Raw genomic sequence first — 144,179 nt, forward strand, 5'->3', positions numbered from 1 at the left:
ATGACACACTGTCAACTGTATGTTATCTGCTCTGTATAACATTGTCAATTGTATATTATTAACTCTGTATAACACTGTCAGCTGTATATCATCCAATCTGTACAACACTGTTAGCTGTATATCATCCACCCTGTACAACACTGTTAGTTGTATATCATCCACCCAGTAAAACACTGTTAGCTGTATATCAACCACCCTGTACACACTGTTAGTTGTATATCATCCACCCTGTAAAATACTGTTAGCTGTATATCATCCACCCTGTACAACACTGTTAGCTGTATATCATCCACCCTGTACAACACTGTTAGTTGTATATCAACCACCCTGTACAACACTGTTAGCTGTATATCAACCACCCTGTACAACACTGTTAACTGTATATTATCCACTTGATGACACACTGTCAACTGTATGTTATCTGCTCTGTATAACATTGTCAATTGTATATTATTAACTCTATATAACACTGTCAGCTGTATATCATCCACCCTGTACAACACTGTTAGCTGTATATCATCCACCCAGTAAAACACTGTTAGCTGTATATCATCCACCCTGTACACACTGTTGCCTGTGCAGTATCCACTGCGTAGCACACTGCCAGCTATTTATTATTCACTCCAATCCACTGCCAGATTTTTGTTATTCAATCTGTAGCAATCTGCTATAATTGTTTATTATTTACAGTTTTACTCACCGTTTGCTGTTTGTTATTCACTGTGCAACACAGTGTCAGCTGTTTAATATTCACTTTGTGATCCACTGCAAGTTGTGTATCATGCTTGAAAGCTTTCAGCTGTTTATTTTTCACTCTATAAGTTACTACCAGATTTTTATTTTTCACTCTGTAATTCTCCATCTGCTGAATATTCTTCACTGCTCACTGTTCATTGTTCACTCTGTAACTCATTGCCTGCTGTTCTTATTCTCTGTACCATATTACCAGTTGTTTATTATGCATTATGCACTGCTGATCACTGTCCTTCCTGTGGCACTGTTAGCTCTGTCTTATCCACCCCATGACACACTGTTTGCTATATAAAGCCCAGTTTGTTCTCTGGATAATATCCCTTCTGTGACATGCTGTCAGCTTGATACTATTGACTGTATAAAAAACTTCTGGCTGTGTAGTATTCGCTGCTTTAAAACATTGTAATCTATGTATTATCCACTCTTATAACATTGTTAACTGTGTGTTATCTGCTCTGTATAACACTGTTAACTATGGGGTATTCACTTGGGAACTCACTGTTCACTGTTTATGATGCATGCTGTAACTCAAATTCACCTTTTTGTAATTCACACTGTTATCTGTATATTATCCACTCTATACAACACTTATCTGTATATACTATCTATTCTGCATAGCCCTGTTTGCTTGCAGCATTGTCTTGGGACTCACCATCAGCTGTTTATTGTCACCCTGTAACACATTGTCTTCTGTTTATTAGTGGTCTGTAATTCACTGCCAGCCATTTAAATTTTACAATTAATCATAACATAGAAAGGAGATAGAGTATTTGGTGACATGTACAATGATACCATCCTCTCTCTCAATGTCAGCAGAACAAAAGAACCGATCATTAACCTTAGAAAGAAAGGAAGAGAATATGCCCTCATCCACATCATTGGAATTGAAGTTGAGTGGGTTGAGAGCATCAAGTTCCTAGAAGTGATGATAACTGACAGACTGTCCTGGACTGCCCACGTAGATGTAATGGTCAACAAGGCACCTCTTCGTCATCAGGCGGCTCAGGTAATTTGGCATAACCATAAGGACTCTCATTAACTTTTACTGATGCACCACAAAAGCATACTATCCAGCTGCATAGCGGCCTGGTACGGCAACTGTTGGCTCAGGACCATAGGAAACTACAGAAGGTGGTGTGCACAGCCCAGACCATGACGGAAGCCACCTTCCCATCCGTGGACTCTATTTACACTTCTCACTCCTGCAGAAAGGCTTCCAACATCATCAAAGACCCCTCCCACCCCGGTCTCCTACAACCTCTTCTGTCAGGCAGAAAATACAGAAGCTTGAACACACACACACACACGTTCAAGAACAGCTCCTTCCCGGCCGTTAGTAGACTGATGAATGGACTCTCGAACTCCATATACTATTGATCTTGTTCATGTTGTTTTTACTTTGCACACATCCTGTGCGGTGTAACCTGGGTGCCTCACTCTGTCCAAGTGTTTTCCACCCTATGATTTGTATGTCCTTGCTCACTATAATTGGCTTGTACTGCTCGCAAACAAAGCTTTTCAATGTACGTAACAATAAATCAAATTGGATATTATACAGCTAATAGTATTACACATAAATTATAATGCACAGCTAACAGTATCAAGGAATGGCAGAATGGAAAATATACAGTTAACTGTATATCAAATCAAATCAAATCATATCTACTTCATATCATCACTGTAATAAACGCTGTTATTTGTACATTATCCACTCTGCAACATGGTGTTAAATATATATTAGTAATTCTGTGCAACACTGTTAGTTGTACTTTATGCTCTCTGTCACACCTTGTTAACTGTATGCTCTCTGTCACACCTTGTTAACTGTATATTTTCCATTCTGCCATTCCTTGATACTGTTAGCTGTGTATTATAATTTATGTGTAATACTATTAGCTGTATAATATCCAATTTGTATAACCCTTAGCTGTTCATTATTTCAGTGATTCGCAGCATCACAAGTACCAGTCTTCAGCCAATTCAATTCAGTCCATATGATATTAAGAAATGGTCAGAGGCACTGGATACTGCAAAGGCTATAGCTGCTGACAATATTCTGGCAATAGTACTGAAGACTTGTACTTCAGAACTTGCCACTCCCCAAACTAATCTTTTCCAATGCAGTTACAAAACTGGCATTTGCCGACAATGTGGAAAATTGCTAAGATATGTTCAGTACAGAGAAAGCAGGTCAAAATCCAACTAAACCAAATACCGCCCATCAGTCTACTCTCAAACATCAGTAATGTGATGGAAGGTGTCATTAACAGCGCTATCAAGCAGCATCTGCTCGCAATAACCTGCTCAGTGGCGCCCAGTTTTGGTTCCCTCAGGGCCACTCAGTTCCTGACCTCATTACAGCCTTGGTTCAAACATGGACAGAAGAGCTGAATTCTAGAGGGGAGGGGAGAGGGACAGCCCTTGACATCAAGGTCGCGTTCAACTGAGTGTGGCATCAAGGAGCCCTAGCAAAACTGGAATCAACGGGAATCGGGGTTCCGTTGGTTGGAGTCATACCAGGGCCGTCATACCTCCAGGACATCTCTGCAGGGGTGCCTGAGCCGATCCAAATCTACTGTCTAAACCTCTTGCCCAATTCCTAAGCATCTGTATCCCTCTGCTCCCCACCTACTCATGCATTTGTCCAGACGCATCTTAAATGAATCTACCGTGCCTGCCTCTACCACCTCTGCTGGCAATGCGTTCCAGACGCCCACTACCCTCTGTGTGAAGTACTTGTCGCATGTATCCCCCTTAAACTTTCCATCTCTCACCTTGAAAGCGTGACCTCTCGTTATTGAATCCTTCACCCTGGGAAAAAGCTTATCTCTATCTACCTGGTCTATACCCTTCATGATTTTGTAATCCTCAATCAGGTCCCCCCTCAATCTCCTTTTTTCTAATGAAAACAAACCTAACCTACTCAACCTCTCTTCATAGCTAGTACCTTCCATACCAGGCAACATCCTCGTAAACCTTCTCTGCACCCTCTCCAAAGCGTCCACATCCTTTTGGTAATGTGGCGACCAGAACTGTACACAGTATTCTAAATGCGGCTGAACCAATGTCTTGTACAATTTTAACATGACCTGCCAGCTCTTATACTCAATACCCCATCCAATGAAGGCAAGCACAGCATATGCCATCTTGACCACACTATCCACCTATGCAGCAACCCTCAGGGTACAATGGACCTGCACTCCCAGATCTCTCTGCTCATCAACTTTTCCGAAAGCTCTTCCTTTTAAGTATAATTCGCTCTCAAATTAGTCTTGCCTAAATGCATCACCTCACATTTGTCTGGATTAAATTCCATCTTCTACTTTTCTGCCCAACTCTCCAGTCTATCTATATTCTCCTGTATTCTTTGACAGTCCCATATGCTTTCTGCTACTCCACCAATCTTTGTGTCTTCTGCAAACTTGCTGATCATACCAAAAGTGCCCTCATTCAGATCATTTATGTATATCACAAACAGCGGTGGCCCCAGCACTGACCCCTGTGGAACACCACTGGTCACCTTTCTCCCTTTCGAGAAACTCCCTTCAACTACTACTCTCTGTCTCCTGTTACTCAACCAGTTCTTTATCCACCTAGGTAGAACACCCTGCACACCATGTGACTCCACTTTCTCTATTAGTTTACTATGGCGAACCTTATAAAACGCCTTACTAAAGTCCATGGAAATGACATCAACAGCCCACCGTAAGGTCAGAAGTGGCAATTGCCGATAATTGCATAATGTTCAGCATCATTTGCAACTCCTCAGATATTGAAGCAGTCCATGTTCAAATGCAACAAGATGAGGACAATCTCTGGGTTTACACTGACAAGTAGTAAGTAACATTTGTGCCACAAAAATGCCAGGCAATGACCACCTCCGATAACAGCCAATCTAATTATCATTCCTTGACATTAAATGGTGTTACTATCACTGAATCTCCCACTATCAACATCCTGGGGGTTAGCATTAACCAGGATCCCTGCCTCTGAAGCAGAGGCTGGAATACTGCAGCGAGTCACTCACCTCCTGATTCACAAAGCCTTTCCACCTTCTATAAGGCACAAGTCAGAAGTGTGATGGAATTTGTTCACTTGCCTAGATGTATGTAGCTCCAACAACATTCAAGAAGCTTCACATCATCCAGGACAAAACAGCCTACTCAATTGGCACCACATCCACAAGCATCCACTCCCTCCACCACTGACGTTCAGTAACAGCCTACAACAGGTGGACTGCAGCAGTTCAAGAAGGCAGCTCACCACCACTTTCTTGAGGGGAACTAGGGACGGACAATAAACGTGGGCCCAGCCAATGACGCCGACTTTGCCCAAGTGAACAAAAAAATTAATTCTGTAATACTGATAGCTCTATGTAACACTGCTGCTGATGCTGGAATCCAAAGTAGACAAGCAGGAGGCTGGCAGAACACAGCAAGCATCAGGAGGTGGAGAAGTTGACGTTTTGGGGCGAACCCTTCTTCCCCGAAATGTTGACTCCTCCACTTCCTGATGCTGCCTGGCTTGCTGTGTTCTTCCAGCCTCCTGCTTGTCTACCATGTTGCACTGATGGCTGTATATTACTCACGTTGTATAACACTGTTAACTGTACATTATGCACTCTTTATAACACTGTCAGCTGCATATCATCCATTCTGCATAACACTGTTCGCTATGCAGGTTTCACTCAGGAGCTTACAGTCTGCTTGTTCATATTCACAATGGGAGTCACAGTCAGTTGTTTATTTTTCACTGTAGCTCACTGTCGGTTGGTTTTATTCTCAGTAATTCACAGCCAGCTGTTTGTTTTTCTCTCTTTCACTTGCTGTCCAATGGTTGTGATTCACATTGTGCTCATTTTTTTGCGCTGTAAACCATTGGTACTTATTCATATATCTTTGAAACTCATTGTCCGATTATAGAAACAAGGACTGCTCTCCCTAGAAGTGAGGTCCTTAAGAGAAGTTTGACTGAGCTGAAGGATTTGAATAGGATAAAATAGGCGAGTCTATTCCTCTTGGCAATAGTACTGATGACTAGAGGACATCAATTTAAGATGATTGTAAATAAGCAATGGCAGCAGGAGGGGAGGATTGTGGTTAGATCTGGAATGCATTTTTGACACAGTGTTTGAGGCAAATTCAATCCTGGTGAGAATTAGATAATTATCCGAAGAGACAAAATTGCAGGGCCATGATAAAAGTCTCGAGAGTGGGACGAGATGATTTACTCTTGCAGAAAGCCATTACAGACTCAACAGGCCAAACAGTCTCCTTCTGTGTTGTAACTCTTCTATGATTCAGCGATGATTCACCTGGTAACACACTGCGAGCTGCTTAATATTCACTGATACTCAAAGCCAACTGCTTATCATTCAGTGTAAAGCATAGTATGAGCTGATTGCTAGCCGCTCATTACCAAATGTTTAGCATTCACTGTAAACCACAATCAGTTGTTTATTATTCACCTTAACAGACTACAAGCTGCTCATTGTCAGGCTTTAAAATGCACAGTGGTAGTATCCCTCCTTCTGAGCTAAGAGGCCCTGGTTCAAGGCCTACTAAATCAACAGGTGCGTAACAGCTACTTTGATCAGGTTTATCTTTTATTATTTAATCGATTTTTCTAATCAACCTGCTCAGCGATATTATCACACACCTCTGGAGCAGGTGGGACTTGAATCTGGGTCTTTTGGACCAGGGGGTACAGACACTACCACTGCACCACAAGAGGGCCCATTATTTAGATAGTTATCTACTAGCTGTTTGTTATTCACTTCATAACTCACTGGCAGCAAGTTATTATTCACTTATTATAACTCTGTAACACTTTATAACAATGTTATGGTTGTGATAGCCAATGAGCTACCTGATTTACACCTCTCCCCATGTCTTCCCAATGAAATCAGCAAAAATTAGATGCAAAGCAAACTCCTAGGTTACAAGTGTGCAAGCATACTTTTCTCACAAAGTCACTATTAACCTTGTTGTTTTATCTTAGATCGTACAAGCAGTTCACATTTGTATTTGAATCTGTTGTGAGTAGTGTCCTTAATGATAAATAGTATATCACTGATCTTTGTTCAGAGGTTTCAGTGAAGCTTGCTGTGTACAACTTGGTTTCCATGCTTCCTACTAAAGTACAACAGTTACCACACTTCCAAAGTAATTCACTGGAGATATACTGCAGATATAAAAGGTGCTATATAAGTGTAATTATTCCTCTTTCTTTCCCACATCACCATCCATTATTTATGCATTATCACACAGTCAAAATTATGGCTTTAAAATAGAAATTGAATTCTGTCCAGACCCAGTAAACCAACCTTCCACAAACATCAGTGAAAACTACACTGGGTGTTCAGTCCTTGCGAGTAATGTCAAGGAATATTGATTAGCATTTTGTCATTTGTCATTCATTCACACCATCTCTTAGAGTGGATTTTTCTTTTATTCATTCATAGGATGTGGGCATCACTGGAAAAGCCAGCATTCATTTCCTATCCCTTATTGTGCTGGAACTGAACAGCCTGCTGGGTCATTGTCGAGGGCAGGTAAGAGTCACCTACATTGCTGCAGGTCTGGAGTCATTTAGTCTAGGGCTTGGCAGGAAGCGTAGGGCTTGTATCCTGAGTAATGACTAATAATGAACCAGATGGATTGCTATTCAAGGTCTTCATTAGTGAAATAGCTTTCTGTTCCTGATTATTAAGTAAATTTGAATTCCAATAGAACTGGAAGTACATTCTATGTGTTGCTGTAGTTTGAAGTGAACCCAGATCATAGCCTAGCCCTTTCAAGTGCTATCCCAGTGCTGATACCACTGCATCACCACTTGCTCCTAAATTCAGCAAGTGTCCTGATTGATACATTATCAGGCTGCCAAGCTGACTATGACAGTATTGGTATGCCTGCAAATAAGATTAGTTCTTCAGACCTTCCACACTACAGAATTGGAATCTGCTCCAAGCACTGTAAACTCTGAAACAAACGCAGAGAATGCTGGAGAAACTTGGCATATCTGGCAGTGTCAGTGGAGAGAGAAGCAGAGATACTGGTTCCTGTCTGGATTGGCTTCTTCAGAATCCACTTTTCTCGGCAACCAGTGATTTCAGGTTGACAATGCTCCTGCTCTGACCAGGGTGATCTTGGGGTAAGTGATGCCCATGACTCAGTTGGAAAATTGCAACACTTCAGGGAGGCTATGAGACTTTAACACACAGGCCGTTGCTAGGCCATAGAATCATCGAATCCCTACTGAGGCCCATCAAGTACACTGACGCTCCGTACAGCATCCCACCAGACCCACCACATTAGCCTATCCCTGTAACCCTGCATTTCCCATGGCTAACCCACCTAGTCTGCACATCCCTGGACACTATGGGAATTTAGTAATCCACCTAACTTACACATCAAGGCTGTAAGCTTTTGAAGTGATCCACACACATTATTTGAACATAGTGGACTCACTGGAATTGTCTATCTTTATTTATAGAATATACTAACCGGCCACAAAGCAAGGTAAAGATATGCTACAAAACAATTACATGTCAATTCGGTCATCATTTCATGATAGAGATGATTACAAAGCTTAAACTTGTCAGAAAGTTCCTCTCCAAATTGCGAGCAGTCCTTTAATTCGTGCATTCAGTGGAATTTTCCTCATTCACATTGGTGCTTGACTGGGAACTTGTTGTCAATTGATGTTGAATAATGGGTAGTTCTATGTTATGGATACAGACCTCCCTAAGCTATAGACTGTGGCTGTCTATATGGGAGGAAAGGAGCTATCCATTCTGACAGGATTGCAATATATAGCTGGCCTAGTCTTGGTCACTCAAAGGGAGGCACGGGCATCTAGGAGCTGCTTGGATTCTGTTTCCAAACCTTTTCCTTAAGGGAATACAATTGTGCAAAATCAAAAGCATAAGCTGAAGGGAGTGTAACATTGATGCCATAAACATTGCATGTCTGTCTTTGGGGATTGAGTGAGGCTACTGCAACGTGGTCAGACTTTTATCTTATATTTGGGTTGACATTCGGTATTTAAATATTTGAAATATTGAAATACCTATTTCATTCCGAAACTCGGATAGTCTTTGTATTGATCCCTGTACATGTGGTAATTTCACCCAGTGTTCAGTGGAAGATAATTGTCGTGAAACCAAGTCATCAGCTGGTCAGGCTGAACAGTTCATCAACTTCACAAGCACCTTCTACCCGACCCCCAAGTTCACCTGGACCATCTCAGACACCTCCTACCACTTCCTGGACTTCTCCATCTCCATTTCCGACCAACCCAACACGGACATCCACTACAAACCCACGGACTCCCACAGCACCTGGACTACACCTCCTCTCACTCTGCCTACTGTAAAAAAAAATCCCTATTCCCAATTCCTCCAACAATGACAGAACAGCCCCAGTCCTCACCTTCCACCTCATCAACCTCGCATCATCCTCCGCCACTTCCACCACCTAAAAACTGACCCCACTACCAGAGATATATTTCCCTCCCCACCCCTATCTGCATTTTGGAGAGATCATTCTCTCTGCAACTTCCTTGTCAGAACTACACCCCACTTCTGGCACCTTCCCCTGCCACTGCAAGAAGTGCAAAACCTGTGCCCACACTTCCCCCCTCACCTCCGTCCAAGGCCCCAAAGGACCCCTCCACATCTGACAGACACGTCATCTACTGTATTCATTGTACCCAATGTGGTCTCCCCTACACTGGGGAGACAGGACACCAACTTGCGGAACATTTCAGAAAACATCTTTGGGACACTCATACCAATCAAGCCCACCGCCCCGTGGCTGAACTCTTCAACTCCCGCTCCCATGCTGCCGAGAACATGCAGGGCCTGAGCCTCCTCCATCGCCAAACCCTAACCACCCAATGCCTGGAAGAAGAACTCTTCATCTTCCTCCATGGGATTCTCCGACCACATGGGATCAATGTGGATTTCACCAGTTTCCCCATTTCCCCTTCTTTCACATTATCCCAGTCCCAACTTTCCAACTTAGTGCCACCCTGTTGAATAGTCCTACCTGTCCTTCTGCCTTCCCACCTCTCCGCTCCACCCTCCTCTCCGACCTATCACGATTACCCCCACCTCCATCCACCTATTGCAATCTCTGCTACCTTCTCCCCAGCCCCACCCCTCTCATTTATCTCTCCACCCTCTTGGCTCACAAGCCTCCTTCCTGATGAAGGGCTCTTGCCTGAAATGTCGATTCTCCTGCTCCTCGGATTCTGCCTGACCTGCTGAGCTTTTCCAGCACCACACTCTTCAACTCTGATCTCAGCATCTGCACCTCTTCACGTTTTTCATCAGTTGGTGAAACCCAGGGAAATATGGGTCTCCATAGTTTTCAGTTAAAATAGAAGGCACTTTCTCCTAGTCCAACTGTGTGTGACTTCCAGTTCATTGGTTTTGGGATTCTTACTGCAAGTTAAACTGGGCACTGATATAATGAGAATAATTTAAACTCATGAACCCCCCATTACCTCTGGTGTATTGGTTGGAAATGACATTGGATAAAATACACAAGCTCAAATATTATAGCTATAATTAAACATATGCCAATACATGTTATTCATGCCCTTGCTGAGGGATGACCACTTATTATCAGCATCTAGTATGGTGGATGGCATGAATTTAAATAGGATCATAGAGTCAGAGAGCTGTACAGCACGGAAACAAATTGGTCCACGTTGTCCATGCCGATCAAATATCCTAAATTAATCTAGTCCCATTTGCCAGCATTTGGCCCATATCCCTCTAAACTTCAGTGGTTAGCCCTGCTGCCTCACAGTGCCAGGGTTCGATTCCAGCTCCAGGCAACGGTCTGTGGAGTTTGCGCATTCTCCTCGTCTCTGTGCAGGTTTCTTCCGGATGTTCCGGTTTCTTCCCACAATCCAATGATGTGTAGGTCAGGTGAATTGGCTGTGCTAAATTGCCCATTGTGTTCAGGAATGTGTAGGTTAGGTGCATTAGTCAGGGGTAAATGTAGAGTAATGGGGTTTGGTTTTGCGGTGGGATACTCTTTGGAGGGTCGGTGTGGACTTGTTGGGCCGAAGGGGGTGTTTACACATTGTAGGGATTCTAAGGTTATAAACCCTTCCTATTCATATACCTATCCAGATGCCTTTTAAATGTTGCAATTATACCAGCTCTGACAGCTCATTCCATACGTGCACCATCTTCTGCGTGAAAATGTTGTCCCCTCAGGTCCCTTTTATATAATTCCCTTTTCACCTTAAACCTATACCCTTTAGTTTTGGACTCCCCTACCCTGGGAAAAAGACCTTGGCTATTCACCCTATCCATGCCCCTCATGATTTTGTAAACCTCTAAAAGGGCACCCCTCAGCTTCCGATGCTCCAGGGAAAATAGCCCCAACCAATTCAATCTCTCCCTATAACTCAAACCCTTCAATCCTGGCAACATCCTTCTAAATCTTTTCTGATTCTTTCAACATCTTTTCTGCAGGGAGACCAGAATTGAATGCAGTATTCCGAAAGTGGCCTAACCGTTGTCCTGTACAGCTGCAATATGACATCCCCAACACCCATGCTCAATTCACTGACCAATAAACATACCAAAATGCCTTCATCATACCCTGTTTACTTGCGACTCCACCTTCAAGGACCTATGAACCTGCGCTCCAAGGTCTCTTTGTTCACCAGCACTCCCCAGGACCCTAGCATTAAGTGTAAAAGTGCTGTCCTGATTTGCCTTACCAAAATGCGGCACCTCACATTTAACCAAATTAAACTCCATTGGCCACTCCTGTTAGATCACTGACCATTAGAGAGCAATAGATTCTACTCTATAGCCTCATGAATTGAAATTTTAAAAAATGAAATATCATCCCTGTTATTAACACCTCCAGGGATCACTGGCTACACTACATTGCCAAGCGCTGTGGACTGACACAATCAGTGACATTTCACCCCCTACCTCCTGAAAGGCACAACCTTGAAAAAGAAGCTGACGTTAGAGTGGAGCTGAACAAGACCAGAGAATTTCAGTGGGATCATGGCACATCTGTCCTCGTGTCAGGGATCACAGATCCCAGCATTCCCTGAAAGTGGCCAACCTCAATGGGGTGCCTGGATCAAAGGCCAGTGGGCTTTTGATTGCCAACAAATAATAATACCCTGTGACCTCTCCAGTCTGGAATGTTTGGGACCAAGTCATCTTTGGATTTAGGAATTTTCTCTCTTATAAAAGGATGTTATGATGACTAACTACAAGTATGTGAGCTGGAAAACACTGGATATCAATATTTGTCTGAAGCCTAAAACAGTGATAAATCCTTATAAAGAAATCATAAAAAGAATTGTTTTTCCTATGTCCTAAAGGACTACATTAAAATTATGCTTTGGTTCTGTTTCAAAGCTTCCCAGGCAACTGGATTTCTGTGCAATCAATTTCTGGACTGGAGAGTTTATGGTGCAATTGTTTCTTTCACACATGTACACACAAAGCATAACAGTATAATAAATGCTCTAAATTTGAAAGGCAAACAGAAAATGCTGGAAATGCTCAGCAGATCTGGAAGAATCTGTAGTGATAGAAACAGTTAATGATCTTTTAATGAAACATCACAGACTTGAAATGTTAACCTTTGTAATCAAACTCCAGTGATGATATGAGTTCAATAACCATCAAATACTCAAAATAGGCAAAGTAAAGTGAAAATTATGCAGATTGACAGACCATGAAATAGGTTAATTTAATTTCTCTGATTGTTAAATTATCAGGAAGAATGTTTGGAACAAAATAGCGTTGCTAAACATGAACATCCAGCTCTCAACATCTGACAGCTGCTGCATTTCCAGTTTTGCTTCCTGACTTTCAAATAAATGGCTGTACTGTGCAAGAATTTACATTGCATTAATCACAGCTTAACTTGTTAAAGGTCTTCGGTTCTAACTGGCAATCTCTGAATTCTACATATATCAACCTTGTTCATCTTTTTATCCTTAAGGTGTCTAAAAAAGAAATTATTTCATCTACAGGTCCTTTTGCACATCAAACTGTGTAAGAAACTAAAAAGAGCACTTGAAATCCCAGGTACACGGATACATTATTCAGTCAAGAAATAAAACCATTTATTTTAGCATCTGCACATCATATAGCATTGACTACAACAGGCCATTTGGCCAGAAGATTTAATACACTGTTACTGCTCCACAGAAACATCTTCCATGTTGTGGTATATTTCACAGTTAGTATACACCTTAAAGAGATGTGCTTGTACTGTAGCTTGACATGTGACCTGAGGGTATAAAGATTATATCCTACATCTTGACTCAGATCACTTAAAACATTCTTTGCTAATATAAGTGCACTACCTTCTGTCACCCAATGACTTAATCTATAACCATACCCAGATGTGCCTGTTGAGGTAATATTTGTATATGTTATTGAGCTGTAATAAATGTCTGTTGAATTCTTCAGTAGTGTGCAAATCACACCTAATTTATTATTTCTGATGACTTTAGCCTTGGTGTATCTGGTTAAAATACCTTGCTTGAGGCAAACACACGTCTTTCCCATTTTTCTTCATCAAACCCCAATATATCCATGACTGATTTGACAATGTGCCCTTTTAATCTTTCTAAGTTAGACAAGAGACTCTGTTGAGAATTTCATTCAATTTCCAATGTCCCCTGCACTAATGCGTTAAAGAATGATCATTAACTCAGGGCAGTCTTTCCCATCCACATGGGGATGGTATCGTGATTTGATTTCATTTATTGTCATGTGTACTGAAATACAGTGAAAAGCTTTGTTTACAAGCAGTACAGACAGATCATAATAAGCAAGGATGTACAGATCAAAGAGACTTATAGGCATGCAGGTTACATTGTGCGTGGTGTGCCCTAGGTGGATCAATGTTAGCAAGATCAGCATTATTTAAGTCTAGAGAGTCCATTCATCAGTCTAACAACAGCCGGGAGGAAGCTGTTCCTGAACCTGCTGGTGTGTATGTTCAGGCTTCTGTCTCTTCTGTCTGCCAGAAGAGGTTGTAGGGGATCATTACTAGGGTGCGATGGGTCTTTGATGATGTTGACAGCCTTTCCATGGAAGCAAGCTGTGTAAATGGAGAACATGGATGGGAGGTTGGCTTCCATAATGTTCTGGGCAGTGTACACCACCTTCTGTTGTTTCTTACAGTCCTGGGCAGAGCAGTTATCATATTGGACTGTATTGCACCAAGACAGTCTGCTTTCAATGGTAGAAGTTGGTGAGGGTCCTTATGGACATGCCAATTTTCCTGCCTTGAGAACCCAGCATCATCTCTGTTCAGGAAGTCCCACTGGGCTGCAGTGGCTTTTCCTGGGATCCGGGATTAAGAATGCAAGGAGCAAATGTCCTTCCCATTGAGAGATGCTGACCAATCAAACATCTCTTAGCTGAATTGAGGTTACTTAGCTGAATTGGCTGGACAACTGGCTTTCAATTAGAGAATGAAGCTAACAATATGGGTTCAATCCTTGCACCAGCTGAGGTTACTTTGAAAACCTCTCCCCTTACCTGAGGTATGGTGACCCTCAGGTTAAATCACCACCAGTTATCTCTTTCTACTGAGAGACCTGTACGGCCATGCAACTATCCTTTAGGGCGGCACATGGCTCAGTAGTTAGAACGGCCATGCAACTATCCTTTAGGGCGGCACATGGCTCAGTAGTTAGTACGGCTGCCTCACAGCACCAAGGACCTTGGTTTGATTCCCACCTCGGCCTGAGTCTGTTTGGAGTTTGCACATTCTCCCCGTGTCTGCGTGGGTTTCCTCTGGGTGCTCCAGTTTCCTCCCACAATCCAAAGATGTGCAAGTCGGGTGAATTGGCCACGCTAAATTGCCCAGAGTGTTAGGTGCATTAGTCAGGGGTAAATATAGGGTAGGGGAAATGGGTCTGGGTGGGTTACTGTTTGGACTGTCGATGTGGACATGTTGGGCCGAAGGGCCTGTTTCCACACTATAGGGAATCTAATCGAATCTCATCCCTTCAGTACTCAATGGCACCATAGGGTGGTTAATACCAGTTATGCACACATGGTAGGCTGAGGATTACTGAGGGACCTCGGTTAGAGGTGAGCGTTGGCGAGCAGGGTGTGTGTTGCCAAAGAGGGGTGGAAGGTGTTGGTCGGCAGCAAGGGCAGATGGGTGGCTCCTAGAGGGCCTACCGTTTGCATTGCCTGGAATCTTGATCAAGCACAAGATGGCGGCATGGTGGCTCAGTGGTTAGCACTGCTGTCTCACAGCGCCAGTGGCCCAGGTTCAATTCCCGCCTATATGTGTGGAGTTTGCACATACTCCCTGTGTCTGCATAGTTTTCCTCCGGGTGGTCCAGTTTCCTCCCACAGTCCAAAGATGTGCAGACTAGGTGAATTGGCCATGCTAAATTGCCCATAGTGTTAGATGGATTAGTCAGGGGTAAATATAGGGGGAGTGTTTTTTTCTTCGGCAGGTTGGTGTGGACTTGTTGGGCCAAAGGGCCTGTTTCAACACTATAAGTAATCTAATCAAATCATACCTTTAAGCATGGAACACACATTAGATGTTCTCAAAAAACCCAAACAAGGTTTGACTCATGGGCTTCCCATATGATGAGTCCACCAACTACCACTAGATGGATGTCAGTGACAGTTGGCATCAATTGTCCACTCAAGGGCCTTGATTGGCAGCGGGGTAGGAAGTACATACTGAAGTCTTCCTCCTACAGACTGAATTGGACAGAAGTGGAAAGATAGCAATGTCACTTGCTAATTAAGTATCCAACAAAGTCGTCATGATGGAGGGCATGTTACTTTCTCCATGGGATCTACAAGATTACAGACTTTAGTTCAAAGGAGACTTGCAATAGCAAAAGTGACGCAGAAGGGCAGATTGGAAGGCAGATTTTGAAAAGGTGCAGAAGTAACAGGGTTGTTGTCATGGATTACTTTAATTTCCCTAATATTGATTGGAACCTACTTAGTTCAAATGGTTTGGATGGAGCAGTTTTTGTCAGGTGTGTCCAGGAAGGATTCCTGACACAATATGTAGATAGGCTGACTAGAGGGGAGGCCATATTGGATTTTCTGCTTGGCAATGAACCAGGCTAGGTGTCAGAACTCTCGGTGGGAGAGCATTTCAGTGAGAGTGATTACAACTCCCTGACCTTTACTATACTCATGGAGAGGGATAGGAGCAGACATTATGGGAAAGTATTTAATTGTGCGAGGGGGAATTACAATGTTATTAAGCAGGAACTGAGGTGCCTAAATTGGGAACACGTTCTCAGGGAAGTGCATGACAGAAATGTGGAGGTTGTTTAGGAAGCAATTGCTGACAGTGCTGGGCAAATTTTCCCACTGAGGCAAGGAAGGGATGGGAGGTTGAAAGAACCTTTGGTGACAAGGGATATGGAATATCTAGGCAAGAGCAAGAAGGAAGATTACTTAAGGTTGAGGAAGCAAGGATCTGACAGGGCTTTGGAGGGTTACAAGGCAGCCAGGAAGGAACTGAAGAATGGATTTAGGAGAGCTAAAAGGGGGCATGGAAAAGCTTTAGCAGATAGGATTAAGGAAAACCCTTAGGTATTCTACACTTTTGTCAGGAACAAAAGGATGGCCAGATTGAGGGTAGGGCCGATCAGGGATAGTGAAGGGAACTTGCGCTTGGAGGTGGTGGAAGTAGGGGAAGTCCTTAATGAATGCTTTGCTTCACTATTCATTACTGAGAGGGACCTTGACATTTCTGAGGACACTGTGAAACAGACTGATATGCTAGAACAGGTTGATGTTGGGAAGAATGTGCTGAACATTTTTTAAAACATAGGATAACTAAATACCCTGGGCCAGATGGGATATACAGAAAGTGAGAGAAGAGATTGCTGTGCCTTTGGTGATGATTTTTGCTTCCTCACTGTCCACTGGAGTAGTACCAGATGATTGGAGTGTGGCAAATGTTATTCCCTTGTTCAAGAAAGAGAATAGGGATAACCCTGAGAATTACAGACCAGTCAGTCTTATGTTGGTGGTCGGCAAATTATTGGAGAGGATTCCGAGAGACAGGATTTATGATTACTTGGAAAACCACAGTTTGATTTGAGATAGTCAGCATGGCTTTGTGAGGGGCAGGTCATGCCTCACAAGCCTTATTGAATTCTTTGAGGATGTGATAAAACACATTGTTGAAGGCAGAGCAGTGGATGTGGTGAACATGGATTTTAGCAAGGTGTTTGATAAGGTTCCCCATGGTAAGCTCATTCAGAAGGTGAGGTGGCATGGGATACAGGGAAATGTGGCTATCTGGATACAGAATTAGCTGTCTCATAGAAGACAGGGGGGTAGTAGTAGATGGAAAGTATTCAGCCTGGAGCTCGGTGACCAGTGGTGTTCCGCAGGGATCTATTCTGGGACCTCTGCTCATTGTGATTATTATAAATGACTTGGATGAGGAAGTGGAAAGGTGGGTTAGTAAGTTTGCCGATGACACGAAGGATGATGGAGTTGTGGATAGTTTGCAGGGCTGTTGGAGGTTGCAACGGGACATTGACAAGATGCAGAGTTGGGCTGATAAGTGACAGATGGAGTTCAACCTGGAAAAATGTGAAGTGATTCACTTTGGCAGGTCAAATTTGAATGCAAAATACAAGGTTAAAGGTAGGATTCTTGGCAGTGTAGAGGGACAGAGGGAAATTGAAGTCCATGGCCATAAATCCCTCAAAGTGCCACCCAAGTTGATAGGGTTGTTAAGAAGGTGTTGTGGTATGTTGGGTTTCATTAGCAGGAGTATTGAGTTTAAGAGCCGTGAGGTAATGCTGCAGTTCTATAGAGTCCTGGTTAGACCACACTTGGAATATTGTGTTCAGTTCTGGTTGCCTCACTATCAGAAAGATGTGGAAGCTTTAGAGGGGGTGCAGAGAAGATTTACCAGGATGCTGCCTGGACTGGAAGGCATGTCTAATGAAAAAAGATTGAGAGAGTTAGGGCTTTTCTCATTGGAGCGAAAAAAGATGAGAGGTGACTTGATAGAGGTGTACAACATGATGACAGGAATAGATAGAGTGAATAGCCAGAGACTTTTTCCCATGGTGGAAATGTCTATCACAAGGGGGCATCATTTTAAGATGATTGGAGGAATGTGTTGGGGAGATGTCAGAGGTAGATTCTTTACACAGAGAGTGGTGGGTGTGTGGAATGCACAGCTAGCGATGGTAGTAGAGTCAGATACATTAGGGATATTTAAGAGACTCTTGGACAGGCACGTGGAAGCTAGTACAATGAAGGTTATGTAAGTTAGTCTGATCTCAGAGTAGGATAAAAGGCGGCGCAACATGGAGGGCCGAAGGGCCTGTACTGTGCTGTATTGTTCTATGTTCTATGTTCGTTCCTAGTTATGTGTCTTCACAATGAACCCAAGGAGGAGTGTTGGAAGGAAACTCAAGAAGGAGACATTGAACTGGAAGTCAAAGGGTTTCTGAAAGTCCTAGAAAGCAATTAGTCAGAGAGTTATAGTCATACAGCAGAGAAGAGGCTCCTCAGCCCATCGAGTCTGTGCTGACCTGTCTACATTAATCCCACTTTCGAGCATGACATTTGAAGTGTTCATCCAGTACTTTTTAATGGTTGTGCGGTTCTGCCTCTGCCATCCTTTTAGGCAGTTCATTTCAGATTCCCTCCTGGGTGGGCTTTGCTCTCCCCAAGTCATCTCTAAATCTCCTGTCCTTCACCTGAAAAATATGTCCCTTCATTATTGACCCTCAACTAAGGGGAGCAGCTGCTTCCTATCCACCTCCCTCACAACCTTATACACCTCAATCCTCTACTTTCTCTGCGACAAAGAAAACAGCACAAGTTTATCCAGCATCTCTTCACAGCTGAACAGCTCCATCCCAGGCAACAACCTGGTGAATCTCCTTTGCACCCTCTCCAGGGCAATCACGTCCTTCTAATCGTGTGGCGACCAGCGCTAGTGAAGAACCAACGCAAGAGCTGGAGAAGCCAAAACAAAATGCTGGAGAAACTCAGCAGGTCAAGTGGACAAGAGAAACAGAGTTCTCATTTTGAGTCTGGTATGACTCTTCAGTATTCTCTGTGTTTGTTTCAGGTTTCCGTCATCCGCAAATGACATTTCCCCTTCCCCTACCTCACCCTAGTTCCAAACTTCCAGCTCAGCACTGTCCCCATGACTTGTCCGGACTTGTCCTACCTGCCTATCTCCTTTTCCACCTATCCACTCCACCCTCTCCTCCCTGACCTATCACCTTCATCCTCTCCTTCCACCTATCGCATTTCCAACGCCCCTCCTCCAAGTCCCTCCTCCCTACCTTTTATTTTAGCCTGCTGGATACACTTTCCTCATTCCTGAAGAAGGGCTCATGCCCGAAACGTCGATTATCCTGCTCCTTGGATGCTGCCTGACCTGCTGCGCTTTTCCAGCAACACATTTTCAGCTAGAAGGTAATTTTATCAAGACTGTAGACTTTTAAGGCTTGCCAGGGACTTAACCTCTTCCAAGTTTCATTACCATAATAACAGACGCACAGTACTCCAATTCAGCATGAACTGGTTTCTCATTTAGGTTTATCATAAGGAGAAAGATTTAAAAGGGACCTGAGGGGCAACGTTTTCACATGGAGGGTGATTTGTATGTGGGATAAACAGGCTGAGGAAGTGTTAGTTGCAGGTACAGTTACAACATTAAAAAGATATTTGGACAGGTACATGAATAGGAAAGGTTTAGAGGGATATGGGCCAAACACAGGCAAATGGGAATAGTTTAGTTTGGGAAATTTTGTCAATATGGACACGTTGGTCCGAAGGGTCTGTTCCTGTGCTGCATGAGTCCATGACTTGGTAAGTCCCTTGCATGGTCTTTATGTAAAATTTATTGTAAGTTCCTTCCGAACGTAAGGAAGAGAATTCTGAAGGCCTTTATGGATTGACAGCCAATTTGAGTAAACAAACATACAGACGACGGGGGAATGACTCTTTGTGTATCTTCTGAAGGAATGGTAAACCAAAATTTCCAACACCATGAGAGAATTACTGGCAGCAAAGCCTCACAATGCTGACTCCCTGTTCTTGGTCTTCTGTAAACCAATGCGTCCAAACAAATTCTGCCAACTGCAGACACTCCTGTGTTACTTGTCACTGTTATGAGACACATGACTTAAATGCCAACAAAGAGCTGAACAGCGGCTGAAGCACTTACTTCGTGCAGTGGCTTTTCACTTCAGCAGAATTGATTGTATCTCCTCGTAAAACTTTCACAACCCTTGAAAGAAATTAAAAAGCCCACCATTCCAGCAAGGGTTATTGCAACAAGCTCTCTCTGACAAACCAAACCATTATTGCCAGCAGGAAAACATTTCCATTCCAATCCCAGACACTTTATCTTGCCCATAAAAGATAAGGTTTACAATGCCACAGGGCCACCTCAGAGGTTAGGAACCATTCCCGAAGCTTTTTTTTTTATTAATTTGATAATCAGAAAATGAAACCGCTGCGTCAGCCTCCTCATTGGAAAGATGTTGGATGTGTGATTTCTGATTTCCTAAGTTTTATGATCAAAATCAACTTTTACAGCAATTTAACAGAAGAGCACCAATTTTGAACAGAGAATATTATTAAGCTATGCTCACATTAATGACTGTTGTGTAGGTCGCAATTGGCTTTTGCGTGTAGTGAGCTTTTTTTTTCTAATTCCAGTTTATCACCCCCTTCCTCACCTGAAGGAACTCTTGTTGCAGGACAGTTCATGGGTATGAACGTTCCCTTCCTTTATTGACACTGTACTCCCCCTCCATTACCACCCTGGGAGGGGAAAAGTCAAAGGAACATTCGAGAACAGATCACAAAAATGGATCTTCTAATTCTATTGAACCATTTACCTGATAAATAAGTTGAGGGCACTATTGATATTGAATACAGCGCAGATTTAGAGAAAATGGGAAAAAGCTGGAATCTATTATTAAAGAAATCTTGACAAGGGGGCTTGGAAACACATATCATGATTAGAAAAAAGTTAAAGTGGTTTTACTAAAGCAAAATCCTGTTTGACACACGTATTTAAGTTATTTGAGAATGTACCAAGTAGAATGGTGCAAAGGGAGCCAATAATTGTTGTATACCTGGGATTTCCAAAAGGCATTTGATCAGAAGCCACACAAAAGGATGAGCAGAAGATATCTCAGAGTTGTGGTTGATATATCACATTATCCACATTGTAGGAAGGATGGGATTGCACTGGAGAAGGTGCAGAGGAGATTTACTAGGATGTTGCCCTGGCTGGAGAGTTTTAGTTCTGGAGAGAGATTGACCAGAGACCCGGGTTCAATTCCCGCCTCAGGCGACTGACTGTGTGGAGTTTGCACGTTCTCCCCGTGTCTGCGTGGGTTTCCTCCGGGTGCTCCGGTTTCCTCCCACAGTCCAAAGATGTGCAGGTCAGGTGAATTGGCCATGCTAAATTGCCCGTAGTGTTTGGTAAGGGGTAAATGTAGGGGTATGGGTGGGTTGTGCTTCGGCGGGTCGGTGTGGACTTGTTGGGCTGAAGGGCCTGTTTCCACACTGTAATAATCTAATCTAAACAGTCTGGGTTGCTTCCTTGGAAAGGAAGAAATTAATGGGTGACATGCTTGAGAGGTATAAAATTATACAGGGCATAGATAGGGTAGATAGAAAGGACCTTTTCTCCATGATGAATGGACCAATTACCCAGGGGACTGTTGGAAGGAAAGAGGCTGAAATTTAGAGAGGGATGTGATGGAAAACCTTTTCACCTAAAGGGTGGTGGGGCAGAAACCCTCAAAACATTTCAGAATTATTTCTAAGAGCACTTGCAATGCTAAGGCATACAATACTATGGGCCAAGTGCTGGAAAATGGGATTAGAATCGGCAAGTGGTGGTTTTTCACTGGTTCAGACTTTTTCTGTGCTGTAGCTCTCTATTATTTTATGCTTCTATGATATATTAGCATGCATAGGGGATTAGTTGAGAGTCAAGAAACAGAGAGTGGGCATAAACAGGGAGTTTTCAACTTGGCACGCAGTGAACAATGAAGTGCCCTGAGGATCCATGATGCAGCCTAATCTATTTACATCTACATTTCTGACTTGGCTAAAATAACAAGGAGTTGTAGCTTAGTTCACTGTTGATTCAACACTAGGTGGAAAAGTAAGCTGTCAGGAGGACACAGAGAGGCTGCAAGTAGATATACATGGGTTCACTGAGTGGGCAGCAAGGTAGCAGATGAATTATAATGTGTGAGGTTATTCACTTTGGGTTGTAAGAAGAGAAAAGCAGAATGCCTTCTTTCAAGGGGTGATTCTTGTAAGTGTTGCAGTTCAAAGATGCTTGAGTGTAGTTATGCAAGGTACACAGAAAATCAACTTCAAGGTGCAGCAAGCAATTAGGAAGGCAAATGGTATGTTGGTCTTTATTACAAAATAAAAAGGTTACAATTGTACATGACGTTGATAAGACCAGGTCTGGAATACGGTGAGCTGTTCCAGTCTCCACATTTAATCAAGAATATATCTGCCTTGGAGGCAGTTCAATGAATATTCACTACATGGGTCAAAGGGATGATGGGTTTCTCCAATGACCAGGAGCTGAGTAAATTGGGCAGAAATTCTCTGCAATTTGGAAGAATGGGTGAGATCTTATAGAGCACTAGAACATTCTGAAGAACGAGATTCATTCTGCTGGTGAGCAATCTGAAAACACAAGGGTACCAAATAAGGGGCTGATGGTTTCAATCAAGAGGAATCTCCCCACTGTCAGGAGGCGGAGACAATTCTGGAGGCGGAACTGGGGAGGGGGAAAGCAATTCCTGCTCCTATCTCCTCTATCCACACTGTAGAAATTACATCACATTGCCTCACCATGTTCAAATCAAACGCTATACAGGAAGTCACAGATCAACAAGAGATGCAAGAGACACAGCCAGCAATGAGGATTTGGACTGTCACACTCTGGGACTGACTGGGAGAGTGGGTCAGACACTGTCCTTTCACACTCTGGGACTGACTGGGACACTGGGTAAGAGACTGTCCTTTCACACTCTGGACTGACTGTGAGAGTGGGTCAGAGACTGTCCTTTCACACTCTGGGACTGACTGGGACAGTGGGTCAGACACTGTCCTTTCACACTCTGTGACTGGCTGGGACAGTGGGTCAGAGACTGTCCTTTCACACTCTGGGACTGACTGGGACAGTGGGTCAGACACTGTCCTTTCACACTCTGGGACTGACCGGGACAGTGGGTCAGACACTATCCTTTCACACTCTGGGACTGGCTGGGACAGTGGGTCAGAGACTGTCCTTTCACACTCTGGGACTGAGGGTCAGAGACTGTCCTTTCACACTCTGGGACTGACTGGGACAGTGGGTCAGACACTGTCCTTTCTCACTCTGGAACTGACTGGGACAGTGGGTCAGACACTGTCCTTTCACACTCTGGGACAATGGGTCAGAGACTGTCCTTTCACACTCTGGGACTGACTGGGACAGTGGGTCAGACACTGTCCTTTCACACTCTGGGACTGGCTGGGACAGTGGGTCAGACAATGTCCTTTCACACTCTGGGACTGGCTGGGACAGTGGGTCAGATACTGTCCTTTCACACTCTGGGACTGACTGGGACAGTGGACCAGACACTGTCCTTTCACACTCTGGGACTGGCTGGGACAGTGGGTCAGACAATGTCCTTTCACATTTGGATTGAAGAAACAATACACAAGATTACCCTTTTTTCAGTAGAATGTGATATGATTCCCCACACTGAAGATTCTCTATTTTTCTTTTACCCATTAAAGCCCCCTAGCTGTAAAATTCTTCTTGATCATGCAAGTCCATTAAAGAGGCTTCCATTGATTCTCCCAAATACTAAGGATGCTAATTAAATTTCACCAGTTCTATCACTTATCTTCTTTTGGTTTTAAAGTCCGTATCAAATACTTCAGTCAATGTGTGCATGCCTCTCATACCTTGTCTTATCAGAACATTTGCTCTTGGTCCTATAACATATGAAACTGTGCTACCTGCTTCCTTGCATGTAAATCTGATGAGATTCCTTAGCACTGACATTGCCTCTTGCAGACCTCCCCTTGCTGGCCTCACTTGTAGGCCTTCCCTGATGACGATAATTGCAACGTCTCTATTGGAGCTGTGATCACTCTGGAATATATGTCTGACTGATGTGGCTGAGTGCATCGTCACTTCCTTCCTGCTGTCAATGTCTGAAGAAGTCATCAGTTTGGGGCTCAGGTGGAAATTCCTTTGAGGTTCTTTCTTACTCCCTTCAGGCACTGTTGAGGCCAAGTGGAGGAATCTCAACTCAATGTCAATCCTTTCTGCTTACAAGCTAAAATGTCTTGATGGTGACAGTGGGGTTAGAATCCTGACAGTGTGGAAGCAGGCCTCACTGATCCTCCAAAGAGCACCCCACCTCGACCCACCCTACCCCTGTAACCCTGCATTTCCCATGACTAATGCACCTAGCCTGCACATCCCTGGACAATTTAGAATGGCCAATCCACCTAACCTGTACATCTTCAGACAGTGGAAGGAAACCAGAGCATCCGGAGGAAACCCACACAGACACAGGCAGAATGTGCAAACCCCACACAGACAGTGGCCTGAGGCTGGAATTGAACCAGGTCACCAGGGACCTGGTGATGTGAGGCAGCAGTGCTAAACACTGAGCCATTGTGCTGCCCCAAGTTGGAAGTTAGAAGGTATTAACAAAGAGCTGGCCAGTTTTGTCAGTCTAAATTTATTATTGATGAAAAAAAGGTACAACCTATTGAAGCCGTATATCATGAATGGGTTTAAGGCCATCACTTTCAGTCTTGAAAGTGGCCAATCTACCTCACAGTACTCAAGAAAGCTAAGGTATCTCATAAATGTAGACAATAAGTGAGGCCTGCTGTCTTATACTGCAAGATAGTAGCAACTCTGTAGTAGCAACTCTGTCATCGTGTTCACCTCTAACAGGCTGCTGCCATCCAGCTGACATGTCATTCTAGCTATCATACCATGTGGTAATCAAATCTCAGGGCTGGTGTGACACTTAGTATGTAGGCTATACATCCCAAACACTGGTGGATTGTATCAAACAGACAGTTCCCTTGGCTGCTCACAGCAGCTAAGACACTGACTATAACCAATCAGATTATGCTTACAAAGCTCAAAGCAGTGTCCAATATTAGATGTGATTCTACTATCGGAGAACATAGGAACAGCAGTAGGCCATTCAGCCCATCAAACCTATCAGCTGATGGCTAATCATGGCTTCTTTACCTTTTACCCACACTATCCCATAATCCATTGGTAATCAAAAATCTATCAATCATTACTGTAAACATGCACAATAATAGGCTTCCACAACTCTCTGTGTGGTAGAGAATTCCAAACGTTCACAAACATCTGAGTAAAAAGATTTCTTCTAAGCTCAGTCCTTATTTGAAAATTGCCTCCCTGGTTTTAACTCCCCAACCAGACGAATCAACCTACTTGCATCTACTCTGTCTATCGCATTAAGTATTTTGTAAGTTTCAATGAGAACACCTCACAGTCTTCAAAACTCTAGAGAATATAGATTCAGCTTCCCAATCTTTCTTCAAAGAACTGTCCACCTCCCCAGGGACAAGTCTGGTTAACAGTCATTGTATTTTCTTTATGGTAATGATGTAATTCCTGAGCTAAGGAGAACAAAACTGTACCCTGTACTCTAGGTGTGGTCTAACCACACTTCAATACAATTAGAGTCATAGAGTTATACAGCATGAAGACAAACCCTTTGGTCCAACTTGTCTGCATTGTTCAGGCATCCCAATCTGACATAGTCCTATTTGTCAGCATTTGGCTCATATCCCTCTAAACCCTTCCTATTCATATACCATCCAGATACCTTTTAAATGTTGTAATTGTACCAGCCTCCATTACTTCTTCCGGCAGCTTGTTCTATAAATGCACCACCCTCTGCGTGAATAAGTTACCCCTCAGGTCCTTTTTAATCCTTTCCATTTGCACTTTTGGCCCATGCTGTTTAGTGTTGGACTCTCCTACCCAGCGAAACAGACCTTGGCTATTTATCCTATCCATGCCCCTCATGATTTTATAAACCTCTACAAGGTCACCCCTTAGCCTCTGAAGCTCCAGGGAGAAAAGTCCCAGACTTTCCCTTTAACTCAAGTCTTCCAGTCCCAGCGACATCTTTGTAAATCTTTGCTGCACTCTCTCAAGTTTACCAAAGCAAAGCAAGATTTGACTTTTCCTCTACATAAATTCTCTTGTGATAAAGGTGGACATTCCATTAGCCTTCCTTAAAGCTCGCTGCACTTGCAGTTTGGCCTTTGGTGACTTATCTCTGAGGACATTTATGTCCTTTTGTCCATCTTGACTTTCCAACTTGTCAGCATTTAAGAAACGCTCTGCACATCTGCTCCTACTATGAAACTAGATTACCTCAAACGTTTCGACCTTATGTTCCATCTGCCATGTTCTTGCCCACTGACTAAATCTGCCCAAATATTCCTGAAGGCTTTGCTAAATAATGCCAATAATTTTGATGCCAAGCAAATCAGCTTGGATTGCAGTGTCATTACTGGAATCTACCCATATTATTACCCAAAATCCTATTCTTTGCAGACAGAAAAAACATTCACAGAGATTGTACCTGCTTCACCTACCAAAATAGGTAACAGGCATCCTTTGGTTCATTTCTCTGCAACGCTTTGACCAATTAGAACCAACATGTCTTTTTAAATTGAACCAAAGCTTTGCAGTTAACTGTCAGTTATCATCTAACCTGTGCATTTTTGAGTGTCATGACTCCAGTAATCAGAATCCATTCTCATCTTGTATAGAATGCAGTGCGGTTCCCTTGTAAAAAGTTAAAAATCACCCAACAGCAGGAAGCTAGTGCTTCCAATTAAACCTGTTGGACTATAACCTGGTGTTGTGTGATTTTTAACTTTGTACACCCCAGTCCATCACTGGCATCTCCAAATCATGACTACCCTTGCAAAATGATATTCTTATGACTTGTCTGATGAAACCTGACAAAATTTATCCTTTTGCAATCATATTCCTGTTCTGTATTACCAAATGACTATTTGTAAATAAGAATTAATTTAAGTGAAAGCAATTTTGAATTCTGATTCTCAATGTTATAGAACAATAGAAATCGCCTACACTGCAGAATATACATTCACCTGCCTTGCTTTTTGAAACTGTCTGTTCTTCATTTGGGTTTCTGTATATCGTATTTATCTCAGAGGACTGCAGAGATTGCTTTAGTCCTAAATCCAAGCAGCTTGCTTATTAAACTTTAAAACATCTGGGAAGTTACAGGATTTCAACACATTAGGTTGAGTCGAAAAGTGTGGCGCTGGAAAAGCACAGCAGGTCACGCAGCATCCGAGGATCAGGAGAAGCGAAGATTCGGGCATAAGCCCTTCATCATTGGCGAGTGGATTCTGATTATTGGAATCCTGCCACTCAAAAATGCACAGATTAGATGATAACTGACAGTTAACTGCCAAGCTTTGATTACATTTAAAAAGACTAAATCTAAATGGTCAAGGCGTTGCCATAGAAATGAACCAAAGGATGGCTATTGTCTATTTTGATAAGGCGAAATAAGTACAATGTCCTCCGAGAGAACATTCCTGATAAAAGGCTTATGCGTAAAATATCAACTCTCCTGCTCCTCAGATGCTGCCTGACCTGCTGTGCTTTTCCAGCACCACACTCTCGACTCTGATCTCCAGCATCTGTAGGCCTCATTTTCCCCTACACACCATGTTGAGGTTGTGCAGCACATTGGTGAGGCCTCTACTGGAGTACTGTGTCCAGTTCTAGTCACGCTGTTATAGAATGGATGTTATTAAACTCATAGTGGTTCAGAAGAGATTAACCAAGATGTTGCTGGGAATGGAAGGCCTAAGTTATAAGTAATCAATAAGTAAGTAATCAATCTAAATAAGGAGAGGCTGGATAGGCTGAGACATTTTTCACTGAAGCGTAGGAGAGTAGGAGGTTGACGGATTACCTTATTGAGATTTATAAAATCATGAGGGGCATGGATAAGGTGAATGGCAGGAATCTTTTCCCTAAGGTGGGGAATTTCAAGGCGAGGGGGTATATTTTTAAGCTGAGATGAAAAAGATTTAAAAAAGAAATGAGGGGCAATTTTTTTACACAGAGTGGTTTGTGTGTGGAATGAATTTACAGAGGATATGGATACAATTACAACATTTTAAAGACATTTAGGTAAGTTCATGAATAAAAAATGTTTGGCGGGATATAGACCAGGCGCAGGCAGGTGGAACTAGTTTAGTTTGGGATTATGTTCGGCATGGATTGGTTGAACTGTAGGGTCTGTTCCTGTGCTATATGACTCTAAGTGATCATTGCGAGAATCCTTTCTTAAACATTCCCAGATCTTCTTAAATCTCCAGTTCCAAGCACATGAGTAAGAAATCATGCAAGCTTAGAAGGATCAGTTTCCAGACTAACTATCAAACACAGATGGAACAATCCACTGAATACTAGAGAAGGCAAAATATTGGAGTGCTTTGCTTGCTTCTTGCTTTTACTCCAATGGCTTAACTTCTTTTTTGAGAAAGTTCAAGCCTTGTTCAATTGAAAGTCTGTACCAATCGAAACTGGGACCAAATACCATTTAGGTAACCAGATACAATTGGAAGAACAGACAGAAGACATCCAGCCTGAAGAAGGTTATAATGAGTGAATACCTCCATAATTTAATGGATCTTCACTCAATTTGACAACGTGACTCAGAGATTGTTGATGCTCATGTTGTTTTGGAAATCAGACCAGATTGGAGGTTGAAAAAGTTTCCAATGGAGGCATTTCCTTAAAATTACAGGCTTTGAAGTGGGAAGAAGCCCTTTGGTGCCAATAAAATGTACATAGATTAGATTAGATTACATTACAGTGTGGAAACAGGCCCTTCGGCCCAACAAGTCCACACTGAAGCACAACCCACCCATACCCCTACATTTACCCCTTACCTAACACTATGGGCAATTTAGCGTGGCCAATTCACCTGACCTGCACATCTTTGGACTGTGGGAGGAAACCGGAGCACCCGGAGGAAACCCACACAGACACAGGGAGTACGTGCAAACTCCACACAGTCAGTCACCTGAGGCGGGAATTGAACCCGGGTCTCCGGCGCTGTGAGGCAGCAGTGCTAACCACTGTGCCACCGTGCCACCCATGTGTCAGTAACAATAAATAATTTATCTTAATAGCAACTAAGGTGTTATTAAGATCACTACCTTGAGTACCCTATGCTAAAGGATGAAAAAATGTGGCAGACCTCCTACTTCTCATTACTTTTTTTGAGAAATATGACTGTTGGGTGAGGGCAGCATGTCACATAGGCAAGATGCCTTGAACTGTTGAACAGACTACTGATACTAGATTTATGCTTAAAATGTGATTAAACACTAACAGGCCTTTCAGTCATGTGCCAGTACATGGGGGGAGGAAATGATGGGGCAAAGGGAGCACATTCTGGATTTCTGAGTGAAGATAAAAATAAATGTGTCATTTTATCTGTTTATCCACATTCCTCGTGAAAAATCAGAAACTAAAGGAACGGTGCACATTACACTGCTACATGAACGTCCGCTCTCGAGATGCTGCAGAATAGTAGAACTATTTATCTTTCCCAATCCTTTACTTAATTTTTTAGTGATTTTTCTTGGGATTGATCAAAGAAAAGGACTGCTTGAAGTATTTATCATCAGTTTAAACAGAAAGGGATTTTCTCCAGAGATGGAGATTCTATCTGATCCTGTCTTTTTCAGACAGGATCATTTCCAACATCAAAGGCCATGCATTGAGAAAACATTTGATCGAGGAGGCCATTGTGGTTGACCTTACTCATAGTTTAGACTTCGTTATAAATGATTTAACTTCTTATATACTCTGCAATACTTTTGATCCAGAAAGGACTGTCCAGGACTCCAGGCATCAAATGTTATAGCCAAATCTCCCAGCTGTACTGCCCCACCTCAGGATAAAGCAGCCCATCCGTCACTTTAAATGCCCATCTCCTTGGCCAGCACTAAACTACAATTGCCGTGTGTACCATCTGCAGGATTTACTGTAGCAATGTGTCAAGGTTTTTGTGACACGTCCTTCTAAACCTTCATTCTGGAAGGACGAAGTCAGCAAATGCATGGGAATGCCATCACCCATGAAAAGTTAAACACAATTGTTAGAAGCGAAACCTGGGTGGGTTTCCCCAAATTGTCTTGGAATTGATTCAATGCTCCAAATTGTTAAACTCCTGGGATGAGGAGCGATGACTATTCACCTGCCCCCTTTGTTAGTCGCAACACTGTTTATAAAGGGTCCAGTCCCTTCTCAATACCGTTTTCCCAGATCAAAATGAGCCTATGTTTCGAAAGGAGCTAATTTAACCAGACCTACTTGAATTAACAAAAACAATGCGATTATCAATTACTAAATGTGAGAAGAATTAGCAATGTAGCACATGTACGCAGAGATTAAAAATAAGAGGTGAGTTAAAAAAGATAAAAGGTTAAAAAAAAAGGATCAGTCGCTGAATTGTTTCTGAAATGCAGCTAAGACAATGTCGCAGCCATTACTGGATGTACCAGTAATGTTAATGTTGACAGTTGAGCAGTCAATTTTGAGAGTCTTGGTTTTGCAGGTTGGTAGAAATTCTGTTGTTCTGATTTATTTTGATTGTTATTGATACCAGCACTCCAGGTGATACAGAGAGAGAGAGAGAGAATTTCCCATTGTTTTACCTGCAGTACAGAGCTGTTTAACAACAGCTGTTCTCAAAGCTATGACCCTTACAGCAAACTAGTCTAGACAGTAGGATGCTGGCCAATAACATACATCGACTAGTGTTGAAGTCAGGAATTGAACCTTTTTTTGTATATTCTAGGAAGATAAAACAGACATTCATCCCAACTCCTTTACTCAAAGATCTGAGCAATGAAGGCTTGCATGCCAAACACATTCTCTACCACCATATCTGCCTGTGACACAACTTTCAAAGAACTATGTACCTGAACCGTTAGATCTCTCTGTTCGACAACACTCCCAGGGCCCTACCATTAACAGTGTAAGTCCTGCTCTTGGTCATCTTACCAAAATGCAACATCTAACTTTTCATTTTCTGTAGCAGTGCTCTTTTTGTTAAAAAAAAGTGAATTTTTTGGGAAATAAAAGTAAATATGTCAAAAAATACTTTGGAGTTCTGATATTTCATCATAGAACCATCTAGATTTAGATATATATCACTTTTGTATCATGATTATTGGGTCAGAATCCTAGACTCTATTACTTAACCTCTTCTGTTTTTACTGAGTAAGTTAAAATAAAATCTCCTAGAGATTCAAATAGCTACAGGGAATAAGTTGAAGGAAATTAGAGGCCAAAAATTGATAAGTTCCCAGCTTAGAAGGAGGAAAGGAGTTTCTATGACTCTATGACTCTATAAGATTTGTAGCTCAGGTTGAGGTTCTGGATGTAAGTTTGCTTGCTGAGCAGGAAGGTTCATTTTCAAATGTTTCGCCACTGTACTAGGTAACATCATCAGTGAGCCTCCAGTGAAGCACTGTTGCTATGACCCACTTTCTATTTAGAAATAGAAAATGGGTCATAACACCAGTCCTTTGCCAGAGGCTCACAGATGATGGTATCTGGTATGGTGACAAAACATCCGAAAACAAACCTTCCAGCTCAGCGAGCAAATTTACATCCAGTTGAAGGAGGTGGCTATGGGCATAATTGATGCATTAGTGATTATCTCCAAAGAATCCATAGGTTCTGGAATGATTCCTGAGGATTGGGAAGTGTATGAGATGCTGTCCTGATGACTGCTAAAGTGTGGCCACAGTATTGGGGATGCAAAGAGGAAGATGCTTTCTGGGTTTTACCTGTGCTCTTTCTGATCAGAAGGACTCAGTAATGATCCCACTCCCCCGACTAACCCCTTGCTCATTTTTGCCAGTATTAAACATTCAATCTGAAATAAGGAACTATGTTTTCAATTCCTTGTGTAGTGTTGCGTGTTTGTGCAGATCGAATTACATGTTTCATTTACTTTTGTTCTGTGAATAAAAGGTTCAGCAAATATATTTCCTTGATGTAATTAACAGCTTGGTTCTGTTGTAAAGAGAAAGTTGTTCTATTGTAATGGGTTCCTGTGTGTTGGATTTCTGCAGCCTGCTCACACCTACAAGACATTTACATTGTAATTTGGGAATGTTGGTTTCCCCATTGTCAGTTGGTACACATGTGGATGAAGTATTATGTCTACATACAAATTATGATATATGATGGACTGTGTATATGAATTATATATGTATAAATATAAATGTATGCTGGGAGGTCTTGTAATGCAGTGAATAGTGTCCCTGCCTCTGAAATAGAAGTTCCAGATTCAAGATTCATTTCAGAACTTGTTGACTTAGGAAGATGTGTTCCTAATGTGGCCAAACAGGTTGTGTATTAACTTATAAAACCTTCTAAAACATGGCAATTGCAACTGGCAAGAGTGGAAGAGATTCCTGGCTAACCATGGTTGAAGAAGAAAGTTATCTAAGGTTACATAGGGATCTTGATCAATTGGGCCAATGGGCTGAGGACAGGCAGATAGAATTTAATTTGGATAAATGCGAGGTGTTGCATTTGGTAAGACAAACCAAAGCAGGCCTTACACAGTTAATGGTAAGGCCCTGGTGAGTATTCTCAAACAGAGAGACCTAGAGTACATCGGTACATAGTTCTTTGAAGGTTGTTTCACAGGGAGATAGAGTGGTAAAGAAGACATTTGGCGCACTTGCCTTCATTCTTCAGACCCTCAATGAGTGTAGGAGTTGGGGCGTCATGTTACGGTTGTACAGGACATTAGTGAGGTCACTTTTGGAGTACTGTGTACAGTTCTACTTGCCCAGCTATAGAAAGGATACTATCAAATTGGAGAGGGTTCAGAAAAGATTAACAAGGATGCTACCAGGATTGGAGTGTTTGTGTTATATAGATAGAGTTAATGGTAGTTGTCTTTTCCCTAGGATGGGGGATTTCAAGACTAAGGGACACACTTTTAAGGTGAGATGAGGGAGATTTAAAAAAGACATGAGGGGTATATGTTTTACATAGAGGGTGGTTTGCATGTGGAATGAACTTCCTGAGGAAGTGGGTGTGGGTACAATTTAAGTGACATTTGGATAAGTCCATGAATAGGAAAGATTTGGAGGGATATGGACCAGGAGCAGACAGGTGGGACTAAGTTTAGTTTGGGATTACGATTAGCATGGACTGGTTGAACCGAAGGGTTTGTTTCCATGCTGTATGACTCTGACTCTTTAAGAACTGAATAGGCTGGGACTTTTTTTCACTAGGACGTAGGAGGGGTGACCTTATCAAGATTTATAAAATGATGAGGTGCATAAATAAGGTGAGTAGCAAAGATCTTTTCCCTAGCGTGGGTGAGTTCAAAACCAGAGGGCATGTTTTTAAGGTGAGAGGAGGAAAATTTAAAAGGGACCTGATGGTTAATTATTTTCACACAGATGGTGGTTCATTTGTGGAATGAACTGTCAGAGAAAATGATGGATGTAGGTATAGTTACAACATTTAAAAGACATTTGGACAGGTATATGAATAGGAAAGGTTTAGCTGGCTATGGACCAAACGCAGACAAATGGGACTAATTTAGTTTGGGAAACTTAGTTGGCATGGATGAGTTGGATTGAAGGGTCTGTTTCGGTGCTGTTTGACTGTAATATTGCAGCCTCTTCTCTCACTATTCATTGTTCCAGGTGACAACATGTATGTAAATCTGTATGTCACCATAGCAACTCAGACCCCTTGGGATTGTAAAATAAGTTAGTTATCATTTAATAGAAGTTGTAAATTTGCTGAGCATTTCGTTTGCCCCAGCTCACAGATTATATGCTAAACCAGAGTTTTGTTTCCCATGGCTCTTTAATGTGCTCAGAGGACACCGATATTAAGTAATTAATAGAAGGATTAAAGGGAGTTGAAACACTTTTCACCCAGAGGGTGGCTGTGTATGGAACTCATTGTCTGAAAGTGTGATACGTACAAATAGAGTTGTAGAGTCATAGAGTTGTAAAGCACGGAAACAGACCCTTTGGTCCAACTCGTCCATGCCAACCAGATGTCCTAAATTAATCTAGTCTCATATGCCAGCAGCTCTCATTGTATTAAAGAAACACTTGGATATGTGCTTGCAGTGTTGTGCCCTGAACAAAAGCTGCATAGCACATTAATTCAATACTCAGTAATGCTCTTGCTGAACAAGGCTCTACATAAATAGTGCTGTTGCATATAGTTTAGAAAGTATCCCAAAGTATTCACAGCAAAGAAATGGCCATTCAACCTTACAGTCCCTTCCCAGAGTTTATGGTATAGAAGGAGACCATTTAGTCCATCAAGTCCAAGCTAGCTTTCTGCGCAGAAATAGTCAGTCCCATTCCTTCACTTGATCCTTATAGCCCTGCAAGTATGTCCATCAAGTGGCCATCCAATTTCCTTTTAACCCATTGAGTCCAATACACGGATGTGCAGTGAATTCCAGTGTGAAGACCTCCTCCTCATATTTCCCTGCATGTCTTGTTCAACATCCTGCATCCCAATTTTAAGAAGCATGAACTATAGCTTAACATTTGTTAATTAATGAACACTGGAAGATTGTTTTAGAAATTTCCAGTGAACAAGACTGATGATTTCCTTAATGTGACAACAACAATTGTGGGATCTCAATATTTCTGTCACCTCGCAAAGAACACCAAGTGTATGAATAATTAACAAATTGTCCATTTTAACAGACAATATCAGTAAAAATTGTGTGAAAACCCTAAATTATCAATGAGCATAAATACATTTTAGATGTGAATACTTTAATGAGTATTTTGTGGCCTTCATCTATTTTCACATTCAAATCATGGCTACAATCTTCAAAAGCAAATTCCCATATCAATCTGAAAAGCCATTTGTTAAAGTCCATTCAACTATCTCAAAGAAATGCTTATTTGTGCAATGTCCACCCTTGTCACCATAATACACAGCATGGTGGCTCAGTGGTTAGCACTGCTGCCTCATAGCAGTAGGGACCCACGTTCAACCCCAGCCATGGACAACTGTCTGTACAGAGTTTGCACTTCCTCCCTATGTCTGTGTGGGCTTCCTCCCACAGTCCAAAGATGTGTGGGTTAGGAGGATTGGCCGCATTTAAATTGCTTGTAGTGTCCAGGAACATGTAGATTAGGTAGATTAGCCATGGGAAATCTAGGCTAAAAGAGATAAGGCAGGAGGGGTGAGATATTCTTCAGAGTGTTGGTGTGGATGTGTTGGGCTGAATGCCTTGTTTCCACACTTTAGTGATTCTATGATTATGGTCCATGCTGGCCTTGTCCCATTCACAGCATCAACATATCAATCTATTCCTTTCTCACTCAAATTCTAAACTCACACCTCTGAAATGTAATTGTGCTTTTACCTTACTAACCCATGGTTCCTTACTCTGGACAAAAAAAGTACGACTGAATTCCCCACAGGATTTGCCAATTGTTGCCTAAGGCCCTGAGGTATTGCTGCCACTCAAAAATAGAAACAAATACCCAAGTCCGCCCCCTACCATAATCTGGAAGACCTCAATCAGTTTCTTTCTCAATCTTCCCTTCACTGGGAAAAAGAACCTTAGCCTTTCAGAAATAAGTTTTTGCACTGTGCTGTGTTTTTGAAGGATGATTAGATGGAGGAATATAGTTAAGGGACCTTGAAGAAAGTCTGAGATCTTCCAAAAAGGGGATTGTTGGGCCTATTATCTGCATGGCAGCCAATAGTAGTGTTAAGAAATAGGTGTTCACTCGTGAAATAATGTACTTGAAAGCTGTTTGAATCTCAGTTCTCTTGTGGTTATCTGTTTTCCCATCAAAACCTCAACTAGGAGACTCTTTCAGTTTCTTCACTACCTCATTCACAGATAACAGCTGTTTAACTGCAGTATCTTTTGACAGTGGGCTGAAAATAAATGCCTGGAGGACAGGTTTAACCTACTCTGAGACTGCCAGCACTCTCGCCGCTCTCTGTGAAATCGCTCAATCTATACATCTAAGTGAACCAGAGCATGTGAAATCAGGTGCGGTTCCACACTGCCAGTCGTGGAATTAATTAGCAAACAGGTAAATGAATCTATCCTGCTTCAAACAGCACCTCAGCTTGCTCAGAAATGAATGTCACACCGGCAGCTCTCTGAGTATGGCTGGCACTGATGAAAGTTGGAGATGTCGCACACTTTTAATTCTTATCTCAACCTGATTTTTTTGGTGTGTTGCCTCACTGCAGGTGAGCAGACCCCTGCCCCTCACCTGACAAGAAACGATGGTGTGGTATTTACTCCTTGGGGTCATTATCTGCTGTACACTCAGCATGTGAGACCCCTCTTGTCTGATCTTTGGATGAGGTCCAACACAGGCAAGAAATTCTTTCCCAGAAAGTGCTGGAGAAACTCTGCAGCCCTGGCAGCATCTGTAAAGAGAGAAACACAGTTAATGTTTCAAGTCTTGTTCAGAAGAGTCAAGGAGGTGACACACACGGGCACAGAGGGAGACAATGCGTTAGGATTGCTAGGAATAGGGATTCCATAGTTCTATGTCCCTGTCAGTACTTCTGTCTGTGTGCAATGTTCTTTCCTTTAAAAGTCCTATCATCGATGGATACAGCAACACATTCCCTCAGAAGTTGACTCATTTACCTCACCTACTCCGAGTGTGGGCATGCCAATTCCTTTCCCATCATGCACTTTTGATTTCCATCACATTGAAAGGTGGCAGTGAGTTCTCCTGGGCCAAAGGTTCCAGCCTTCCATGTCAGTGAGACACCAAACATCTAGATCTCCTTCCTCCTGTGAATCCCTAGTGCCTTTGCCCATGTTCCCCACTCAACCAGTCTACATGAGACTGCTCCTGTCCACTTCCCACTTCCAACCCCTGACATGTGAGCATGCCAGTTGTGATCACACACCAACTCTGATGTTAAAGACAGGTTGCTTCTGACCATGGGCAAACCACCCAACCTCATGCCCCCTCCCCCCCCCCCCACCCCAAAACATGGTGTACTATTGGTCCCAACTCCAACCACCGAAGGTACTACTGGACCTTTACTAATTGCATTGCCCCCTTCTTCAAGCCTTCAGCCTCCAGTTCTGACAGTTCCCACAGCAACAGTGGGCGGCACGGTGGCACAGTGGTTAGCACTGCTGCTTCACAGCGCCAGAGACCCGGGTTCAATTCCCGCCTCAGGCGACTGACTGTGTGGAGTTTGCACGTTCTCCCCGTATCTGCGTGGGTTTCCTCCGGGTGCTCCGGTTTCCTCCCACAGTCCAAAGATGTGCAGGGTCAGGTGAATTGGCCATACTAAATTGCCCGTAGTGTTAGGTAAGGGGTAAATGTAGGGGTATGGGGTGGGTTTCGCTTCGGCGGGTCGGTGTGGACTTGTTGGGCTGAAGGGCCTGTTTCCACACTGTAATCTAATCTAATCTAATCTAATCTAATACCCCAAGCCCTCAACTATCAACCCCCAGTACCCTTTTAGCATAACCTCTGTAGATGGACTAACTATGGTCCACTTCCTTGAGTGACCACATTAGCCCTACTGTCCATCCAACTGGCCACTTTGGAGATACAGGACTGACCACAACTGATTCCTTGCACTACAGAAGCGGGGACCTACTGAGGACTGGGTACCTGACCTTGGCCAATCCCCAGAGTTAGTTTGGGAGGCTGCCTTGGACTCACTGAGCTGGGAGCCCATGACTGACAATGGCCTCCATAGACTTTAATGAAGACTAGTCTCATCTTGCAGCACAAAAAGTGCATTGGCCTCATAGGCTGCTGGCACATGATATAGGTGTGAGATTGACATGGCACACTGCCATACAGCGGGATGTCTCCCCTTGACTGGGGACTGCAGACCAAGCTGCCTGGTTGTGTGACAGTGCTAATAGGCAAGGCAAATCAGAGATGGTGCAAATGTGTGGGCAGGTGCTAACTGAGCAGTGTGTAAGAGAACAGTGAGCAGAGATGTAGCCTGGCCCAATCCATGATCTGATGCTTGTTCTGGTGCATAAACTGTCCCTAATGCAGCATTTCAATGTTGGCTGCCCTACTGTATTCTTGCAAGTGTATTAGAGAGACAGTGACGGTGGTTGAGCAGAGTAGGCAGATGTTGGATGCCAATGCCCATGGGCAGGAGCTCTGTGCACCTGATGCCCATGAATTAGGTCCTGAGTCCCTGTTTGATGCTGAGCATCATAGCGGTTATTCAGACTAAGTGATGAGTCATACCTGCCATGAGTACCAGTGCATTGCTGAATGAGCACACATGCGTAGCTGTCTATGTTTGTTGGTGTCAGGCAGCTCTGCATTTGTGCAATGTCTCCACAAAGTTCCCTAGCTTCACTCAATGTTCATTTTACCTGCCTTTTTATTTCATCAAACTTCTCCCATCTCTAGTCCCCATCCCCACCACCTGCTACAATATTCCAGTGAAGCTCAATGTAAGTTGGAGGAATAGCATCTCATCTCCCACTAAGGATATTTCATAGAATCATAGAATCACTTCAGTGAAAAAGCAGGGCATTCAGTCCATCAAACCCACAGCAACTCTCCAAAGAGCATCTCACTCAGACCCACCCCATCTCTGTAACCCTGCATTTCCCATGGCTAATCCTCCTAGCCTGCACACCCTCTGGATACTCTGTGCAAGTGAGTGTGGCCAGTCCTGACCTCCACATGTTTGGACTGTGGGAGAAAACTGGATCATCTGGAGGAAACTCATGCAGACACAGGGAGAATGTGCAAACTCCACACAGACAGTCTCTCAAGGGTGGGATTGAGTCTGAATCCCTGGTGCTGTGAGGCAGCAGTGCTAACCACTGAGCCATCACTCCACCTTATTTACAGCCTTCAGACTGAACATTCAGTTCAACAGCTTCAGACAATGAACTTTGTGCTCTGTTTTGACTTCATTTTGCCAGGTGCCAATTTCTTGTTTCTTGACATAAATGTTGTTTTTCCTGTTGGCTTTCAGGCAGAGTGGATTACTCTGACATTAACTCAAGAAGCTGATGTCATCCAGGACAAATCGGCTTGTTTGATTGGCGCCACATTTATAAACATTCACTCCCTCCACCACTGAAGCTCAGGAACAGCAGGATGTACCATGTACAAAGTACACTGTAGATGTTCACCAAGGCTCCTCTGAGAGCACCTTCCAAACCCATGACCACTGCCATCTAGAAGAACAAGGGTAACACCACCAGCTGGAAGATCTCCTCCAAGCCTCCCACCATCCTCACGTGGAAATATATTTCTGTTCTTTTACTGGTTCAAAATCCTGAAACTCCTTCCTTAGAGAGTCATAGAATCATAAAGTCATGCAGCATGGAAGCAGACCCTTTGGTCGAACCAGTCCACGCAGACCATGTTCCCAAACAAAACTAGTCCCACCTGCTTGCACTTGGCCCACATCACTCCAAGCTTTTCCTATTCATGAACTTATCCAAATATCTTTTAAACGCTGCGATTGTCCCCACATTCACCACTTCCTCTGGCAGTTCATTCCACAAACGAGCCATTGTCTGGGTTAAAAAGGTTGACCCTCATGTCCTTTTTAAATATTTCTCCTCTCGCCTTAAAAATATGCCCCCGGTTTAGAACGCGCCAACCCTCAGGAAAGTTATTGATGTTTATGAAAACTTCATATCACCTCAATCTCCTATGATCCAGTGAAAAAAATGTCCCAGTCTTTCCAGCTTATTTTTATATCTCAAACCCTGCATTACTGGCATTGTGGGCCTACCTACAACATGCGGACTGCAGTGGTTAAAGAAAACAGCTCACTACCATCTTCTCAGGGGCAACTGGGACAGACAATAATGCTGGGTCAATCAGTATGAATGATTAACATCCCATGAACGAATAAAATAAAACACTCACTTTTGGTCATGGCTTTGTTTTGTTACAACAACTACTACCACTCCTTTTGCTTTTTGTTCCATGTCACTTAACCTAACGTATCCCAGTCATAAACCTGTCATTTTACAACCACTTCCCAACTTTCAATGGCATAAAACCCATCACATTTCAATGTTCCTTCAATTCTGAAGAAGAGCTATATGTTAGTTCTCTTCTTGTTTCCAAAAATGCTATCAAACCTACTTAGCATTTCCAGAACTTTCTGTTTCGATCTCCAGCATGCGCAGTACTTTGACTTTTTAATAGTCAGCATAATGATTAGAAGCCTTTTACCATTCAGAAGAGAGGAGCTAGGAAATTGATAAATGAAAAATGAAATAAGCACATAAACTAGCAAGAGATAATTAGACCATAGAAGTTTCTGCAGGTATGTAAAGGAAGAGATTAGTTAAAGTGTAAAGGGGCCTATGTAATGGGTTAAGAGGACGTGGCATTGACATTAAATGAATACGTTCTGACTGTATTCCAAGCAAAGACACAAAAACAAATACTGAAAATAGTTGAAACCCAGACACCTAAGAAAATAGGAAACTCAAGAAAATTAGAATTTCTAAAGAAGCAGTAATGGAGAAATTATTAAACTAATAGTCGACAAATTCCCTGGAGCTGCCCAGGTTTTAAAGGAGATGCTACAAAGATATTATATGCTTTGTGAACTAACTCCACAAAGGCTGGTATCCTGTTATCAAGTCACCCTTTATTTACAAGTGCATAGTACATGAGACTGACCCAGCTCCCTCAGAGCTGGTTCCCAGAGTGAACAAAGCCCCTTACACTTTTGCTTATTTTTTACACCCGAGTGGCCAGTGACAAGCAGTGCCCTTCACATCAAAGGGCAATGCTGTGTGATCAAACACTTTTGCTTATGTCTGTCAGCCAGGTGTCTCTGATTAGACCAGGTTAACAGCCTAAATAAGGAACTCGTATTCTGTGAGATCCACCTGGCTGACCTCACTACAATCACTGCAGTTTGATTAGATTACTTACAGTGTGGAAACAGGCCCTTCAGCCCAACAAGTCCACACCGTCCCACCGAAGCGCAAACCACCCATACCCCTACATCTACCCCTTACATAACACTACGGGCAATTTAGCATGGCCAATTCACCTGACCTGCACATCTTTGGACTGTGGGAGGAAACCGGAGCACCCGGAGGAAACCCACGCAGACACGGGGAGAATGTGCAAACTCCACACAGTCAGTCGCCTGAGGCGGGAATTGAACCTGGATCTCTGGTGCTGTGAGTCAGCAGTGCTAACCACTGTGCCACCGTGCTGCCAAATTGGTTTCAATCTTCCAGAATTCTCCACGTTCACAAACAATTCCTGTGGTTTGGAAGGAGGAAAGAGGGAGTGAGAAAACAGGATGCTCTAGGTCAGTGACCCTAACAACTGGGAACATTAGAATTAAGTCTTGGTAGGATTTAGTATTGTTAAGATGGACTTATTAAAGGGGAGTTTTGTGTGAACTCACAGCTAATAGTGTGGATAGGGTGAAACTAGTGGAACAAACAGAACTTAGAGAGATGTCACACAAAAATTTGTTAACCAGAATTGGAGTTTATGACATTGGTTTGGTTAATGTTCAAAACCAGAACTGACATACAGTGGCTATTTTGATGTTCCCAAATTGTATCCAATACTGCGATGGTATTTGGGTCTCAGCTATTTAAAAACTATGTCAATCACTCAGATCAGGACACTGATTATAATGTATCAAAGTTGGCTGAAATACAATGGGAGGGGAACCAAGCTGTTAGGAGGATGCAGTGTTGATCCAGATTAATACAGGCTGGTTAAATGTGTGGTCAAGAACATGACAGGTGGAGCATAATGCAGAAAAATGTGAAATAAAAAAATAGAATGTATTTTAAGTGGTAGAGAGACTGGGAAATCTTAGCATGCAGAGACACCTGGACCAGCCTTCTTACTGCCTACGCCCTTCCCCTCTCCCAGCATGCAAACCCCTGCCCAACATCACTCATCTGTCCATCTGAGGGCTGGGCTTGGTGCAGTACCAGCAGGAACCTCACACTCAGTGATGGTGCGGCAGACTCCAGAATCCCACCACCGGCCTGTGCCTGAGTGTAACAGGTTGTAATGGGTTATACCCAAGATTCTTGCCAGATCTCCAGCTGAACGCCAATGCCCCTCTCCTCCCTCCCCACCATTGCTTCCAGAATATTCCACCCTACCAATGGAAATGCCCTCTTTTTCATCTGAATTGAATTGAATTTATTGTCACGTGTACTGAGGCACAATGAAAAGCATTGTTTTGTGAGTAATACAGGCAGATCACATAGTTAAGTAGCACAGATAAGTAAATAGTAGGTAAACAGCAACAAAATCAAAACACAGGTACAGACGAATGTTAAGAATTTGTGAGTCCATTCAGTATTCTAACAACAGTAAGGTAGAAACTGTTTTGAAACCGGCTGGTGCCTGTGTTCAGGCTTCTGTACCTTCTCCCCAGTGGTTGAGGTTGTAGAAAAACATTGCCAGGGTAGGATGGATCTTTGAGAATGCTGGCAGACTTTCCTTGACAGTGGGCCAGTTAGATGGGTTCTATAGATGGGAGGTTAGTCTTTGTGATTGTCTGGGCTGAATTCACCACTCTCTGTAACTGTCTCCGATCTTGAATGGTAAAGTTGCCATTGTCAGGTAGTGATACATCCAGACAGAATGCCCTCGATGATGCATCTATAAACGTTTGCAAGGGTAGTCGCCGTCATGCCAAATTTTCTCAGCTGCCTGAGGACGAAGGGACATCGTTGGGCTTTTGTAACTATTGTGTTCACATGACATCATCTATGCCTATCATCTTTTCATAAGCTTAAAGACTTGAATCAGGTTACCAGTTAATCTTTCCTTTTTCAGAGAATAGAACTGCAGTGTGTACAATATTTCTGACTGAGTCTAACCCCTCTGTTCAAGTTACAATTTAGTCACTTTTCATCACTGTTGCTATGATGTGCACAGTGGCTCAGTGGTTAGCACAGCTACCTCACAGTGCCAGGGACCCTGCTTCATGCACACTCTCAGGTGACTGCTTGTGTAGCGTATCCACATTTTTCCTACGTCGACTTGAGTTTGCTCTGGTTTGCTCCCACGGTCCAAAGATGTGCAGGTTAGGTGGATTGGCCATGCTAAATTACCCACAGGGCCCAGGGATGCCTATCCTAGTTGGATTAGCCATGGGAAATGCAGGGTTGCAGGGATACGGTGGGGTGCTCTTTAGAGGGCCGGTATGGACTTGATGGGCCAAATGGCCTGCTTCCATACTGTAGGGATTCTCTGATAACATAGGGAGCAAAATTGTTCATAGTGCTCAGAAGGTTGTGAAAATGGCTATATAAATGCAAGACTTTTCTAATTCAAGAACAACAAATATGCAATGTGTGGATAGGTTGGGGAATTAGAATCAAATTTATTGTCAAGTACAGGAGTTCAATGAAAAGTTCACAATGTCTCCACACATGGCACCGTCTTAGGATCAAAGTACCTAGGTTTGAATCTTCGATACAAAACAGAGAAATAAAAAGTCTATTTCATTACCTTACAGTGATTCATAGTATAAGTTAGAAAATAAGAAATAAAGATAGCAGCGTGGGGGTTAAAGTTAGGGCAGGTTTCCCATAGGGCCTGCCCCCACTTCTCCAGCATAAACCGATGGTTCAGTTGTGCATGACAACAGAGCCGAGCACCTCAGTTTATTATTTGTTTATCTTGACACCACTTAACCTGCAATTAGAAGGGCTTCATTAGAAACTGCATTTGCCGGTGGTTGTAATGAGCTCAGAGGGTCCTCCCATGCAAACACAGCCCCTATTGTTTGAGGCCTAGAAAGCCACAGATGTCATTCTCTGGAGAGCTTGGGCAGGTTAATGATATCACAAGCTGTTCAAATAAATAAATCATGATGAGCGCGACCCCGATATAAATCTATGCCTTAGCACTGATTTGTGTACTGCCACCACTGGTTGCAAATGACTCTCTGCTTCACTGTAGCCCCAGGGTGGAAGGTGGTGGGGGGATGCGGTTGGAACGCTGGGGTGGTCACAGATGATTTAGTTTTTGTTATTATATTTGCCAGCTATTCAGATCTACCAAGGGACATTAGCATAGCGTGTTGATGAGAGTGGGACTTCAGAGGAGAAAGATAACGTCTCAGATGATTAGACAAAGCAGCTCCAACAGAGAGGTAAAGAGAGGAGATGGGGGAGATCCTGTCAGAACTTCTCCATTTGTCACTGGTGATCAGCTAGGTTGGATAGACCGAGACCCCCTCATCTCAGTGCTTGGCGCAGTAGACGTGGTTTTCGAAATGTGCATCTTTGTGCCTTTTTAAAAGGCTCCCAGCACCAAGAGGGGATGATGCAAACACCGCTGTGCAGTGTGAGTTTTGGTGAGAGGGAAGATGAACAAAAATACTTGGAAATGAATTGGGAGAATGCAATGTCATCCAATTACAAAGTCTAAAGACAAGCCGGACCAGTCTGTCCAATTTGCAATTATTACTGTTGTTTCTCCTCCAGGGTAGGTTCAAACCTTGAATGCTGGAAGTTTCTTTCAGGAGATAATGCATAGAACTCTTCATTTTCCAGTCATTAAAACTGACTGAACACAGCGAGTCCTTCCCCAAATTTCTCATGTGCACTGTTTGAGAGAATTGACCTATTAAAGAAGAGAATACACACTGCCTTGTAAACCACTGGAGAATGACAAAACTCCTTCCCCTCCGTTCCTCCATTCCCTCCTTCATTATGGCACCAGTTCACACAAAGCGAATCTTCTGTAACTTCTTTGCTGATGATTCTGATATTTGTGCTCTCAAAGTTCACAGATTTGGTCTTAAAAGTGTAAAATGAACACAATCACTTGGATAGGTGCATCTCTGCAGCGAATGTTAAATTTCATGGGCTAAAGTGGGAGAAAGTATCATCAGATCATAACACGTAGGGATAGAGTTAGGCCATTTGGCCCATCCTTTCTGTTCCACTGTTCAATGCAAACATGGCTGATCTGATAGGGGTGGCATGGTGGCTCAGTGGTTAACACTGCAACCTCACAGTGCCAGGGACCTGGATTCGATTTCCACTTCGAGTGACTGTCTGTGTGGTGTTTGCACATTGTCCCCGTGTCAGTGTGGGTTTCCTCTCACAATCCAAAAGCTGTGCAGGTCAGGTGAATTGGCCATGCTAAATTGTCCATAGTGTTAGGTGCAGTAGTTAGGGGTAAATGTGGAGTAGAGGAATGAGTCTGGATGGGTTACTCTTTGGAGGGTCGGTGTGGACTTGTTGGGTCGAAGGGCCTGTTTCCATAACTGTAGGGAGTCTAGTCTGATAGCCTGCAACTCCACTTTCCTGTCTGTTCCCTGTCACCTCGATTCTCTTAACTATTAAAAATCTGTCCATCTCAGCCTTTGAATATACTCAGCAACCCAGCCTTGACAGCCCTCTGTGGTAAGGAATTCCATAGATTCAATCCCCTCGGATAGATGAACTTCCTCTGTCTTAAATGGGCAACCCATTATTCAGAGATGATGCCCTCTGGTCCTAGCCTGTCCAACACGGGGAAACAACCTTTCAACATTGGAGTTTAGAACAATGAGTTTAGTCTCATTATGCTAAACTCCAATGAGTACAGGTCCAGTCTACTCAAAACTCTCCTCACAAGAAAATCCCTCCATACTCAGGATCAACCTCGTGAACCATCTCTGGACTTTCTTCAAGCCTAGCACATCCGTTTTGAATATTCCTTCATGCGGGGGTTTGATTTTCAATCCTGTGCCAGAAACCTTTTTCTGGACTCTTTCTGGATGCCAAGCCCAAGCAGTATTTACACACTACTGTTTTGTGATGGAATGCTGCCAAGTGAGCCAGAGCCATGACTAGTGCCCAATTATTGGCAGCGAATGCTGTAGAGAGGAAGGAAGCAGCTCCGGATTGCAATGCGAGAAGGCCAAGATGGGGCATGGCAATGACTTGCAGATTAGAGCAGACAGGGATGAGAGATCACAAGAGTAGTCAAATAGTGAACATGTGGCCAAATGGTCAATTGAAAGGACCTGCTCTCTTTGAACCAGCTTATTTGTCCATTGCTTTCATTCATCAACCACATCACATCATGTCTCGCTGCATACACCCAACAGCAAAGCTCTGCGTCCGAGACCATTTGCATTTCTTGATCTTCAGTTGAAAAAAGCTCCTTCTGGCTCTTGCGGCCAGTTCCCCATGATCTTATAACAGGCATTTAACTGGAGGGGAGCAGGTTACCAATCCTGCCCTAAACTTCGCTTTGAAACTATCTGGAGAGTGTGCGCCAGACAGGAGCGCTATCGCCAAAGTATGCTCCATCTCACCCCCACAGGCATCAAAAATAAAGCAGCTCAGGAAGGATAGGGGGGTAGAAAAACTGAGAAGTGTCAAATTATTAAACTTGATATTCTCACCTTGGAGAGAGATGACAGTGGAGAGGAACCAAGGACAGAATCTGTTTGTTAGAGCTGAATAACAATGGAGGTATCATTATGGTATCAAAGCTGTTATTTAGCCCACCAGCTGAAGGTGAGGGAACTGTGAGGAATTGACAGAGGTGCAGAAACCACAGAGGAAAGATAACGGGGAGCTCAAATTAACATTATATAGATTGGATTTGTGTCTAAATGGCAGAGAAGGGGAGAAACTTGCAAGAAGTGGCAAGGAAGTTCTTTTATCTGTGCTTGCAGTCCAAACCAGGAATGCATACTGCTGCGCCTGGTCTTGTTGATCAAAATGGGAAAAGTCAACCTTGTCTCAATCAGAGAATCATAGAATCTCTTGAGTGTGGAAGCAGGCCATTAGGCCCATCAGGTCCACACCAACCCTCCAAAGAGCATCCCACCCAGACCCATCCGCCCCGAATCTCATGCTTTGTAATCCTGCATTTCCCATGGCTAATCCCCCTAACCTATACATCCCTGGGAATTATGGGCAATTTCCCATGGCCAATCCACCCAACCTGGACATTTTTGCCTGCGGGAAGAAAGTGAAGCACCCAGAAGAAACTCACTGAGATGTGCGGAGACTCTACACAGACAGTTGTCCGAGGCTGGTATTGAACCCAGTGTTGGGAGGCAGCAGTGCTAATCACTGAGCCACAGTGTCATGTTACAGGTTTAGGTTAACCGTGCAAAATGACAGGGAGAAATCCAGAACAAAGGGCGGCACGGCGGCACAGTGGTTAGCACTGCTGCCTCACAGCGCCAGAGAACCGGGTTCAATTCCCGCCTCAGGCGACTGTCTGTGTGGAGTTTGCACATTCTCCCCGTGTCTGTGTGGGTTTCCTCCGGGTGCTCCGGTTTCCTCCCACAGTACAAAGATGTGCAGGTCAGGTGAATTGGCCATTCTAAATTGTCCGTAGTGTTAGGTAAGGGGTAAATGTAGGGGTATGGGTGGTTTGCGCTTCGGCGGGTCAGTGTGGACTTGTTGGGCCGAAGGGCCTGTTTCCACACTGTAAAGTAATCTAAATCTAAATCTAAAGATTGGAGAAGGGCCAGTTTTAAAGGGGTGAGAATGGATCTGTCCCAGGTCAATTGGATTTTCAAGCAAACCTGGAATAAAACAATTACCTCTAATGTGATTTAGCTATGATCAATACATAGTCCTGTTGGGGGGGCGGGGTGCAAGGTGGGGGCGTGAGAGATGATAGAGTGAATAAAGCCAGAACTCCCAGTATTTTTAAAAAAGCATTCACTGGATGTCAGGTTGATAACACAAATGGGAATCATACTGAATATAGAATGCTTCCTTGTGAGTAAAAAGGGGTATAAGAAAGTGTGACGATACTATGGTTTTAAGAAGTCTTTACTGTGTGGGTTTTTTTGTCAAGAAAGGATTTAAGACAGAGGTGCTGGGATGTCTATTGAAAATTCATAAAGTGAGCAGCTTGTGAGATCATGAGTTTTTTCTAAAAAGTTGGAACTATAGAAGTAGCCTGAATGGGTGTGGTCAAGCTCCACAGAACCAGGACTTTTGTTTTGTTAGGTTTTCAGTAGCAGTTGTTGCTGGGTCTGTTGCTGCAGTACATCTCTCCCTCATACTCTCGCTGTCAGAATTCTCTTGATATTTTTCTTCCTGTGCTGTTGGAGTTGCATGTGAGACAGTCTGATTTCTGAATTTGCCTTTTGCTAAGAGTGCGTTTATGGGACACTACTATATTGGAATAGTTACTGTTTAGTAGCTAACTAAACTATTATGTTGTTTACTTTATGAGTTTTCAATCTAAAAAAAATTCTTAAAAAAAAACAAACAAAATAGACTTCTAAAAGTCAAAGTATTGTCACAATAGACATAGAAATAATATGAGGAGAGACTGGCATTTAACATCAAATTGAATCCCAAACCTGTCTGTCAGAATATGAATAATCATGGGTTGTAAAGGAAGGTGTTGGGTCAATTAAGGACTGAGAAGGGCTAATTGGCATGATCAAAGTATTAAATAAGTATCTTGTGTCTGTCTTTAGCCCAAAGAAGATGCTGTCGAAGTCATAGTGTTACAGAAGAGAATTGAGACCAGAAGGGCTAAAAAAATTGAGAATGGGGCAATTTTTGGAATAAACCACGGAAAATGTGAGAAATACCCAGGCAGCATTAGAGTTGAGAAACAAATTTAGAGTTTGGATGACAATCCTTCACCAGAACTGAGGAACTGTAGAAATATAGTATGCTTTGAGCGAATCAACAGAGTAGGGAGGAAGGAGAATGATGGCTCAGTGGTTAGCACTGTTACCTCACAACACAAGGGACTCAGGTTCGATTCCACTCTTGGGCGACTATCTGTGTGGAGTTTGTACATTCTCCCCCTGGCTGCATGGGTTTCTTCCAGGTGCTCTGGCTTTCACCTGTAGTCCAAAGATGTGTAGGCTAGGTGAATTGGTCATGCTAAAGTTGTCCATAGTGTCAAGGGATAGCCAGGCTAGTTGGATTAGCCGTGAGAAATACAGGATTACAGGGATATGGTAAGGGGTGTGGGTCTGGGTCTGGGTGGGATGGTCTTCCGAGGATCGGTATGGAATCAATGCGCCAAATGGCGTGCTTCCACACTATAGGGATTCAATGATCCTTAAAGGGAAGATCTGAGATAAGGTGGAGATCAGAATGGATTCAATGACAAAGAAAAGTCAAATTTCTGGTTGTATATAAAGCAAACGAACAAAATAAGCATCCAGGTAAGTTGTGAATAGCTGTCTGAATGCAAGGTGGATGAGCAAACAGAACCAGTGAAAAAAAACAAAATAGAGGCAGATGTTATGATCTAAAATTGTTGAACTCAATGTTTATTCTCGGAGGCTAGAGAATGCTGAGTCGAAAGCTATGGTTCCTCAAGCTTACAGTGGTCATCATCAGAATGGTGGAGCAGGCCAATGACAATAGGTCAGGGTGGACGTGAAATGAAATGAAGGAAGCTCAAATTCAGCTTTCAAACTGAATTGAAATTTCCTGCAAAGTGGACTCCACATTGTGAGGAGAACATATAGTACAGTAAATTGAAAGAAGTACAAGTAAATCAAGGCTTCATTTGGAAGGAGGGCTTGTGAACTTGGGTTGTGAAGGTCGGGGGAGGGAAGCGGAAGGGCATCTGTTGCATGAGAAGGTGCTATAGGAAGGCAGAGGGGTTTGTTCCGGAGAAGGTGGCTAAGGTTTGACCTAAGCTGTCAAGGACAGAACAGCCCTTTGGAAGGCTGGAAGAGGAGGTCAGGGACAAACATGTTTGACAGTGGTATCAAGCTGGGAGTGAGGGAGGATGAGCTGTTGAATGCAGACGCCGGTAGGAGAAAGGGGGAGGGGTACCAATCAAGATGGAAGGAGAGAGAAAAAGAGGAAGATCATGGGCTCAAACTCTACTCCATAGGCTCGAGTGCACAATACAGGCTAACATCTAATCAATCACTGAAGACTGCTCTGTGTGATGCTGAATAAGCCAAGAAGCAGAGATCTTGACCAACTTCTCGGCTGGATGATCAATATTCTATGGTAATAGTTTTAAGAAGACCTGGGGAGATTTTCCCAATATTCTGGCCAGTATTGCTCCATCGACCAATCTCAGTCAGACACATTGGTCACGTTCACATTACTGTTGGTGAGAATTTGGCTGCATTCTACAGTTGTCACATTTCTCTTGCACAACTGACTACATAACACCCTTTTAAGATGAAAGGTAAGACACAAATGCAAGTTTTTTTTCTTTCAAAGTAACAACTGCTTAGTATAAACTTTTTCCAGCTGGGCCACAGGGTTATTAACAAAATAACAAAGGCTGTCAATATTGCAAGTAACAGTGATCTCTATTGACCAACACACCTTTCCACTCTCTTCGGGTGTGGGTAATACTGGTCAAAACAACATTTCTTGTCCATCTTTAATCTGAATGGCTTGCTGGACCATTTTAGAGGACAGCTAAGAGTCAAACAGATGGTAGAAGTTAAGCCTACGTCCCTGGAGAATTAACCTTGCCCTTGGGGTTACTAATTCATTGACATTTCCCACAATGCACTATTTCACCCTCGCCACCTGATTTCTCTTCTTTTCCAGGTTCAAGGCATTGCATGTCTTTCCTGGGAAGCTTTATCTCAACTCCAAAGGCTAATCAAAAGCACCTGAAAGCGCATTTGAAGGACCTTCCCTTATAGAACCCTAATGAGAAAAACCGACACTTCCACAGGAGCCCATTTTGTCGATGATCCACATGTGGAGCTTTCATTTGAAGACAGTGAACCACATCACTGTCTTGTTCCTGGATTATGAATTGCCAGCTCCTGGACAATCATGAACACCGGCATTGACTAATTTAAAGGTCCCCACAGATGGGCGCCACCCTCTGTTTGTTATCATGTTTATTGATGAAGGAATTGTGCCCATATTCTCCAAATTTGCATGCAGTACAATCAAGGAGAAGATGCAAATCTGAATGTGAAGGTCCATGACCTCAAGGTGTTGTTAGCAAATTTGATCAGGGTGGTCTAGTGATTGGAATAAAGGCAACCAGGTGGAGCAGGAAGAAAAGGAGTTAACTGATTGGGGATGTTAATCTTGTCCAATCAGGAATTCCTGGGCTGACAGATATAAACAGGAGTATCAGAGGTTCTGTTCATTGGAGGAGCCGGCTGGGTCAATGTCATGTATAAATAAGGGAGTGACTTGGTGACAGAATACCAGTCCTTGTGTATTTATTTCAGGTGGGCAGCAATGTACCTCCCATCATCTCAACTGGGCGGCACGGTAGCTCAATGGTTAGCACTACAGCCTCACAGCGCCAGGGCCCAAGGTTCGATTCCAGCCTTGGACGACTATCTGCGTGGGTTTCCTTCGGGTGCTTTGATTTCTTCCCACAATAAAAAGACATGCAGGCTGGGTGGATTGGCAATGTTATAGTGTCCAGGGATGTGCAGGCTCGGTGGGCTAGCCATGGGGAAATGTAGGGTTACAGGGCTAGGATATGGATGAGGGTCTGGGTTGGATGCTCTTCAGAGGATGGGTGTGGACCCGATGGGCCGAATGGTCTGCTCCTGCACTCTATGATTCATTCAACTGGTTGAGTTTGCATATTGTAGGCAGAAAATGAGAATGAAGGAAATAAGATGTGGAATGTTAAATGATGGGGAGAATGATGGTGATACGATGAGAGTCAGTGATGGAGGGGGGGAGGTTAACAAACTACACAGCTTTGAAATAGAGTTGGAGATGGTGCAATCAACGATGATATCAGAGGAATGAGGACACCGAGAGAAGCTGGCTGGTAGAAATTGGATCTATTTATTCTGCATGTATGCATTGCTTTTTATTGGAGAATAATTGGTTTTGTGCCCTGCAAAGCAGCTAGAAATTGTAAAGCCCATCAGAACTCATTTTTGCCAAATCTTTCCATTGGGTATTACAAAGCTAAAATTTAACCTTCTTCATTTCCTAAATACGTGGAATTGTCGAAAAGAAAACTCACTGACAGATTAAATATTGAATTAACACGAAAAAGTAAGATTTTTTTTGCGTGGCAAAGAGAATAAAGCCTATTATGGCAGTTGAAAACTCGGGGCATCTATTTTTAGCGTTTCATCGTGCAATAGTCGAAATATAAAAGGAATTCATGGGGGCTTTCTTTATTTAAGATGCTGCATTAGTCTTTACAGCAGTTAGTTTTGATATTTCAAAGCTGCCAGCTCAATAAATGACTGGAACTGCTACATCTCTGTTCTCAGCACCAGAAATCAATGCTAATCCTATTACAAGGAGTTATCACCCAGCCCAGAAACGCTTGCTAAAAAAACTGAGATGTCAAAGTAGGAAGGGGAAAGGAGTCAGTCTTCATTCACCTTCAAACGAGCTCTGATAATTTGCTTCTTTGGTGAGGAACGGCCTGATGTATTCACATAATGCTCAGATCAGACCCTGCTGCTGTAAGCAAGATGTACTTTGTACAATCATTTCACTCACTTCTTTTTACTTCACAGAAATCCGCTGGCCCAAAATCTCCCTTCTGTTTACCTCGTAGAGCTCCCCCACAATGCCTTGCCGACTGTGGAGTGTTTTTAACGGGCATTTTTGCCGCTGGCTTCAGTGCATCAGGAGAGAGGAGGGAAGGGTGGGTTTATATGGGGAGAGGGGAGTTAAAGAAGGAACTTGCATGCCTACACTGCCCCTCGCCATCTCAAATGTTCGAAAGTGCTTTCTAGCCATCAGCAGTGGGGTGGCATGGTGGCACAATGGCTCAGTGGTTAGCACTGCTGCCTAATAGTGCCAGGGATCCAGGTTCGATTCCAGACTTGGGCAACTGTCTGTGTGGAGTTTGCACATTCTCCCCGTGTCTGTGGATGTTTCCTTCGGGTGCTCCAGTTTCCTCTCACAGCCCAAGGATGTGCAGGTTATGTGGATTGGCCATGATAAATTGTCCACAGTGTGCAGGCTAGTGAGTTAGCTATGGGAAACACAGAGTTATAAGATAGGGGGGTTGGGATGCTCTGCTGGTGGTCAATGGGCTGAATTGCTGCTTCCACACTACAGGGATTCTAAGTTTACTTATTGTTATAAAATAGGATATTTGGCAGGAAGATCCCAAAATCAGCACTATGGTAATGAACTTCCCTGATTTACTTCTATGGCATCTGTTCTGTTTAGCTGAGGGACTGAAGGGATGGATTGGATTTGGTAAGACCATGGGAGCACAATAGTTCCTCACTTAACATTCTAGAAAAGTGCCATTTACGTCAAGGAGCTTTAAGAGCATCCAATTTTCCCAAAACAACGAACGTCAGAGTTGAAGTTGGGTTATGTGACATTTTTCTTATCAGAAAAAGATGATTAAAGCATTACACCCTGTAAAGTGAACTACTGGACATACCAAGATTCCTACATTCATGAATGGAATAATTTTGAAAATGAAATATATTAATTCTTACTATTTGCCTTCTGCTCGCAGTTTCTGCTGCTCTGTCCACTCACAGGTCTCTCCCAACCTTTGACTCTCTCATGCCTGCCAACTCTCCTCCTCCCAACCTTGTTCTGCTTCTCAACTCTCTTCTGCTTTCCAACTCTCTCCTGTTACTCACACTCTCCCCACGCCAACTCTCTCTCCTCAACTCTCTCCCAACTGTTGCTTCCCTCTCGTATGCCCTCCTGTTCACTGTCTCTCCTGCTTGCTGCATCTGTCAGTGACCAAGCCTCCACAGCAAAGGTCAACCCTCCCACTCAACGCCACTCCCACTTGCACTTGCCACCCCTCCCACTGGCCGACTGTCATTTCTGCTTGACACTCTCCTGTTGGCTATCACTCCCAATTGTTGCCTCTTCCACTGATCCACTTTCTCATCACTTCTACTTGCTGCTTCCTCTCCCGAGCCTTCACTTACAGTCAGGGGATGGATGGCAATAGAGAAGTGAGCAAGAGAATAAGAGATGCTGTGCGGAGGAAGTGATGATGGGAAGATGCAACGAGGAGGGGACATGGGGACTGGGAGACAGTTGGAAGTGGAAGTGAATAGGGGAGCGAATGAGAATGGGGGAGTGGGAGAGTCCATTGCCTGGCTCTCCTGCCCTAACATTGCCCCAAGTGTACAATGATGCTAATGCAGAAACGCTGATGGTAAGTGCATCTGTGCCCCAATCCCACTTCTGACTGTGCCAGCTGTAAAACTTCAGAGATGCAAAGTGAATTTTTCATAACAATTCTGACCAGCAGGCCTCAAATGCAGCCAACTAGATTACAACAGCAGTGATTGGTTTGCAAGTCCTCGAACATTGTAATGAAAGCATAGCCAGTGTCCAGCAGATCCCAGATGTTTCCCATTGAACAAGTAATGTTAGATTATATACCCCATCGCAGGGTAATAATGGCAAAACCAAAGTGGCTTGTTTTCCTGTATGAGCCTGACATTTAAACTTGATCTTTGCTCTCTGGTTTGCAGTGACATAGCTATGACAGATTCCCAGAGTGTAGGTGAGACATCTCAGTTGCTATTATCACTGGGATGCTGAGCAAGCCTCATGAACATGGGCTCAGCCAAGCAGCAGCAGTCAGCAGCAGAGAGCTGAGAACCTGTTGCACAGGTAGTTGCAACCATCAATGGATTCACATTTGATGGTAAGAGTATTCAACACCTTTTATTCCATGCTTCAGTTGGAGCCAATACTCCCTCAGTGCGTGTGTTCACTCCACAAGGACTGCAGCAAATCAAAAAGACTACTCACCATCAATTTCTCCAGGTAGTTAGGGGATGGACAGTGAATACTGGCATTGCCCACACTGAGACAGAATTTAAAAATAACTGTGTATTAATATCATCACTCAGGGATGATTCGGAGATGCCGGTGTTGGACTGGGGTGTACAAAGTTAAAAATCACACTACACCAGGTTATAGTCCAACAGGTTTAATTGGAAGCACACTAGCTTTCAGAGCGACGCTCCTTCATCAGGTGATGAAGATCATCAGGTCACCTGATGAAGGAGTGTCGCTCCGAAAGCTAGTGTGCTTCCAATTAAACCTGTTGGACTATAACCTGGTGTAGTGTGATTTTTAACTTCATCACTCAGGGAAGTTAACACAGGTTCCACTTCAGATACCCAATTGAATTGTTAATTCACTGTTGACATTTAAACTGGAATGAATCTTAACTTAATGGTTACACATTTCCCTGCTGATACATTTCATTTCTCTTCCCACACATAAGGGCTTTTCGGGTCTCTTTCCTCTGCTATTCTTTTCCAAGCCCAGATAGATTTTCACACTATCTGTGCGAACTGTGAATCTCCCCTGCCCACTATCGTCCACTCGTGCACCAGCAGGTTGGGGGGGGGGGCTGGTATCCCAGCATCCTCCAGTGGTTAACAGGTTGGTGAAAGTTTGCTCTGTGACCCCCTCCTCGCACTACCCTCCCCCCACACCCCGCCCACCTTCAGGGCAGCTTATCCCAATCGGGATGCCTCAGTGGCCTGGCTAACAGCATTTCGTGAAAGGAGGGGAGAAGTTGAGGCTACCTCATGGGGATCCTCGAAACTGTGTTGGGTGGGTGGACGGAATGCAGAAAGGATGAGGAAAACAAATGCAATGAGAATGATCACACCCATTTCTGATGGTATTGTATACTTGATCTTCCTTTCCGTTGACTCCCGTGGAAAGAGTATGAACACTGATGTGTATGATGGCTAAATGCTGCCAGTCCAAACTGCTGCCCATATCTGACCTTGTGATGCCACTTACCATCTAACACCACCCTCATTATCCTACTGAACTCATCGGTCAGATGTGACAGACAATTGCATGCCCTGCTTTGAGGCTTAACCTTCAGAGATTGAGAAATAGATTCTGCAGTCTGACTGACTGTGGAGAGATAAATGGCAGCTGAATACAGATATGCATGATATCCCTGTGACTCCCTCCTTGGTCTCTGTTATTCAAGATGCAGACAAACACCTTTCTTATGCAATTGTGCTTCAATTGAAAACTGAATATCAAAATGCAGCAAAAGTCATGAGAATTTTTTCACTCAAAATGTGTATTCAAGTGTACTTTATTTAATTAGCTGCATTTATCGGCACAATTAGAAGAAAATGTCTTTTATTTCATTCAGTAATCATAGTTCTGGATTGTAAAGATAACAGAGATCAAACAATTTGTACTCATCCAATGCAACAGAGAGTCTGTGTATCAGAAGAAGTAGCTGAGTGTCAGTAATTCAGGGGACAACAATATGTAAAGATATGACCATTAATCCAGGGCTCAACAGGTCACAGTCTCTCATAAAATTGTAGAGCATCTACTGTGTAGAAACAGTCCATTCACTGACCCCGCAAAGAGCATCCCACCCAGACCCACCCCATCCCTGTAACCCTGCATTTTCCATGGCCAATCCACCCAGTCTACAGATCTTTGGACTGCGGGAGGAAACACCCAGAGGAAACCCATGCAGACATAGGGAGAATGTGCAAACTCTACACAGACATCCAAGGAAGCGAACACTGTCCCTGGTGCTGTGAGGCAGCAGTGCTAACCACTCAGTACTATGCCGCACCCTCTGATTCCAATTATGACTCTCGTCGTGAGCTTCTCAGTGGTACTGATGCTTCTGAGTCAAACTCTCATGTGTTCAAGTCAGAAACGTGAGCCTATGATCCAAGTGGACTCTCAAGTAGGGGACTGCTGCACAGTCAGGAGTGCCAACCTTTTAATGAGACATCAAACAGAAGCCCTGCCTACCTTCTCTGATGGGAATAAGTGACCCCATGCTGTTACTCGAAGGAAGGCTGGGTTGTTTATTCCTATATGTTGACCAATGCTTACCCCATAACTGTTAAAATAGATTATTCCATTGATGAGAAAATTGTCGTGCTGGTGAAGACTGGCAGAAAATTGGAAAATCTAATCTCTGACCAACAGTCTGTCCCTCAAACTCTATTATTTATCCTGCCAGCTGGTCTCTGTTTCAGATGGTACCACAACCAAGATCACTTCAAGTTTAACTTTCACCCACAAGTCCTCTCCATCAAAAAGACCTTATACTTCCATTTCATTGCGAGGTACCGTCACCCGCCCCTTGCGTTTCTGCCTCAGCTGATCTGCAACAATCAACCATGCCTTTGTCACCTCTAGACTTGACAATAGTCCAGTATCCACTTGGTTGTCTTCCTATCCTTCAACCCATTTAGTAATCTTCCAGATGCCACACAAAGTCCAACACCTCTGGTTTACAGATAAAGAGAAAGCACAGTCAATTATACCAAAGTGAGACAACAAGGGACACTTTATCCTTGCTCAGTTGGCTACATAAATGCAAGTTATTGTTGAATGTATACTTGTTTATCTCTATCTATGTGGCCAAGGGGCAAAGATAAATTGTACAATTCCAATGCTGTTGAGCACAGGCCCTAGGACAACTTTGGGAGAAATTACATAGATTTCTTCAGTCAGATTCATACTAATCTGTCATGTCCTGATTCGAGATATCCTGACACCCACTGCTTGGAGACTGTGGATTTCCAGGAAGATTCAAAAAAATGTGAGATTCAGACCTCATTGTTATAGCTTGGCAGTGGAATCAGAAACCAGAAGGGCATCAGCAAGGCTCTCAATGCGGGTTAGCGAAGGGATCAGAGTTAGACAACTGAGGCAAGTGAAAGATGAAGAGTTAGCAGTGACGTTGCATTGCAGGGGAAGCAGGATAAATGCATGATGGAGAAAAGAATCAAAGGTGATATCGATGAGGTTAGGTGCAATACTCGTGAGTAAATGTAGAGTAATAGAGTAGGGGAATGGGTCTGGGTGGGTTACTCTTCAGAGGGTCAGGGTGAACTTGTTGGGCCGAAGGGCCTGTTTCTGCACTGTAGGGATTCTATGATTCTATGATTAGAAAACACTGTGAAGATGGTTCATGCAGAAACCTGCTCATTTTTCAGTGCTTTAAAATTCAATGTAATTCTATATAAAAAAAGATATCTTCAGCAATGAAAGGAGAGGGGGGTTCTTATAGAGGGATATGTAATACAATATGGAGTAAAAACCTGACCCTGAGAACCAGATCATCTGAAACTCTAGTGGAGACCAAAGCCAAAAGCACACAGGTTCTGCTGCGAAAAGTGGCAATTTGTGATTAAAGTCACAGAGCACCCGCTTGGTGTAGTGTAATTCAATAATTGGACTGGTTTGAAGGAAGCCATTTGAAAAATGGTGTTAACGGTTGTTTTCCACAAGAGGTCTGAGTGAGATGTGGGCTGAATGGCCTCCTTCACGTCAACTTACCCGAGTACAATTTGTTTTGGACCTCGACCGGTTCCAATTCAGGAGCGACTGACAGAGGAATCTCAGGGAGATGTTCCACACCGGTGATAGCCACCCACTCATTGTCTGATTTCTTGCCTTTTGATGGGATGGGTGGGGAACGTGACCTCAGAGCTGAGGTGAACTCAAGCAATTTAACGCGCTCTGTCCCTTCTCCACGTTGGTAAAGTTTTCACCTTCACTGAGTGCCTAAGGACAAAGAGAGAGAGAGAGAGGAAGCGAGCACATTGGGATCGTAACCCACTTGATATTCCCTCAATAAATTAAAGGGCAAAGAAGCTTTAAAAATGTAAAATAGCACTGACATACTAAATAATGAGCTGACCGGAATTATGTTAGTGTTGCAAACAGACTCAGGGGTATACTCCAGCCTCCTAGGGTCCTGGCTGGCTTATCCTTCGTCACTGAGAGATTTCGGCAGGCTGATACTGGTAGTGGTGGGGTGATGCATGGGGAGGGGGGTGTTAATGGCAGAGGGAGGGAAGGAGGAGTAAATATGGAAATAACTGTCTGGGGGGCAAACATTTGTACAAGGTGGCGGAAGGTGGATTGCTGTTACTCACCTCCTGGCCTCAGTAAAAAATGTATTTTGGCAGATGCACAAAGTGAGAGCAAAATTATTTATCAGAAAAATTGCCTGGTTTATTGCTCACTGACAGGATTTATAGTCCGGCAGAGAGAGAGAGAAAAAAATGCCACATTAGCTGGAATATTTGTTGGCAGCCTTAAAGAGGCAGCACCACTTCTTTTTAGCAAAGAGACTGTGTTGGATTATTATCTCCCTTCCCTTCCCCACCATCCTCCCCCCCTCCAAACACTCTGCAAAATTCCGCAGTTTGAAATGATAGCAGTCCAATGTTGAATCAGCAGTGGCAAAACCTGGTTGGAAATAAAAACGTGGGCGATGGGTTTTTTTTTGCTGGTGATGGGTGAGAGGAGACGGGATCACAGTTTATTGGGTGGCCCACCAGTCCCTTGTACAGGTAGCCAATCCTCATCCTCTGGCTACTTCACAGTGGCCAGTGCCAAACCCAGTCACTGCTTCACCTAACGTGCAACACATGATGTGGAAGCATTTGGAATATCATGAGCAGTTCTGGGCCCTGTATCTAAGAAAGGATGTGCTGGACTAGGACGGGGTCCAGAGGAGGTTTACAAGAATGATGCTGGGGCTGAAAGGCTTGTCATGTGGGGAGCAGTTGAGCATTTGAAGGATGATGGCGGGGGTGGGTGGGGGTTTGGGGCCGGGTTGTGTTTGGGATCTAATTGAACTTTACAGAATATTGAGAGGCCTGGTTAGAGCGGAAGATGTTTCTGTTAGTGGGAAAGCTGAGGGGGTGGAATTTCTTCATGAGGAACTCAATGCCTCAGAGGGCTGTGGAAGTCAAGTTATTGGGAGTCTTTAAGAGATAGATTCTTGATGAACCAGGGGATCAAGGGTGATGGAGAGGAGGCAGGAGAATGGGGTTGCTCCACCATACAATCAGCCGTGATTGTATGGTGGAGCAAACTCAATGGGCTGAATGGCCTAATTTGCTCCAAATCATATGGTCGTATAAATATCACAGAGTGGAAGGTGAGGGTAGGTGACTGTGATACCCTGCTCTCAAGAGTGCCCATGCATCCCTTGGCAAACACCGGGAGAGGAAACTTTATGATTTATATCGCTTCTTCCTCCATGGCACTGTTCCCTTACTGTAGAGACACTGGAGGGGATCTGGGAGGTGGGCTGGAATTGCTGATGGGGTTCAGTGTGTAACAGTTGGCAGCCTGTTTGAAATAATGGGAAAGTATAATTGGCGGGATAATGGAATTCCCATTTGCCTCATTCGCCGACTGCTCAAGGCCCAGTTTGCTGCACCTCCTTACTGAACCTCAGAAAGGTGTGTGAACTTTTATAAAGCTACTTTCATTTTACTTGCATTTTCTTTATAGTCACTCAGGAACTCTCTGCTTCCACATGGTCTGTTTCCAAATCACTCCTCAGCAGTGGACCCAGGACAGAAATGTCAGCAAAGCACTACATTAAAATAGCAAGCAAATGGAAGCTCGGAGCCATTCTTATGGATGAGCTTGTTCTGCAAAGTGACCACCCGGTCTGTGTATGGTCTCGTCAATGCGCTGCTCACAGTTCTCTGGACTCAAGTCAGAGTACAACAACCTCAGAGCCTGACCTTTGTCCTTCATTTTGATTAAAGCCCCCAACCATCCCAGTGTCTTGGTTGTAAGGACTTGCTCTCAGCAATGTCAATCTATTCTGGACTACTTACCTTCATCGTTAAACATTTCCCCACTATCATTATCACTCCCTTTGCCTTTTGCTCTGGTCACTGTCATCATCTGTTCCATTCACTCCATGTCCCCCTTCTGACAACAACATAAATACCACCGTTTGTTGGCCCCTGCTCAGTTCCAAAGATATCACATGGGAGTGACCAGTTTTTGATTTTATTTCAGATTTCCAGCATCCACAACATGTTCTTTTTTTCAGTGGAGGAGGGTTCGGGGGTTTTGGTGGAGGGTCTTTGGGAGAGGGTGAAGGGGTGTGTGTGTGTATGTGTGTGTGAGAAAGCATTTCCAACTCTCTATCTCAACATCAAAGGGTCATAGGTTCATCTTTAATGATATGCTAAGGATCTATTCTGACAGTCACTGGCAGCCCATTAATGGCTTTCATTTCTCTTCTGTAATGTACTTCAGACAGAAGTAAATCTCCAAAGACTGAGCGACTCAAAGCCTCCGCCCCCACGAGTCAAGACATCAGCCAGGAAGTGACTCTACTCTGCACCCCCACACTGCAGAGGACAGGAAATGGATACAGGGTTACCCACAGTGGTTTGTGGAGGTGCTAAATGTGAGTAAGTGCTGCTCATCATGGCTGAATAGCTTACCAATGTATTTCACTTGCAGACGGGTGGGGGTCATGGGTTATGGGCTCAAGGAGTCAGGAGTGCCATGAAAACATGAGGCAGAGATCGCTCAAGGAAGTGGAAAGAAAAATGTTGGGAAGAAAGGATCAGGGGTTACAGGAGAATTTATCAATTCAGCACATCAAATTTGATTGTCCTATTTTGACCTCTCTCTGCAATCATCTGGAACCCTCCAAGAACTCAGCCCCAATTCTGACATCTTGTGAATTCCTTGGTGTCTTCACAACATGCATTTCGCTGGGACTCCCTCCATAAACCTCACTGCCTCTCCCATTTCCTCTCAAAGATTGTTCCGAACCTATCTTTTCTCACTAACTTTTCACTCGCCTTAAGTGAGCAAGCATCCCAGGTGTTGGATTGTACTCCTGTGAAGTACTTTGGTCAGTGCTTGGGATTGGGATTCCCACCCACTCAGCGAGAAGGGGAGGCTGGATCCTCGAATAGACTGGTGGACAGGCTTCGCTTGTCTATGGGGTCAAGGTGAGGGAGTAGGGGAGTGCAGGCAGGAACACAAGGTTGACATCGCAATTATGCAGACCAGCATTGAACGGCAGAGTGGGGTGAAATTGCATTCTCCTGTTCATATTGCTTATGGCTGTCATGTGTTCTTTTAATAAAGGTGCTATATAAATGCAAGTTACTTTGTTTTCATCTCCTGGCCCATGAAGGGCAACTCCCAGTTGCAGTGATCAAATGCCAGTCAAGAGGGGGCACTGACTCCAACCATAACCGGGGTGGGGGGGTGAACATTAGCCACAGTATGCTGTGCACCTTCCCTAAGATGTGATTACCACGGTTGAAGAACACTCAAGGGGAGACTGGAACGGGGGTGGGGGGCCGGGGAAGTGGTGTTCGCTGGCAGCTGTTGGATGCTCGGTGGCTTCGCATGGCTGCCTGCGAGAGTGGGGACACGTTATCTGCTAGGCCCGAGACCACCTCTGATGAACAAAATTACGGAGTGCAAATATTCATGATACACAAGCCCCCCTCCATGTTTATCAGGTTAGGGCACTGTATTTTGATGTCAATAAGCAATTTTTCTTGCCTGGTCTCCTGCCTGACCCTTTTAATCCATCAATATATTATTAGAGATAAAGTTTCTGGAGGCCTGCTGCAGTCAGAAGATAAATGGCAGTTCTGAAGTCACGCATTAAAGACTAGATTAAGGCCTCATGACTGTGCCTTCAGTGCTCATCTGCCAGCCACTGTCCAACCTATCAGACAAAGTGACAAGAAAGAAAAATAATGAACTAGGGCAAAAAAAAGCAAAGGGATTTTTTTTAACACAAAACTACATCAGTTTTCAGTCAGGATTAAGCTTTAGAGGCAAAAAGAGAGAGAGAGGCAGGAAATTTTTCTTCAGAACATTATATTGATTAAAATGTGAAGGCAAGTTTCCTTTTGTATATTTCACGCAACAGTTTTGTGGTGAAGCTTCACTGGGTTAACCCTTTCAGGGCTCTTTCCCGCCCCAATCACGTCAGCTCCACAAATTGATTTCAAGGGTATTTCTTTTCTGATTTCCCTTGCCCGGCTCTCTTGAATGGGTCACGTCCACTGCCGGCTTCCTCCCCGCTCACCCCCTAACCCCCAAACCCTCAAACCCCACCTCCCTCTCCCACTGCACGAGGCAAATGCCTCACTCAAACGGCCCGCTGTCCATACCCTACACAAGGCTGTAGGCATTGTCCAGGCTATTCATCTGTGGGAGCATCGCATTCACACCTGATTCTCAAGTGTGCTTAAATGTCCAGCAAAAGTGGTGATGGGGGAGGGAGGACGAGTTACAAAAGCGTTCAGGGAGTGAGAAATCCCCCACATGTCGACCCTTCCTTTACCTCTCATCTGAAGTAGGCAGGCCCTGTCTAAGTGTAACAATCCAATGGCAGTGTGGCTGAATTTGACTAATGATGCTCAAACATGTCGCCATATTTCCTGAGAGTACTCTTGGGGAGGTGACTGTCGGTGTGAGTAATTTGAACTTTAAGCAGTTAAAGTGAAACAGCCACCTTATTTTACTCAAAGCTATTTTGATTAATGGTGTTTGGTGCTGATGCTTAAATTGAACCCCTCTTGCCTGCCTTCCCAGTCACCATTCTTGACACAAGGTGCTCAGTCTGACCAATGTGATTTGGGGCTTTCGTTCTAAATTCACTCACAGGATGAGGTCATCTCTGGCTCAGCCAGCACTTAGTACCCTGATTGCCCAGAAAGAGTCAACCACATTGCTGTGAGTCTGGAGTCACATGTTGGCCAGACTAGGTAAGGATGACAGTTTCCTTCCCTAAAGGGCATTAGTGAACCCGATGGGTTTTTCAGACAATCAACAATGAAACACCTGGGTCTTTGGATGAACAATCTAGTGTTAATGTCGCTCTAGGCTATCGCCTTCTGCTTATGAGAAGGATGATGTTTGCCTCAAACTGCCAAAACAAAAGCAGACAAAAGAAATTTGTTCCCATTAGTTAATGATAGAAGAAGTAGGAGACACATGTTTTGGATGGGAGTTTTATATGGGGTGGTGGCAGGGAGTTGGGGGGTGGGCGGGAGGTTGCACGTGGAATGTGATGCAGACATTCCATCTGCAATGCAAGTTCATAACCTGTGGGTCGAAGTGGTAATAGTAGAGAGGGTAATGATGAATGAATTCGGAAGGAGATTCGATGAACAACAAGGGAAGTAAACTGCGCAGGGTTACAGGGATGGAGCAGGGGCAATGGGACCTACTGAATTGCTTGGCAGATGGCTGGCATGGTTTCAATGGGACGAATGGCCTCTTTCTGTGCTGTTGTGACCTTATGGTGCTATGACCATCACAAACCATCAGGCACCGCTGACAAACCACAACAAGCAGTCATGTACACTATCCCAAATGTTGCATAACTGATTGGCTTTAGAACTGTACAGCACAGTACAGGCCCTTCGGCCTTCGATGTTGTGCCGGCCATTTATCCTCCTCTAAACCTACATACCTACTCTACATACCCTTCATTATACTATCTGGGCTTTGGAAGCAAAGTTTCACTTTACTGAAGACAAACGCTCCTCTTCAACCAGGCAATCAGCAGCCGAAGGGTTGATGCAGTCTCTGGGCATTCTCAATTTCTTGTTCCCACTGACAGAAAAGAATGATGTTCCCTCTGTGCAAGTGTGTAACACTTAGCCTGTCTCTGACTATTGTTAAAACCAAGTCTGGGTGAGTCTTTAACCCTAACCCCAGGTCTCAGCAGACATTACTTTTAAATTATCTTTTTTGCAGTGATGGTGATTTAAGTTTCCACCATTCAAATGAGGCAAATACTTAATGTTAGCAACAGCTACATGCCGTCTGCACTATAGCATTTGAGGCACAGGCTGTGTCCAGAGATTACCCTTCACTTATTTATTTGTTAAGCTATAAATAAATTCACTGGAAATATTCAAGAATTTGGAATCTAAGTATCTCATTTGTGTTAGGTTTAGATATCACAAGAATGCGTGTAATTACCTGTGTGACATAATTTGTAAGCTTTGCATTACCTTCTTCCCTGGTACAATTCAGCCATAACACTGCGGGATACTTTTTCAACTAGCCACACAGGCTTAATACTGGCATTGAACACCCTCACACCTATCACGACCTACTGTATGCATAGTGCCAAAGTTAAATTTGCCCTCACCCTCTCCTGTGATTCACCAGTGCACCCTAAAAAGACCGTGAACATTGGAAATCTGGAATGTAGAAAATAATAGGAGCTGGAGAAGGCCATTTGGCCCTTGAACCAGTTCTGTCATTCAACTATATCATGCTGATCATTCATCTCAATGCCATTTTCATGCATTATCCCCATATCCCTTGATACCTTTAATATCTAGAAATATCTAGAAATTTGTCTTGAATGTGCTTTGTGACTCACCACAATCCTCTAGGGTACAAGAGTCTAAGGATTCATCACCCTCTGAGTGAAGCCATTTCTCCTCATCTTGGTCTTCACTGGCCTTTCTCTGATGGGACTGTGTTCCTTGGTTCGAGATCCTCCACTCAAACCAGGGGAAACAGCCTTCCAGAATCACGTCTATAGAGCCCTGTAAGAATTTCAGCTGATTCAATGAGACGGCACCTCTTTTTTTTTAGCTCTGGAGGATACAGGCCCTGTCTCCTCCATCTTCTGTCATGGGATAATCCCTGCAATGAGGAGAGATTGAGTAGACTGGGAATGAATTGGAAATATGTCAGCAATGTGTATGCAAGCCCGTTAGGATCATGCCATCATATTACAGCATTGTGATATCTCCAAATACAACCATGAAGGCTTTAAGGAGGGAGAAGTGCAAACCAGCAGGTTGCCATAGTGATGGGATGGCTCGACCTTCCACTTCAGTCTTAGCTTGATGGGTGGTCTTCCCTTACTGCCTGCCAATGACATATTGATGTTGCTTTGCCATTATGATGGGGGGGGAGACAGTGTCATTCATTCATTCATCGGCGGTCCCTCATAGACGAGGAAGATTCTCCCCCACTCTCAGGGTGAGTCTGCAGGTGGCCATACAGACCGATGAGGCTACCACAGACTCTGTGACACTTGGAGCAGGTGATGGTCACAGGAAAGGGTGGGTGGGGCGTTAGTGTGGCAACAAGTTCCTTTTGTTGCTTCCCCCCACCAGCTTCTGCTTTTTCCCAACGTCAAGTCTCAAGGTGCTCCATTCCCTACTGGATGCTCCTTCTCCACTTTGGATGGCCCTGGGCCAGTGATTCCCAGGTGACTGCGGGAATGCCGCACTTCGCCAGTGAGGCCTCGAGGGTATCCCTGAAGCACATTCTCTGTCCACCTGGAGGTCTGCAGAGAAAAGAACCATCCAATATACATAGTGTTCTTTGACCTTTGACAGCATCAAATGGGAAGCATTAGGGAGCATCCTTCTCTGCTTTGGGAGCCAGTGGAACACACCAACAGACTGCTTTATTGTTGGTGGGATCTTGCTGAGCGCAAATTGGCTATCGCAATTGCTTGGTTTGCAACAACGACTGCACGTCATGATCTGGGAGGTGTCTCAGGCAGCCCCGAGCTGTGGAAATATAAGTTATTTTACTCTTTCGTCAAGTCAAATGACCTGATGATTCCTGACTTTGAGGAGGCGGAGGGTTTGAGTGTGCACATCTTTCCTGGAAGCTGAAGGTTAAGGTATTGCTAGCAGTCAGGCAAGAGGAGTAAACATTGAGAGACAGCCTGAAACAAATAAAGGCCGGTGTGCAAAATTGTATTATGACAGGCAGTCAGAAAGGCTGACCCTGGAAGGTGACCTTTGTGATTGAGGCTTCAAAGTCTCTGTCTGCAATTTGGCCTTCTGTTGGAATTAGCTGAGACAATTACAGTGGAATTCCCAATGATTGTATGAATTCACCGTCCCTCAGAGTGAACGGTTCTGCTTCAGCTGAGCTCAATGCACCCATGTGGTGGTCAAAATCCGATGACACCCTTACCTCCCCGACCTGACCTGATCCAACCACGGCATTGCCTGATCGATTGAAGGAACGTAAGAGGAGACATATCTGATACTAAACATATAAATGGAGATGTGAACTCACATTGCAGCGGGTTGAATACTGAGATTTAATGTTGGAAATATCAAACAGAAAGTAGACTGGCTGCCATATAACAGAATGACCACAAGGTGGGAAGGGACGTTTAACCAGGCCTTTACGTTTAAAGGTAAGAAAGCTGTTATTTGCTTGTACATCCTCACAACTTCAAACCGTCACCCCCCCCCCCTCCCCATTTAAAGACCAGTGTATCACAAGCATAGCCAAGTATTGATTATCCTCCCTCGATGCAGTAGTTATGGAAACTAGAGATTGCCTACCACAGAGAGGGTCCATATCTCGAATGTTGAGCCTGTGCTGAAGACTGCTCCTCCCAACTCCAAATGTAACTATCTTCTGTATCAACACCCCAGTTGGTCTTTTACCCCCTGAGCCTAATTTTTCACCTTGAACTCCAATCTTCTGTTCCCCAACCCCTCAGTCTCTCCTTCCAATCTTCTGTTCCCCAACCCCTCAGTCTCTCCTCATTTGGCCTCCTACAACCCTGGACACTTCAAATCTCCCAATCCCATTCGTCCTCAGTTCCTACGTCTGGACTCCCCATCCACAGGCACCGTCTCCTGATGTCTGATCTCTGCCAAGCCTGGTTGACCTCAACCCTGACCCTGCACTGTCATGCATCCCCCAACTCACCCACTCTCCATCATGACCCTCCACTGCTGCATTAACGTTTCTGCCAAGCTTCACTAGGGGGCTACTTCAATTGCATCACGACCAGAGGCCCAAAACGTCATCAGTTCTGAGCTTCACCATACTGAGAGGAATTGTACCCTTTGCTTCCTTCCTCAATTGCTGGCCCCATCTATTGGGTAGGGAGGTGGGAGGAGCGGGGGTGGTGGTCTCAGGCATTGCTCAGCAGAGCCCTTCTTATTTCTCAGATGGAGTGTGGACTGTGGACTCTCCTCCACAGGATGGAACCCTAATACCCAGGGTGAACTGCTAGTATGACCCTGAGGAGCTTATTGTCAGAGATACAGCCTTTCAAGGGAGATGTTAAACTCCACATTCCCTGCCCTCACAGGTAGGTGTACAATATGGCGATGAGGAAGAGCAAGGGGCATTCTCCTTGGCATCGTAACCAAACTTCATCCTTTAATGAATTGCATTCAATTCTGGTCACCACATTACAGAAAGGATGTGGAGGCTCTGCAGAGGGTGCAAGTGAGGTTTACCAGGGCACTACCTGGATGAGAGAATATGAGCTATCAGGAGAGGCTAGGAAAGCCTCGGATTGCTTTCTCTGGAGTGGTGGAGGCTGAGGGCAGACTTGATAGAAGTCTATAAAATTATGAGATGCTTCGATAAGGTTGAAGATCAGAATCTTTTCTCAGAGTTGAAATGTCTAATACTTGGTGCACTTAAGGTGAGAAGGGGAAAGTTCGAAGGAGATGTGAGAGGCAAGTTCTTCAAACAGAGAATAGTAGGAGTCTGGAATGTGCTGCCGGGGGTTGGGGGGTGGTGGTGGAGGTAGTTACGTTAGGGGTGTTTTAGGGACTTTTAGATAAGCACCTGAAAATGCAAGGAATTGGGGGGGGGGGGGTGGGTATGGATCATGCTCAGGCAGAAGGGATTAGTTTAATTTAGCGTCATGTTCAGTACAACACCATGGGCCGAACATTACTAACATTACAGTGAACATTACTAACAAAAATTGTCTCGTCATTATCATGTTGGTGCTTGTGGGAGCTTGCTGTGCACAAATTGGCAACCGTATCTCCCAGACTTCTGCAGTGACTGCATTCCCGGAGGGAACTGTACTTCTTCAGTTGGAAAATGGTTTAGGGGATTCTGTGGCTCTGGAAGACTGGGCGGAATTGCAAAATCTTTGCTCTGTAATGATAGAAGAGGAGAAGCTGTGATGACAAATCTTGTCAAGTGATGCAAACGCAGTGCAGTCATTTTCACATTGTTTGCGTAGTGTCAGATTCATTATCTAAGTCTGCTTGAATCTGAATCATTGGCTTGCAACTTCCAGCTGAAATACTCACGGCCTGTGCTGAGTTAATCCTCTCTTGCGTTAAATTTTGGTGAGGGTTGTGAGAGTTTCTGTTGAAAGTTCTGAATCATAAACTCACTGTCTCTCTCTGTCTCTGTACATCCTGCTGACCGCTTCCAATTTGCTTTATGTTGGGGACAATTTTATGCTACAAGACCAGAACATTGAGGAAGTGGAGTGGAACGGTTTTTTCTCATTTCATTGTAGAACCTGGTCACCAGCAGATGAAGTAGATGACCACCTAAACTTACCTGTGATTCGCAGAGTAGTAGTGAGTTTGTTTCTGACTCAGGAAGTTCTGGTTACAAGTCTCATTGTGGAATCTGGAGCACAAAAATTCGGCTTCTGCTCCCAGTAACATGCTGAAGGAGTGCTGCACTATTGGAGATGCCACCTTTCACATGGTATGTTAAACAAATGTCTGATTCCATAATCACTATTTCTCAGAAGAGCTGTGGAGAACTCCACGGCATGTCACCGTTGTTTGTTGCTCAACTAATATCACTAATGCTTTAACATCTGGTTTCTTTTAGTAGGAGCTTTCTGTGCAAAAATTGGCTGCTGAATTTCCTACGTTATAGTTGCATCTCCTTTTAATTTCTGAGGAGTATTTTGCTTTGTCATGAAGTCATGAAATGTGCTATATTACGTCATTAGTTAAACCTTCATACCACAGTTGGCAGCATTGTGTGCTGACTACAGTATACATTGCTGCAACTCACCAAGACCCCCAAGCCAGTTTTCCAGACCTATGGCTTCAACTTTAAGAAGGGTAACTGCAGCAGATGCATGGGAACACCACTACCTTCTACTCTCCCTTAAAGAGAGGCACTACCCTGCCTTGGCATAATATGGCCTTCCCTTCCTTAAGGCTAGGCCCATGCTTTTTACTACCTCCATGGGATGTGGGCACCATGGACTAGATCACCCTTCATCACTCAGCCCTCATTGCCCAGGAGAGGGTATTAGTGAGCTGCCTTTTTACTGCTGCAGTTCATTGCGATAGGGACTTCCACAGTGCTGTTAGAGAAGAAATCTAGGATTTTGATTCCGTGACAGTGAAGGAATGTTGATACAGCTCTAACTCAGGACAATGAGTGTCTTGGAGGGAAACTGAAGGTCATGGTATTCCCCTGCTGCCCTTGTGCTACAAAATGGTAGAGGTCACAAGTTTAGCAGGTACTATCAGAAAAGCCTGGGTGAATTACGATTTGGAGGTGCCAATGTTGGACTGGGGTGTACAAAGTTAAAAATCACACAACACCAAGTTATAGTCCACCAGGTTTATTTGGAAGCACTAGCTTCGGAACGCTGCTCCTTCACCAGGTGAAGAGACAACACTCCGAAAGCTAGTGCTTCCAAATAAAAATGTTGGACAGTAACCTGGTGTTATGTGATTTTTAACTGAGTGAACTACAGCAGCATGTTTATAGCCAGTACACACTGCTGGCACCATTTGGCAGGCAAAAGGAGTGAATGTTGGAGATGGTGAATGTGGTGATTTACCCTGCATGATGACAAGCATTTTGAGTGATGTTGGAGTTGGACTCATCAAGACAAGTGGGGAGTATTCCACCACAGTTTCAACTTTGTGATTTCTACAGGACATACCTGGGCAACTTTTCACCTTGTCAGGTAGATGCAGTGATGTCACAGAAGCCAAGTCAATAGTGAAGACCTGGTGACTTTGCTAAGCATGAACAAATAGCAGATACAGGAAGGCAGTTCAACCATGGAGCTTTTCCAAGTCCAATAATCAGTCATAATTTCTCAGCTTTGTCCAAGAACAATTCATGTGAACAATGATCACCTCAATTAAACGTGCACTGTTTCCAGCTTTTTGACTCTTCTTTGACTTTCTGACCCACAGATGTTATCAGTGAAGATAGACAACTGCATCCCCTCCACAATAACACTCAACACTGGAGCCCCCCACCAAGGATGCATCCTCAGCCCCCTACTGTACTCCATGCACACCCATGACTGTGTTGCCAAATTCCAAATGAATGCCATCTACAAGTTCACTGATGTAGTAGGATGGATGTCTGACAACGACAAATCAAAATACAGAAGGGAGATAAAAGGCTTGGTGACCTGGTGAAATGAGAACAACCTCCCTCTCAACACTGGCAAAACTAAATAACTGATCATTGACTTCAGAAAGAAAGGGGAAGACACCCCCCACCCCTCCCATCAGTGGAACTGAGGTTGAGAGGGTGGAGGGCTTCAAGTTCCTTGGAGTGACAATAATCGAATTTGGAATTTGGCAACACAGTCATGGGTGTGCATGGAGTACAGTAGGGGGCTGAGGATGCATCCTTGGTGGGGGGCTCCAGTGTTGAGTGTTATTGTGGAAGGGATGCAGTTGTCTATCTTCACTGATTACATCTGTGGGTCAGAAAGTCAAAGAAGAGTCAAAAAGCTGGAAACAGTGCACGTTTAATTGAGGTGTCCTGCACTGCCCATGTAGATGCAAAGATCAAGGAGGCACAATAACACCTCTCCTTTCTCAGGTGGCTCAGGAAATCTGGCATGTCCATAAAGACCCTCACCAACTTCTACAGATGCAACAGTGAAAGCATACTGTCCGGGTGTATAACGGCCTGAATGTAGCAACTGCTCTGCCCAGTACCATAAGGAACTACGGAAGGTGGTGTGCACATCCCAGACCATCACAGAAGCCAACCTTCCATCTACGGACTCCATCTACACGGCTCATTGCTGCGGAAAGACAGCTAACATCATCAAAAAAAAACCATCCCACCCCGGCAATGCTCTCTTAAGCAGAAGATACAGAAGCCTGAAGACACCCACCAGCAGGTTCAGGAACAGGTTACTGATTGCAATTAGACTGATGAGTGGACTGGCTAGCCTGAAATAATGCTGACCTGGGTAATGTTGCTTATGCCTAGTTAATGCCCTGTACATTGTAATCTGTATGCCTCTGCCTAAGTCTTTTTACAATCTCTGATCTGTACATACTTGCTTACTACGATCTGCTCGTAAACAAAGCTTTTCACTGTATATCGATACATGTGACAATAAATCAATCAATTTATCAATTTTCTCATACACATTCAGCCAGTGTCCCACCTTCTGCCTTCCTTCAGTTCATCCAAATACACTTTTACTTTTAAATGAACATGTTATTTTTACTTATTTTGTTCCTTTTTACTGTATGTGTTCAACAACTTTAACTTCCAGTCAAGCATGCCTCGATTTTTTGAAAACCTCATTGGTGTTTTCAGTAGAAAGCATTCTGTCTGGATGCATCGTGGCTTGGTATGGCAACTGCTCTGCCCAGGACCATAAGAAACTGCAGAGAGTTGTCAACATAACCCAGTCTATTATGCAAACCAACCTTCCACCCTTAGGCTCCATCTATACTTTGCACTGCCTCCTGAAAGCAGCCAAGCTAATCGAAGATCTGTCCCACCCTGGTTATAATCACTTCCAACCTTTTCTGTCAGGCAGAAGATGCAAAAGCTTAAACCCATGATTCAAGAACAGCTTCTTCTCTGTGTTTTCAGACTTCTGAATGGATCGCTGAAATTTAAAATTTAATGTTGACCTGTTTGTGCACCTTCTTTGCAGCTGTAATATTGTATTCCTCACTCTGTTCTATTACCCCAATGCACTTTGTATGGTATGATCTGCCTGCACTGCCTGCAAAACAAAACATTTCACTGTACCCAGGTACATGTGCCAGTAATAAATCAAATCAAATCAGTGGACTCCCCAGACTCTTTGCTCCCCAGTTCTGCAGCACTTTGTAAAAGGTGCTGCAGGAATACAAACTAGAGCAAGGTAAGTTTAGGATTAAGATCATCAAATTTGTAGGGTGGTGGATCCCAACTTTATCTGATTATGTAAAATGCCTGATAGTGAGTCAGGAACTTGCTTTACATCTCTCACATTTTTGACGTCAATGGAAACAGTTAACAAGGGAGATGTGAACTGAACTGCCAACTCGCTATAATCCATTTTGGCACAAAGTCAAGATTTACTTCACAGAGGGGGATCATTGCATTCAGTAAAATCACAGAGAAATCAGCAGAGATAAAAAAAAAGGCTCTGAAGTTAATTAAGCAATGATTAGATTCTGTAAACGGCAAGACATGGGAACATCTGAAATAGAAACAGGAACAGCCATTTGTCATTTCATCTCAGCCCGTCCATTGACCTTAATCACTGCTAATTTTCTAATTGATTTTCAAATTGATCGTCACTTTCCCACACCATTCCTATATCTCTTGATATTTTAATATCTGAAAATTTATTGATCTTTGTCTTGAATATAATCGATGACTGATTTTTCCATGGACCTTTGGGATGGCAAGCTCTAAAGCTTCCTCACCATCTCAACAAAGACATTCCTGCTCATCTCAGCCCTAAATGGTCTCCTTTTAATGATTATGGTTAAGATCTCCTTGGATGGAGGAACCAAAATGGGTTGTCAATTGATTGTGAACTCAGGAACAAACCTGCTCTGTTGTAGAATCCTGACTCTATCCATCCATGGCTTCTCCATTTATTGTTTTCCTGTGCTGGATAATTTTCTGATTCCATTTCAATGTCAAGGAGTCAAGACATTGAAGACTTTTCACTTGGGATAAAAAAAAGACTTATATATCTAGGTAATTGAAGATTAGAGATTGGACCAATACAATATGGAGGATTGGGAGGTGATGAGGGCAAGGAGGGTTGGGGATGGGGAGAGAAGGCATCTGACCAGGGCAACTAGGGAGTGAGATGTGGTGAGGTGACCAAGGTAACTGGAAAATTATGTATAATAAGTGTATCAGCAGGGAAAGGCCATGACGAGGGAAACAGAGAGAAACGTGTCACAGCAGGGTAATTGGAAAGGGGTATTACCAGGATAATGTGGGGGAGGTGTGTGGTACACCTGAAATTAAAGAGTGGCAATAAGTCTAATTAGGGAACAAGGTAATAACGGGTATAACTGGGTTTCTGGGAAGGAGTTGTGAATGAGCACGTCGAGTTTGAAAGACCATTTTAAAGAGGACAATGAAGGGGCAGTGGAGAGAATGGGAAGGCAGTGGGGAGGATGGAGAGACAGGGAGTAAACTGGCGGAGAGAATCACCTGCTTTTATAGATCCCAGTGGTTTTTCATCAAGCAGGTTCCATAATGAGTGGGAAAACTTTCCATTCTCCTAATTAAATGCCCTGATGGGTAACTGGAATTACCCACTGCGGTTCTCAGTACCACAAACGTAGGGGTGATGGTCTTAGTGCCGATCAGGGAAGGATGGACAGACAGTGGGGAGGATGGAGAGACAGTGGGGAGGATGGGGAGGTAGTGGAGAGAATGGAGAGGCAGTGGGGAGAATGGAGAGGCAGTGGGGTGGATGGAGAGACAGTGGGGAGGATGGATGGCAAGGTAGTGGAGAGGGTGGGGAGGCAATAGAGAGTTTAGAGAGGTAGTGGAGCAGTTAAGGAAGCAACAGGAGGATGCAGAGGCAATATAGAAGATAAGGAAAGATAAAGGGAGAAAATTCCAAAGTATGTGAACTGCAAAACAGAAGACAAAATCAGCAAATTTTCCAGCAAATTGACATTGAGCCTGCCGAAGAGAACAGAAATAGAAAGGATGTGTCACGTGGGGTGCGTTATAAGGATGGGGGAGAGCAAAGGGCAAAGATCATGAGGCATGTGGAACCACAGATGTTCAGTGAGGATAGAGTTGTGTGAGGGGGACATACTGTGGTTTTGAGTACAAAGAGAAGTTGACAGAGTGGAGCAAACATAAACTGAAATTCCTGGTGAAACTCAGCAGGTGTGGCAGCATCCGTTGAGAGAAAGGACTCGAAAAATTAACTTGGTTTTTCTAATGCTGTTCGGCCTGTTGCATCTCTCTGCTAATTCCTATTTTTGTTTGCTTTAGATCTCCAGGGTCCGCAAGTTTTGTTTTATTTACAGAATGAAGACGAGCCAGGAAATTCAGGAAGTGATGATACATCACTTTCCCCTTTGCCCCTCAGGGAGTAAACTGGCGGAGAGAATCACCTGCTTCTATAGATCCCAGTGGTTTTTCATCAAGCAGGTTCCATAATGAGTGGGAAAACGTTCCATTCTCCTAATTAAATGCCCTGATGGGTAACTGGAAGATTACCCACTGCGGTTCTCAGTACCACAAACGTAGGGGTGATGGTCTTAGTGCCGATCAGGGATGGAGACAGGACACAGGATGTGACAAAGAAGATTGATGAAGGCAGAGCAGTCAACATTGTCTATGTGGACTTCAGTAAGCTGTCCAACACAGTTTCACATGGCAGACTGGTTAGCAAGGTTAGAACAAATAGAATTTAGGCAGAGCTAGACATTTGAGTACAAAATTGGCTTGAAGGTAGGCAATAGATGGTGGTGGTGAAGGGTTGTTTTTCAGACTGGTGGTCTGTAAACAGCAGTGTGCCTGTAGGATCAGTGCTGACTCCATGCTTTCAGTGATGTAAATATAGGTGGCATGGTTAGTAAGTTTGCAGATGACATCAAAATTGGTGGTGTACTGGACAGCGAGGAAGGTTACCTGAGAGTACAATGGGACCTTGATCAGATGGGCCAATGGGCCGAAGAATGGCAGATAGAGTTTAATTCAGATAAATGTGAGGTGCTGCATTTTGGAAAAGCAAATCACGGCAGGACTTATACACTTAATGGTAAGGTGCTGAGGAGTGTTGCTGAACAAAAAGTGCAGGTTCATAGTTCTTTGAAAGTGGTGTCACAAGTAGACAGGATAGTGAAGAAGGTGTTTGGTATGCTTCCTTTATTAGTCAGAGTATTGAATATAGGAGCTGAGAGGTCATGTTGCGATGTACAAGACATTGGTTAGGCCACTTTTGGAATACTGTATGCAATCCTGGTCTCCCTGCTATAGGAAAGATGTTGTGAAACTTGAGAGGATTCAGAAAAAGATTTCCAAAGATTTTGCCAGGGTTTGGAGGATTTCAACAATAAAATGAGGCTGACTAGGCTAGGACTATTTTCCCTGGAGTGTTGTAGGCTGACGGGTGACCTTATAGAAATCATGAGGAACATGGATAGAGTGAATAGCCAAGGTCCTTTCTCTAAGGTAGGGGAATCCAAAACTAGAGCGTATAGGTTTTAGGTGAGAGGGAAAAGATTTAAAAGGAACCTAAGGGGCAACCTTTCCACACAGAGGAGGTGTGGAGGGTGATACAATTACAATATTTAAAAGGTGTTTGGATTGGTACATGAATAGGAAGGGTTTTGAGGGATATGGGCCAAACACTAGCAAATGGAACTAGATTAGGTTAGGATATCTGGTTGGTGTGGATGAGGTGAACCAAAGAGTCTGTTTTGGTGCTGTACATCTCTATGGCTCTATGGTTCTATGACAGATGTGGAAGTTGGCAGTCTCTGTGTTGGAATGGCTGCAGCCTCGGGTGATCAGCATGGAGCTACATAGGTGACTGACAGTTGCAACAATCTGTTGCCACTTTGGAGAGTGTTGGGGGAAGGGAGTGATGCAGGTATGCAATCTGTATCATGGGAGCCCAGGAGAATGACTTCAGTTCACCCAATGTTTAGAGCATTTTACCTCACTGAAGACTGGATGTTGTACAAGCTGCATAGCAGCAGGGGGTAGCTTCGAGACAGAACTTCTGGTGTGAGAGAGCTGGCCAGTAGCCAGCTAAAACATTTTCTCCTGTCTATTATTTTAACTTTCGGCGCATCTAAATTGACCTGCAACCTGACTTTGTTTTCATTGCTGAGTCTTAACAGCTGAGTTCCTTCATGATGAACTGTGATTATGTTTTTTGAATCTTATATTGTTGATTGATGAGACCTGGTATTCTGCACTGTGCTGATGTATGGTTCTGTGAGTGTAATTCCAGCAAAAGAATTTTGTCTCTTCACAATTCCTCATATTAAAACTGTTACCAAGTCATCATTTATACAAACCTTGGACTCAAGACTCCTGCTCCATCTTCCTCTGAGCCATTCACTGAGCTGTCACTCATGTAGCTCCTTATTTATTAATCAACTATCATTTTATCTTCAACAACTTGCTCCAAGGTCATCATTTATGCAGATTCTCATTCTCATTATACACTTGGCTCCTTTTTAAGCGATTAACCTGCCTGTCACCGTTTTCATTTACACACTGTGAGAATTCTTTAACTCTTTCAAGCAATGGCTTCACCTGACCATTTACGAAAGATCGCTCCCAGAGCCACCTTTTCAGAATGTCTTTCAGCTGGAAAGAATCAAAGGTGAGTTTCACACAGGTATTGTAAAAAATATGGTCAACCTGATTGTTTGATGTCTGACTGAAAATCTGCTATATTTGGTGTCACCTGAGTTAATAAATGAAACTGAGTTCTCGAGATTTATTACATTAAAATGAATAGATAAAATAAAACAATTAGAATGATGCTAAACTGAAAGACCCTGAGTAACTCAGATAGGTTGAAAGAATCAATTCTACTGATTTTAGTGTAGCATAGACTTAGAAGTGATCTGATAGAGATATATAGTATAACAAAAGAGATACATCAATTGATATGTTTTTTCAATCTGATATTTGAAGAGGAGATAACGTCTAAAGATTTAGGAATGGGCTAGATGCTGGGCAGTTTTTTGGGTCTGGAAGAGTAATGAGCTTCTGGAATATGTGATAGATTATGTTGTGTATGAATCATAAAATAGAATCCCTATAATGTGGGAACAGGGCTTTAGGCGCAACGGGTCCACACCAAACAACATCCCACTCAGACCCATCACCCAACACGATGGGCAATTTAGCATGGCCAATCTGCCTACCTTGCACATCGAGTCATAGAGTCATGGAGATGTTCAGCACTGAAACAGACCCTTCGGCCCAACTCGTCGATGCCGACCAGATAGCCAATCCAATCTAGTCCCATCTGCCAGCACTTGGCCCATATCCCTCCAAACCCTTCCTATTCATATACCCATCCAGATGCCTTTTAAATGTTGCAATTGTACCAGCCTCCACCACTTCCTCTGGCAGCTCACTCCATATATGCACCACTCTCTGAGTGAAAACATTGCCTCTTAGGTCTCTTTTATATCTTTCCCCTCTCACCCTAAACCTATGCCCTCTAGTTCTGGATTCCCCCACCCCAGGGAAAAGACTTTGACTATTTATCCTATCCATGCCCCTCATGATTTTATAAACCTTTATAAGGTCACCCCTCAGCCTTCGATGCTCCAGGGAAAACAGCTCCAGCCTATTCAACTTCTCCCTATAGCTCAAATCCTCTAACCCTGGCAACATCCTTGTAAATCTTTTCTGAACCCTTTCATGTTTCACAACATCTTTCAGATAGGAAGGAGACCAGAATTGCAAACAATATTCCAACAATGGCTTAACCAATGTCTTGTACAGCCGCAACATGACCTCCCAACTCTTGTACTCAATACTCTGACCAATAAAAGAAAGCATACCAAACACCTTCTTCACTATCCTATCTACCTGCGACTCCACTTTCAAGGAGCTATGAACCTCCACTCCAAGGTCTCTTTGTTCAGCAACAGTCCCTAGGACCTTATCATTAAGTGGATAAGTCCTGCTAAGATTTGCTTTTCCAAAATGCAGCACCTCGCATTTATCGGAATTAAACTCCATCTGCCGCTTCTCAGCCCATTGGCCCATCTGGTCAAATTCCTGTTGTATTCTGAGGTAACCCTCTTCTCTGTCCACTACATCTCCAATTTTGGTGTCATCAGCAAACTTACTAACTGTACCTCTTATGCTCCCATCCAAATCATTTATGTAAATGACAAAAAGTAGAGGGCCCAGCACCGATCCTTGTGGCACTCCACTGGTCACAGGCCTCTCGCCTGAAAAACAACCCTCCACCACCACCCTCCTTTCTACCTTCTACCTTTGAGCCAGTTCTGTATCCAATGGTGAGTTCTCCTTGTATTCCGTGAGATCTAACTTTGCTCACCAGTCTCCCATGGGGAATCTTGTCACATGCCTTACTGAAGTCCATATTTTTGGACTGTGGGAGAAAACTGGAGCAGTTGGCAGAAAATCACACAGGCACTGAGAGAATGTGCAAACTCCATACAGCCACTCGAGGCCGGAATCGAACCCAATTCCCTGGTGCTGTGAGATAGCAGTGCTAACCACTGAGCCACCTGTGCTGGTGTCTCTCTGTATTGCTTCAGCTCTGATTTTTTTAACTGGGCCAAAGAATGAATTGAATATAAGGTAGTGGGTGAATAGATCACATTTTTAGTCAAAGGGATCCCTGGTTTCCATCACTTTGAGGGGCTCTGAGAGGAAATCTAGCAAATCTTCTTTCCTTTTAGACCTTGTTTTGGTCTGCTTCTGTTAGGAAATCATATGGCTGGGTATGGGAGTCAGAAAGTATCCAGCCACAAAACTCCAAGCATCCTGTCTGTGGGATTGATGGATTTAGTCATTGTCAGCCCTATACCATAGACACAGATTTATTTCAATGTGGTACACATTGAGCTTTTCAGATTAGAAGCCTCAATCATGTGAACAATAGTTGGTAATACACATGCTGTTTCTCAGACATACACAAGCGCGTGCGCGCGCGCACACTCTCACTCACACTCACTCTCATGCACACACCCTCTCACAGGCATATACTCTGTCACACCCGTGCACACACTCCATCAAGCACGTGAAAACACGCACATACACACACACATTCTCACAGGCTCTCTCTCACATATACACATACACACACACGCATGCACACACGGACACACACATATAAGTCAATGGGTGAATTTTCATTTGCAGATTTGTATTTGCAGATACATTCTATTTTGTTCAAAACACACACAATCTGTAGGAAGTCAGTCCATATGACATTTTGTAAATTCCTACTTTGGAAAGAGATGCAGTCTGACTCAAGGTTAGGATACAGACAGACTCTAACCTCATACCTTTACTGCATTGTCTGAGCAGAGATGTCACCTTTTATTTTATAAAACCTCGGGACTGTGACTTGAAAGAAGTTCTGTGATTTACATATTAATCCATTGAAACCCGCATCCCCATTCAAAGTGATTAATGACTTAACAGCAATCTAGGTTTGTTCAATACCTTACATCAATTGTTTGACACTTACATCTTTTAGTGTCCTATGTATCCTGCCCCACTAACTACCTGACAAATGAGCTGCGCTCTGAAAGCTTGTACACCCAAATAAACCTGTTTGACTGTAACCTGGTGTTGTGTGATTATAAACTGGGGAGATCAGGGTGTCAGATTAATGACTGACATCAGCCAGTGTGATAGCAAGGTCTCTGCAACTATGCTCAGGCACCTTTAGCTCACAAAGGAAGGGAAAATCAAAGTCAATTTTTACACTCCTGGAACCAATTTAGTGATTTCAAGCCTGCAACTCTAAAACTACTATGACCCTGACTCAGTTCCTTGGATTATTCGGCAGTCACGTCGAGATTTCTTCCATTCAACGGAATCTTAAAACCCCCAAAAACGTCAGTGCCTCAATGCTAATTCATGTCCAATCCAGAACGAAGTAACTCTGTAACTAGATGTGACACCACACTAATACTATTTGATTCTTCTGTAGTAATGATGGCTCATTTCTTTCAAACCTATACACTTATCAAACAAAATTAAAGCTTTCTATCAAACTGATTGTGTTGTGATGAGGAGAGAAAATTGATTTTCCTCTTTGGAACCTCTTCATGGTTGGTCACAAAAAATGTTGTTATTTATTTTTTTGCATGCATCTTCCAAATCTCCTTTAAAATGTAGCTGTCTTAAAAATGATCAAGAAAGCCTTTATATCTAGAGGAGTAGAGTATAAGGAAGCTGAAGTTATGTCGCAGTTATACAAAAGTCTGGTTAGACATTACTTCCGAGCAGATTTGGGCACAACACCTTAAGAAAGATATATTGATCTTGGAGGGAGTACAATATGATGATAGAAACATACAAGATAGCAGCAGAAAGAGGCCATTTAGCCCTTCGATCCTGCTGCACCATTCATCATGATCATGGCTGCTCGTCCGACTCAATACCCAAACCCAGCTTTCTCCCCATAACCTTTGATCCCATTCACCACAAGTGCTATATCTAGCCGCCTCTTGAATATATTCAATGTTTTGGAATCAACCCCTTCCTGTGGTAATGAAGTCCACAGGCTCACCACTGTTTGAGTGAAGAAATGTCTCCTCATCTCTGTCCCAAATGGTCCACCCTGCATCCTCAGACTGTGACCCCTGGTTCTGGACGCACCCATCATCGGGAATTTTCTCTCTGCATCTACCCCGTCTAGTCCTGCTAGAACTTTATGAGTTTCTATGAGATCCCCCCTCACTCATCTGAACTCCACCAAAAACAATCCTAACCTAGTCAATCTCTCCTCATACATCAGTCCTGGAATCCCTGGAATCAGCCTGGGAAACCTTCGCTGCACTCCCTCAGGAGCAAGAGCATCCTCCTCAGAAAAGGAGACCAAAACAGTACACAATTTTCTAAATGTGGCCTCACCAAGGCCCTGTATAACTGCAAGAACACATTCCTGCTCCTGTACTCAAAACCTCTCGTAATGAAGGCCAACATACCATTTCCCTTCCTTATAGCCTGCTATATGTGCATGCTCACCTTTGCCAACTGTTGCACAAGGTCACCCAGGTCCTACTGCACACTCCCCTCTTGCAACTTACAGCCATTCAGATAGCAACCTGCCTTCTTGTTTTTGCTTCCAAAGTGAATAACCTCACATTTATCCAAATTACACTGCATCTGCCGTTGGTTTGCCTACTCACCCAACCTGTCCCATCCTGCTGAAACATCTCTGCATCCTCGTCACAGTTCACCTTCCCACCCAGCTTGGCATCATCTGCAAACTTTGAGATGTTACGTTTTGTTCCCTCATCCAAATCATTAATATATAATGTAAATAATTGGGCTCCTAACACTGATCCCTGTGGCACCCCACTAATTACTGCCTACGAATTTGGAAAGGACCCATGAATTCCTATTGTTTGTTTCCTCTCTTTGCACTTGCCCCAATTCCATGCATTTTAATCTTGCAAAATAATCTCTTATGCGGAACTTTGTCAAACACTTTCTCAAAATGTGTCCATATATACCACATCGACTGGCTTCCCCTTGTCAACTCTATGAGTTGCACCTTCATAGAATTCCAACAAATTTGTCAAACATGCTTTTTCCTTCATAAATCCATACGGATTCTGTCTGATTCTGCCACTGCTTTCTAAATGCTCTGCTATAAAGCCCTTGATAATGGATTCAAGAATTTTCCCCACTACTGACGTTAGGCTTACAGGTCTATAATTCCCTGGTTTCTCTCTACGTCCCTATTGGAAAATTGAAGTAATGCTAGTTACCCTCCAAACTGCAGGGACTCTTCCAGAGTCGAAGAATCCTGGAAGATGACCACCAATGCATCCACTATTTTTAGAGCCACTTCCTCTGAGATGTAGATTATCAGGCCCTGGAGATTTATCTGCCTTCAATCCCCTCACTTTTTCCAGCACCATTTCTCTATTAATATTGATCTCCCTCAGTTCTTCCCTCTCATTAAATCTTGCATTCTCCAACATTTCTGGAATATGATTTGTGTCCTCTTGTGTGACAACTGAGCCAAAATAAATACATATTTGGACATATACGTGGTGTATTTGGATAATCAGTTTTTCAGCTATTTCTTGTGTCCGCAATTGTACATTCCTCCATTTCTGTCTAATACCTACACTGCGGCGTTTATGTCATGATGAAAGATTGCACAAATTAGATTTTTTTTTCCAGCACTTAGGGGTGACCTGACTGAAGTCTTCAAGTTACCAACAGGAAAAGGCAAGGTAGAGAGCAATAAGTTATTTCCACAGGTTGGGGATTCTCGAGCTGGGGAGATAGTCTGAGAATTAGGGCTAGATATTAGGAAGCACTTCCATATGCAAAGAGTGGTAGATGTTTGGAACTCTCTTCCACAAATGGCAGTGGATACTGGATCATTTGTTAATTTTAAATCTGAGATTAATTTTGTGAAGTGAAGGCATGAAGGGAAATGGGCTAACGACTCAAAGGATTGAGTGGCCTACTCCTGTTCCTGTGTTGCTAAAACGAAAGAGCCAATTATCGAGGTATTCTTGAGTGAAAAAAGGAGGAACTTTATTACCTATTAACTCAGACAAACATAATGAAAACACAACATTCAACACACACACACACAAACATGGGTAATAAGCTTTAAAGGGAGAATATCTAGTATGATGGGTGGCACGGTGGCACAGTGGTTAGCGCTGCTGCCTCACAGCGCCAGAGACACAGGTTCAGTTCCCACTTCAGGTAACTCTCTGTGTGGAGTTTGCACATTCTCCCCGTGTCCGCGTGAGTTTCCTCCGGTTTCTTCCCACAGTCCAAAAATGTGCAGGTTAGGTGAATTGGCCATGCTAAATTGCCCGTAGTGGTAGGTGAAGGGGTAAATGTAGGGGAATGGGTCTGGGTGGGTTGTGGGTCGGTGTGGACTTGTTGGGCCGAAGGGCCTGTTTCTATGCTGTCAGTAATCTAATCTATAGACAGGGAGAAAATAAGTTTGCATCTTTAGGAAAAAAAACCTCTTGATTCATTGAGGTGCTAAGGTCTTAAACTGAGACCAAAGTTATTTAATCATGAACTTGCAGCCTCAGCAGTAACAGAATCTCTGGGTTTTTTGGAGTTCCCAGTGAATGGCTATTTTCCCAATCTGTTTTGTCACCAGGCGGGCACATCTTGAATTGTTGAGAAAAGCAGTCTAGCTATCGTTTACACAGATTCATTTTTTTAAAAAAAATCTGCTTTGTTGCTCAAACACAACTGTGTCAAAGGCATGGTAGCTCAGTGGTTAACACTGCATTCTCACAGCGCCAGGGACCCAGGTTTGATTCCAGCATCGCGTGACTGTCTGTGTGGAGTTTTCACATTCTCCCCGTGTCTCCGTGGGTTTCCCCCCACAATCTAAAGATGTGCAGGTCAGGTGAATTGGTCGTGCTAAGTTGCCCATAGTGTTAGGTGCATTAGTCAGGGGTAAATGTAGGGTAGGGAAATGGATCTTGGTGGGTTACTCTTCAGAGGGTTGGTGTGGACTTGGGCCAAATGGCCTGTTTCCATACTGTAGGGAATCTAATCTAAACTGCTGAAAAATTGTTTGGTGTGTATTCGAGAATCTGTCTACAATGTCATTCCAAGCTGGTAAGTAAGCCTTTCATCTCCCCATATGTGATACTAATGTATTTGTGCAATTTAAACAGAAGATATCAATTTTGTGAGGCTGATTGAATTGTCTAGTTTCATGGCAACTTCAATGTAAATGAGTTTGTTTATTCCACACAGGTCTTAAGAATTTTGCAGAGGCCAGATGACAATTGCCACCATCTTATATTCATGCTTTTTCCCTTTTGAAAATTCAGTTTATTCCATGAAAGATTTCAGTTCTAACAATTGTCATCACTGTTGTCAGCAAACACTCGCTAACGAGGAAATTTCATGTCACTGGTCATGTGCTCTGTATGTTCTTGCATGGCTGATGAGCCTAATCCTAGGGCTACATCGCTCATAAAACATTTGGCAAGTGTTTCTGGGAAGTGGAATTGGTCCTTGGTCTCGAGATCATTAGCATTCCTTTCCCTGATTCCTTGTCAGTACTTTCTCATGCCAATGGGTGTTTTTGTTAGGTCAATACTGTTGTAACAGAGCTGAAAATGTATTGCTGGAAAAGGGCTTATGCCCAAAACATCGATTCTCTTGTTCCCTGGATGCTGCCTGACCTGCTGCGCTTTTCCAGCAACACATTTTCAGCTCTGATCTCCAGCATCTGCAGACCTCACTTTCTCCTCACTGTTGTAACAGAGTCTTGATCTCACTGTCTAAGGCTAAACTTTATTAACTTCCTCTTGCTCTTTTCCTGAATGCCCTGAGGTACAAGGACTCTCACTAAATATTCAAGTTACCTGGTTTTATACTCTTCTCCTCTTCTCAAGAGCACTGCTTCATACATCCACCTTCGTCAAAGGACTTCTGTGTAATGGCCTCAAACTGAAAACTACAAAACACTTTTTACCCCGAATTTAAAAGAAATTCTAGAGTTTTTGAACAAAAACCATGATGCAGAATTGTATACCTTCCTCAGTCACAAAGCCTCCTGAGGTAAATGAATATCCATTAGGTCTGACAGCTCATCTCCCAAACTGTTTGGACTGAAATCATCATGGCTACAGTAATAGCACCAAATTAATCTTTAAACTCTTCAAACACAGGAAAAGCTATATGTCACTAAATTAAAATTAAATAATCCAAACGCAAAATAAATAACATTAAAATATGTATAAATCAGACAGTCTAAATCATGATGCTATTGGGGAAAGACATCTTAGTTGATCTGGTCTACGTGTGACTCACGCTGTACAGCAACATAAACATTGTTGCAATTGAGCACTGCTGGTGAATGGAGTGAATGTTTAATTAATGATGTTTATGCAACACCTTTAATGACTTCAGGCTAAAACCAAATACTTTACAGTCAATGGAAAGCATCCACAGATGTTATGTAGGGAATGTAGCAGATGAACTGTACCCAGAAAGCTCCTGCAAATAGCAATCTGATTATTAGATTACTTACAGTGTGGAAACAGGCCCTTCGGCCCAACAAGTCCGCACCGACCTGCCAAAGCGCACCCACCCAGACCCATTCCCCTACATTTACCCCTGCACCTAACACTACGGGCAATTTTAGCGTGGCCAATTCACCTAACCTGCACGTCTTTGGACTGTGGGAGGAAACCGGAGCACCCGGAGGAAACCCACGCAGACACGGGGAGAATGTGCAAACTCCACACAGTCAGTCGCCTGAGGCGGGAATTGAACCCGGGTCTCTGGCGCTGTGAGGCAGCAGTGCTAACCACTGTGCCACCGTGCCGCCCATTATAGAATGCATTCACAGTGGCTGAGAATCAACAAAGATCTGTATATCATGAAGATCTGCCCAGCTTCTCTGGGATCTTTTAAGTGGGTAGATGGAACGTTCTTTTCACATATTATCTGAAAAATGGAACCTCCAACAGTACAGCACTCTCAATGTAGTTCTTAAGGCAGGCATGGTGACTCAGTGGTTAGCACTACTGCCTCACTGTGACAGGGACCTAGGTTTGATCCCAGCCTTGGGCAACTGTCTGTGTGGAGTTTGCACGTTCTCCCTGTGGCTGTGTGGGTATCCTCCGGGTGCTCCGGTTTCCTCCCACAGTCCAAAGAAGTGCAGGTCAGGTGAGTTGGCCATGCTAAATTGCCCATAGTGTTCAGGGATGTGTAGGTTAGGTGCTATGGTCAGGGATAAATATAGGATAATAGGGTAGGGGAATAGGTCTGGGCGGGTTACTCTTCGGGGTGTCGGTGTGGACTTGATGGGCTGAAGGGCCTGTTTCCACACTGTAGGGACTCAATGATAGAACATGGCACTGGGTGTGGAAGCCAACAACTTGTACTGAAGTCTCTACTATGAAACTTGTAGCCAGAACCTCAGGAGAAGGTTTGCTGCCCTTTGAACAACAGTCAAGTTTAGATTCCACCTTCCCAATGAAATGTGTTGGAGCTGATTCCCTTCACTGCCTCAATGGTCTGGTCCTGCAGCACAAAACTGTTTCTATCCGAAGATGAAGTTGAGACAGGCAGATCTGAAACTAACATCTGGAAGAGAGAAATACATTTAGTGATTGAGCTTGGCAACTGGGGGACTCATATTCGGTGCAAATACATGGTCAGGTCCTCAGCTCAGAGTGAAGTATGACACTACGGTGGCAAAGAGTCTGGTACAGTCACAACAGTTGCTGAGCAGAGGGATGTGAGTCAGAGGGAGAAATGTTTGGAACAGAAACTGACAACATTGGTTTCAATCTTCCCCACAATTAATTGGAGGATATGTCTGTTTGTCCAATACTGTAAGTCTGATAATCTGTTTCTAATTTAGTAATAGACTGTAGTCAAGGAAGGTGCTGAGGTAGAGCTAGGTGCCATCAACATCTTCTAATGTTGTTCATTTGGAAGATGTCACTGGGTGATAGCTTCAGATGAGAAATAGAGGTTGCTGAGGATCAATACTTGTTACTTGTACTCGAGGTAACAGTGTAGTGAATGGAAAATAAGCTATTGGAGATGCTTCTCTAGCTACGGTTAGATATTGATAAGGATAGAACCAGTGAAAGTGGTCCCATCCAGTTGAGTGACAGTGGAGAGGTGTTAGAGGATCAACATGTCAAAGGCTGCACACCATATCTGGTAACATAGCAACAGTGGTTAGCACTGCTGCCTCACAGCGCCAGAGACCCGGGTTCAATTCCCGCCTCAGGCAACTGTCTGTGTGGAGTTTGCACATGCGTGGGTTTCCTCCCACAGTCCAAAAATGTGTAGGTCAGGTGGATTGGCCATGCTAAATTGCCTGTAGTGTTAGGTGAAGGGGTAAATGTAGGGGAATGGATCTGGGTGGGTTGCTTTTCAGAGGGTCGGTGTGGACTTGTTGGGCTGAAGGGCCTGTTTCCACACTGTAAATAATCTAATTTTAAAAAATTAATTACTCTTCCAGGACTGTCAACAAAGCCTGAAGTGGCCATGGGACAAGTACTGTCACCTCACTAGCTCATGGATTTATGATTTTAGAAATTTGAGCACTTGAGGAGTTATCCAACTCATATCAATATAATTAATCTGTTGACACTATTCAAAGGCAAAAGAAGCTGTCTTGGAGTCCTGGTCAACCCTCGTCCCCAATCATTACCATATAAATGTATAGAAAGCTGAGGAGTGACTGTTCACCTTTTTTTTGCAGTCACTTAGGATATCATTTGTACTTCTGATAAGGCCCTGTTTGGTATTGTGACAGGGACTGTAACAAATTTGGAGGGATTCAGGAAGAAGTTCCGAGAAAGACAGCCATTGATTTAGGAGGTGACAGGTCATCTGAAGATTTTGGAAAGGAACACAGGTACTGGATTGGGCAGTAATTTGCAAAGGGCAGTGGGATTAAGAGTTGACTTTTAGTGGAATGCATGGATAACAGAAATGGGAAATAAAGAGCTAATAACAATACGAACTAACCTGGGGACCAGTGTCGGGTGGGAAGGGGGCTTAGGTAGTCTGCTGTTTAGTGGAAATAGGATAAATAAAGCAGCAATTATAGGTTTCATGGTGAGTTCGGACAAGGGGTGAGGAGGGATAAGAGAGGAATTAGTGAAAGGTGAGAGTTCACCATTGGCTGTTGTGCATCAAAAGAACTTAATTGATACTAAGGCACTTTAAGATAACCTGAAGTTGTGAGAAACATTCTTCCCTTCTATCCCCTGCAGGTAGATGGTGAACTTCAATTACGGTCACCATGTGACACTGGAGCTTGGACACAGGTAACTGATTGTACTAGATCATGACTGTTAACTGTGGTTATATTTGCCATACTGTGTGAGTTTGGAAAGACGTCCTTGCCTTAAGCCATGATGTGCCAGGCAATATACCTAGGGGCATAAAGTCATTCCTGCACAAAAGGAGGATATTTGGCACATCAAGTCCATACTGACCCTCTGACAGGTCCCAAATTCCCCTGCATTCTTGCCATCCTGCATGTTTATTTCATTCCAGTGCCCACCCAATTTCTTTTTTGGAAAGTAATGGTCACTGTTCATGTCAGTAAACTCTGTTTCCTCGGTTACTCTGCTAATTCATCTTGTTCATATTTATGTCTTGCTTATTTCAGGTCTGGACTCCCAGAAAGTACTCACCTTTCAATGTGATAACATAACTGTGATAATCTTCATTAGTTTTTCTTTCATGATTGTCAACAAGGTCTGAAGTGGCCATGGCACAGACATTGTCACTTCACAAGGTCATGGATTCATGACCCCATTTTGGATATGTGAGCACTTGAGGAGTATTGCAGACTCCCAACTCATGTAGATATAATTGATCTAATGGCATTATTCAAAGACCAGAGGACCCCTCCTGGTGTCCTGATCAACCTCTCTCCCCCAGTCTATAGCATAAAAGCAGATTAACAGTCCATTTATTTCTTGTCTGTGCACTGATAGGCTGCTGTGCCATTCACCAAAGGACAACAGTAAGTGCAGTTTAAGAGTGCATCACTGGACTATGAATCACAATAGGGGTTCATATAAATGTAATTTTTTCTTAGCAATTTTAATTTGCATTATTTGATGGGTTTATATTTCTGAAATATTTCTAGCCTCTAGTTTGAAAGGATAAAGGTGCTCAGAGCACAGAAGCTTGATCAAATACCATTTTATCCTCATGTCACTTGGTTCTTTATACTCTGTCCCATTATAGAGCACAAAAATTGCTTCCTGAAGTTGGCTTGATGAGTAATGAGAGTAATGGGCCAAGACATATAACAATAAATATTTTGTGAGAAGGAATAAAAACAAAATATCCACACATCTTAATAATATATTGCAAATAATAATGGTTCGGAGCACTGATCCCTGTGGCACTCCACTAGTTACAGGTTGCCACCTGAAAATGAGTCCCTTATCCCAACTCTGTCTTCTATTTCTTAGTCAATCCTCTGTCCATGCTAATACCTTCCTCTAAAACTATGAATTCTTATCTTATGAAGTAGCCTAATCTGTGATGCCTTATCCAACACCTTCTGAAAATCTAAATCTAAGACACCCACTGCCTTCTTTTTATTTATGGAAGTTTGTTACCTCCTCAAAGAATTCCAATACATTTGTCAGGCATGAGTTTCTCTAAATAAACCATGCTGACTCTGCTTGATCATGTCATGCATGTTCTAATTGCTCTGTTATTACATCCTTTATAATGATGTAACATTTTCCCAGTCACAAAAGTTAAGTTAATGGTATATAGTGATGGTTTTTTTCTGTCTCATTCCCTTCTTAAATAAATGTGTTACATAGTAGCTTCCCAATTTTTCAAGAATCATTGGAATTTTGATACTAATACAACCACAAAGCATGCAGCTCCTTATTTTAACATCATAGGATGCAACCCAACAGGTGCATGGGACTTATCAATCGTTTTCCCCAATAGCTTCTCTACTGAATTTTACGTCCTCTCCTCCTTTTGTCGCTTGATTATTTAGTAATTTTGGAATGCTATTAGTGCCTTTTACTGTGAAGACTGATGCAAAGTATATATTCAACTCCGCTGCCATCTCCATTATTAATTCCCTCATTCTCCAACGGACCTATTTTAATGTTGGCCTCTCTTTTCCTTTTTACATATTTGAAGAAGCTCTTGCCGTCCATCTTGATATTATATGTAAGACTACATTCAAAATTTATCTTCTCTCTCTTTATTATTTTTCTGGTTGTTGCTTGTTAGTTTTTAAACTTTCCCAATCCTCTGACTCACCACTAATCTTTGCCACATTTTATATTTTACCTTTTAATTTGCTACTATCTTTATCTTCTCTGTTAGACCACAGTTGCCTGATTCCCTTCCTAGGATTATTCTTTCTCATGAGGATATATCTTTGTTTTGAGTAGGAACCATTTCTTAAATGACTGCCATGGTTCCTTGACTGTCTTTGTTACTAGATGCCTTTCCTGTTCCACTTCAGCCAGCCTTGCCCTCATTCTTTTGCATTTATCCTTATTTAAATTTAACACAGTTGTTTCTGACCCAAGTTTCTCACTCAAACTGAATGCTAAAGTTGGGAGATCATGTTGCGGCTATACAGGACATTGGTTAGAACACTTTTGAAATATTGCATGCAGTTCTGGTCTCCTTCCTATCAGAAGGATATTATGAAACTTGAAAGGGTTCAGAAAAGATTTATAAGGAGGTTGCCAGGGTTAGAGGATTTGAGGTATAGGGAGAGGTTGAATACGCAAGGACTGGAATGTCGCTGAGGGGTGACCTTATAGAGGTTTATAAAATCATGAGGGACATGGATAGGATAACTAGACAAAGTCTCTTCCTGGGTGGGGAAGTCCTGCACTAGAGGGTAGAGGTTTAGGGTGAGAGGGGAAAGATATAAAAGAGACCTAAGGAGCATCTTTTTCACGCAGCGGGTGGTACGTGTATGGAATAAGTTGCCAGAGGAAGTGGTGGAGGCTGATACAATTGCAGCATTTAAAAGGCATTTGGATGGGTATATGAATAGGAAGGGTTTGGAGGGATATGGGCCAGGTGCTGGCAGGTGGGACTAGATTGGGTTGGGATATCTGGTCGGCATGGACGGGTTGGACCGAAGGATCTGTTTCCGTGCTGTACATCTGATGCTCCAGGGAAAATAGCCCCAGCCTATTCAACCTCTCCTTATAGCTCAAACCCTCCAAATGTTTCACTGCTTCAGCAGATGATTCTTGACTGGCTTATCTCTCTGAAATCTCTCCTGCCTATTTTGAATTTACCTTTTGCCAAGGGGTATGTTAATTGGTTGTTATGAGAATTGGAACAGCTCCTTAGTTAAGTTGCTGCATCAAGTCAGTTAAGTTTACCAATAGTTAAGTTATTCTAAATTCTGTTTTTTTTTGCTTGTGTTTCAACTGTAGTGTTTAAATAAACTCTGCTTTGCTTAAAGCTGGGTGGTTTGACCAGCTGCATCACACCTGGAATATTCACTTCACATCTGCCTTTAAAATATACAAGCTAGGGTCTGGGTTACCATATTAAAATAATTTGAGCGTGTCTGGCCTGGTCCATAGCAACCTTATCCTAAAACTATGACCTCTCATTCTAGATTACCCCACATGATGTAACAAATTCTCTGTGTCTACTTTGTCAATCCCCTTTAGTATATTACATAAATGAATTAGATCTCCTCTCATTCTGCTAAACTTCAAAGAGTATAGCCTAAAATGGTCAATCACTCTTTATTCGACCATTCCCTCATTGAATCCCTATAGTGTGGAAGGAGACCATTCAGCCCAAACTGAACCTGCAAAAAGCAACCCACCCAGAACCAGCCTCCTATCATATCCTGTATCCCCACATCTACTTTGGTTAATCCACCTAGTCTGCATATCCCTGGACACAATGGGCTATTTCAGCATGGCCAATACACCTAACCTGCACATATTTAGACTGTGCGAAGAAACCGGAACACCCGGGGGAAACCCATGCTGACATGAGGACAACATCCAACCTCCACACAGGCAGTCACCCGAAGCTGAAATCAAACCTGGGTCCATATCACGGTGAGGAACCAGTGCTCCCCCCCCCCCCCCCCCCCCCCGTGTCACCCTCATCTCTGGAATCAATCTAGTGAACCTTCTCTGAACTACTTCCAACATAATTACAGCCCTCCTCAAGTAAGGGGATCAAAACCTAATGCAAAACTCTGGGTGTGGTCTTAGTAAAGTCTTGTATAATTGCAGCAGCACCTCTCTTCTTTTATTCATTATTTCTTTAGCAATAAATGTCCAAATTCCATTGCCTGCCTTATTACCTGCTGAGCCTACTTTCTAGTTTCTGTGATTCATCCACCAGGATACCCAGATCCCTCTACACTGAAGCACTCTGAAGTTTCCCTCCATTTAGATAATAAGCTGCTTTTTCATTGCACTGACAAAAGTGGATAACCACACATTCATTCTCATTAAACTTCATCTGTCAAACTTTGGCAAATTCATCCCATATCCCAAATACATATTTCTTATTTCTTCATTGCAATTTACCCTACCATCTACTTTAGTCTCACCTGCAAATTTGGCGATATTACTTTCTATTCGTCTATCCAAGTTATTGATATAGATTGTAAACAGTTGGGTTCTGAGAACCAAGCTCTGTGACACTCCATTTATTACATCTTGCCACCCAGAAACAGGCTCATACATTCCCAACTCTCTGTTTTCTGTTGGTTTGACAATCCTTTGTCCAAGTCAATAAAATAACCCAAACCCAAATAATCTTACCTTGTATTAATAGTTACAACACGGGATAAATCCTCCTGCTTAATTTAAAACCAGCCAAACAAAAAAGATTTATCCCATGCAGTAATCTGTGAAAATTTGACAGACCAAGAACTATTTAAAGTAAAAATTAACAACTTTATTTCCTAAATTATAACAGAGAATAATTAACCAAAAACAATTTACAACTGTTTCCTCTAACCTATTTTTTACCTTGTCTTCTATAATACTAGTTCGATAAAACCTCCAAGTAAGATTCACCAAAAATTCACGTTTTCAAAACCAGATAGTTGTCAAATCTTCCATTTGGATCTTCTTGTGTCTTCTTTTCTTCTTCTTAGGGATTATGCTTCACAGGTCATGGATCGATACAGGTACCTTTAAATGAGCTATTTTTCGGGCAGTGTCTACATGCTGGTGGCTTGGCAGCTCTTCTCCCAAATGTTCAATTTTCCCCAGTCTTATACCTCCAAAGCATCAGATTGTGTCATTGGCTTTTCAGATTGTGAATATACCAAATTGAAACTTGTTTGGAATTTGGTATTTTTAGGGGGTATACTTTAAACTGATTGGCCTAATTTGAATCTGTTTTTGTCTCCAGGCAACCAGCTATTGTAACAGCTGGACCACATGCTATATTGTATCTTATTGAGAACATTTGGTGCTGTGTCAGGTAGCTCTGCCAGATTTTAAATTTCTTAAAGCCACAGTACACCCACATGATCATAACATAATCTTTTGAATGGCACCTTGTTAACCACCTTTTAGCAGCCTAGGTTATGGGCGGCACGGTGGTACAGTGGTTAGCACTGCTGCCTCACAGCGCCTGAGACCCGGGTTCAATTCCCGCCTCAGGCGACTGACTGTGTGGAGTTTGCACGTTCTCCCCGTGTCTGCGTGGGTTTCCTCCGGGTGCTCCGGTTTCCTCCCACAGTCCAAAGATGTGCAGGTCAGGTGAATGGGCCATGCTAAATTGCCCGTAGTGTTAGGTAAGGGGTAAATGTACAGTATGGGTGGGTTGCGCTTCGGCGGGTCGGTGTGGACTTGTTGGGCCGAAGGGCCTGTATCCACACTGTAATATAATCTAAAATCTAATGTTATGGATCCTCATTATTCATATTGCTTCTTACATTTTCAAAGAGCTCAAGGAACATAGTCAAACATGACAATTTCCTTCATGAAACAATTCTGACTCTGGCAGGTTGTATTTTGACTTTCCAAATGTCCAGTTTTTTTTTTATTCCTCATAACAGATTCTAACAAATTCCCAAAGGCATATTAAAGAACTGATGTGTCATTTCTTCCTGTGATTCTTCCTCCATCCCTCCCTCCGTTCTTGAATAAGTGTATTATATTAGCAATTTTCTAATCCACTGGACCCTTTCTGGCAACCAAGGAATTTTGGAATGTTATAAGCAATGGACCCATTATTTCTGCTGCCATTTTCTTTAAGCCCCTGGATAAAGGTAGTTCGGTCAGATTATTATCCGTCCTGCAATTGCTGTAAACTGTGTTTTTTTTTAACCAATAAATCAGAGACTTTATAAGTTGTGAACCAGTCACTCTGTGCCTCCTACAGCAAGTGAAAGCATCTGGATGAAGAAGATCAAGGAGCAGCAAGTCTTGACAAACCTAAAAGATCATAACAGTGAACCCTATGGACAGAGACCATTGAACTGTCCTTCGGTCTTTTCCTTAGTCCATAAGGGTAAAAATAATGACTGCAGATGCTGGAAACCAGAGACTAGATTAGAGTGGTGCTGGAAAAGCACAGCAGTTCAGGCAGCATCCGAGGAGCAGTAAAACCAATGTTTCAGGCAAAAGCCCTTCATCAGGAATACGGGCAGAGAGCCTGAAGGTAATCTGTGAAAATTTGACAGGCCAAGAACTATTCAAAGTAAAAATTTCTTAAAGTATAACAGAGAATAATTAACCAAAAACGATTTACAACTGTTTCCTCTAACCTATTTTTTACCTTCTCTTCATAATACCTGTGTTTTATTTCCTGTCCATGCCTGTCTATATGTGTGTGCAAGGAGACTTTATAAAAGGGTCGGAGTTTTAATTAGTAGAGTTAAATGACAAAGACTCATAATTGCTTATCTACAGCCAGAATCTATAAGTACTCATTGTTAAGTAAAGAAACATAGTCAAGCTGTGTCTAAGAGACAGGTAAGTTGGAAAATACTGCATTTGTTTTAAAATCTTTAACTGTTGAGCATTCTAACAATAACGGGGTTTGATTTCAATGTACCCACTCCAGTGAGACATAACATTCTGGCAATGTTAATTGTTGGCAAAAGTGAGGAGTGCAGGTGCTGGAGATCAGAGTCGGGAATGCAGTGCTGGAAAAGCATAGCAGGTCAGGCAGCATCCGAGGAGCAGGTGAATCAACATTTCAGGCATAAGCCCTTCATCAGGAAGGACTTATGCCTGAAACATTGATTCTCCTGCTCCTCAGATGCTGCCTGACCTGCTGTGCTTTTCCAGTACCACACTCTCGAATGTTAATGCTGGTGACTGCACTGTGCTGCACACCATTATGTCATAAGAACGTGGGGGTGGGAAATTTCAGAACAACTTATAGAGTGAAGGTCTATATCCACAGGTCTCCCAATAGTCCTAGTAACAGTACCCAACTTACTTATGGAACTTATACCGTTTGCTAGCATGCAACGCTCGCATGTATCTTTTGAAAGACAAAAGTCTCTTTTCATTAATTCTCACAAGTGAAAACCGATCAAGAAAAGTGGATGGTGGTAACAAACTATAACCTGGTAGTGGTTGGCATCGAGCCACCCTTACAAGATGATTAGGGGGTTAGATAGGGTTGACAGTGTGAACCTTTTCCCACGTATGGAGTCGGGTATTACAAGGGGGCATAGCTTTAAATTAAGGGGGGGTAGATATAGGACTGAAGTTAGGGGTAGGTTCTTCACTCAGCGAGTCGTAAGTTCATGGAATGCCCTGCCAGTAGCAGTGGTGGACTCTCCCTCTTTATGGGCATTTAAGCGGGCATTGGATAGGTATATGGAGGATAGTGGGTTAGTATAGGTTAGGTGGGCTTGGAACGGCGCAACATCGAGGGCCAAAGGGCCTGTACTGCGCTGTATTCTTCTATGTTCTATGTTCTATGTAATAACAAATAGTCATTTTCCAGCCTTTTGGATTTTCCCCATGCAACATCTTGACTTTGAAATATATATTTTTTATTCATTCATTGGATGTGGAATGCTCAGCCAACATTCAATGTTCATCCCTAATTGCCCCGTTGTCTGGTGTCACTCGTAAGCTGGCAGCTTTCCTTCCCTGAAGGACATTAGCGAACCTGCTGGGCTTTTTTGACAACCGACAGTGATTTATGGTCATTAGTAGACTCTTAATTTGAGACATTCTTTTTTATTGACAGGATTCGAACCCACATCCCCAGAACATCAGTAGTCTGGATTAATAGTCTAGCAATGATCCCACTCGGCCATTGCTATTCCTTTGTGATTGCTGGTTAAAGATTCTGGAACCATCTAACAGCACTTTGGGTATACCTACACCCCACAAACCTCAGTGGTTCAAGAAGATTCCTCAATGACACCTTCTCAGGTAAATAGAAATGGGTATTAAATGCAGATTTTTACCAACATTCCCCACATCCCAATTTTTCTATTTTTGCACGCCCTGGCTTTCCTTATTTTCTGCATCACTTTTTTCACTGCCTCTGGTCCTTTTTTTTATCAGCATGGCGTATTTTCTTTGCCATCGATGTGTAGATTGATACAAAGCAATCATGTAGCTGGTAAACAATAGCTTCTCAAATGCTGCATTATGCTTATCCACGCAAGTCCTGTTGTGAGCTCTATCGTCGCTTTCTGCGCCCGAAAGTCTTTTTCTTAAATCAGACAAATAATAACTGATCCTGATCATTGAGCTGATCCACCTTAAACAGCAGCAAACATAGTCAAGTATTGCTGACACTGGGTGCACACATAAAAATGTTCTGTTTGTCAGCAAGCTCATCCCTCATGTTGGTGAAGGCACATAAACATGTATGAGCGCAAATTATTGCAGCAACTCTTAAAATCTAAGGTAGGAGCTTTGGGGATTTTCTGTGCTTGTTTTGCTGTTATGAGTTCATAAACAGTTGCTGGCAGATTTGCACAGTGTTACGAAAATGCACCAAGGTTTATGGCCAAAGCTCCAATTTCTCGGATAAGTAGGGAAAATAAAAAGAGAACTTTGTAAAAAATAAAATGCTGGATATGGATTACTTGGAAAATCTTGATCTTGTTGTATGCTCTAATAACTGGCAGCAGGCGAAATATACTGAGAAATAATTGCCTTATTTTCTCCTTTCTCGTCCATTCCTCGCCCATTCTCCTGAAGATAATTAGACAACATGAAACTTCCACAGCATAATAAAAATCTGAAGTGTGTTTGTCATGAAGCTTGCTAATAGATTAAGTTTTTATCATGATACGGACTGATAGTCTTTTTTAATTCATGCACACAGTGTTTACATAGCTGGCTGGCCAACAATTATTGCCCATCCCTAGTTGCCCTTGACAAGGTGGAGATGAACTTCCTTCTTGAACCATTGTGATCCATTTGTTGTAGGTAGACCCACAATGCTGTTGGGAGGGAATTCCAAGACTTTGATTCCAGTGACAGTGAAGGAACAGCGATATCTTTCCAAGTCAGGTCGGTGAGTGGCTTGGAGCAGAACTTGCAGGGGATAGTGTTTCCATGTAACTGCTGCCCTTATCCTTGCAGATGGGAGTGAGCGTGGGATTGAAGACTGCTGTCGAAGGATCTTTGGTGAATTTCTTGCAGATGGCACACCTTGCTGGTACTGAAAATCGGTGTTGGAGAGAGTGGATGTTTGTGGATGTGGTGCAAATCAATCATGTTGCTTTGTTCTGGATGGAGACAAGCTTCTTGAGTGTTGTTGGAGCTGCACCCATCCGGGTAAGTAGGGAGTACGCAATCATATTGATCATCCCAAGTTTTGACCTTGTGATAGAGGGGAGGATTTGTTCCTGAACTGACAACACATCAACGTTTAGGAACAGGCAGGAAAACAGCATCAATGTGTCAAATCATACACAGTTGGAACATGAGAGAGAAAGATTCCGACAAATTCCTGCAACAGTGTACCTTGTAAATTATGTAACTAGCCAATTAATGTTTATCACAGCATGGTTTCTAGATCTACTTAATCGAGACATGCAGACCTTAGACATGGTATTAATGTAACATGCTGCTTTTAGTCTCCAGCAGTTAATATTAACTAAACTCGGTTCTTGGAAAAAGCCTTTCTATTGAGCTGCTGTATCCTTTATATTTTCGCACATCAACCACAACTTTGAGGGCTTTCTCTGGGAAGATCAGTAAATTGTCTGTAAGCACTGAGTGCTTTACAGCTGCAGGTCTGTCTTTATTTTTGAAACCCCATCTCAGAGCGGAAATTATGTACTGATCCACCACATTCATTCACCTCCCTTGGCTTTGTGCAGTTTTAAAACATCTGGTACTCTTGAGACTACCTCTGCTTTTCTAAAGTAGAAATTTCGCCATTCATCTGCAACAGAAAAAATTCTTTATGTCGGCACAAAAGGAAAAATCTGGCAGCAATCTGTTTCATTTGAAAGACCCTCAAATATTGATATCTGCGACTGCTGACTGTCAGCAGCCAAGGCCATGAAGTAACAATGGTTGTGGATACATCAGACAATAATCTTTCTGCACAGACACATGTGTCATTATTCCTGCTGTTACTGTTGGGGGAAAGAGACCAAGTGTGTTCCTCCTTGCTTATGTCCTGTCCTTATGTCCACATTCTCTGACTCTGCGTGTGCCCTTCCCTACACTGTGTGGCTCTCAATAATCAATCACACCATCATTGTCAGGCCTGGTTTGTTTTTCCCAGCCATTGCATTATCAAAGAGGCAAGTACGGGAAGCACACGGGAGGTCACTTGCCCAGCTACTTGTAGTTCCTGGCCTGCTCCCATTTTAACTGACGCGCCACCTCAGCTGAAATACAGCCTTAGCTGCTGTAAACAATTTCTGTTCAGCACCTGCATGCACTGCCAGTGATAGGAACTAAAATTGTGAGCTGGCAAAACTTTCCAGTCCAATGCCAGCACCTTTGGCTTTCCGCATTTCTATCACTTCATCATTGGCAAGCATCCTGTACAGCTATGCACTCCTCAGCTGTAATCCCTTCCTTACAACTCTCTGCTTCTCTCTCCTTTAAGTCGCTCCTTAAAACCTACCTGTTTGACTAAGCTGCTGTTCACCCGTCCTAATACCTCTTTAAGTAGCTCAGTGTAAATCTTTGTCTATCATGTCCTTGTGTATACCTTGTGATCTAGACCACATTATAAGTGCAAGCTGTGTTGTATTATTACAGATAACCATTTGCTCTCTTCCTATCCCAGTGAGGATAAACAATGCCAGCAATAAGAACAAATAGATGACAGCCATCTGGCAACACTTTGCAGTTCATCTAGATTAGAAGATGAAGTTAGGGTTGAATGCACCCATTGCAGGTTTACCAAAGTCTGGGCCTGGTCAAACAATGCTGACTGCTGAGGGGGTTGAATAGCCCTTCTCAAAAAGCCGTGTGCTAAGAAGTCCCAGGGTAGCAGTGAACCCAGTACGCTTGTCACAGTGGAGGGAATTACTGTGCCAGCAGAGACAATGCAATCACAGAAGGTGCTTCAACAATCACAAGTAGCTGCCTCAGTGTTTGCTGATTGCCTTGACAACAAACGTACACTTTCACTGAACTCAAAAGCAATCAGGATTCAGGGCAGTTGCAAGTTCTGGGAAAAAAAACACGACAAAAGGAAATGCACCCTGAAGTGGTATTATGTTTAACAGCTTGGAGAAAAAGCAAGATAAAAGGCTGCTGAAGTAAATACTTTTGAAGCTATTGAAAAAAAGGTGCAGAGGAGTCTCTGGACTTATACTGGTAATTAAATGTTACAGTTATGAAGAAACGATTACAGAGTAAGGACTTTGTTAAGTAGAAATATACAGCTGAAGTGAATGCAATGGATTTTTAATGAATTAAAGAGGCTAAATAGCAAAGGATTGTTTCTGAGTTAGTACCAAGTTACCAAGAGGGAATGAGCCCTGAGCTATTGCTGTGAGAGTGAAACAACATTAGAAGAACATTTTCACAGACAAAACACAGAATGCATTTACCACAAATGATTATTGGAGCAAAGGCTACCATATAATTGCAAAAAGGAACTGGCGAAGTATTTGAATTGGGTGAATAGAAAAGGATCTGTGAAGAGGGTAGAGAGATGAGTTTGATGTAGTTGGCCCCCAATGAAGAATGGGCAAGACACTGTGGGATCACAGGCATCCTTCTGCCTGGCTTTCCTGTTCCATGCTTCAGTTACACTTCAGCCGTCACATATGGATGCATGCAAATGTTCACTTGATTAAAGCATATTCAAATTTGTCCCATCTCTATTCAAATTTTTACCCATCTGATTAGTTCATATGCAAATATATTAATCATGATTTGGTAAGAATCAAATTTCAAAAATTAAAGTTACATTTTTCGTACTCCAATTGTTTCTTCTGCCTGCCATTAATAGCCTCAAAATAAAGTTGGTACTATAATAGCTTGTAATAATTACTTTTTGCACAATTAGATTAGATGACATTACAGCGTGGAAACAGGCCCTTCGGCCCAACGGCCAAAGCACAACCCTCCATGCTCCTACATTTACCCCTTACCTAACACTACGGGCAATTTAGCATGGCCAATTCACCTGACCTGCACATCTTTGGACTGTGGGAGGAAACCGGAGCACCCGGAGGAAACCCACGCAGACACGGGGAGAACGTGCAAACTCCACACAGTCAGTCGCCTGAGGCGGGAATTGAACCCAGGTCTCAGGCGCTGTGAGGCAGCAGTGCTAACCACTGTGCCACCGTGCATTGTATAATCATTGTATGATTAACCTCACTTGACAAATTTGCCTTTGCTGCCTTTGTGTACCTCAGTGGCCTCAACTTCTCACATTGTCAGAGACTTGAACTTTATGTTGCTCTGACTCTGGTACCAATAGCATGCTGTCAAATACACTTTTAAGAATTAATTCTGGGGATGGGGCTACACTGGCATTTAGTACCATCTCTTTGCTGCATTTGATTGAGGTTAGCATGCCCTCTCATTTAACAGGTGTAGTCCAAGCACGTGATACCTGTTAGTTAGAGAGCTCCTGGATTTGACTTAGTGATGATGAAGGGTGTGCAAGTCAGGAAAAAGGAGGTGGGGGCTGTGAATAGAAACATGGATGGGAATTTGGATGTGAATTGATGATACCCTTGCATTCCTGCTCTTCTTATCTTTCTAGGTGATGGGTTGAGAAGGGGTTGAAGAAACCAAGGTGAGTTGCTGTACTGCATCCTGTTTATAAAGTGCACATTGGCACTACTGGGTGTGCCAATGCAGTGACAGGAACGGCTACTCAAGGTGGCTGGTGGCCAACCTAATTCGAAATGGAGTCGAGAATGTGGGTCTGGAAAAGCACAGCAGGTCAGGCAGCATCCAAGGAGCAGGAGAATCAATGTTTCAGGCAAGAGCCCTTCATCAGGTGACTCTCTTGCTCCTCGAATGCTGCCTGTCCTGCTGTGCTTTTCCAGCACCACACTTTTAGACTCTGATCGCCAGCATCTGCAGACCTCACTTTCTTCTAATTCTAAGTGGAGTTGAGCAACTTGACATTTTTGGACCTTTTGAGGCAATTTAAGTGCATTTTATTATATTCCTGACTAGAGCCTGACAGACGACTCTGCCTTCGGTTCTTAGACTGGCCAGTTCTGAGTATTTGTGGTTTGCAGAATCTCTGACGTGTACAATTCTCGGAGTGTAAAACCTTGTGCAACAGCAGTTTGATATTCCAAATGAGAAGATGAGAATCATATTTAAAAGTTTTTTGAATGTTTCAAAGGGGACTAGGGACTCGTTTCTGCTTGTCTAGGACAGAAGATATAGTCTGCACTGGAAGTGGGATAAGTTCAAAGTTAACCTGGGAGAAATGTGTGACTGTCCAGATTTCTGCAATAGATTCACTAGGGGTAAAATAACAGAAGTTAGTGGTGATGAATCCAAGTACAAATGAGGTAGATGTTTTGAGTACAGTGCATGGATAATTTAAAATATGACATGTGAAAAATGTAATAGACTTAAGAAGAACAGATGACATTAGAGGGACATTTTGCAAGGTTATCCACCACTGGGGGTTTTACTTGACTGTTGTGGACTCTTTGAAAGTAATTGAATATTACTGTTGACCAATAACTCCATCACCATCATATCATGTAGCTTCCCGACTGGGAGAAGGCAACCTTCTTCCTATGTTACAATCCACAGCATAGCCACCTTCACCAGGGTTAGGGCAAGGAAGCAGTTCCCAGCTTTAACTCAGGCAGAGTTTGAACCCCAAACTGACCCACACGCTGGTTTTCCAGCCAACTTGATAAATGAAAGGGATTGTCAGTGAAAGGGCAAATATCAAGACTAATTAAAGACATGATGTAGGAGGAGATTCGTTGACTTAGCCTGAAATTTACAAACATGTGCAAGCATCTTTTGATACAACTTATTTATTCTTAAGTAGTTGCTGTAACTTGATGAATTAAATGTATAGTCAGTACGGGGGTCAAACATCACAACCTGAGATGAACACCTAAATTCATAACGTTTTGTTTTCTTGAACAATCTACTGTCCAATTGTTCCCATTTGTCATGTAAGAGTTTAATCTGCATTACACACTTCTCACAATGGTTTTGTTTATAGCAATGCGGGACTGCAGAATGTGGAAGATTGCATTGTTTCCACATGCAGTGGTACTGAGCTCATTTGTGACTGAACTCAGTTCATTCAGTCTGGTGAAGAAGGGTCACTGGATTTGAAATATTAACTCTACTTTTGCTTCACAGATGCTGCTGAATTTCTCCAGCAATTTTTGTTTCTGTTTCCGGATTGTCTCCGGAACATACCAGGCCCACATAGATTTTTATTTCAGTGGACTAGTTCCTCGTTTTAGCAGGGGTTTTGCAATACATTTGCAGTTAACTGTCACTTCAGTCTATGTACTAAAATAAATGACAATATGACAGCCCTTTGACACAAAACCTTTCATTGTCAATAGGAAACATTATAAATGGAAGAAAATCACCCAGCGTTGTGATTTTGATCAATAATCAAGGTTGTTGCATGTAACTTATTGATTTGTGTTTTTTGCAAAAGAAAATTTAGATTCAGCCCTTACACAGCTTCGATCTTAATAGAAAGCTAAGGTACACAGAGACAGAGAATGGGTTGATCCCACATATGACTCATGGAGCAGCGATTGTAGATTTCCCACTTGTTGCACCGAAAACTGCACATTTTCATCTCTTCATAAAACTCTTTGGATCTGAAAGTTCCTCAAATGAACTCTTATTTTTCTACTTTTATGTCAGTTCTTGCCAAAATTAAACACACCCAGGGCAGAAATAGTACAGGTTGGACACAGAATAAAGCTTTCTCGTTGTAGGGTACTGATTAGATACAGAGTCAAGTTCTCTTCACACTGTCTGTGACAGCAGATACAGCAAGGGTGAGATGCAAAATAAAGTCTGAAGCCTAAAGTTTGATCAAACGACTTCAGGACATGTCCAGCACAAGGTAGATAGAGAGAAAAACTCGCAACACTTTTCCATCAAATTAGCATCAATGGAGGCACACACAGGTTAGGTGCAGTGTAAATTTCACTCTGCTCTGCACTGCACAATGCAACGCCATGCTTCCTGAGCTGTCCGTGGTCACCATCAACTCAGTGAAAAACACTCTTTGGTCTGCCCGAAACCTGTTGGTCTTCCAGAGCAAGGAGCTGACCTTGAGCAAGTGTTGAAGACTGGCACAAGCCAAGGTCCAGGATGATGCGCTGAGAGATGCCCTAAAGCTTGGGGCAGCTGCAGACAAGGCACAATGGGGAAAGACCAGCATCCAAGTCTTTATGCCAAAGTAAAATAGGAGTCCAATCAGTTATCAGACCTTCCCAGTGCCTCAAATGTAAATATAATTAGATTAGATTAGATTAGATTAGATTACAGTGTGGAAACAGGCCCTTCGGCCCAACAAGTCCACACCGACCCGCCGAAGCGAAACCCACCCATACCCCTACATTTACCCATTACCTAACACTACGGGCAATTTAGTATGGCCAATTCACCTGACCCTGCACTTCTTTGGACTGTGGGAGGAAACCGGAGCACCCGGAGGAAACCCACGCAGACACGGGGAGAACGTGCAAACTCCACACAGTCAGTCGCCTGAGTCGGGAATTGAACCCGGGTCTCTGGCGCTGTGAGGCAGCAGTGCTAACCACTGTGCCACCGTGCCGCCCACAAATCTTGGACAAGTAACAATTGCATTGGCTTTGTTTGATGAAAAGAGTCAAACTCCAATGTTTGTTTGTTTTTCATATTCTACCGTACAGAACTAAACTTCTTCAGTGTCTATGTATGCATGAGAAGATAATGTGATGAACAAATTATAGTTTTAAAATAAAAAAATGTCTATGATTGCCTTACAGCCCTATATAAGTAAGAAATGCCTCCGGTTTTTTGGAACTGCAGGGAATGCCAAATTCCAAAGTTTGTTTGATCTACCTATGGCAAAAAAAACTGTACAGAAATGCTTCAGTAACTGTGTACTTATATAAAGATTTATTATGAATAAAGTAAGATGAGAGGGGAGAGGTTTGAAAAAGACAAGAGGGACAACTTTGAACACAGAAGGTGGTTCGCTTATAGAATGACCTCCAGAGGAAGTGACAGAAAAAAGGCACAATTACAATATTTGAAAGACTCTGGTAAAGCTACATGAATAGGAAAGGTTTAGAGGGGTAAGGGCCAGGAGCTGTCAGATGGGACTAGTTTAGCCTGGGATTATGTTCAGCGTTGACTGGTTAGACTGAAGGGTCTGTTTCTGTGCCGTATCGCTCTATGACTCGATATTTTTGCAATAGAAAAATGTCTGTGATTGCCTTATCCAACCATGTTAGCACTGGTGAAAGCAACTTCAATTCCCCATTCACAAAGCCTCTTGCAGCTTGTCATCCCTCACTCTGATACCTGAATAAAAGTTACCATGAAACGAAGACTACAAATTTTCCAGCATGCCATTAGAAAAGTGGCCGTGGCATGCTGCCTGCTTTCTGTGTGATTTTGCTGGGTTCCCGTGCTGTTCTAACCCAATGGTTGGAGCCTGACTGGTGAAAGATTACTGGGGTGACTGCAGATAGTCTTGCAGGACACCTTCAAGCACCTTTGGATGCTAGAAACCTTGGCTCTGGGGTACACCCTCCTCAGTGTGACTACTTAGCCCAGACTGCTTAGGAGTTTTTTTTATTAACGCATTTACGGGACGTGGGCATCATTGGCCGCACCAGCAAATATTGTCAATTCCTAGTTGCTTTTGCAAAGGTGATGGTGAGCTGCTTTTGTGAATTGCTGCAGTCCACACACTGTGAATGGGTCTGGTTAATGATAACCCCCAGGATGTTAATCAAGGGAGATTCAGTGATGAATTCAATAAACTCACCATTGAATTTCAAGGGCTGCTGGTTAGATTGTTTCTTGCTGGAGATGGTCATTGCTTAACATTTGTGTGGCGCGGATGTTACTTGCCACTTGTTAGCCTAAGTCTAGATATTGGCCAGATCTTGTTGCATTTGGATGTGGACTGCTTCAGCATCTGTGAAGTTGCAAATGGTGATGTGCATCGTGCAATCATCACAAATGTCCCCACTTCTGATCTTATAATGGTGGGTAGATCATTGATAAAGCAGCTGAAGGTGGTTGGTTCTAGGACACTGCACTGAGGAACTCCTGCAGAGATGTCTTGGAGCTGAGTTTACTGACCTCCAACAATCACAACCATCCTCCTATTTGCTGCTATAATGTTGAGTAGCTGCACACTTGCAAATCATGAGATGTTAGCATGAACTGGCCCCTGATATTCACTGATTCCAGTTTTGCTAGGAATCCTTGTTGCGACTCTTGGTCGAATGCAGCATTGATGCTAAGGGCTGTCACTCTCACCTCACCTCTGTAATTCAACTCTTTTATCCATGTTTGAACCAAAGTTGTAATGAGTGGCCCTGGTGGAACCCAAACTGGACCCCACTGAGCAGGTTACTGCTGAGCAGGTGCTGCTTAATAGCAGTGTTGATGACACCTTCCATCACTTTACTGATGATTGATCATAGATGGATGGGGTGGTAATTGGCCAAGTTGGATTTGCCCTGCTTTTTGTGTACAGGGCATATTAAGTGTGAGAGAGTGGAGTGAAGCAAGGTCAAGGTAGATAAGGAATTTTAGTGCATGAGTATAATGAATTTAGAAAGTAGGAGAATGTGCAAGACTAGTGATTTATCTGTAAGGCATTTGAAGATGTATTTGTTGACCTTGAGCATGCATGTGAAGGTAGTGAGCTTCTTATTGCACTCTGGTTCTCAGAGCTAGACTACTGGCATTAATTGTAACAGCTATCTGCACCTTTAGCCTTCTGAGTGTTAGTCAAGGATCTCTGGGACACCAGGGGGAGACAACTGGTCTCCACCTCCTGCATTAAGTGTTTTGTCAGAGAGATTTAGAACATCCTTTTTGCCACATCCCTTACTCAGGTCAAGAGCACTTGATTTCCAGCATTGGCTGTATCCAAAATCCAATGCCACTTTGAGAAATGTAGGCTACTTTGAACTTGTGCTAACATCTCACGATTTTGCATGCATGCAGCTAATTAACATTACAGTATGAATAACAATGGGTTGCATGCTACAATCATATAAATGAACAAGACACCCAATGCTTGTGTGTTGTCCGCATTGGAATGAATGGGAGCAAGTTAATGTATCATAATCCATATAACTTTTTTTAAGGGGCTTTCTGATTTTTCTCAGTATAGAGCACATGATGCAATCTCACATTAAACACGTTGAGGACACGTACAGCATACTTTAGCATGAGTATGTCTGAATGCAAGGCTCCGTTCTACACAGCCCTCACTCCAAAGGTGTGTACCATGCAGGTCAGAAGCAGAATAAAATTCCATCTAGACATGCCCATCAAACATTCAAAGAGCACTTACAACACAGCTAAAGAACAAAGTAAAGCTCCCTCTGCCTGACAAGCACTTCCCGAGCAGGTACAGGGCTGATTTCAATAAAGCTCTCTCTACATCATCCAAAAAATATTCAGTTCAGAGACACCATGGATTAAATACATAGAAACGAACACTCTATACTGTCGCATAAAATACTCATACAATGTTTAGCCAAAGTTAGTTACAGAAGAAAGCTCCCTACACATTTTGCCATGATTACTATCTGAGTAGGTATCTGTTAGTTAGCTATTAAATAGCATTTGTTCCACACTGTCAATTTAATATCACTGGTCAGGGACAATGTAAATCACTCTCTGCACTGTCCGAGTAAAGAGAACAAAGGGAATATCACCGAGTTACGTACGGAGGAAGACCCCACATCCTTGTAAAAGAAAACACTCTCAGTGTTGATACAATATAAAGCTGTCATAACACTGCCCCATTAACCAGTCAGAGGGTAGATACAGTGTGAATTTGTTGGTAGAGAAAATCTTCTTCTACTCTGTAGTTTTAAATATTTTCCAGGTTGGGAGTGCAGAATCAGAACATTTCCCAAACCTGTAAACACAATCTGGAAGGAAATGGCACAGGAGGGCAGATTTTAATTCCAGGGTGCCAGGGTCCTCTCCTTCATACCCAGCAGACCCTTGAACGAGGGCTGAAGCTGCTGGGTATGAAGGAGAGCTGCATGCTGGGAAGGCGATGGCCTAGTGGTATTATCACTGCACTGTTAGCCCAGAGACCCACATAATGTTTTGGGAACCTGGGCTTGAATCCTGCCATGGCAGATGGTGGAATGTGAATTCAATAAAAATATTGAATTAAAAGTCTAATGATGACCATTACCAAGTGTTGGAAAAACCCAACTGGCTTGTTAATGTCCTTATCTACTAGGAGAAAGTGAGGACTGCAGATGCTGGAGATCAGAGCTGAAAATCTGTTGCTGGAAAAGCGCAGCAGATTCCTGAAGAAGGGCTCATACCCGAAACGTCGATTCTCCTGTTCCTTGGATGCTGCCTGACCTGCTGCGCTTTTCCAGCAACACATTTTCAGCAATGTCCTTATCTAGTCTGGAACTACGTGACTCCAGACCCAGAGCAATGAGGCTGACTTTTAACTACTCTATGGACAATAAGTGCTGGCCTAGCCAGTGATGCCTTCATCCTATGAATTAATTAAAAAATGTAAGGCCTGTAATTAAATTGTTTTGAAAACAAATCTTTGAATTTGTGTTTTAAGCCAATTCTATTTTATCTTCTTTAGTTCTGGTTCATAAACTTTTGCATTATTCTTAAAACAAAATTTACAACATCATGTGCTTATGTTTCAAAGAAGGTGCAACTCACTACATCCAAAACATGACAAAATATGATCTATCAAGCTGGATTTCAATCTGGGATCTGACTTGACTAATGATAACAACAGCTCGGATTACAACATTTGTGCCTTGTGGAATATTAGGCTCTGAAGTACCCATTGCATGGTGGTCACCTGAGTATCTAGTGCATTGTGGAATTTGATGTGATATGGCATTGTGGAATTTGATGTGATAGGCTAATTGCCTCGATTATGTTAGTTAGTGATGTTACTGTCTTATTAAAGTGCTAAAGCCCATGTGGTGTAGGTACATGCACAGTACTTTTACAGAGGGAGTAAGTGAAGGAATGGTGAGATTTTTAAAATTCAATCATGGGACATAGGCGTCGCTGGCTGATAAAGCGCTTACTGCTTGTCCGTGAGAAATTGGGCACGAGCTGCCTCCTTGAGTCTGTATGCTGTAGGTAGATCCACAATGCCCTTAGAGTATTCCAAATGTAACTGCAGACTCACAGCATATTCAGGTTAGATAATGTGTGGCTTGGACTGGAACTTGCAGGAGATGGTGTTGCCTTTGTCCTTTTAGATTGTAGAGATCGAAGGTGTTATCGAAGGAGATTCACAAGTTATCCCATGTTGATGAGGTTTGGTCCACATGTTCAGTTTTTAAAAATGTTTCGGTCATGCTCAATGGTCTCAGTCATTTTAGAGTGCAGTTAGGCATTAACCACATATGAACAAAAATTAATATATGCTTTAGGAGCATGAATAAGCTATTCACCCTCTCAAATCTCTTGACCAGTCAATAAGAATGATCTGACCGAGGTCTCAACGCCACATCCCTGCCCACAGTGATAAATGTGTTCACCATGAAACTATATACACCTACTTTAAAAACATTTTGCCTTCACTGTTCTCTGGGGAAGAGGGGACTAAAAATTCATTAAAATAAAACAAAGACGCTGAGCTCTGAAAGAAAAGCAGCAATTATTGTTGAAACTCAGCCGGTCTTCAGCATTCGTGGGAAGAAAGATTTAACGTTTTGAATCGGTGACCCTTCATCCAAAAATACTTGACCCTTTGAAAGAAAAAAATTCCTGGCTTTTAAACTTAAACGGAAACACTTTTTATTTAAACTGTGTCCCCTAGTTATAGCTTGTTCTGCAATGGGAAACATTCACAGCATCCACCCATTCCAATCCTCTCAGGATGTTTGAAGAATGTCTTCTCTCATTCTTTGAAATTCTAATGGATACAGGCACCACCTGTCCAATCATAAGATAACAACCCTATCCCAGGAATCAGTCGAGGGAGCATTTTCTGAACTACTTGTAATGCAGTTAGTTCTTGAACAGAGAGACCAAAACTGTACAGTGTACTCCAGATATATTCTATGTTCCCAACCAGTCAGTAGGAAATAATAATATCCTATTTATTTTCCCGGTTACTTGCTGTACCTGCATATCAACTTTAGGTAATTCTTGGAGCTCTGCAATCTCTCTCTGGTTAAATAAAATTGCTGCTTTCCCATTCTTCCTGTCAAAATGGGCAAGTTCACATTTTCCTACGTTATACTCCATCTGTCAATTTTTTTTGGCTACTCAATTGACCTGTGTATCTCACATTGCTCACCTCACGTAACAGCTATCTTTGTATTGTCATCAAATTTAGCATAGGTATATTTGGTTTCTCTGCTGAGATGGGCCATGCTTTGCCTATCAATTCTGAAGGTAAAAACAAGGACTGCAGATGCTGGAAACCAGAGTCTAGATTAGAGTGGTGCTGGAAAAGTACAGCAGGAAAATCTGATGCTCCTCAGATGCTGTGCTATTCCCGCACTACTCTAATTTGGACTATCAATTCTGAATATGCATTTCTGTATTTAATCTCAAAAGTATCAAAAGAACATAAGAAATAGAAACAGGGTAGGCTATTTGGCCCCTTGAGCCTGCAATGCCATTCAATAAGATCATGACTGATCCTTTTTGTGGACTCAGCTCCATTTACCCACCCACTCACCATCACTGGTAACTCCTTTATTGTTCAAAGATCTATCTAACTTTGCTGAAAAAACAACATTCAATGAGATAACCTCAACTGTTTCATTGGGCAGAGAATTCCACAGACTAACAACCTTTTGGGTGAAGATGTGCCTCTTCAGCTCCGTCTTAGACCTGCTTCCCCTTATTTTGAGGCTACGTCTCCTACTTCTAGGTGCATAACTTTTTGCAGTCACTATTGCTGATTCTTTTTTTTTAGTAAAATCCTGACTTATTTAATTAATTTGTTTAAACTTCTCAACTGCAAATCATATGTTCTGATCATTAGTTCAGGCCTCTGAACATAACCATCTGTAACATAACCATAATCCTGACCACTGACAGAAGGATTGGTGTACCTAATCTATCTTGTACTGCAGAAGTATCTGGTGCATTGTGGAGTACTTATGTAGGTAGCATTTGTGAAGGTCTAACCTGTTGCATTGTGGGGTATTGCAATATTTGACACAGGTTTAGTTTATACATTATGTTATATTAATATATTGATACAAGGCCAGGCAGGCAGTGTATCTTTAAGATAGTAAGATGATAGCGCAAACAACCTTCCCTCTAAGTAGTGTGGAATTTAGCTGCTCCAAGGTTCCATGCATGTCAATTTGATGTCAGACGTTGCTTCAGCACATGGATCTCAAAGGCCTGTGCAGCTGGGAAGGAAATGGGAGAGAATGCAGATCACAACTTTTCTGTATAACAATAATGCGCATCACGTTCATTAGCAGTGGTTGCATGCATGAAACTACTGCATCTTTACTCCAAGCAGTTAGCCATTACAGAACCCAGACTATGTTAAGTCTGAGATCTTAATTATTTGCAATCAATAATTGCAAATAATTAGTGCTGTTAATAAACTTCAAGACATCTGTCTCAACAAGAACTGAGTCTTCATGCTATAGGTTGCAAGGGATAAAATATAGAGGACCCTCAGACAATGGAGGCCTGAGTGGAACAGAATGTTGAGCATGCCTGGAGTGGAGTGGGATGGAGACCCAGAGTGAATGGGATTGGAGACCTGGAGTGGATGGGATTGGAGACCCGGAGTGGATGGGATTGGAGACCTGGAGTGGATGGGATTGGAGACATGGAGTGGATGGGCTTGGAGACTCAGAGTGGATGGGCTGGAGACCTGGAGTGAATGGAATTGGAGACTCAGAGTGGATGGGATTGGAGACCTGGAGTGGATAGGATTGGAGACCCGGAGTGGATGGGATTGGAGACCTGGAGTGGATGGGCTGGAGACTTTGAGTGAATGGAATTGGAGACTCAGAGTGGATGGGATTGGAGACCCGGAGTGGATGGGATTGGAGACCCAGAGTGGAGTGGGCTGGGGACCTAGACTGGAGTGGGCTGGAGACCTGGAGTGTATGGGCTGGAGACCTGGAGTGTATGGGCTGGAGACCTGGAGTGGATGGAATTGGAGACTCAGAGTGGATGGGATTGGAGACCCGGAGTGGATGGGATTGGAGACCCGGAGTGGATGGGATTGGAGACCCAGAGTGGAGGGGCTGGGGACCTAGACTGGAATGGGCTGGAGACCTGGAGTGTATGGGCTGGAGACCTGGAGTGTATGGGCTGGAGACCTGGCATGGATGGGCTGGAGACCTAGACTGGAGTGGGCTGGGGACCTAGACTGGAGGGGATTGGAGACCCGGAGTGGAGTGGGGCGGTTGTTGGACTGGGAAGTGGTGCGGGTGGTCAGTGGCTTGCAAGCCCATTCAGACAATGTATGGAAGCCCTATGCATTGACCTACTGCAAACCCTTTGTAGAAAGATTGCAATGTTTATCTTCTTAAATATATTTCTTTTATTTTAACTTATACTATGAATAACTGCAAAGTTATGTAACTCTTTTTTCTTTATTTCTCTATTTTGCATTTAAGGTGTGTCCCTAAGATGGACCCATGTGAGGTGACATGGTAAACTTTTCACTGTAGTCTTGTACTTCTGTTCTTGAGTACACATGATGATAACCCTAATTCTGATTCGAATTTGAATTCTATCATTTGACCAGTGGTGTTTCACTCAGAAAGCACATCAGTCTACATTAGGTGCACGCAGTTACGTTGCAATGTCAGGATTGATGCTTGCAGAGATCTTAACAGAAGAGACTCTGAAATCAAGTTGGCATCGGTTCATAACTTTCATTAACCATTTACATTACGTGGAGGAACGGCTTAGGCAGGACATCTCTGGAACCTTCCATGCTCAGATTCCTCATGACCTGACATCATCTGCCTTCACTGATGGTGCTGTCACACTATTAGCATCCAGCTGTCAATCCTAGATACTACAAGTAGGAGACGCCCGGTGGACATTTTAAGCCAGCTTTGAATCAGAGTGCTGCTTGTCGAGCTTAATTCACAGCCATTTCGGACTCAGCATTCTGTCCTGCCCCGCTGAGCCCACTAATTCCATCCCAGAGTAAAGCGGTGAATAATTTTGATTTTCCCTCCTTACTACGCACGAACCCCAAACACTTTCCTCCCTAATGCTTCGGTTCGGACTAGGCACCGTTTTGTTTTCACAGACAATCTGCCGAAGTAACCTCTGTGCTGACAAGCATTTTCCTTTGGTTACGTGCTGAATGAAACACTGATCGTCATTTCGAGTAGCTCAGTGCAAGCGTACAGTTTAATTTCTCAGCACAGACTGTCCTATATTAGCTGGGCGACTGTTCAACATTGCACCATCACCCTGCAGCTCACCTATCGGGATCATCACAGGCCCTTGAAATCATGGGTAACCAAAGCCACCACATAATTTTTTTTCAACTGAAATGAAAAAAAATTATATTTTAGTATCTCCCATTTTGCTCCTATCTCCCATATGACTCCTTAATCCATCGGACTGTGTGAAAGATAATGTTTTGGGGGGGAAATAACATGAGAGAGAAGATAGACTCCCTTGGACCAATATCTTCATTGCTTGCTGGATAAACGGATTATGTCAGCCATTTTCTGCAGCTGACAGCTTTTCTTATTAACCGATTTTTTTTTAATCTGCTGAGGAAGAAATGCGGTTTTATGTCACAATAAAACGTTGGTCACATCTAATTCTGCCCTCAAACAAACAGATTTTTGAAAGCTTTTGCTGAGAAATTTGAAATAACTTTTAAAAGAGGTTTTTTTTGGATAAAGTCTTTATCTACCAGCATGTTTGGTTGTGGTTTAAAAAAACATTCCCTTCTTCCTCCCTTGGAGTTGTTTTCTTTTTCTGCTGATCTGTCAAAAATAAAATGTATATATATATTATATACAAAATACGTTGGCTTTGGGACTTAAGGCCCAGAGCTATGGAACTTATCATTCAAATCGCACAGAATAACGAATGAAACCAAATCGTTGCCTGAAAGTGGTGCGAGATCAGTTTTTGTAAAGAAGATTGAAGTTAAATTTAGGAAGGGGCAATTAGAATTAGCCAAAGAGTAAAAATGCACAAGAGAGAGTCTCTTTGCATTTATTTCAGAGCAGTAGAGTTATAACTTCAAGCTTGGCTGGCCAGGTTTACAAAACCCAACCTGGGACATATTGAAAGGCCAAGGGAGGGTGTAGTTCTCTGTGATCATTGAGAATTGATGATGGAGTTTGCTGGGAAGTGGAGTGGGGAGGGGGGGGGGGGGGGGGGGGGGGGGGGGGGGGGCAGTCAAAGGTCATGTGATGATCTCCCCTGGAAGGGAATGGCATGCCAGTCTGGTGCATGCGTTGCATTGAGATGCATCCTTACAGCTGGAATTCCACAGAGGCCGGTATCCCGTCACCGAGTCACCTTTTATTTACACATGGAGAGTCCTTAATGCTCCCTCAGAGTCAGCTCTTAGAGTGAACAGGATATGTGACACTCCTAATTATATCTGTCAGCCAGGGTTCCCTGACTGGTCCAGGATAACACCCCCAATAAGGGAACTCACATTCTATGAGGTCCAACTGGCTGACCTCATTACAATCATTATATCCCTCCCCTTCTGAGTCTGACAATATAGGCCGATTCTTTTTTGTAGTTCTTCTGGGAGCATTTTAGCATTGGGTCAGGTTCCTCCAAGCTCTGCCTCAGATATAGGCAGTGTGTAATGCACAGTAATTTATCTCTTGCTGCCAGCGCAACTTGGAAGAATTTCATCTCCTCTTCAGGTGGCAAAGGCATCCAGGCAGCAACATCTACTGTGTCCATCTCAGATTCCAAGGTATCTTCAACACTTGATGGAGAGGGAGAACTCACGAGTTCTGGAACATTTGGAAAGGCTGTCGAGCAGCCAGGCACATTTTGCTTCTGCACAGTTTGCAAGTTTGCAGCTTTCATGTGGTCCACGTGCTTGATCAGGACCATCACACCGACCTGGAACCTATAGATCACTGGACCTGACCTTACAGTGCCATGCTTCTTACCCATACAAGGCCAGTCCCATGATTCCTACACCAAACCTCATCCCCTGAAATAAACTGTCCCTCTCACTTAGTGGAGTCCAACATTGGTGTTCCTGATGCTGTTTCACCCAACCCGCAGGTCCGGGAAGATCCGATTTAACCGAGTGAGAAGATTTCTCCAAATTAGCAACTCTGCTGGAGTTATCCCAGTAGGTACATGAGGGGTGATCCTACAGACAAGAGGAACCAGGACAGTTTGGTATTTATGAGGTTGTCGGCTGTTTCTTTAAGCCTGCCTTCAAAGTTTGGGCTGCTCTTTCTGCTAGAGTATTGATTGATGGATGGTATGGAGCTGCCCTTATATGGCGAATGCCATTCAACTTTAGGAAATACTCAAACTCCCTGCTGATCAATAATGGCCTGTTGTCTGTGAACAACACATCCAAGAGTCCATGTAATGCAAAAACGTGCGCAATTTTCTATCATTGTCCTCATACAGTCATAGCGCCATACAGCAAGAGAACAGACCCTTCAGTCCAAACAGTCCATGCCGAACATGATCACAAACTAAATTGGTCCCACTTGTGTGCATTTTCCCCCTATCCCTCCAAACCTTTCCTATTCATTTACTTATCTAACTGCATTTTAAATGTTGTAATTGTACCTACACTGGTCACTTCCTCAGAAAGTTTAGTCCACACACCAACTACCGTGTGTGTAAAAGATTTGCCCTCTTGTCTTTTTTTAAAATTTGTCTCCTCTCACCTTAAAGATGTGCCCCCAGTCTTGAAGTCTCATACCTGAGGGGGAAAAAAAAATCAACTATCATTAACTCTTTCTATACCTCTCATTATTTTATAAATGTCTACCAAATCACCACACAACCTCCTATGTCCCAGTGAAAAAAGTCCCAGCCTGAACTCTACGCATGGTCCGCCATTTTGAGTGAGTCTGGATCAGTGGTGCTGGAAGAGCACAGCAATTCAGGCAGCATCCGAGGACAGGCAAAATCGACGTTTCGGGCAAAAGCCCTTCATCAGGAATAAAGGCAGAGAGCCTGAAGCGTGGAGAGATTAAAGCAATGTAATAGGATTTGAGTAATCAGATGTTTGCTGATAATCTTAAAAACAAAACTGTTTAAAGGCTGGGTTTTTGAGAAATGGGGAGACTCCATGGACTTCCTGACTTCTACAGTCCTATTCCACAAGCCTATATTAAAAATTGCATCATAGAAAGGCTGATAATTAATTTGCCAGTCAGGTCATTTGTATCTCTGTGACAATTGTCAGCATATTTGACTTGATTCTTAATTGTTGTGTCCCTTCCTGCTTATATTACTTCCTGTTATGAAGTAGCATTTCTTGTCTTCCAGTTTCCTTCTCAATGAAGGGTCCACATTAAACCAAAATATTCAGTCCATTCCTACTCTTTTCAATTGAATACTGTTCCGACCCTTCCAGAATTTTGCATTTTTAGTTTATACTTGCAGGATGAACAGTTTTTTTTTCTTGACTACCAATAACATCAAAAGCAGATTTTAACACTTTTCTGTTGCTGATTATTTTAATAGATTGTTTGTGTTAAATAGGAAAGGTGCTGATACAAATCAAAAATTCTGCCATTTGGCCTCAGAATAATTCTATTTTATTTCAAGAAGATTCACAGTAGAATGCCAATGCACCCAAGCTTCCAGACAAGTAATTCTGATATTGATGGAATAAGGACTTAGCAGCTGAAATGTGGCAAACAGCAACTGCTGGTTATAATGTGAATTCCAGTCTAGCAGATCAACAATTCCTATTACTTAGAGTACAATAGGTCAGTGGGGAAGGAGATGAAGGTGATAGGTCAGGGAGGAGAGGGTGGAGTGGATAGGTGGAAGAGGGGCTGGGCAGGTCGGACAAGTCCGGACAGGTCAGGGGATCGAGCTGCTGGAGGTTAGAAACTAGGTTGAGGTGGGGGAAGGGGAAATGAGGAAACTGTTGGAATCCACATTGATGCCCTGGGGTTGGGCCTCCTCCACCGCTGCTCCCTCACCACCAGATGCCTGGAGGAAGAACGCCTCATCTTCCGCCTCGGAACACTTCAACCCCAGGGCATCAATGTGGATTTTAACAGTTTCCTCATTTCCCCTTCCCCCACCTCATCCTCGCTTCTAACCTCCAGCAACTCGATCCCTGACCTGTCCGGACTTGTCCGATCTGCCCAGCTCCTTTTCCACCTATCCACTCCACCCTCTCCTCCCTGACCTATCACCTTCATCTCCTTCCCCACTGACCTATTGTACTCTATGCCACTCTCTCCCCACCCCCACCCTCCTCTAGCTTATCTCTCCACGCTTCAGGCTCTCTGCCTTTATTCCTGATGAAGGGCTTTTGCCTGAAACGTCAATTTTGCCTGTCCTCGGATGCTGCCTGAATTGCTGTGCTCTTCCAGCACCACTGATCCAGAATCTGGTTTCCAGCATCTGCAGTCATTGTTTGTACCACCATTTTGAGTGAGTATCCACAATGGCTAAGAACATCGAGCCCATGAAAGGGCCGTCTACATAGTTGAGGTGTAGCCAAATATAGTGTTTACCTGACCATTCCCACAAATGTGGGGGAGCGGCTGGTGGTAATTTTTGTCCTTGTTGGCACTCTGGACACTGTCCCACCAATGCGGCTATGTTTGCACTCAATCCTGGCCACCAGACATAATTTCTCGCTAACACCTTCATTCTGGAGACCCCTGGATGACCCTGGTGGAGTTCAGTCAGTACCTGATGGTGACCTTTGCTCGGGATAATCACTCCTGCTCCCCTTTGCTGCGATCTGGTGTCACTCCGGGTCCAACGAAATTTCAGTTCTGGTTGTGATCACCAGCAGCTATCACAGTTTTGCCAAGACCAAAGTTTCTCTCTGCATCCAAAGTCAGATATTGTCAGCTGTGACTGGAAGTGTGTCCAGAAAGTTTAAAATCATTACGGACTCTTCCAGTGGTGTAACCATCGGTGGTGTATCTGTCAGCAGGAGACTGCTCAATGCATCCATATTTGCTACTTGGCCTCTCAGACTGTGTTCCAACTGGTAATTATACGCACTTAGTATTAAAGTCCCCAGCTGAATTCAGCCTGAAGCTATGGGTTGCACTTCCTTGTCATTTTTAAGTAGACCTAGCAGGGTATATGGTCCAATATTACTACAAATGTACATCTGTAAAGGTATTTGTGGAACTTCCTAACTCCAAATATGACTGCCAAACCTTCCTTCTCTATCTGGGCATATTTTTGCACTGCATTAGCCAAAGTCCAAGATGGGTACCCTACTGGCCATCCCTCACCATTGGGCTACATATGAGCTAATATGACCCCAATGCCATATGGGGAGGCACCGCATGTCAATACCAGGTCTTGCTTGGGATCATTGTATGCCAATACCTTAGAGAACGATATTTGTTTCTCATAAGTGACCAGGATTGAAGTTGGACCCTTAATCTGTAAAAGTTCCCTGGTATATGTTCTCAATTTAGCCAACCTAAGTGTTGGAGTCACTGAAATGGCCATGGTGGTATCGATCTCCATTAGAACTGGGTGATTATTTAACCAAACATTTATTTTGGTTGGTTCTGATTTGAATGTTGCTGAGCAAGTTAACAGTTCCAAACCAGGTGTGGGTAGACTTTCCAGTGTGTGCACTCTCCTGAATATTGGACTATGAATTCTCTTACCCAGTTTAGGTCTAGTAGAACTCTTGTGCTGTCTTGGGTGTGTATAAATTCCAGCAGCAACTACAATGGCTTGCCGGCCCAAATCCTGAAGAAAATTTTAATCATTTGGCTGAGGCTTGGCTTTGTTTTGGGATTTTGCTGTGGGCTGACATAAGAGTCCCTCTGGTTAGGATATGTCCTGGGTGAGGTTATACAATTGCCTTCACTCAAGTGGTGTTCCCTAAGCTCAGTCGGACTGGTGAGGGTGTCCACTTCCATCGGAATACCTTGCAACTTATATGCTCAACTTGCCACATTTTCCAATGATAAAGCCAGTTGTAGTGTCTGTTTGAAGTTCAGGTGGGCTTCAGCAATAGGCACGTTTGCATGGTTACATCATTAATCCCACATACCAAACAATCTCTCAGCATCTCATTTAAGGTTAAATCAAAGTCACACACTTCTGTCAATCATCTTAACCTAGTCTGAATTCCCGATATGGATTTGTCTGGTTCTTGAACGTCCATGTAAATCTGATAGTGTCTCAGAATTAGAGGAAGCTTAGGGTTGTAAAATTCTTTAACTAACTCCTTCAACTTTTGAAAGGCTTTAGTACCTGGTGCCTCAGGGAAGGTTAGTCTCCGAATAACTGAGAAAGTTGCGGATCCACAAGCTGTCAGGTGAATTACTTGTCGTGTTCTATCTGCTCCAATGTCATTTGCCCAGAAAAGAAAAAGCACATGCTTTCCACATACTGGGTCCAGTCTTCAATGGCAGTAGAGAAAGCTTCACCCAGATTTTCTTTCCACCTTCAGGTCCAGTTTATATTGGCAAAAAAAGAAAAGAAGGTGAATACTGATACATCTGAACGACCTTTGAGGCATTTTCATGGCACCAGAGCATTCAATGAGAAATCAGACCTGTCCAGGAAAAATTAAGATGTCTGGTCCCCCGGACTTCATCACATCTCGACTGCAAAAAGGACAGGCTTAGTGATCAAACCCTCAACAATTCTGGATTGAATAACAGTGGGAGGGGCAGGAACTAAAAGGATTTGGGAATAGAGTGGCTACATAGGATTAAAGCTATTCCTTGAAGAGATGTCAACCACCAACATATGACCATAAGCAATAGGGAACAGAGTTGACCAGGTGACTGGTTTAGCCTGTTCTGCTATCCAATACAATAGTATCCGATCATCTGTAGGACAAGCTAGACTGCCTCCAGCTTCTACCTGATTCACTGAAAACTCTGGAGCTGTAAGCGTAGTCATGGAGGAGGGCAGGTGCATTATACTGTCATGGAGAGTAGTTTCTGGGGGCTCAGCTGTTAATCACATTACACTAACTATTCCAGTGTGCTAGTGCAATCTTCGGTTGCTTGACGGAAAGAGTGTTCAAGGAGAACACCAAGATCATGGTTTACCGAGTTGTGGTGTCTCCTGCCCTCCTATGTGGCTCTGAAATGTGTATACAGCATACACATTCCTGAGGAAGGGCCTGTGCCCGGAGCATCGAATCTCCTGTTCCCTGGATGCTGCCTGACCTGCTGTGCTGTTCCAGCAATAAAGTTTCAACTTTGATCTCCAGCATCTGCAGACCTCACTTTCTCCTATACAGCATACACCTCAAGACACCGGAGCAGTCCCACTAACGCTGCCTGCATAAGGTCCTGCGAATCCACTGGAAAGAAAGATGTACCAATACCAATGTCCTCGGTCAGGCTAACATTCCCAGCATCAAGGCACTGACCACCCTTGCTCGGCTGTGATGGGCTGGACATGGCATCCCCATGACCGACACGCGACTTCCCAAGCAAGTGCTCTACTCCCTGCTCCGGAACGGCAGGCGAGCCCCAGGTGGACAGAGGAAGCGCTTCCTTTGGGATACCCTCAAGGGCCTCATTTCGAAGTGTGGCATTCCCAAAGACTCCTGGGAATCACTGGCCCAACACCATCCAAAGTGGAGGAGGATCATCTAGGAAGGTGTCGGGCACCTCAAGACTTGTCGTCGGGACAGAGTGGAAGCCGGGGGGAGACACTGAAAGGAGTGCCCTGCCACACCACCCACCCTTTAACCGTGACCACCTTCTGCCCCAAGTGTAACAGAGCCTGTGATAGCCACATTGATCTGTAGGGCCACTTATGGACTCATCCCGAGAGTGGGAGAGAGTCATCCGTGTCTGCAAGGACCACTGATGGCTAACTATGTGCACTGAGTTTTAACACTCTTTTGATTCTCTCTGCAGAATCTTTCCATCTTTAAGGAAAGAAAAAGAAAGATGTGTATTAATATGATACTTTTCATGGCCTCAAGAAGTCTCAAGGTCCCTTGTAGCCAATGCAGTCATTTTGAAATGGAGACTCTTTTGCAATATAAAAAATGTTACATTCTGAAAAGCAGCTCAGCTGAGAAGGATCCACAATGCTGCTAACTTTGCACTGCTGTGGTTCAATTCTTCAACTGTCCTATTATAGCCTTGTACTAAATAATCCTTTACTTTCACCCCTGACCTCAGCAGTCTTCCTATATAAGAATAAAAGACTGGAAATTAGCTATCAAGAATATAGCCAAAACAGATGAAAAATGACCATGCCCTTCAATAAACAGTCTTGAATACATATACAATTCCTCACAGAATGACGACTTGATCTGTCTTTTGTGGTGAATATCGGTGAAAAGGTCTTGAGGTTATGAAAGATGTTATATAAATACAAGTTTTTCTTTTTCTTTTTGTCCACGGTAAAGATGGAATTCTCTGTACAGAGAATCAAAAGTGTGGATCACATGCTAACTCTCAGTGTATATAGCTACCATAATGTGCAAAAATCCTCATTCACTTAATCTTTTCATCCTCACTTCTGGCAGGGCCTAAATACTTTAGAAACCTATACCTTTGGACTGTGGGAGGAAACCAGAGCAGAAAACCCACACAGATACAGGGAAAACATGCAAACTCCACACAGGCAGTTGCCCGAGGCTAGAATTGAACCTGGGTCCCTGATGCTATAAGGCAACAGTGCAACAATTGAGCCACCCTGCCACCCCAAGTTGGAACAATAACTCCATTGATTTGCATACATTGCTTTGTGAGCATCGCATGTACCTCTGCTGTGTGCCAGAACCAAAAAAATAAATCCTACTCCCTCAATGTCCAACAGCTGTGAGGCTGGACAAACAGTGCAGGATGCAAGTCAGTGCTTGGTAACTTGATAGAAGTCAAGATGTCTTCATTCTGCAGCATGCCACAGTGCAGTTTGAGCTACCACAAGGGGCGGACACTGAGTTTGCAAGGGCTATCTGCTGATGACATGTCTATTGACACAAATATGCAGCAATAAGACTGTGTGTCATAGGAGCAGAAGGAGACCACTGAGCCCAGCAAGTATATTATTGATTTGTAAATGCTGTTATCACAGCCCACATCCTTTATCCATTTTTCCAATGACAAATGTTAAGCTAACTGGTCCACCCATCCATTAGCAGCACCCGTGCAGCAAGACCAATAAAGCTACATGAAATTTTGTGAAGCGAATCCATCGATGTACTTAAAACAACCTGTTTATTTTCTATACTGTTCTGTTATGTCTCATAATTGGTATGCAATACATTCCTGAAGAAGGGCTTATGCCCGAAATGTCAATTCTCCTGCTCCTTTGATGCTGCCTGACCTGCTGCGCTTTTTCAGCAACACATTTTTCAGCTCTGATCTCCAGCATCTGCAGTCCTCACTTTCTCCTATGCAATACATCTATAAGAGACACGCTCATGATATCATCACTGTATTGTGGCATGTGACCTAATGGTATAGAATTAGAATTAAATTTAGATTTACAAAGTACAGGAGTACCATGAAATGTGTACAATGTCACCACACATGGCACCATCTTAGGTCTCTGTCTCCATCTTACTGAGATCACTTGCAACATGAAACGCTGAGGGAGGTGTGCTACAGATTGTAACAAAATTATTCAATACTTGCCCAGACACTTCAGTGCCTGCACTTATAATATTTGCAGGAGCCGTAATAAAAGATACCAGGAGCCGTAATAAAAGTCCATTAATTTGTTGTGCCACATTGCACAAATCTAATTCTTACATTCGGAAACCAAAAGAAGTGCCATCCAATCGGATATAAGTATCCTGCTGAAGGTAAAACGCCCATCATTATGTCTACAGCAGATTGTGAGGGCAAATCAGATCATGGATCACTCCTTATGAGACTTACAGATTGTGGCTGGGAGGGTTTCAAGACTTTTGGTAGTTCGATGTGTCCACCTCAACCTCAGTATCATGAGAGAAGAGCCCTTGCCACCTTGAGTAATAACCTAAAGTGGTTCATGATGATTTAGCAGTCCAGTTTAAAACTCTCCCCACCAAATTGATTTTGATCATCTTCAATGGTAATAATAATCAGGAAGAGTGCAAACTGTCCACTAAATTGCCACACTCATTTCCCATTATCTTATAATTGAAATGACTTTGTTCTCTCTCTCTTGTACACACATCTCAAGGACACCTTTTGTACCTTTAATATTGCTTTCAACCTGTTTAAACAAATCCCTAACCCACAGTCTTGGCATCGTCTGCTATTTATCACTGTTATAATTGCATTTTTTGCCTCCGTTTTGCAGACAGCATGTTTCACTTCAATGAATTTTTCTGATGTATGTATTTATCCTGCAGTTGCAACATGTTAGAATTTTCAACTGATCCATTTTTCCCGAAAGCAGATATTTTCAATGATATTTCCCAGTTAATTTCTTTGAGTTCATCGCTTATTCCTTTGAAGTTGGCCTTTTTAAAGCCCTGTATTTTTGCCTTGACACCTGCTGCTGCTGATTGCCAGATAATCTTAAATGTGATCATAATGCACCGGCTAATCCCGACTGGTTCTATTTTATGGATGGTATCTTGATCGTTTTTAAACAGCAAGTCTGGGTGTGAACCATCCTGAATGGGGTCTTTAACATTCAGCCTCACAGAACAATCCCGTCCCACATTCACCACTTCAGATTCTGTTCAATTAAAGCAGCCCTAGTTTACCCTGCATTGAGTTATGTTATCTATTATTGCAATGAAATCTCTTTATCTGCTCCTAAAAGACTGAGATGCACAATCCTGTCCAAGGGGCTTGTTGTAGACCCCTGTTCCTGACCCTCTTCACTGTGAGGCTATTTTATGACTTTCACCATGCTACCAAATTGGCAGCGCGGTGGCTCAGTGGTTAGCACTGCTGCCTCACAGTGTCAGGAATCCAATTTCACTCTCGGGCGACTGTCTCTGCAGAGTTTTACCTCAGTCTCCCTGTGTTTGCATGGGTTACCTCTGAGTGCTCCGGTTTCCTCTCACAGTCCAAAGGGGTGCAGGCTAGCTGAATTGGCCACACTAAATTGTCCATAGTATCCAGGGATGTACAGTCTAGGTGGAGGTTAGCCATGGGAAATGTAAGGTTTTGGGGCAGGTTAGGGAGCTGAGTCTAGGTGGGAAGCTCTTTGGAGGGTCAGTATGGACTCAATGGGCTGAATGGCATGCTTCCACATGTAGGGATTTTATGATCTGCATTGAGAATGCATTGAATATGAATGACTAGTCCTCTTGCTTTCCTGTTCTTACCAAGTGTGCTGAGCATCTTGCACCCCCATGAGTTGAAGTCACCACTTGCATAACCTTGTTACATAGAAACACAGAAAATAGGAGCAGGAGAGGTCTGCTCCACCATTAAATATGATTAAGGATGGTCATCCAACAGAGAACCCTGTTCCTGCTCTCTCCCCGCATAGTGTTTTCTCACTTGAGCCCTAAGAACCATATCAAACATGCAATGATTAAATCTCAAACCACTTTCTGTGGTAGGGAATTTGAGTGGGCGGCACGGTGGCACTGTGGTTAGCACTGCTGCCTCACAGCGCCAGTGGCACTGTGGTTAGCACTGCTGCCTCACAGTGCCCAATTCCCGCCTCAGGCGACTGACTGTGTGGAATTTGCACATTCTCCCCGTGCCTGCGTGGGTTTCCTCAGGGTGCTCCGGTTTCCTCCCACAGTCCAAAGATGTGCGGGTCAGGTGAATTGGCCCTGCTAAATTGCCCGTAGTGTTAGGTAAGGGGTAGATGTAGGGGTAGGGGTGGGTTGCACTTCGGCGGGGCAGTATAGACTTGTTGGGCCGAAGGGCCTGTTTCCACACTGTAAGTAATCTAATCTAATCTAGTACATGAGGTATTTTACCAGCTCTGATATTTCATTACTCACATTTGTAGCATTCAGATATTGGCATTTAATAACTACATTTAGTTGCGTAGTTTCTTTGCCTCAGTGTTAATCCCCAGGTTTATCTATTATTAGGTCCTTAGCTTGCTTGGAACCCTCCATCCCTCCATTTTCAGCACGTGGGTTTTGGATTGATTTCCAGCCAGTCCAAAACGTCTCTCATGGAATCCCTATAGTGCAGATGGAGGCTATTCAGCCCACCTAAAAGCAGCCCACCCACTCCCATTCCCCCACCCTATTCCCATAACCCTGCATGGCTAACCCACCTAGCCTGGACATTTCTGGACAATTTAGCATGGCCAATCCATCAAAGCTGCGTATTTTTGGATGGTGGGAGGAAGCCAGAGCACCCAGAGGAAACCCACGCAGACACAGTACAATGTGCGAACTCTACACAGTTACCCAAAGCTGGAATCGAACCTGGGTCCTTGGCATTTTGGAACCCCTTTCATCCCCCTCGTTTATGTCAAGAATCTGTTGACCTCTGCTTTAAAAATGTTCAAGGGCTCCGCTTCCAATACCTTCGGAGGAAGGGAGTTCCATAGATTCAAAACTGTTGGTCAAAAATAAATCCCCTTGTCCCTATTTAAACTCCCTGTTTATTCCTCATTTTAAACAGTGACACCTAGTTCTTGTTTATGGCACCAATAGAAACATCCTATCCCCATCCATCTTTACAAGACCACTTCAAATCTGATATTGTCTTTAATGGGAATGTGCAACACCAAAATAGAACAAAACAGCAGGATGGTAACTTTCAAGATTTAATTATTAATATTCACATAAAAACTTTAAACACATGAATTTAAACTTGTTTGTAAAAGTGTTATGCTTCAAGGCCTAATGAGACTACTTGTGATATTGAAATAACCTCTCACAAACTGTTTGTGTGGCTTGATAGAGTATATCTAATCACCAATGTGATAACCATGTCTAATTGATTTTTGGCAAGATACCTTTTAATTTTTTTTATTTCCTTGTGGGACGTAGATGCCACTGGCTGGCCAGCATTTATTGCCCATCCCAAGTTTCCCTTGAGAAGATGTTGGTGAGTTGCCTTCTTGAATTGCTACAGTCCACCTGCTGTAAGTTAAACACTGTGCCCTTAGGGAGGGGGTTCCAGGATTCTGATTCAGCGACAGTGAAGGAACAGTGACATATTTCTCACTCCGGATGGTGAGTAGCTTGGAAAGGAACTTGCAGATGGCAGTATTCCCATGTATCCACTTCCCTTGTCCTTCTGAATGATAGAGATTGGGGCTTTAGAAGGTGCTGTCTAAGGAGCCTTGATGAATTCTGCCGTATATCTTGCAACACACTGCTGTTACTTAGCATCGACAGTTGAATGGACAATTAAGCTCCAGATGAGAGAAGAGCCGTGCCAATGAAGAGATCAGGAATTTTATTTACACAGAGGCTGCTTCATGTCTCTACTCCCTCACCCTCAACTGCCAATTTCAACACAAACTTTGATCCCCAGATCCTGATTTTCCAGTTGGGATTCCCGACTGATTGATGTAACCCTTTCATGCGTGGGGTAATTTAAGATTCTCTCCCCTCCACATGAATGTCAAGGCAGATGAAATAAAATTGGTGGAGAAAATAAAATTGATGTACCCAAACCTGACCCTTAGGTCCTCTGTGTGCAGTTTGCTCACTCCCCTTGCTTGCCAGCAAACAGTGATCCAAGAAAATAAATGAACATGGCAGAATCTGAGAGATGGGCTTTGGAGCTGGTCACAATGTTTTCCCGAGAGAGTCTCTGCTCTCTGGGTGCCATTGTGGCTACATATATCACAAGTCCCAAAAGATGCTCCTATACTTTAGGAGCCACTGTCGCGGTCAATTCATTATCCATGTCAATAGAGGCAAATTATTCACAGGTTAGACCATGTATGTATCCCTCCCTTTTGTCTGAGTTTCCAGCTTCAGTCCTAATTCCTGGCATGAGAAGCGTTTACATAGTTGAGAAGATGTTAATATTATTTGTGGAAAAACTGGGAAGTACCATTGTGTTTGGAGAACTAGGGTTGGTGAAGCCTTGCCCCAAGGAAAGCATGCCTACAATCTAAATCTTGCATTGGAAAAGTGAATAAAAACAGAAAGGACTACAAAAACATAATGGGGCTGGCAGGATCTGTGGAGAGAGAAAAGCAAAGGTGCATTTCGACTTAAACATGACTTTCTTTGGAAGAGAAGCAGGGTGCAAGTGTGCTAGATTTTGTGATGTGGAAAGGTGGGGAATTGGAGAGGCAAAGCTAAAGCAAATATTATGGTGGATAAGAGGGCGGGAGGGAGAAAGTCACAAAATACGTCTTGGGAAAAAAAGACAAAGGGAGTGGTAATGGTTGTAGTGATGAAAGGAAGCATTGGTCTCATAGAACATAGAACACCACAGTGCAGTACAAACCCTTCAGCCCTTGATTTTGCGCTTCTAACCTACACTATTCCATTACCATCCATATGTTTATCCAATGATTATTTAAATGCTCTTAATATTGGTGTGCCCATTACTCTTGGAGTCAGGGCATTCCACGCCCTTACTACTGTCTGAGTAAAGAATCTACCTCTGACATCTGTCCTATATTTATCACTCCTCAATATAAAGCTATGTCCCCTCCTGCTAGCCATCACTGTCCGAGGAAAAAGGCTGTCACTGTCTACCCTATCTAATCCTCTGATCATCACTTATGGCTCTATTAAGTCACCTCTTAGCCTTTTTGTCTCTAACGGAAACAGCCTCAAGTCCCTCAGACTTACCTCATAAGACCCTCCCTCCATACCAGGTAACATCCTGATAAATCTCCTCTGCACCCTTTCCAATGCTTCCACATTCTTCCTATAATGCGATGTCCAGAACTGTACACGATACTCCAAGTGCAGCCGCACCAGAGGTTTGTACAGCTGCAGCATGAGTGTTAATGATAAAGTAATTGACATCACCATCTGCAAGCACAACCATGAAAGCCAAAAACAGACTAGTATTCACCAAAAAGATGAAATCAAAATAGAGAACAGAATTCATGATCTGAAGTGGTTGAACTCAATGTTAAGTTTGGAAAGCTGCAAAAATGCCTGACTGGAAGATGAGATGCTCTTCTTAAAGTTTATGTTGGGATTGAATTGAACATTGGAAGGAACGGTTAGACAGTGAGGAGGGAGGAGTTACACTTCCTGCAACTGACTAGATTCCCCACAGTGTGGAAACAGGCCCTTCGGCCCAACCAGTCCACACTGACCCTCCGAAGAGCAGCCCACCCAGACCCATTTCCCCTGACTAATGCACCTAACACAATGGTCAATTTAGATTTAGATTAGATTAGATTACATTACAGTGTGGAAACAGGCCCTTCGGCCCAACCAGTCCACACTGACCCTCCGAAGAGCAGCCCACCCAGACCCATTTCCCCTGACTAATGCACCTAACACAATGGTCAATTTAGCATGGCCAATTCACCTGACCTGCACATCTTTGGACTGTGGGAGGAAACCAGAGCACCCGGAGGAAACTCATGCAGACACAGGGAGAATGTGCAAACTCCACACAGGCAGTCGCCCGAGGCTGGCATTAAACCCAGGTCTCTAGTGCTGTGAGGCAGCAGTGCGAACCACTGTGCCACCGTGTGACTCCAGGTGAAAGAAATTAGTACCAGTGGGGAAGGAGTGGAAGGGGAGCTCAAAGTTTAACTGGGTTTGAAATTCATTACGTTCTGAGGGGCTAAAAGTCAGCTCTGTGTGAAACACTGGTTGCACAGTTTCAGAGGAGGAAAAGTTTCAGAGAATGAAGTGAATACACAAGATGTGGTAGCATCAGGTAGCATCAAAGCATCAAAGGCAAGTAAAACTGAACAGGGACACAGAGGGGCATCAGGACCTGTAATTTGTACTAACTAAATCTACAGTACTAAACAAAAGTAAAAAAACGAACTGTGGATACTGGAAGTCAGAAACAAAATCGAAAATTGCTGGAAAATCTCAACAGGTCTGACAACATCTGTGGAGAGAAAGCAGAGTTAACATTTTGGGTCTAGTGATCCTTGTTCAGAACAAATATAGCATATTGTTTATCTTAACACAGTGAGTTACTATGTAAGGACCTCAACTGACTGAAACTAGACTTTCAAAGTCGATATCCTCACAAGTCCAGGCACTATACATACCAGGTGTTAGTAATGTGTACTTAAATGAGAGCTATCAACAAATGCAGCAAAAAAGACGTGCGGAGCAAATGTGCCAGATTCCAGCCCCATTTTATCCCCTTGTTTGTGAAGGTTACTCCAAAATCATCTCTTAGTGGAGAAGGAAATGTATTGCCACTGCCTCATGAGGTAGAGAGGTATTAATCCCCAGTCTGTGCTTCCAAATAATGTCAATTGGGAAGCAGCTGTGTGTATGTGTGTAATAATGTTGTGGTAAGGGGAGCCCCGAACCTGAGACATCCTCGCCCTGGCAGTTCAGTTCGAAATTGGGCAGTGGACAGACTAACTGAGCTGGTGGATGGAGGAAAACCGAGGGAAGAAAGAAATTGGATGTGGTCAGCATAGTGCATTGAGGGCCTCAAGATACCCAAAGCACATTGCAGCTAGTTAAAGCGTCCCCATTGAGCACAGGTTGACTGTTTAGTGTTGCACAGCACCATGCTCTTCAATGTGCCATCTCACACGCGAAATGTCAAAACGATTCGCTTCCTTAGGTGGATGCGAGAGATCACTTGGCACTACCCCCTTGCCTCCCCTCAGTGGAACTACATCCCTCCTTCACAGACAAAACCGTCCCAAGGCTGGATCCTAAACTATTCAAAGTGACAACTCTCCAGTTGCGTTTGCTATCTTGTGATCTCCTCCAGAAAGATGATCTAATCTATATATAAAAGTTGAGAAGCGGCTAAATTCAATGCCACAGACAATAAAATAACAACTTTCCCTTGCAATCGAAAATCGTTTTGTTTTTTTTTTCAATTTTTTTATTGCCTTCACCTCTCCAAGAGTGAAGTGAGTTTCCCCCCAGCTTCCACCCACCCCCTTCCATTTTTTTTCTATCCTTTCAGTGTATGTATGAAACACAGAAAGTAGATTGAAAGCATTCTGGAAGCATTCAGCGAGAGAAGAAAAGAGATCCTCTGAGCTTTATTACATATGAAGATTCTACAATAAAAATCAATTTCTGCCTCTTTATGCAGTTTGAATGACAAAACGTCCAGCCATTCAGGGGCCATTGTGTGATGTGAAGTCATTCACTGGCATTGCACAGAAAAAGACCTCGGTGTACTTTCTGACCCACGAGCGCAGATTCTAATATGATACAAACCATCTGAGATAATGACAGCCACTTCATATTGTCTGTGGAAAAAAACGTTATCTCATATCTCAGAGGTTAAAAGGGTTTTTTTGTGGACAGCGGCTGAAATTGTATAGGTTTAGAAATTGCGAAAATTCCCTCTCCCCGGTGAGTGCAAAAAAAAAGAAACCCAAATTAGAGATCCTATTTGTTTCTTTGTTACATTAAGAAAAAAAAAGATGGTAACTGCGGGGTTGGGAAGAAATGTGTTTCTCATTTTATCTCTGTTATCGTACTGCAAATAAGCAGAGGATGACTGATAATGTAAAGATACTAGTACTGGGGTTGTGTTGGGAACGGTGCGGAGTTCTATGTTTGCAGAATGCAAAGCCATGATATAGAATGGAGATTAAACAGGGCAAATGGAATTAGCCATGATCTAATAAATGTTGGAACAGGTTCTGGGTCCTTAACAGCCAACAAGGCTTTGGTAAAACGTTTCATCTTCATTGCGGCATCTCAGACACTAACCCTACCTGTTCCCTCAGAAGGATATCAAGATCCAAAAGAAATATTCTGATGAAGAGTACAGTTCATTCTCATGCTACAAGAAGACGAGGTCGTCATTTTAACTCAACAAAAAATCTATAGATCCATTAGGAGAGGATCTCCTGTGGCATTGCCCATAGTGAAAGGCAGGAATTGTTATTTTAAACATTAGTATAAAGAGTCAAGAAGTTAAACCTGTTTGCCTTGCACTCATCAGGATTAGGACAAAAGGGCATGCTTGCAAGGAATGGACACCATTTTGTAGAGTATGAGTAGAAGGTGCTGATTGGCTGGGCCATTATTGGCATGGAGGTCCAGCAAGAACTGTTAACTGTCAATCTTCATTCTCAAACAAGACAGATAGATTTTAATTGGTCAGGCTGTTGCCAGCAGCAACAGAGGATGGGGATGTAGCAGAGATTGGCTGTCTCCATGACAATTTTTTAATGATAAAGGTGAAATGTATGTTTAAATTCCTACCAAAAAAAGGGTACTGTATATATAGTTTTTAGCATGATACATCACGGCCAGCTGATGATCTTAAGTTAGTTTCTAGTGTAACACTTAGTACAGTCCATTGAATAAATGATTTCCAACAGCAGAAGTACATCGAATTATGGACCTATATTTCTGTGATTTGTGCCACAGGTTCGTGGGGCATAAACAGCCTGCTGCCCTCTTTGCCTGCTCAATGCGACGCGTTGTTTGATATGGTTTGCTATTCATTGGGATGTACTGCTTACGTGCTTGGCATCACGCTGGCACTGAAACTCATAGATCACTTTGCTCCTTCGTGTGGTGACCAAACAATTTCTTGGTTTCACAGCAGTGTCCTGTTAGTGGAGAAAACCACTTGTGGATTTACTGCATAGTAGCAGCATGAGAAAGTCAGCTTTGAGATGCCTCACCCTTTAGAGAAATCTGAAATGGACCTGACACCACCCATGGCCAAAATTGATGGATGTGGGTGCTTTCATGTGTTTCGGCGATATACAACGAGTGAAGATTTGATCAGAACTCCGTTATTGTATAGGGTAGTTTTGATATGCCCATGTCAGCATCAAACTTACACAGTGTAAGTTTGGCACAAGTATGAATAAGTGGTACCGACAGTCACAGATGATTGATGGAATGGAACCCTTTTCTGTTGATGGGCACACTGACATTACAATATTGCCCTTTCCATTAATTGTGTGTCCAGTTTATGGCACTCTGCCAGCCAAATTGGCAAAACCTGCTGTCCAGGCTGTAACACTGACCTTGCCATGGGGAAAGGCATTGAAGTGCTTTGATCTCACACATATCACATCAGTATCTGCCTTTATACATTTGTGGGTGGGCAATTAAGAGACCACACACAGGACCCCTGTGTCTCCTTGGCAGGAACAGTTCCAAAAAAATGTCCAATGTCGCCTTGACCACCTCAAGGATAGGATGGCCACCCACCCCCTCAGGTCACAGGCTCCCACAGTAACAGCTGGCATGGGTTTTGTGACAGTGTCTCGGGAAATTCTCACACTGTAGTGGCAATGCGCCTCACTCATTCAGGGGAAATGGCATTGAGGACGATAGACTCCAGCCCTCCTGTACCTCCTGTACATCCTGGGGGGACCTTCAACTACGACCTCCTCGTATGTGAGCTGTTTGGTATTCGCCAGAGTTTGCCATTGATCTTAGGTTTGCTGGTGTATCTCTTCCACTTCCATTTCCATGGGCCTTTGATGGATTGTAGCAATAGTGATGCACTTGCCATCAACCCTGTCTGGGGACCATAAGAAACAAAATTTGCTCACTGAGCTGCAAGGTTCATTTCCAGATGTTTCGTTACCTTACTAGGTAACATCTTCAGTGGGCCTCAGGCAAAGAAATGCTGAGAATTCCTGCTTTCTATTTAGACGTTTGGGGTTCTTTGGGTTGGTGATGTCATTTCCTGTGGTGATATTATTTCCTGTGGTGAAGTCACTTCCTGTTCCTTTTCTCAGAGTGCGGTAGAATAAATTCTTAGTGATGTGAGCAATCAGCATAAACATCCCATAAACACAGCCCCTTGACAAAAAGGTAAATTGAACATCAGCCAAAGAGATTTCAGAGAGGAAGTCTGCCAGGAATTATTTATTGAAGCTTGCAGCCTTCCTGTACTCCAGCATCTTGTGACTGCCACAGCTAAACCAAACTAGAAAAAACCTGAACTGGGAGAATAGGCCATTCCTTTGTTATTGTGAAACTAGACTCTTGCTAGGCCCTTTGGTATCTCTGCCTTTATGACCTCTGTTAAAAAACCCAAAGACAAAGTAACCTAGTTAAAGTAACACCATCTTCACAAGAGGCAGAATGTTATGATCACCATTCGTCAACCTGTTCGACTACAAACTGGTGTTGTGTGATTTTTAACTTTGTACTGTCCAAGTGCATGATGGATGGTACTGCCTTTGAAGAGCCCCCTGTCACTCACAAGTGCAGAAACAAACACACTCATTCCATTCATTCCTCAGACATCTTCCAATTGGAGTCCACATTTTGGAATCAGGTAAATATGGACAGCAGTACAGGTTACATTTGGCACACTGAGGCAAAGACACAGTATGGTAATCAAGGAGCTCCTCTGACCCTCTATGTCGCTTTCTTCATGAGAAAACCTGCACCCACACTTCCCCCCTCACCTCTGTCCAAGACCCCAAAGGAGCCTTCCACATCCGTCAGACATTCACCTGTATCTCCACACACGTCGTTTACTGTATCTGTTGCTCCCGATGCGGTCTCCTCCAAACTGAGGGGACATGACGCCTATTTGTGGAACGCTTCAGAGAATATCTCCTGGACACATGCACGAAGTAACCCGACCGCCCCGTGGCCAAACACTTTAACTCCCCCTTCCCCCCACTCCTCCAAGGACATTCAGGTTCTGGGCCTCCTCCATTGCCAAACCCTTAACATCCACCATCCGAAGGAAGACTGCCTCATCTTCTGTCTCGGGACCCTACAACCACACGGGATCAACGTGGATTTCACCAGTTTCCTCATTTCTCCTCCCTGCACCTTATCCTAGATCTAACTTTCCAACTCAGCACCACCCTCTTGACCTGTCATTACTGTCCATCTTCCTTTCCATCTATCTTCTCCACCCTCCTCTCCAACCTATCACCTCCCCCCCCCTCCAGCCTTCATCTATCTATCACATTCCCTGCTACCTTTCCCTGAGCCTAATCCCCCTTCCATTTATCTCTCAGCTTCCTTTCCCCACAAGCCTCAGTCCTGATGAAGGTCTTTTGCTTGAAACATCAATTCTCCTGCTCCTTGGATGCTACCTGATCTGCTGTGCTTTGCCAGCACCACACTCTCAACTCCCTGGACATCTATCGCTAATGATTCCAATATCTTTTTATCCACAACCTGGAATTATGGCAGCGCCTCTCAACCTTAACCCCTGAGCCCCATCCCTCCACTTCACTCCTGCCTGCCATCATCTTCCAAGCATCTGTCATTGAGGTCATGGGATGGACACTGTTGACGAATCCCTGCCCCGTCATGTCTCAAGTCTTCCCATGCACTATTGTCTTTTCCCCATAATATGTTGAATTTCCCCCTTTCACCATCCTTGTTCCCTCTGCATCCCAGGACATGGCTTCCAATGCTCATGCCCAAAGCCCTAGAGTGTGAGCCAATAATGCTCTTCACTCCTTAACCAATGCTTGACGCCTATGATTGATTGAGAACTAGACCCCTTTGACGTTGAAACATGACAAATGTAGTAGAAGCACACGCAGTGTATTTGCTGCACGCACTGCTGCCACATGGTGTGGATATGAGATTGAGCTAGGACAGTGTCTAATAGCCCCTTGATTGATGACTGCTGACAACCATGAGAAACTGCCTGGCTTTTCACTAAGCAGCAGGCCAAGGCAGAAGTACTGTGAGCCTTTAAGGTGCAGCTGAGGAGGCAACACTCTAAAAGCAAGGCATGCCAGAGAACATTGAAGTAGGCCAAGGTGCATGAGTGCTAGGAGAGTAGGTGAGCAGCTTTGAGATGTAGCCTGGTCCAATGCATATGTTTGGCGCCTGTCCCTGGGCATACCTTGTCCTCACATTGACATTCCAAAAGTAGGCGCTGGTATGCTCCATAATCCAGCACAAAGTGCAGAAGTGTACTGCAACTGAACCGGAGACATGCTATGAGGATGTAGTGATGTATCTGTAGGATGGCAAGGTCCATGGACCATGGGTAAAGTGGTCATGGCCTATGGAGTATATTCTGAGATTTGGGTGCCAGGTGTCCAAACTGAGATCCAGAGGTGACCTGAAACTTTCAATTACTCTCTCTGACTTTCTCATCAAAATTTCTCAGAATCTAGTTTCTATCTAGTGGGTTTTAGAATGCATGACTGTATATTGAAGCAAGGCTGAGTAATAGATGCTGTCGGGGAGCAATAATCCATGCTAATAGGCCTGTGACCACCCAGCTGTGAGGATCACAAATTGCTGTCTAACTAATGGTGGAGGTCAGGGTATTGAAAGATGCTGAGTAAGGTGCTGCGGTGCATCTTGTAGATGGTATACACTGCTGCCAATGTATGTTGATGTTGGATAAAGTGACTGCTGTTGGTAGTGGATGTGATGCCAATCAAGCAGGCTGTGTTGTTCTGGATAATGTCTCTTATTTATGCTGGTTTCTGCCCAAACCCATCTGCGACATTTTGAGTAGAATCACTGGCGCCAATCCTTCTTACTGATGTTCATCTAGGTGACTGATACAATTCCTATACAATCTCTTAGGCAGCTAAGAAAGACTAGATCTTGATGAATACTGATTAGCTTTATTAAATAATAATTAGTAGCTAGTTATGTTACTTCTAGGAAATGTTTTTGCCCCTTGTGAGGCGTTGCACTCCATTTAAACATTACTGCTCCTAAGAAATTCTCACACAGCATTTGTAACAAGCACAGCGCTCTCCCGACTCTCCCAAAACTCTGGTTAACTCCTCTCAGAACAGACGTTTCTCTCCTGATCGATTCCTGATGAAGGGATTTTTGCCTGAAACGTCGATTCTCCAGCTCCTCGGATGCTGCCTGACCTGCTGTGCTTTTCCAGTATCACACTCTCGACTTTGATTTCCAGCATCTGCAGTCCTCACTATCGCCTTTATATCCTGATGGGTGACTCCTATTGCATCGTATCACTTCACTCTTTCAGGATTTGTGACTTATTCAGCGCATCGCCTGAAACTTTATTTGTGTTATTAAATTCTTTATGTAATTATTTTCAATGACGTAAAGTAGGATTGTGACGACCTCCCCTCTTCCCAAGAAATCATATTCACTAGTTGTCTTGAAAACCTATTGCTCAGGAACAAAATATTCAGGCAAGGTTTGTAGCCACACTAAAACCTTGATGAATCTTTGATCTCAGGCATGGTATTTATTGAGGGCATCCTCTGGCATTGAGGTAACTTGTTAAAAGTTTCACCCCATTCAATTATCCCTAGTTTCTCAAAATGTGTCAGAGATTTAATAATGTGTCAGAAAGAATTCATCTTTTGCTTTTGGTGGTGTGCAAGTTATACTCACATCTGATCCTTCCATTCTTGCTCATGTTCATTTGGATAGCATTGTCATTTTATCAAGTCCTGTGACAGAAGGAAAAGCTGGCTGCGTTACTTTGGTGTTGCTTCTTCTTAACAGCTGAATGGATTTTATCAAAAATATACCGGCAACTCCTGGTGTTTTCACTACCAAAGATCATATTTTGAAGAGTAATCTGTGGTTGGAAGACAATTGAATAATTTCAGTCTATGCTATGACATCAGTGGTGTTATCGAACCACTCAACTGTGAAGTGTTGACTTAGGCTGTCCTTCTTTTCCACATTTTCTCATGATGCTTTTTAAAACAGAATTTCTGCTTCTTCGGTTATCTGGATAGTTATAAAGTCATAGAGTCATAGAGTTTGGAAATAGACCCTTCATTCCATCAGTCCATGTCGACCATAACCCCAAACTAAGCTCATCCCACCAGCCTGTGCTTGGCCTATATCCCTCCAAACACTTCTCATTTAATTGTATCCACATCCATAATACCTCTGAATGTTCATTCCATACATGAACCACTCCCTGTGTAAAAAAAACTTATCCCTTGCATCTTTTTGAAATCTTTCTCCTCTCATAGAGTCATAGAGATGTACAGCATGGAAACAGACCCTTCGGTCCAACCCGTCCATGCCGACCAGATATACCAACCCAATCTCGTCCCACCTGCCAGCACCCGGCCCATATCCCTCCAAACCCTTCCTATTCATATACCCATCCAAATACCTTTTAAGTGTTGCAATTGTACCAGCATCCATCACTTCCTCTGGCAGTTCATTCCATACATGTACCACCCTCGGTGTGAAAATGTTGGCCTTAGGTCTCTTTTATATCTTTCCCCTCTCACCCTAAACCTATGCCGTCTAGTTCTGGACTCCCCGACCCTAGGAAAAAGACTTTGTCTTTTTATCCTATCCATGCCCCTCATAATTTTGTAAACCTCTATAAGGTCACCCCTCAGCCTCCAACGCTCCAAGGAAAACATCCCCAGCCTGTTCAGCCACTCCCTTTCGCTCAAATCCTCCAACCCTGGCAACATCCTTGTAAATCTTTTCTGAACCCTTTCAAGTTTCACAACATCTTTCCAATAGGAAGGAGACCAGAATTGCACACAATATTCCAACAGTGGCCTAACCAATGTCCTGTACAGCCGCAACATGACCACCCAACTCCTTTACTCAATACTCTGACCAATAAAGGAAAGCATACCAAATGCCTTCCTCACTATCCTGTCTACCTGCGACTCCACTTTCAAGGAGCTATGAACCTGCACTCCAAGGTCTCTTTGTTCAGCAACAGTCCCTAGGACCTTACCATTAAGTGGATAAGTTCTGCCAAAATTTGCTTTCCCAAAATGGAGCACCTCACAATTATCTGAATTAAACTCCATCTGCCACTTCTCAGCCCATTGGCCCATCTGGTCAAGATGCTGTTGAAATCTGACGTAACCTTCTTCGCTGTCCACTACGTTGCCAATTTTGGTGTCATCTGCAAACTTACTAACTGTACCTCTTATACTGAAAACTCTGCCTCCTCATTTTGAGAACCCCCCCACAGGGGAAAAGACATCTGCCATTCATCTTATTCATATCCCTGTCCACTACGTTGCCAATTTTGGTGTCATCTGCGAACTTACTAACTGTACCTCTTATACTGAAAAATCTGCCTCCTCATTTTGAGAACCCCCCCCACAGGGGAAAAGACATCTGCCATTCATCTTATTCATATCCCTCATTATTTTATAAATATAAGGTCACCTCTCAACCTCCTACATTCCAGTGAAAAAAGTCCCGGCCTATCTCGTCTCTCCTTATAATTCCAACCCTCCATTCCCAGCAACATTCTGGTAATTTTTTTTTCTGAACCCTCTCCAGCTTAATAATATTCTCCCTACAACAGGGAGACCAGAACTGGACACAGTGATCCAAAAGAGGCCTCACCAATGTCCTGTACAACCTCAACACAATGTCCCAACACCTACACTCAAAGGTCTGAGCAATGAAGTTAAATTCTTTTCAACGTGAAATTCTTCTTTGATTGTAATATCTCTGGAAGAGATGTAATGGGAATTCTGATAACAATTCTCTCAAATTAATTCTTAGTGTAAATCACCATTATCACAACATTCCAAAAATGTATAAAGATCATTACTAAAGTTTTGAATTGCTTCACCAGGAATCTGTATTCTGTTAAACCTGTTGTTGTCATTCTATGATTGCAACTTGATATGAAGTAATTGTCAAATTATCTTACGTTATTGTCTTAAGTATCTATCTATTCTTACATTTTGTCATGTTAAAAAGCATAGTCCACAACTGGAATACAGAATAGTGTTTAATTTTTCTTTCTGTAATCCTGACTCAATTTTAAATCACATGAATTACTTCTTCCATTGACCCTAGTTCAATTTCCTGTGTGAAGGATTTATCGTTTTACATCAGCTTGGACCTGTATTATTGTTATTGTCCATTGTCATCATATTTCACTGCTGTTGTATCTATTATTTAAATAACTTTCTTGAAAACTGTTGCAGGGTTATTCATGTTTCTTGTAGATGTAACTGTTCATATTGGTCACTTCAGTTGTATTAAATGCTGATCTGTCTAGAAGTTTTCAAAATATAATTATTTATTTAACCACTGAATAATGAAGATAAATTGTTCATAAATCCTTATCAAGAAGAATTTTAACTTCTTTCATCTTATTTTCCTTTCCAGAGTGTTTTCTTAATCCCTTTGAATCAAAGTTGGCTAAGTTCTACAAGTTACAGAACTATCCTCCTATTTTTGCTGTAAAAATCATATTTGAATGTTTAAATATCTTAAAATGCTTTGAAATGAAATGTTTCATTTTAATGTTTTCACAAACTAAGAAAACCCTCGGTTTTGCTCTCTTTTCCCCTTGTTCTCTGTGATATGCTTTTAGTGCTACTGAGAATTTATCACCTTTCTTCTTCTTCCCTAAGCTTTGTGCATTGTGTTACTTTGAATTAAATGGCATTATGCAGATAATGTTTCTTAATGAAAAATTCAGCTCAACATGTGTCGATATGATGGCTTTAAAGGTTTATTTAGTCCTGTTTTTTGTTAATGAAGAAAGGTTGAGACAAAGGTGCCACACAGACTGCCTTAAAGCCCATAAAATAAACAGCTTGTGAGGCCTTGGGTTTTTTTTTAAAGTTGGAACAATAGAAGCAGCTTGAATGGGTAGGGTCAAGCTTCCACAGAACGAGGATTTTTAGTTTTAGTGTTTCAGTACCAGTTGCTGGGGTCTTGAAGCTGGGTTTAGAAGCTGCTACACTTTCTTAGAATTTTCTCTTGATGTTTTTACCTCTTGGACTGGGGAATTTTATGTGAGACAATCTATTTTGCTGTGTCTATTTTTGCGAATGGTGTGTTCATGGGATGTTACTATATTGGAATAGTTACTGATTTAGGATGTAGGTTTGCTCGCTGAGCTGTAGGTTTGATATCCAGACATTTCATTACCTGGCGAGGTCAGAGAATTTCTAGAGGCCTGGCACTCCAACTACAACGCCATAAACAAACACATAGATCTAGATACCATCTATCAACCCCTCAGAAAATGAACAGGAACTGACATCACCACAAACCCCAGGAACCCCATCCAGAACAAACATATAAATAGAAAGCAGGAGACAACAGCTTCACTTCACTTTGAAGTCGCCACTGATGATGTTACCTAGCCAGGTAATGAAACATCTGGATATCAAACCTACAGCTCAGCGAGCAAACCTACACCCTAAACCTCAACCTGAGCTACAAACCTTCACAAACCTTGCAAAAAATAGTTACTGATTTTTAGTTAAATAATCTACTATTCTGTTAATAGAATTCTTATTCGGATTTCTTCTTTCTTTTGTTGTATGTATAAAATGTGTTTTGCTTAAATCTGTTAGTTTGATCAATCAAATTCTATCTGGAATGCAATGCCTGGAGTCATCATAAAATCCCTACAGTGTGCAAACAGGCCATTCAGCCCATCAAGTTCATTCAGACCCTCTCGGAAGAGTTCCTCATCACCCTTTAACTCTACATTTCCCATGGTTAACCCACCTATCCAGCACATCTCTGGGACACACGGGGCAATTTAGTGTGGCCAATCCATCTAACCTGCACATAGAACTATAGAATCCTAGAATCTCTCCAGTGTGGAAATAGGCCATTCAGCACAACAAGTCCACACTGACCCTCCAAACAGTATCCCACCCAAACCCATACCTTTACATTTTATCCCTGGCTAATGCACCTAACCTACACATTCCTGAACACATTGGGCAATTTAGCATTGCCAACTCACCTAACCTGCACTTATTTAGACTGTGGGAGGAAACCAGAGTACTTGGAGGAAACCCACGCAAACATGGGGAGAAGGTTCCAACTCCACACAGACATTCGCCCGAGGCTGGAATCGAACCTGGGTCCCTGGTGCTGTGAGGCAGCAGTGCGAACCATTGAATCACCATGCCTTCAAAATGAGCAAATGTTCGGGTCTAGGCTATGTTCTTAAGATATTTTGAGGGGGTTTGGTTTTGTCCATCACAAACAATAAAAATATGTTTTCCCTTCAAAATAGGGTTTCAATGCACAATTATTCTTCCTTCAGCTGTTCTACAATTATTAGTTTGTTTATGTTACTATTGAGTGATTTTTTGTTCACAAAATACAATTGTAACAAAGCTTCCCTACTTATTATCACAATTAAGTTTTCTTTTAGCTTCACAGCCCAGAATGTTTCTTTTAAATATGCTTTTGCCCTTCCTCTAAGGGATGTAACTCATGTCACCTCGCCAATAATTCTACTCCCAGCAGAAGGGAGGAGTGGAGCCCATCACATGATGTTAGTTACTCCTTTCAGGCCTAACTGCTTTTTACAACAGTGTGAAATTTCTTAAGTGTTGTTTGACCTGAAACTGTCTGGGAATTGGAGAGTATTCCATCACACTCCTGATTTGTACATTGTTTTTCGCGGGTAAGCACCGAAAGAAGTCAAGAAGTAAGTTGCTTTACCCAGAATTCCAAGCCTCTGATCTGCACTTGCGTCCATTTCATTTACATCATAGACTCCCTACTGTTTGGAAGCAAGCCATTTGGCCCATCGAGCCCATACCGACTCTCTGAAGAGTATCCTACCCAGACCCAGCCCCCTATGTTTTCCCTGCAACTGTATATTTCTCATGGTTAATCCACGTAGACTGCACATCTCTGGACACTATGGGCAATTTAGCATTACCTGAACATCCCTGAACTATGAGAGGAAACTGGAGTACCTGGAGGAAACCCATGTAGACACAGGAGAATGTGTAAACTCCACACAGACTGTCACCTGAGGGTGGAATCAAATCCAGGGTACTGACATTGAGCCACTGTGCTGCCCACCTCCAATGCTGGTCAATGATAGTTCCGAGAATGTTGATAGGGATAGACACAGTGACAGTCATGACACTAAATGTCAGTGGGCAATTGTTAGAGATGGTCTTTAGTTGGAAATAGTTATTGCCTGGCACTTGTGTGACATGAATGTTTCTTGCCAACGATCAGTCCAAGCCTGGATGTGCTGCAGGAATCAGAGGTTGGTCTTACATGTTTGCAATCTCAGTCAATGACTTTGCTGAAGGGACTGACAATTTTGGAGCCAAACTCTCTGATACTGCAAAGATGGATGGGAAAGAAATTTAGAGTCTGAGAAAGGATATTTACAGGTTAAATGAGTGCATTAAAAAAGGCAGCTGGGCTATAATGAGGAACATTATAAGCTTGTCCACTTTGGCAGGAAGAATAGACAATCAAAATGTGATTTAAATGGAGAGATTGTGGAAGGCTGCAGCCAAGACAGATCTGGATGCTTTTGTACATAATTCACAATAAAACAACATGCAAGTACAACATAATTAGAAAGGTAATTGTTATATTGGCCTTTACTGCAAATAGGACTGGAGCATCAGAGAAGGGTAACATTCGAAGCTGTGCAGGACATTGGTGCGATGACACTTAGATTGCTACAATGTCCTGGTTTAAGGCCATTCAATCTTACATTTAAAGCAATACAATGGTGACTCAGTTAGCTGATACCTGGGAGGAGAGGGTGAGTCTTATGTGGAATGGTTGAGCAAGATAGATTACTGAAGTTAGAAGAATGAGTGGTGATCTGATTGAAGTGTGCACAATTCTGAGAAGACTTGGACAAGGCAGATACTGACAGGGTGTTTCCTCTCATGGGGAATACAGAACTATGGGAAATGGTTACAAAATAGGAGATTTCAAATGGCGATGAGGAGAAATTTTCTATCTTAAAGTGTATTTAGCATTTGCCATTCTCGTGGAGGTTGGATCTTTGAATATACTGAATGCTGAGCTAGACAAAGTTTTGATTGGTGAAGGGAGTCAAAAAGTACAATGAAGGAAGGAAAGCAGAGGTGATCTGATTGAATAGACAATCTGGCTCAGGAGACCACAAGTTATTTTTCAAAAGTGAAAGTGAGCAAATATTCTTCTTCTTGTTCTTTGTTTCACTGAACTCTGCAAATTTGATAGGTCTTAAAATATAAACATAAGCATTAAGGCAACCTTTTCTTTGCCCCAGTTGTTCACTGTGCAATAGAGACTGTGTAGTATAAGGGGTTAGGTCCACTGTGTAATATCTTAATGAGTCATAGCATATATCATCAAAGAAAGTGATACAATGTCACATGATGTTGCCCTCTCTTGCAGTTTTGTGGCAAGGTGAAGTAAGGTGTTTCTTAAATAAAATTAATGTTTTCCTTCCCTCAGCAGACTCTAAACATTCATTAACAACAGAATGAGACCAGGAATATTATAGGTTGTAGACTTGTTATTGTTGTCATACGAACTTTCCAGACACAGATTTTCTGACATTAGTGACAGAATAATCAATTGTAAATTTAATAGTAGCCTAAATGTTACAAGGAACTTCTTGCGGTCATTAACGATGGATTATTTCAATGACATTATTACAGCTATTACAACGTTTGAGATCATTCACAGCTGCTAATTTAGTAAAGGTGTCATTTCTTCAAACTGAAACATATGTAAATTGCATTTAATTTGTGAAAAAGTAATATTTAATCTTGCCTTCAGAGTGATTTCTTAGGCACGAAATGGAATGGGCATCTGGGTAGGACTGTCAGTCATCTTCAAATTACATGTTTTACAGACTGTGGTTCTACTTGTGACTGAGATTTCATAACTTCTAAAGCTGAATGATATGACTTTCGCTGCTCACATAATTATTGTACAGCTTGTGAGAACAATATACACATCACGCACAAAGCAATCATCAAAGTGTCCTTGGCATTTCTGCCTTCAGTACAGTCAGTACATGCACAACATGGAACACTATCAAGTTTTCAATTTGTGTGCCACGACTTGCTTTCCGAGATCCTATGCCTCTTCCTTGTCCATCCCTCCTGTCCCTCTTCACCATCCATCCCTCCTGTCCCTCTTCACCATCCATCTCTCCTGTCTTTCTCCCCCTCTCCCTTCTCTTCTTTCTCTTTTCCTTTGTCTTGTCCCTCTTCACAATCCCATATTCCTGCCTCTCTCTCTCTCTTTCTCTCCCTCTCTGTTTTACTTGTGCCTTTGCTCTGGCTGTCTGCCCTCTGCTCAGTCACTCCCTCCTCTCCCTTTCCTCCCTCTTTCTCCTTCTGTCCCTCTCCCAAGCCCATTTCTTATGTACATCTCTCCCATTCAGCCACACAGCTGTGGGAGACATGTTACAAGGGTAGCGACAGAAAGTCTGGCTTTGTGCTTAGCAGCTCATGCCAAGCAGAAGCAGTGAAAATCCCTTTTTTGAACACAAGAGTTGGAGCAGTGTCTCCCATGGCCAGGAAATTTCATTGTTAGAAACTAGTGTGTGAAGTCCCCCAGCGAGTGTGCGGTAGGTCTTAAAGAGACATACTCTTGATATTATCACCCTATCATAGTATGTAACCTGAGGATATAAAGGTCTCCACCCCATCTTAACTGGGATCACTTGAAGCATGACATGCTGATGAAAAAAGAATATATTGGAATAGTTTCATATTAGTCCTGACCATATACATGTAGGTGCTGGAGGTAAATGTCTACAATATAGTGGTAGGTCACCAGCAAAGAAAAACTCTCAAAACTCTCCCACAGGATGCCAGCAGCAAAGGATAAAATGTGGATCTTGTGCTTAGACTGCATCTGATTGACAAACTTCATAGCCAATCACTGCTGTAGATATGGTGGATCAGTCTTCCAAGCAACCAATTAATAATGGCGATGAGTGTGATCGGGCAGGAGGAGAACTAAGCATATGCTGCATTCCATAAATTCAGATTCGTAAC

Source organism: Chiloscyllium plagiosum, chromosome 13 (genome assembly GCF_004010195.1).
Source record: "Chiloscyllium plagiosum isolate BGI_BamShark_2017 chromosome 13, ASM401019v2, whole genome shotgun sequence".
Lineage (NCBI taxonomy): Eukaryota > Metazoa > Chordata > Chondrichthyes > Orectolobiformes > Hemiscylliidae > Chiloscyllium > Chiloscyllium plagiosum.